Below are 144,179 nucleotides of genomic sequence, written 5' to 3' on the forward strand. Positions count from 1 at the left end.
CTGTTACTTAGCTGTTTTTAACTGAGATAATACCATGTTTCGGGTTCCCGGTGACGATTGAGTCAGACCGAGGCCCTCATTTCCAAAATGAACTTATGCAGATGATTTGTGAAGCTCTGGACATTTGCCAGAAGCTGCATTGTGCTTACAGATCTGAGGCTTCAGGAGTAGTGGAACAGGTGAATGGAACAATTAAAAACTGAATTGCAAAAATTTGTCTGGCAACAGGACTTAAGTGGCCCGATGCCTTGCTGCTTGTCTTAATGACACTAAGAAGCATACCTGACAGGAAAACTGGACTAAGTCTACATGAGATTCTGATGGGCAGGGTGAAGAGGCAGGCCTATGTACCTGTTGAAAAGTTGTTGACAATTAATGATGACATCATACTGGATTACTGCAAAAATCCTTCTGATGTGGTTACTTCTGTGCTTCACCAGGTGGGAACTGAGTCAAATTCCAAAGAGAAAAATCTAGCTCATGATCTTGTCCCTGGAGACTGGGTTCGAGTGAAAGTGCATCGCAGGAGAAATTGCTTGTTACATCGGTGGCAGAAACCATGACAGGTTATCTTGGTCAGCAGTTCTGCAGTCAAGTGTGACGGTAAAAGTACAACTGACTCTAACTCTGAAGCTGAAGCAGAAAAAACTCCAGATACTGAAGATCGACAGGAACGTCGACATCTGGAAATATCAGAAGCCAGTTCTGCGTCTGAAGGTGAAGGTGAAAGGGAGGTTGTGGAAATACCAGATTCAGAAGATCAATCTGAAGATCGAGAATTGGTAAAGACAGACACCAGTAAAGACGCAAAAGAAAGTGAAGACAAAGCTGTTGAAGAGAAGAAAACTTAAGAGCAATCTGAAAACTCTGAAAGCCAGGATGGAAATCCTCAGACTGGGGAAGAGGAAGTAACTCCCAATAAGGATGAGATTCCAAGTACCAGTTATGAAGGTGTTCCTAACAGAGTAACAGAAGAGAAAGCTGAGTCTGATGAAGACAAAGACATTGTGAAAATCATAATCAATGATACAGTTGAAGATACTGAAAGTGAAACTGATGACAGTACAGATGAAACTTCATTAAGAAAAAGCCCAAGAAAAAGAGCTTGGAGAGTGGAGCATAATACAGTAGAGCCAGAGACTACGAAAGTCTGCAAAGGGGACAATTGGCCTAAAGAAACCGGTGGATTGAGATTTAAATTAGTGAACAAAACCAAAGAGCCAGAAGAGCAAGTGAACAAGATCACTAGTCAGAAAGAAACCTTGGGTGAGAAAATAGAAATTGTCCAAAGACCAAAAAGAGTAAGACGACCAAACCAGAGGTATACATCACCTGAGTGGACATATATTGTCCTACCACCCATTGTTTAAGTTAATAGCAGTCAGGAAAACTTGTACAACCCAAGGACAATTGGAATAAGTGAGTAAAGAAGTCAACTAAGAGAAAACAGATAGGTTTCTCAAAGTATATGATATTAAGTAAAGATTCTGAAGTCCTGTGAGACGGATATTGTAAATATAGAAGAGGTGGGAGTTGACATAAGGTCGAAGAAAACTTGTTGGAAAAACTTAACTATAGTATATTTTAGAATAGGATTGACACAAGGTCGAAGAAAACTTGTTAGTGAATTGAGTGGTGTACAATTTGTAGGTGATATAAGGTCGAAGAAATTGTGTTAGAGAAATATGGCAATCAGTACCCACAATACAAAATGTTCTATTTTTAGAAAATGGTGTAGATGTTGCTCAATATGTATGGGATTGTTGATAATATAATGGGTAATTTTAGCTATTGTTATTCCTTTTCAAGATAGTCTAACGAAACTGAAACCAAATGTGAGTCTAAATAAGCCAAGTGAGAAAGAAAAAGTTCATGAGACTCATGTGTACAAACCAGAGTTGCATCAAGATAGGTCAATTAGTGACTACACAAAGAATTCATTTTCAAAGTTGTTACTTGAGTATATTAAAACTATGAATGTTGATGATTGTTATGTTTGTGTAAAATTGCCAGCATCAGTGTCAGAAGGGGTGACCTATCACCACCGTCCTCTCACATATGGAGTAACTTTTAGTGTAATTGCAAGTTTGTTTTATCAGACTGGGAAATTGGAATATCATTATTCCAATGGAGATGAAATATTTGCAAAATTAGGAATTGATAGTACATTGAACAAAAGGAAACCTGCAAAAGAGATGGGAGAATATTTCTTAGAATTAGATAAGCTGACACATGAGTATGCTTTTAACAATAATCTGACATGTAAAATGAGAATTTACGAGAAAGCATTTTTAAATATGGTTGAGGAAAGAAGGATTGCTTACAAACGAAATGAGAAAATGAAACATGTAAAATCTAAATACTGGACATTTGATGATGAGAATCTTGAGGATAAAAATGTGAATGTAGCCATAAATATAGATACGCCAATGTTAGGGAAATTTTGTATTAGAAGAGATAATTCAACGTATGATAATTATTTTGTAGGTGCAAGTCAATGCAAAGACACCTATAGAATTATAGGGGGTAGGGGATTTAAAGGAGGAGATGATCCTGTTTTTCCGGGAATTTATTTTATTTGTGGGAATAGAGCTTACTATAGGTTGCCTAACCACTGGTATGGGACCTGTTATGTGGGTGTGGTCTTTCCTAAAATTTTTCATGTAGATATAGGTGCTAATGGAAAGCATGAGATAGGTTAAGTCTTAAGTCGAAAAAGAAGAGAGAGTGTATTAGAAATAATAGGTGATGTATTTGGAGCACTGATGCCAGCAGTGGGAATTTCGATTAATGCAAATAGAATCAGAAAATTGTCCACAATATTTGATCGATTGTCAACAGAAACCGCAGGAGGATTCCTGATGGTTAATACTGAAATGGTTGCTATGAAAGCTGTGGTAATGCAATATCGACTTGCCCTTGATATAATTTTAGCAAAAGAGGGAGGAGTCTGTGGGATTTTAAAGGTGCAACATTGTTGTACTTATATCCCAGGTAAAAGACAGAATCTTGAAAAGTATATTATAAATATTACAGATTTACATAAAGAAATTGAACCACTGGAGGTTGAAGGTGTCCTTGAAAAGTTAGGGAAAAGTTTCTCAGCAATTAAGCATTGGTTCCAATAAATAGGTATTTCAATTATAGGTAAAATACTAATTCCAATAACAATTTTAGTAATAGTGATTTTCCTGATAAGATTATGCTGTATATGCAAAGGAAGGAGAGATTTTTGAAAGGCAATAAAGAAGACAATTCAAGAACGAAATGCCAGGGAAAGAGAAAAGAATGAAATAGAAATGGAAGAAATCAGAGAGTATATTTTTAAGGATTCAAAAGAGAAAGATACTAGAGTGTAGATGGTACTAAAAGGAAAAATTCAAAACTAAATTTTCCAAAATTTTGAGAGATATTTAGTGATAAAATCACCAGATGAGGGATTGATGGAGCAAGGTGGCAAAACAAAATTTTGTGTACCCCTTGTTAAGTCAATGTTCCATAACATTAACATTTACTAATGGTGTGTTGTAGTGTATTGATCAACAATAGTATAAAATGCACATACATGAACACGTGGGAATTCTAATTTTGCCTGCATGAAGCAATATAATTAACTAATGTGTGTTGTTATTGTGTTGTGAACCAATGCACAGCTTACATATAAATAAATGCAATGTGAATGTGCTTAATGTACACGTTATTGTGCTAAAAGGTCGTCGGATATTTAAGTATGAAACGCATTTATGTGGCTTACCTGCTAGGTAATAACTAATAGGGAAACATTAGTATGGTGAGAGGTAAACAGAAGGGTTTTAGTTCCATATTTAACATAAATTTGTGTTTGTTTCTATGATAGTTCCAAAAGTGGCCTCTGAGGCCTATAAAATATGGTCGCTCTGGCTAACTGTGAGCAAGTGCTGGACTGTGCATGCATGCCCAAAGCCTGCCAGCGAGAGTGAGCTGCCTGTACTCGGATGGGAAGTTCAAGGCTGATTTGCCCTGAAGTCAGGATGATTGCCAAAATATGGACAGTCGAGTGTTCTAAATGTGGGAAAACAAGGCAGCGTTGCGAGTCAAGGAAGTGACCAGGCCAAAGACTGTCCTAAACAATACTGCATTATGATTTTGCTGATTCACCGTGAATATGATGTTGTAATGGTGAGGAGATGCTCACCCACCCCAAATTATCCTATCAGAACGCGAATTGGTGATGTTAGATCCTTTTTAGATAGATTAAGTTAGGAAATTAGTGTATAAAAACCCCTGATTTTGCTTATAGGTAGTCGCTCTTTTGATTTCCTCCCGAAGTGCTGTCGGATTGCAGATCGATTCCTAGATGTAAGATACTTTGATTATTTTCTTGTTTGTTTTGCAAGACTGAAGGATAAGATGAGGGCGTTAGTTAGGGATGTTAGGAGAGAATGAATTTGAACTATCTGTTCTTTGCTAAACTTTTAACTGACTTCTAAATAAATGACTGTTTTCTGAGCTGGAATGAAATGATCATTTTGAAATAAAGTTTAAGATTTTTACTTAATAAAGAATTAATCAATGCCTAAGTGTCAGACATATTAAAGTTTTGCTTTTAATAAAATTGGGAAAATGGAATATTAAAGCTGGTCTTGTGATTTTCCTACGCCTAATTTTCTTTCTAGCAGATCCATTGCCACTATAAAATTCATGTTTTGATTAAACCATGGTAAAGTGTATAAAACTGTAGGTGTAAATAGTAACTGATTAAATAGGTTTAGACACTCCGTCAAATGTTACAGAATTACTCCTTTGTGTGTTCACCAAAATCCTAGAAGCCACATTAAGTGAACAGAGTAAATGTGCAGTGTTATGGGACCCACTGATGAATGAGTGAGTGTTCGGAGTTTTCAGGGCAATGGTAAGTGCTGATTAGAAATTATTGTAGCATTCTCTCTTGCACCCTTCAGTGTTGCCCAGCATCCATGTGCACTTTCTCTTGCTCCTTCTTTATGTCTTGTCATCTAGTCTTCTCTCTGCTGTCTTTCCTGCCCCACCAGTTTCTTCCTTTCTTTGCTCCTGACCAAGCCTCTCTTTTCCATATTGTTGACCCCTGTTCTTTTCTCTCCCTAGTCCCCCTTTTGAGCTTCTTGCTCTCTCACCCTCTGTCTCTCACCCATCATCAACCCCTTGGCTATTTCTGCATCTTTCTTTCCCTGTCTCGTGTTCTCTCACTAGTGTTCTTTGCCTGAAAGGTCAGAGCTGGAATTCTCTCACCTTCTTTTTTTTTACTCTTGTTCATTTAAATGATGGCTGTCCTAGGCAGGTCCAGGAGGACCGAAACCATGTCAGACTCTAAACAGCCATTTGCAGTACAATAGGTCTCGCATTAACGTTAGTTTAAGCTATTGGCATTGTAAATGACAATACATTTTATTTATGTTTCAAAAACCAAAACATGAAATAAAAGGCATTGTCATGTACAAAGCCAATAGCTCAAACTCGCTTAAATGTGAGACCTGTTGCATTGCAACTGCTTGTTAAATATTAGTAATTTCTGTATGTAGCATAAGTTGCATGTGTTTTTTTTTTTTTTTTAAAGTACTTTCCGAACAATGATTTATACATTTTTGTAAAAAGTCAAGATTTAAAAGGGGTATTTGTTCTTTTGTTTGCACTTTGGAGATACGGGGCCCCTCTTTGCACAAATGCCTTGGAACCCCCTGACCCAGACTTCTTGCAACAAGTCACACAACAGATGTTTTCTAGGAAAGAAAAGGGAGCAGGATTGGAGAAGATTTGAAACTATGTTTTGCAGCACCTTTTCATTGTTAGGTTGATGTACTAGATAAGATCTCCAGGTTTATTTAGGCACAATGCAGCAAAGCTACCACTGAGTTTACATGTGTTGTAACAAATAGTGTGATGAGCATAGGTTCAATGCATCACATCTAAAACTCAGAGTAAGGAATAGCCCACTTCTCTTATTATTATTATTATTAGGGTTTTGTAGAGCGCGTAGTAACCCGGAGGCATCCCAGCGCTGAGATCCAGACATATCATGAGGATAAGTACCGGGAAAGGGAGGGGGGCGGGGGGATCAGGGTCAGGGGAAGAGATGCGTTTTGAGTAGTTTCCTAAACCGGAGGTAGTCCGATTCCAACCTTAGTTTGCGGGGGAGAGAGTTCCAGAGGGTGGCTTAAAAGGATAGCTTTGAAACTAGCCTGGTGTTTGCACAGCTATGTCCTATTTAATCTTGGTAATTTGTTGGGTAGCTGTGCGCATTACAAAATAAAATAACATAACATAACATTTGTATTACCTTTAATTATATAATGCAAGGCTCAGGCTCTTTCTGAGATATTGGTCAGAGATTCACACAATGGCTTGTATAGGATACATTAGTGGATCAAGGACACTGGGATCACGGGAAAGCTCTGTTGAGTGACAGATACTTTCAGTCCTATCGCCGCCTGTTGCTTTGACAAGTGAAGTATCAGCTGTGGAGAGGTGTGGTGCAGCGGCCAGGGCAGCTGACTTCGGAGCTCAGGGTTCACGGTTGGATACCTGTCTCCGGCGGGAACTCAGCTCAAGCACCATGTGACTCTGGGCAATAGCTCACTTAATTTCCACGACACCCTTGAGTAGTTTGTGCTTTACAAATACGGATTTACAATTGTGATGGAGGCAGGAAAGGGTGGATGCACTTTGGAGTGGAGACACCTAATCTGCACCTTTTCTCCTTACTTACAGACCTTGTTCCTCTATTTACCTCAGGCTCGTGCTGGTACAACAGACAATGGACATACATTTCCTGGTTTTGTCTCTTTCTGATCCAGAGAACTGACACCAAAGAGATTCCCTGAATTCAATACATGAACATGTGGGGCTTCATAGGTTTTCTTTTGCTCTCATCTATTATAGGAGTGAGATTAACATTAAACCAGCAAAAAATAACAAACACTCCACCATAAAGAAGGTTCTCCTCCCACATTAAACAGTTAACTATCATGTCATAGAAGGGATGTTAAATGTGCCACCAGAGGCTTTATTTTCAATAGGAAGCTATGTTGTTGTTAACTAAACACACGTCTGTTTTTATGAGTGTCGAATATGCCAAAACATTTTTAAACTTTTTAAGTGTTTTACTATATTCAATCACTAAGGAGGGATTATTGTTTTGTACCATTGCTGCTATCTACGTTTTTTTAACTCAATCACGATCAAATTTTAAATTGTAATATTTCGCTGTGTGTTTTTGTTGGTGATTTTAAACTGACATTTGCACTTTACTCAAGCCCCAATCTCTCCCTTGTACCGATACTCGCTCCTCGCACAGCAGATTACTTGCTGGGGCGAGAGAAGGCGGACGCCATCTTGGGGGAAGGCAGGGACAGCGCTCCAGTTGCTGGCTGACTCCCACCCTCCTGTTCTCCTCCTATAAATGAACACCACTCCCCGACGGCGCAGCGGGCGGGCGCAGCAAGCTCGCCGGCAGCACGCCGAAGGTGCGCCAAAGGCAAGCCCGCCTGCGCCTGTCCGCGCTAAGACCGCACTGAGCGCCATACCCCCTGGCCTTCCTAGACCCCACCAAGGAGGTAAGGCTATCACTTATTCTAGCAATCATTTGAGGGACATAAGGAACATATACTACAAGGTATTTGGGGCCCTAGTAAGCTCGTGCTGTCCCCATTTTAAGGCAGACTTTTTAATCAACCTACAATCAGTACAATGTCCAAACTGCATGTATAAATTGACACTCCCGTTTCCTCAACAAATACAAAATTTACCCCAATTAAACACCATGGCCAAACCTACCCAATGCTCGGCAACTTAAAAAACATAAAGAGGATATCCATGAACTTATTCTAAGCCAAGACCTAGATCTCCTCTTTATACCAGAAACATGGACAGATCAATCATCCGGCCCCGATCTTCACACAGCTGTCCCGGATGGATGTTGTGGTCAGCCAGGATAGATCCGCCGGGGAAAAGAGGAGGCAGTATCGCCATTATATATAGAAATAATTTGGTCACAAGGATAGAACCAACTAACCTTGATTCAGCTGTAGCACTAACTTTCTGCATTAGACTCTCCCCCATGCAATCCTTCAATGGCACTCTTATTTACCGCCCACCCTCCCTTCGAACCCCCTTTCTAGCATCACTTAATACCCTATTAGAGCCCATAGCAGCTAATGCGGACTATACAATATTAGGTGATTTCAACTTTCATATAGAAAATCCCAATGACAGAGACTCGTCAACTCTAGAATCTGACCTTTCCTCAGCAGGTCTCAAATTACTGATTACCGCTCCTACCCACCAGGCTGGGCATACATTGGATGGAATTTTTTCCAATAATCCTCACATCACCTCACCTTGAGGAAAACCATTAACATGAACAGACCATGCTGCATTAATGTTCACCATTATGACCAGGAATGTCAAAAACACACACTCGATAAACTGTTCCACACAATTCAGAGACTGGAAGAATCTGGATGACCTAACTTTACACTCTACCCTGCTTGCCACCCAACCAGGGGACACAGCAGATCCCCACATTGCCTCAGAAAAGTACACGGCTTGGCTCAATGATGCCTTCAATATGTTGGCTCCTGTAAAATCTATACAACCAAATCGTAATACACCCTCCGCTCCTTGGTTTTCTGAAACCCTCAGACTGGAAAGGCAACGTTGTCGAAACTTAGAAAGACGTTGGCGTAAACTCTATGATAACAACGATAGAGATGCCTACAAAAAAGCGCTAGCCATTTACAGAACGATGTTAACTACAGAAAAACAAAAATACTATATGGAGCAAATAGAGTTAGCCAAAAATTCCACTAAACTACTCTACCAAGTGGTCTCGAATCTGTCCACCCCACCTATCTGCACCACTATAGAACCATCTCAAAATCTGTGTAACGAACTGGCAGATTTTTTCAAACTTAAGGTTAATGACATATTTTCTAATTTTCCACAAAGCTAATTTCAGAACCCACCAGTCCCAATATAAATCACTCCCCCACTTCCACATCTTTGTCCGAATTCACTCAAATCACCCCTACACAGATAAAGGAAATTATAACAACTATCAAATCAGGATCACCATTGGATCCATGTCCACCTATGATCATCAAGCCAGTGACCAACTTAATAGCTCCCATTCTGACAAACATTTGCAACGCCATGTTTTGTTCAGGTTCTTATCCTTCGGTTTGGAAGAAAGCAATCATCAAACCCTTATTGAAAAAACCAAGCCGGGACCCCTCAGAATCTAAAAGCTATCGACCCATTGCATGCCTCCCTTTTCCATCAAAAATATTCGAAAGAATTATGAATCATCAGCTGGCCAATTACATCGACCAGAATAATCTTCTTGATGATACTCAATTCGGATTCAGGAAGGGTCATGGGACTGAAACTGCCCTGATAAAGGCGGCAGATAAGGTCAGAGTGATCATGGATCAAGGAGGCGCAGCAGTCCTGATATTATTGGACCTGTCGGCGGCCGTCGACACGGTCGATCATAACATCTTGATCGACCGCGTTGGAAAGATCGGCATTCAGGACAAAGCCAAATCACTGCTGACTTCTTTTCTGTCTGGCCATGAGCAGTCAGTTAAACTGGGTGACTTCTTCTCCCCTGTTTTCACCTTGCCGTGTGGTGTTCCTCAGGGATCCTCGCTAAGTCCGACGCTATTTAACATCTATGTGTCGGACTTGGCGAGGGTCATTAAATCATAAGGTATAGGGTTAACATCCTACGCTGATGATACCCAGTTGGTACTGGCCGTTCATAACAACGGAGGAGCAGTTGCGGCCAAATTTCAGGATGGTATGATGGCCATCAGTTCCTAGATGGACCACAATTGTTTAAAATTAAACTCAGACAAGATGGAGGTCATGATATTTGGTAGTTGGACCCCATCTTGGTCTCCAGCATGGTGGCCTTCTGGCCTAGGCCCTCCCCCGACACCGGTTAATAAAGTCAGGAATCTAGGGGTACTATTTGACAATAAACTGTCATTTGTAAGCCATGCCAATGCGGTAGTCTCAGCATCTTTTTACACTTTGAGGATGATCAAGAAACTACTGCCGTTTCTGCCAGCTAGCGCAGGCAAAACCTTGATGTCAACTTTAGTTTTATCTAAGGTTGACTACTGTAATGGTTTACTACTAAATGCCCAAGAACAAGTTTTGAATAAGCTACAACTTGTCCAAAATGCTGCTGCCAGAATCCTGACCCACACTCCAAAATTCTCGTCTATCTCTCCGATCATCCGACAACTGCATTGGCTGCCGGTTAGGAGCCGCACAAAATTTAAGGCGCTATGTATCACTTACAGGGCTAGGAATAGCACAGGCCCAGAATTTTTAAAGAAAGCCTCGTCTGTTGATACGCCCAAAAGAGCCTTGCGCTCTTCCACAGCCAATTTGCTGCCAATTCCTCGCACTAAAAAAGTGAACTGGGGGGACAGACACTTCACAGTCGCTGCCTCCAGGCTGTGGAACACTCTCCCCCTCCATATAAAATCTTTCCCTTCCATGATGACGTTCCGGGGACAATTAAAACCATGGCTTTTTAATCAGTAAGAACTTGATCTCTCCACGCATTTGATCTGAACAGCGCCGAGACACCTTAGGGTATTTGTGCGCTTTACAAATTGCATAAATAAATAAATAAATAAACTAATTGTCACATCTCATTAGACTGTAATTAATAGTATCTCTAACATTAAATGTCACATGTTTCCTGTTTCCCAGACTCTCAAGGATACAACTTTAAGTGCCCCACATACTATGTATATCGAGTGACACAAAATATTTACTATCTCTGAGACATCAAATATATGCAAGAAGGTGATGCAAGCATAATAGAATAAGTACGCTTCACTCGCTCATTCCATAAGTTATTCTTGGATTCATTTCATTTTTCTTAGAATAGGCTCTTAGATGGCAACAACATTAGTGTACAGCTTTATACATTCATAAAGGATTTTAAATGCTCAATATGACATTGATTAAGTCAGACTGCTATGAAGTCAGGGCCAAGATTGAGAAGGCATCATGTGTAGCTATGGCATGGATATTACAACATCTAGATCTACATCGAAGACGACTTAATATTATCCTGATTTCACTTATTAAACATGTTGTAAAAGCTTAAGACATGCTGTTGGAGAGTGGATTATTAGTAGGCGCAAATGCCAATCTGCCACTAGCAATACGGCCATTAACACAGATAAGGGCTCAGCATAGGTCTTAGAAAATTATTCCTATGCTCAACCCTTGGAAGCCTGGCTGTGAGCAGGCAGACTTAACTTTGAAGACAGGTATGTAAAGCATTTAAAAATAACAATGCAGTTAATATTTAAGACACAATCAACAATAAAAAACCCAAACCAATTTATAAACATAGGAAATATTGTTATCTTTAAAATGACACCAAAACAACACAAATCCAATGTAAGGAACCGGAGATATGAATTTTCAAAGATTTAACATTATCTAGCACATTGAAACCTATAGCGCCTTATCGGGACATCTGGTCATGATAGACCTGGTCAAAGTGAAAGTTTCAGTCCACCCTCAATGGAGCCCTGCATGGCTACCCCTTGTGGTAGGTCTCAGTCAAAGTTTTTACTTTTTGACTTAGAAACGTTTCTGGCGCTTTTCTTCCCGGGGTCTCTCGAAGCTCTCAGCCAGTTGGGATTAGGTGAGGGTTCTCTTTATTTATTGCTTTGCGACGAGCTCCTGGTCAAACCTATAGACCTATAGAAGTCCGACCTACGGAGCATTCCAAAGGGATGCACCAAGGATCCATGCCGACTCGCGGTTGAAGGCAGGTGGCTTGCCTTTGGTGGTTGCTCCAGGTCACATTTTCTTATTTCAGACTTAGAAACCTTTACTGAGCTTTTCTCACGTGGTACCCCGATGCTCTTCATCAGGCCAGATTGTGCGAGGGCTCACCGGCCTTGGATTTTGCCTACTCCTGGTCAAACTCTGAAAGTAGTACCTACGGAGCTATTCAGTGGGATAAACCTGGACGGCAGGTGACTCACGGTTGAAGGCAGGCGGCTTAGCTGGCTAGGTTGAGTCGGTCCTCGTATGGAGCTTTTTTCCAAAGTTGCTCCAAAGATTTTCTATAAAAGTCTGGAACTTCTTCCTGAAGTTCCCCAAAAGGGTCCCAAAGTGTTTCAAACTCACTCCAAGGGCCTGGAAGCTCTAAGATGCTCCTTGAAAGTTGAGGTTTTCAGTTCCCACAATCCACTTGGACAAAAACCTTAGAAACACACTGATCATGCTCCAGGTTGAGTATTCTATTCTTGGGAGTGATGTTCCAGGTGAGCTCTGTTAACCTGTAGCTTGCACAGAGTCCACTTGTAACTCCTTTTACAGCAAGGTAGTCCACAGGGCTGTAGTTCCAGATGGTGTAGAAGGAACAATCTTCAATGTGCAGGCCTTAGGAAATGCACATCAAACTTCTCAGCATGGCCTTCTTGCTTTCTTAGGTTTCAAGCAGCAGATCAGAGGCTCTGCCCCTCTCTGATACTTATTCCAAGTTCTCTGGGTCAAGCAGGAGGTCACTCCTGTCCAATGGGGTGTAGGGTACTGCCCCAAGGTATGACCACTTCCTGCAGAGTGTAGCACTATTTGTTCCCAGAGTGCACCAATTCTTCCAAATTCATAATGGCTGGTTTTCCAGCAGGGACAGAAGAGCTGGCTAAACACACCCATGGGATGGCTTATCTCCATAGTCTCTCCCCATTGCATCTGCTCATTTTTTTCTTAGGCCTAGCATCTGGCTGGGTTCAAAAGAGTACAATTGTAAATTACTCCGGTATCTTCCCCTTCCCTTGAAGTTCATTGTTTGCGACTCCTTCCCCTGCTCTGGCATTCCTGTGTAAAAGAACGCTGCCATCCCAGCAGAGCTGGTCAACCCCAGGGGCTCCTTAACACCTCTTCAAAGAAGCCTGGCTAATCCACTTAACTCTGATCAATCAGGACAGACCACTATAAATCTGAATCTGGGCTTACAGACAAGAAAGTCTTGTAACTTCTTGTCTGTACATTTTAGAAGAAATTCAACAATATCATATTGTTGAGTTTATTAATACCATTCTGAGAAGTCTTTGAATGGTGTTTTTAACCTTCTCCTCTCAAGAGTTATGAGTTAATAACGTCTTGCTATGTTAACCTATGTATTAGCAATGGAAAAAATGGGAAATATCACTTGGGCCATTTTTCCAGCACCAGGGCTTATAAAAAAAATATTGTATAAGTACTCTGCGTATATCTACAGGACCCCCACCCCTGAACACCTAAGGGAGACTTTAGAGGTTCTGAATGAATATGTAAAAATATTGCAGATCCTCCCCCACAGTGCTCCTAGCACCAAAGTCGAGTTTGTGCACCACTTTATCACAATGTGCGGAGTGACATTTCTACTTTCTCTTAACCCTGGGCATATATAACTCATTTTATAAGGGTCCTCCTTATCAATATCTGACCCTCACCCCTGGGACTCGCTAATATGCCCAAACATTGTACGTTGTCCATGTTTAAGTGCCCCAAACACCAAAGATGAGTTTGGACACAATTTACTTTTTAAGAGCAGTCCTTCAACACAGGGCTACTTTTAATCTGACCTAGGGCTCAGCAGTGCACACATGCAAGTGCAGAAAGGGCTGCTGGCATCTACACTGCCATGCCCTATTATATACTAGGGACTGAGAGGTAGTTTCAATCCCCCTGCCCTATCATGTACTAAGGACCTATAGGGTAGATCATGCCAATTAAAGGGGTACCCCAACCCATAGTCTAGGGCTAGGAATTACAACAAATATTATGGCGATAACTATGCTTATGGAAGCAGCGAAGCAAGGTAAACATCCGTTGTACCTTTGCTTCATTGATTACACCGCGGCCTTCGACCACGTAGACCACCCCAAACTTTAGTTAAAGCTGACAGAATGGGGGATTCCGTTAACCCTCCTAGACCAACTCATTCAGCTGCCTACTGACACATGGGTCAGAATTAAACTAGGCAAAGTAAGGCACCTCTGAAGAAGAATAATTACAAGGAAGGGCTTAAAACAAGGATGTGTCTTGGCCCCTTTGCTCTTCAGCCTCTTCCTGGTGGACCTGCCAGCAGAACTGGATGCTTGCTCTTCACACTCCCCGAAGTTTGGCGCAATGATACTGACAAACTTACTTTATGCTGATGACCTAGTGCTGATCAGTAGAACTCCAATAGGACTTCAGCACCTTTTAGATGTTACCGACAACTTCTCAAATCGGAACGCTCTAAAAAAAAAATCAAAAAATCAAAAGGTATGAGCGTAAACCACCGTAAGAATACTAGTCACAGTTGGTACATGGAAGGTAAACGCCTGGACCAAGTAAGTTCCTACAAATACTTGGGCGTACTCCTAGATAAAAACAATTCCTTCAAACCACAACTTGAATCTTTACGAAGGAAGAGAGTAATGACCCTGAAGAAATTGCTACCGGACTTGACACTTGACCCCCTCTTAAAGGTCCTGCTTGCAAAATTGCAACCAGTAATCACCTACGGGAGCGAATCCATGACAGGAAGAGATGCTGCTACCCTCGACTGTATAATCACAACATCCTACAGGGCGATATTTCAGCTCCCCAAATTTGTTTCTCCTGCGTAAATAAGACTGGAATTTGGGATCCAGAAACAGGAAATAGAAAGGCAGGGAGCTTTCTTAAAGAGTTGGCACAAAATCCGAGCTGGTGAGAGAGGGTCCTTGAATAACCTCCTTTGGCTAGAGCTGACCCGCACTGGAAAATCTCCAGTTAACGTCTACTTACAGAACTCTCTCCAGGCCCTCGGCCTGGCAGAAGCCTGGAATACACCAATGGGCCATTTGGTTTTTAAAAAAAATAGTAACAAAGTCGACCAGGCTCACATCAGCTATAGAGGACAAGAACTTGGTTTCCAAGAGAGCTCATGGCTGAGTTGTACTTAACAACTACGATGTCCTAAAACCTCAGCCCTACCTCATGGACGGATCTAAGCTCGATACCAAAGAAACATTCTTAAAACTATGGCTGGGAGTCGGCCCGATCAACCCGTTCATGCCACCGTGGGAAAGAAGAGAAACTGATTACCGTTTTTGTGCGAAAGACCCTGAGACCCTGATTCACATTATATGCATATGCAAGAAGCTGGTTGACAGACATACAGAAAAGCCAGTTAAAACCACTATTTAAGCAGCATGGAGCAAGGTCCTGCAGACAGGCAGTGATGCTGTGTTTTTAATCCTTCTTTTTTGCAGCTAAACTGTCGCCTTAAAAAATTCTTTGATCTGATATCACAGAGATTGAAAATTATTTGCTGCCAATAGCAGAGAACAACCGTGACTATAACAGACTCTGAACTGGCCCGCTGCACCGGTTTTAACATTACGCAGTACATATAATGATCTCAGAAAGACCTGCTATCTTGTGTCAGCAGTGCTACTTCAATCGGAATAATTTTATGTCTTTTAGTACCAATGCAAGGTAGTTTTTAAACTTAGACTCATTTTAATAGTTTATTCAAGCAACTTTTTTAGATATCAACCTGTAATGCTCTGAATGCAACGGTTTTAATTAATCATGCATAATAAAAAATTACTTACTTACATAGTCTACCCTAGTGTATGTAGTTATTTCTACTGTATTCTAAGTGCCTATTTCAGCATAGTACTGACCCTGGGCCTGATTGGGCAGAGCCCAGAGTCATTTACCACCAGTACCAGTCAGCAAAATGTTGGGGGATGCATAGGATGACTTAGCAAAACACATGCCTTGTGAAAGATGTGGATAATGAAAGAAAAACAACTTCTATAAGGAAGTTGCTAAATGTGGCAGCTCTTGATTGCATTGCAGGAGCTTCTATATGGCTTAACACTATGATGGGATTTCTGTATTGCCATGCTAGTTGGAGGAAGTTCTTTAAAACAAAAAAGATATTCTTTATTGTGTTGTCATGGTAAGCAAGAAATACAAACAAACATGGTATAAGCTGTAAATAGTAATCAGAGCTGAGAGCAAATAACAAAGTAAGTAATACAAAACAAATCAAAATAAAACAACCAAGTTTGACCAGACGCACGATGTGGAGCCCAAAATATCAGGGTCGGGGGGGCATATAGCAGTGCCATGGGAAACTAGTGCAGAGAACTTGTGGTCAAGCGTGCAAGGGTCATGTAGCTAATAAATGCATTGACACAGAAAATAAAACAAGAAAGAATCTGATCAATAAGGCAAGGCTCAACTCTACGGGATTCAGAATTGGTTTTCCATCGGGTCTAAAGAGCGCTACCATGAGAGAGAGCAGAGATGAGGTAAAAGCGAAGATGGACAAGTGTCAGGGTGGGTCTTGGAGGGAAGAGTACCATATTTCCTTAGAAGTGTTCAATCAGTCCAGTAGGCGGTAGATGAACTGTATATGGGAAGCAGCAACAGCCATATCAAAGATCCAGTCCATGTGCATTGGAGGTAGTTGCTGATTCCACTGTAGCAGGATGGCCATGACAGCCACTGAGAGAGCTGTGTCTATTCACGTTTGGTCTGTCGGGAGATCTATGTACGTCTAGTTTGCCATGAAGAAAGATCAATTCCATAGATAATTATAGAGCCAATAGGTCGGTAATGTTAATGGTGTTTATAACTTGGGTCTAGAATCCCTGAAGAGGGGCAGAGGAGTAAACATGGTGTATGATGTGCCCATGGTGGTTTGCACAGCACCAGCATGCCGGGCCAGGGCAAAGGCAAGCTTGAAATACTTTGTATGGGGACCAATGCCAGTCTTGTAAGAGTTTGAAAAGACAGTTTCTTTTGTCCCTCCCGCAGCCTTATCCCAAATGATACCTCATGGTATTTTTGCATAAAGTCCCAGATATTCACTGTTGTCAGCAGCAACGGATTTTGAGCACATTCACCTGGTACAAGAGGCTCGTATAGCAGGTCAGGGATAGCCAGGCACCCTAAGAGTGCCTGTTAGATCATGATCCAGTCCAGCCTTTCCAAAGGGCCAGGCATTGTGCTTTATTGTAAACCTGTATGTTCAGGAGCTGAAGGCCCTCCGATGCCTTATAAGCTTCCAGTTTGGGGAGTTGGAGGCGGGTTCTCTGACCATCCCAATGGTAGTCTTTGATATCTTAGTCTTTTGCAGTGACATTCAGTGTGGGGCAGCCAGAGGCTGCTCAGTGAGAGCTGTGTGGGGCAGTGACTGGCTGCGGTGATTGCCAGGGCCCCCCTGCAGCGGCCGCGATATCCACCTTTCAGCAGCAGGAGCCACGTTAGCCATCTCAGCAGCTGATAGATCTGCAGTGGTAGCAGCCCAACTCGCGACAGGAGCCGTGATAACCAACCCCCCTGAGTTAGTGACTCCAACTAGCGCCCAGACCCAGTACGTCAGGACTGCTTGTGAGGATGGAAATCCCTCAAGGGTAGAAAGTGGCTGGAACTTGTTCAGAATGTGCCCCAAGGCGGAAGGCTCACTATGACCACAGGAGCCTAACTACTTAGGCAAGAACAATGCCCCTTGCATCTTTCCCGGACGTTCCCTGACGACCAAAGAGACCAAGATCCGATAACGTGCAGCAGATCTACGCTCTGATCGGAATTGGAGCAAGGTACGGATAATCGGAAACAGGTAGCGACTGGACCAGCCCTGAATAATTCTGAAGAGCCGCCTCTTTGGTGGAAGCGGTGTTTAGGGGGAGAGCTGGCTTCCAACAGATAAAAAACAAGTAAAAGCACATGCATTGTGAACGGACCAACTTCACCTTACATCCAACCTTACCCAGCTCATCCAGGTAGCCGGCACAGGACATGAGGGCGGGCCGAGTACGGGAGAACATTCACCCTAAGACTACAGGGGGTAGAAGAAAGTGCAAGGCTGACTCCTCCACAGATCAGACTAGTGACAAAACCACTTTAATTTCGACAGAAGGGGACCCAATTGCTGGCAGATCATTGAGAGGGAAACCTATTGCCCCCCTATCTCTACCCAAAATCTACTCAAAATTCAGCTTCATAAAAGATTTTGGTGCTGCTCTTTAGTCAAGCAACGCAACAGTAAAAAATCTTCAGACACCTCTATTACCAGACCAAGTACCACTATTGGAATCAGCAGAGCAGTCACTCTAGCCAACCCACTCTAGCCAGCAGAAACAGCAAATCCCGGCTCAAGTCCATATCCAAGCTTCGGCCCATTACACTGAGATTCCTGTAACACCATCATCTCCATCTACAATTACATCATTGTCAGAGGGTCACATTAAGGAAGTGCCATACAATAAAACAATAGAGAGCAATACTCAGAATAATCTAACAGCTTTATCTTTTTCAACTAGTCCTTCAACCAGCCCCATGGCACAGCATAAGGTTCAGAACAAGTTGTTGACGGGTGACTCACTATGCCCTGGAGGAATTCAACTGAACCCTGTTTCACCAACAGGCTCCCCAGGACTTCATAAACTGCAGCAACCAGAAGCTAAGGAATCAACAACCGCAGTCAACTCTATAGCAGTAACAACTCCAAATATACAAGCACTGTCGACCTTAACAGAAATAGGCCATTTACTGGCCCGAAACATGGTGTATGATGTGCCCATGGTGGTGTGCACAGCACCAGCATGCCGGGCCAGGGCAAAGGCAAGCTTGAAATACTTTGTATGGGGACCAATGCCAGTCCTGTAAGAGTTTGAAAAGACAGTTTCTTTTGTCCCTCCCGTAGACCTCTATCCTCAGTCTTTAGGAGTTCATCCCAGTCATCGTCCGGGTAGTCATCAGACAGCCTGGTGCACCACCTTTCTTTCAGGAGTAGACAGAGTGATCGTGAATGGTGTTCCTCGAGCAACATTTTGTGCAGGTCTCGACCCGACTAATAGGAGCAATCAGTCCTGGCCAGACCCATCAAGCCTAAAAGATAAACTAACTAAACATCACTTCCTACAGATAGCCGAAGGTTTCACCATCGGACCCCTGGATCTAAATTCACCTAGCGCCGATATGGTGAATACAGTTACGTGCGAAATCAGCCCCATCAATCACGCCAGTTCTAACACGACACTCCCATCAGCCAATCTAAATGTTTCAAAGCAGGACAAAGGGAGGGCTGCCCTATCCTATCCAGGAACTCAAGAATGGGAGGTCATGCTGGCAGCATACTCCCCAGACCGACATACGAGATTTCTCACAGAGATGATGAAGCACCTGCATCCACCTTTAGCTGACAAACAACCCTCTTGGGGAGAGGAGGAAGCAAAGCCAAAGGTGCAGGGGGACCCAAATCTGCATGACGGGAGCGTTTGGGCCTCTCTCCTAAAAACTATGCAATTGTCAGTGGAGGCGCTACAATACCAATCAGAAAAGATGGATATAAAGCTCTCTTTACTAAACACTCTGGGCAGTGTTTACAGCAGGGATCGACGAAAAACTTGGGGACCTCAACGGACTAATAAGAAGGGCACAATCTAAGACATACCATGAATGTGGGTGTAGCCTGACAGTGGATAAGCTGTCAACTCTTCCGACTATGCTCTCCACCGTGCTCAATGAGCTGAAGAAAAATTCAACCTGCTCCGCCAGCGTTAGCCGCTCTACTGGCGGCTCCATTATACTTACGACAGTTGACAGCAACTCAAAGCTGATCTGCAAAGGCACTAAAACCAATACACTGCAGAGTGGCTAACACCGTCAGCAGTTGCGATCCTTCAAAGACCGCTTTAGACACACCAAATGAGACTAAAATAAATGCCAGCTGAAAAGAAAAGGTCGCAATCATAAACTACTCCTTCTTAACCGAGCAGCTACCTATTACATTATTTGCAAACAATGCCCTACATCAACCATCGCACCAAAAGAGGGGGACAAGCAGGATAACGCTCTTGCTCAAACTAACAATCGCCAAGACACAGCAGCATCCCCAGCTCCTATAACATTGGAGGGTCCACAGTGGGCACAGCAGACAGGTTTTTGAAGCATCTTGAGGTAGCCCCTAGGTCAGAAAGTGACAAAGCCGCTACTAGCTCAGATCTTGAACCTCCGCTACAAACTACAATATCCAACTCAAATCGATCCGCAGGGCTTGTTGATCATCAAAAAACTATGATCTTAGCAAAGGAAAACAATTGGGAGCCCAGCTCACTTGTAATTGGGCAAGTCCCCCCGTTGTTCCAGCTGGCAATACCAAACAACAACAATACTGAACTGCACGACTTAGACTGCGGCATTCTCAATAGTAGGGAAGCAAAGGAGGACAGTCCCGGAAAATCCTCCTCAGGCTTCACACCCATGGAAACAACAGAGTCAACCTGGTGCTTCAATCATAACAACAAACTCGGAAATACATTTCAATCCCAGCCGAGCAGATATGTCTTCAGTTCAGAACTAGCCTCTTCAACTAATACAACAAAACCCCGCTGTCAAAAGGACGGGGCCATTCGCAATTACTACACATCCCCCAAATGGTGTGCCATCTGTCTCGAGCTACACACTGCTCAAACCAGAGTTCTTTTCAAAAGGACGTCACGATATGCTGAACAGGGGCAACATCTTGAAATTACTTCGGGTCATACCCACCCTAGCAGACCTGAACACAACAGACCTACTCGCAATAGAGTTTCTCCCAATTGAAAACCCAGCTACACCGGAAATAACAAGGGCATCTTAGAAAACAGCGACAATAGCCCAGAGTATTCAAACAGCACCTTACCTTTAAAGACTGGGGCATTCAAGTAACTCCCTATCAACCTCCAGCCTACTCAGAGCTGCTAGCTATATCTAGCCCAAGGTCAAGTCTCAGGGAAGGTTCGAGGCCATCGTCTTCAGTTTTAAGAGAGGCCCTGGGCAATTCAGCGCCACAAAGGTCCTTTAATCAAGGCGCACAACACGGATCTCCTAGGATTGATACGTCACACGGACGCATCGCTTGGTATGATGATCCAATTACAAGAACTATAAACCTTGCTGCAGCAACTCAATGACATCATAGCCACTCTGATCCCGGTAACAATAGACCAAAAGAACCAGCAATACGTTTCTGCTCATGGAATGTTAACGGCTTAGCTGCAAAAATTCAGGACCCTGAATTCCTGCAATATCGTAACAACTTTGATATTATTATGCTACAGGAGACATGGCTTAAGGAACCACTACATATACACGGCTTTTTCATTGCTTTGATCGTCCCGCCGTTAGAGGCAGTAAAATGGGTCATTCTTCAGCGGGGCTGGCAACCTACATCTCAACAAACACCATACCAACAGCTGTGGAAACCGGCCCGGAAACAGATGTTGCTTTGGGGGTTAAACTTACTCTTTCTCTGTCAGGGGTACAAAACGAAGTAACTTTCTTTAATGTATATATCCACCCAAAACGGTCATTAAGCGATTCACTGAAGATAATTGATCAAATTACTACTTATCTAGTCAGTGCAGAAATGTCAAACCTTATAATATGCGGGGACTTGAATCAATATCTATTGGGATCATCCAAAGAAAATTAAGTTTGTCTCCAATCGTCAATTTACAATATACCAACGCAAGGAACCTTTATGCATGGGAGGACGAGCAGGGAAAACAGATTTCTCTTGGAAGAATTAGAACATCTAAACCTTAGGGCCCTTAATGGAAGACTAGCCGGCGATACCCCTCCAGTGGCAAGCTACTACACTGAACTAACAAGCTTGCTTTTAGATTACATGTTCATTAGTCTATCACTGTTTTCATACATTACCGGCTTCAGAATGGGCGACAAGGTTGACAGCGATCACTGCCCACAAGAGACTATTCTTGCAGTAACCGCTCCGTCTGATATACAACCAGCTCCACATCTAGGCTCAAGTTACACGATAAATTAGAAGAGGATCAAGCATACAGCAGAAAACATAGAGTCCTTAACAGACACAGCAAACAATCTTGTACTCACTCAAATGTTGGAAAAAAATCTGACACAAACTTGGGAATGCTTCACCTCTAACTTCAGTAATCTAAAGGCTACGGAAATAAAAACCGAGGAGTTTTCCGGTTACAGCACAAGAGAAAAAGATAATTAAGGTTCAGAAAGTGCAAAGAAAAGCCCTTAAGAGAATGATAAATGGCTCTATAAGATCTCTACGACATGATCCAGGGAATAAACTGCTCCTTTCATCCCTGCGGCAACAAAGAACCCAATTGAAGAAATTGAAATGGTATATTAACAGCAACTATGAACAGTACTTCTGGGCAAAACTTTTATATAATATAAAGCATAATGCCAGTGATCGCTTCTGGAAATCAGTAAATACAATCATCCACCCGCATACCATTACCTGATTAGTCTAGTCTAGTTTTGGAGGCAGTGGATTTCTTGTGGCATTTTTACAACTTACCTTCATCATAGAAGATTTGGATTCTCTCGACAGTCTTGTTCCCAAGGCATTTTCCGAGACTTTGATTATTATTTAATGCCTAGGTTCATTTCTGCACTCAACAGCCGCCAAGTAAGCGGAAATATATATATACATTTTTACTTACCTCCATTTCAGTTCTTCAGACGCTTCGTGGGAATTTTCATTCCTGAAGACAAAGCAAAGAAAGACTTTAGCAACATTCCAATTCTGAACTCATGTACATCAGTTTATTTTACATTTTTGAAAGAATTCTTCAATACTAATCCTTCAGTTGCTGTTATGAGAGGAGCTTAGTTCCACACACTCTAAGGTATTGTTTACCAAGACATTATTTTGCTATATTCCCCATTGAAGTATTTGTGCTTCTTTGCAGGTGCACTCAGAGGTTCTCCAGGAAGGAGTCCAATGACAAAACCAGTGTAGCAGCCTCTCTTTCTATCCCATTCCCCTATTCCCCCGTGTTTCTGGTATCAGAGAGAGATTCTGGTGCAGAGGCATAGGGGAGTTGGGAAATATTCTTCGAGGGTCGTCAGCCGTTCAGCTCCTGCGGAAGGTTTGGATTTTGGTACGTTCTGACAGTTTTGGCAAAGGTCGTCAATGGCAGCGTGGGCCTCCCAGGAGTGAAGGGAAGCCCTGCACCATGAGAGAAGGGCTGCCTTGTCGATGCAGAGTCCCGGGTCCCAGGAGGGGGCCCGGGTGAAGGAGGCAGAAGCGCCATCTCCGCCCCAGTCCTCGCAGAGAGGCGGTGTGTTAAGACTAACCCTGGGCGGAGAACTAAGCTCCGTTTGCGGAGTTTGCGAATTTTCGGCAACTTCGCACTTCATGGCGAGCGCGAAGTTGTCGACTACTTCGCAATCTACAGCGTAGCATAGTAGTTTTTCTTCCTCGCGCGCTCAATAGCATTCTCGCGTGCGCGGTAATGACTTACCGTGGTTCTGCGTTTGCTTTCTCGTTTTTCTCTCCCGGTCGCGTTCGCTACGATGTTTGGAATCCGGCCGCACAATCCCATGCGACTTTGAGAACGCGAATACGTCATTCGGATGCGCGAACATGTCATTGGGACGTGCGATCCTCCTTGCAGCTCCATGTTGGTAAGATCGCGTTTCCGAACACGCAGAAACTGCAATCTGGCACAGAATATCTCCCGAGCATGTTAAAATCTTCTCAAAAATGTTCATTTAACCCCTCAGATTGTGATTTGGCTGTATTTTTTGGGCTAGGAGTCCTCTTTTTGTTTTTACTCTTTTTTTCAAGAGAAAGGAAGTGTGCCCCTGAGTCTCCAACTTCCTGTTCCTGTCCACCAGGCTCCTCCCAGTCCATGTGGTGTTGTTCACTTTCATTTGGATTTAGAGCTGGAAGGATGACTCTTTGTGTATCTCTGCTGCATCATAGCATTTAATTGGATTTATTGAGGAATTTTGGATATGAACTTTTCTTTTACAAGTAAGTTTGAGAATTGAGAATTGGTGTACTGTAAATGTTTGTTTGGTTTGGTTTTTATTTTAACTACAGTTTTCTGTGCTTCTCAATCTTTCTTAAAAATTATTATTGAGGGAGGCCTGTACTTTCATGAGGGGCCAAGTTGTATGTGTTTGAAATTTCATCCAGTACGGCTAGAGGTACCCAAGGGTCCATCCATGTTTCTGTTGTGTCTGTGGCATTGGATTTAATTGCATGGAATTTAATTTTGTTCTAAAATTAGGTAACCCTAGTAGTTCATGTAGTTAGTGTAGGCCTGCTTGAGTTCATTTACTTTCTGTGGGTGGCTTGGCCAGGTGGTGGGTGGTGGCCATTTTGTGTTTGCAGCCACTGTGTTTTTTTTTGCCATAGGCCTCCAAGCTTGTGGCCTACTCTGCCAGTAGGCCCAAGGGTACTACTAGAGTCCTCTTCATGTGGGTGCATGAACGTTGTTCAACTGATTTTGGGTGTTTAAGTTGTAAGTGTTACATCATGTAAATGTAAATGTAAATGTAAATGTACAGGAATTTATATAGCGCAAATCACCAAGCGGTTTCTAAGCGCTTGCTTAGGGAACCCGTCCTGGTATTCCCCTGTGAGATAACCCCAGCAGGGTATCCACAAGGTGAAAGCCAGGCATCCCGCCGCGAGGGGCCGTTGTGGAGATTAAGCAAGCTATTGCCCAGAGTCGCAGAGTGTGAACCCATGAATCGAGAAGGCACCGGAGCGAGAATTGTCAAGTCCATGGACATTTTAGGACTCAAGACCCCGCCGAGCCGGGAATTGAACCCTGGTCCCGGGCTGACCTTTGCTTCCAGGTCTGCCTCCTCTAACCAGTGAGCCACACTTCTCCCATCATAGGTCATGGATGGCTTTGGATTGATTAGCAAAATGTTTTTTTGGTGTTGAATTGCAGGTTTTGGGTGTGTGTTGGATAATATGCGCACTAGGTAACCCTAGAATTCAGCTCGCGTAGTTTTGGTAACTTTGCACAGTGCAACAACGCGACCAAGCAGTTTTTGTCTTCTTCGCGCACTCAATATGCTTGCTCAGGCCCGGGATAACGACGTTTTGTACAGTTCGCGCTGCCGAAACACGCCGAATTTGCATTCTCGCGGGCTATATCTCTCGAGTTGCCTAAAACGTTCCGAAAATGTAGATGCTGTTCATTTTGCTAAAAGAAACTCCTCAGGTTGTCATTTGCTTGTAGTTTTTAGAGCATGGACTACTTACTGTTTCTGTCCTCTATGTACTTTGTTATTATTTGAGGGTGGCCTGACCATGTGGGCGGCTTGGTGGCCATTTTGTCAAGCAGCCAACCATTGTCCTTTTGCCATAGGAATGTATTGTCTGTCTTCTCTTTCTTTTCATGTTTTTGTGGGTGGCCAGGCCATGTGGGGGTGGCCATTTTGTGTGACCTTCCATCGTGGTTTAGTTTTTTTGCCGCAGGCCTACAAACGTATGTGATTTTTTTCTGCCAGTAGGCCTAGAGTCCAAGAGATAGTCAGCAGGATGATTGATGTAGCGTTGTCCATTTTGTCTGTTGAATTTAACATCATTTAGGGCATGGGTGGCAATGAATTGAATTTTCAAATGTGGTGTTTGTGGTGTTATTTGTTTGGGTAAAAAAACTCTAAATGCCTTTGTTGTTTGTGTTGTTGTGTAACTTTCAAACCTTGTAGCCATGGGGATTTTCTTTTTTGCATTAAGCTGTGATGCAGGCATCCTCCTTTTTCTGGCCATATAGGGAGGAATATAGGCCTGCTTGACTTTATTGTTTTCTGGCCTTTGCCCTTTACCCATGTACCTGGGATGAGAGTGCCCATGTGGAGCTGGGGTGGTAGTAGTAGTGTGCTGTTTTGTTTTTGACAAATTGGCCTGTGTCTTGCCATTGTTCCTGTTGGCTTACTACTGTTCACATCCCCATTGCTATCTGCTGCAGGTCACTGATGCTGCATCCATCCGAAATGATGCACAAATTAAGGATAAACAAGTTCCACTTCCACTACATTAGCTTTTTAGTTCTTTGCTATTCTTACTCTTACTGGTTGTACTAATACTTCTAGTAGTAATTAAAATGAAAGCTAAAAAAATCCACATTCGACTGATGTTGTTAACTAACTTCTGCCTTCTTTGCTTGTAGGTGCTGAAGAGGAGGTGTCATCATTCATCGCCTGTTCTACTGCCAGACGGACGTCCTTCTGTACTACGTCACGTGTGGTGTGACTAACCTGACCAGACATCATTCTCAGCAACTTGTGCAACTGAGTGCTGCTGCTGACATCTGAAGAAGATGGGCCCAAAGAAAGCAGGTACCAGGTCCTTCAAGACCAAGAAAGTAGCTGAGAAGAAGGAAGAACAGAAGAAGGAAGTGACACTTAAGTCTGGTGTTGACCCGAAAACCTTTTTTGGGCAAAAAAAAGTACGCCTGCAGCAGCAGTGACCGGGGTCCAAGCTGGGGCCAGCACCTCCGCATCAGTGGGCCCAAGCCACCAACCCAGGCCCAAGCAGATGAGTGGGGAAGAGGTAGCCAGCCTAATGGTGGAAAGCAGTGATACTGAGCCTGAGCTGAACTTATCGCTATCTCAAAGTCGTACACATTCCACGCAAGAGGGAACACAGCAGAAAAGTGGTGAACAACAACCAGCGCCCGCAATAGTAGATGTTCAACCTGAGCCACCACCCGCAATAGTAGTTGTTCAACAACAACCACCTCCCGCAATAGTAGATGCTCAACGAAAAGAACAACCACAACCACCGCCCGCAATAGTAGTTGTTCAACAACCACCTCCCGCAACAGTAGATGCTCAACGAAAAGAACAACCACAACCACCGCCTCCAATAGTAGGTGTTCCACAACCACCGCCCGCAATAGTAGATGTTCAACGAAAATAACAACCACAACCACCGCCTGCAATAGTTGTTGTTCAAGAACCACCACCGGCAATAGTAGTTGTTGTTCCTCCCGAAGTCGGGGCAGTTCAGGAAATTGAGCCTGATGCTGAGCAAGAAGACGAGGCAGCACTTCATGCAGGAGATCTATTGTTTTCCAAATCCCCACCAAGGAAAAGGAGGGGTAGTCCATCGAGTTCTTCGCCAAGCATCCGTTCTGATGATCTTGATCTCAATTGGGAGCCACAACAATCTCAGCGTGAGAGGGAGAGACATCCCAAGAAGACCAGGCTATGGAAAAGGAAGGTTCCAGAAAGCCTACCACTTATGGAGTGCGATGTTGAGCAGCCGGATAATGATGGTGATGATGAGTCAGACCCAGTCATCACAAGCATTACTCCTGGCCCTGAGGACATGGAGACCAACATTTTAACCCTATCAAGAATGGCTGCGACTAGGGATGTAGCACGCATACCACCAACACAGGCCACACCAAAACTACCTCCAGCTTCCATTTTTACATTTGCACACAGCCGGCAGCGTCCTACATCCAGAACAAGTTCCACCTCAGCAGAAGTAGGTAGTGGTACTACTGCGCAGCCACATAGTGAAATTCACCACACAACAACCTCCAGTTCATCCGGCATTGGAAGTGGCACCTCTAGCAGGAGACAAAAGTTAAGCTCCCCAGTGTGGGACTTCTTTACAGTTAGCGCAAATGAGGAGAACATTGCTATATGCTCCATTTGTCATTACTCTGTTAGTCGTGGTAAGCTTGGTACAAACTATGGTACCGGAGGCCAAATGACCCATATGAAAAAACACCACGCAATCAAGTGGGAGGACCACCTACCTCTCATAAAAGCAGGAACCATTAATGTTGGTGGGGAAGCAGTAGAAGGTCCACAGGTCGAACCGGAAGAAGAGGGAGACATTCTATCTGGTAGTGGTACACTAAGTACCCCTGTCCGACTCCCCAGCACTGCAGTGGTAGATCACACATCCTCCGCATCAGCAACATCTCTGTGGCACCAGAGTAAGAGTAACCCGGAGACACCAAGGAGTACGGGTGCAAAGTCTGCAACGCGAATGACAGCATCGGGCACAACAGAAAGAAATACCAAGCAGCGTACCATTGTTAGCATGTTTAGGCAGGAGGGAAAGTACGAGCGCAATCACCCAATAGCACGTTTGTACAATGCTAAGCTTGCTAAAATGTTAGCTCTGGACCTTCTCCCTTTTTCTTTTGTTGAAGGGGTGGGTTTCCTGGAATTTGTGTCAGCCCTCTGCCCAAAATGGAATGTTCCCAGCCGTTACTATTTTGCCAGAGTTGCTGTTCCAGCACTACACCACGACGTGCTGGAATTGCTTGGAAAAGCCTTGCAGCAGAGTGCTGTGCATAGTATCCACCTGACAACAGACATGTGGACCAGTAGCCAAGCCACTGATTACATGTGCATCACTGCACACTGGATCTCTTTTACAGGTGTTAGAGACAAGATATCTACAGCCATTGACACTACTGAGATTTTTAATGATACTCGCAAACATGCTACTGTAGCCATGTTTGCTATGGAGACATCGCATACTGCTGCAAACATTTTGGATGAGTTCAACCGCAAGGTCTTTGAATGGCTGCGACCAAGAGGCCTCAATATTGGTTTTGTTGCCACCGACAATGGCAGTAATGTGGTTAAGGCCATGGAAGATGGTGGCTATTTTAGGGTCCCATGTTTGGCACACTGCATTAACATTTTGGTTCAAGACTTTCTGAAAAGTGAAAGCAAAGTCAGCAGCTTACTGACCATTTGCAGAAGAATCTGCACGCATTTCAAACATTCTTTTAAAGCCCGGAAGCAGATATGGGTCATTCAACGTGAGTATAGAATGCCAGTGAAAGCACTCATCCAGGAGGTCCCAACACGTTGGAACTCTACTTATTACATGCTTGATCGGCTGTTTGAGCAGTACATATCACTTAATGCTTATGTCATGACAAGAAGATCAGGGGATCCAACTGGTGTTATTAAAGCCATGACATTAAATGCCTGACAGAGATGCTACTTCCTTTTGAGGTCTTCACACGTGCAGTCAGCAGGGAGGACTGTACTATGAGCCGAGCTATCCCATTGTTGTACATGCTGGAGCAAGAGCTGAAGGAGGTGTCTGAAACATACTAAGGTGTTGAAGGAAAACTTGAAGCATGTAATTTGGCGAAGTCCTTAGCCGGCCGCTTATCTCAGAATACAAGGATTCAAAATAAGATTGTGTCGCATGAACATTACATTACTGCCACAATTTTGGATCCACGGTACAAATTATTTGTGAACAGTAATGCAGTAATTCCTTTTTCAGAAGGGGATGTTTCCAAGTACAAAACTGTAATAGCCGAGGAAGCCACTGATTTAGAAAACGAACGGCTCTCAATTAGAGGCCTGCCAGTGCCAGCCTAGGACAGTGCAAGTACTACTGAGCATCCTACAGAGTCAAGTTCTTCTTGACAGCATGCGAGCAGTGTGTTTGCTTCCCAGCAGTCACCGACACAAACAATAACAACAACCGCACCAACAGGATCTGATTCATCAGACACAAGCAAAAAAATAGCTGCTTGGTTTCTACAGAAAGGGATGGGTAAGTTTGTTGCTGTCGCAAAGCAAAAAGAGGACGAGCAAACCCGAGCACCAATGAACATTGAGTGGTTGGTCCAGGCCTATCTGGATGACACAACAGAGGTGTTCATGGAGCAAAGCCCATTGGTGTATTGGTATAGGACAAGAAGCCAATGGCCACTGCTCAGCAGGCTGGCGATAAAGTATCTAGCTTGCCCTGTTGCAAGTGTCTCTTCTGAGCGTGTTTTCAGTGCTGCTGGTGCCATTGTGACTGTGAAAAGGACCAGACTCTCGCCCAAAAGCGTGGAGAGGTTAACCATGATAAAAATGAATCAGCACTTGATACCACCAGACTACAAAGTACGTGAATCAGAGCTGGAAGAGGAGAGCGAGTCAGAAGAAATAATTAGTGGGTTACAGGACCTACTTCTGTCGGAAGAACCACCAGGGTTTGAGGACGAGCTCCTCTTCCCTGACAACTAGGCTTTGCTTGCAGTGCCAAACTTAATCATCATCAATCACAGGTAAGAAAAAGTTGGCTAGGAGGTATAATGGAGGAGAGACTGGTAGTACAAATAGGACAAATATCACTCAGTGAGGGGTACCGCATCTATCTGTTGGCATGATGTTGTTATATGTGGTCAATTAATAATTATTTCAATCAAACACTGGCCGCTGTCCTGCATGTAGAGTAAACCTTGTGACGTACAACAGTAACCCCACCACAAAACAACATCATATGTGTACGTTGAAAATAAATAACATTTATTGATGTACATAAAAAAATATCCTCCTAGTCCTCTCCTATCCCACCCCTATCCCCACCCTAACCCCAACCAATGTCCAAGTCCAAAGAATGTCCCACAAAAATAAGTTAATCCCAACACCCAATCACCAACAAAAGTATTAAAAAAGGGGCAAATGAACAGGGTCCATCACAATCGGCGGGCTTTAAGGTGTTTGTCCACGAATATCTTCACACGCTCCTCTAATTGATCCTCCAACTTTGACACCCGGAGGAGAATCTTTTGCCGAAATGCGCGGGACCTACATTTGCATCCATGTGGGGGGGCGGCAGATGTTGTTACATGCCGGCGGTGAGCGGATGCCTGACCACGGCGCCGTACTACTGCAGATGGGACCTGGCTGGGGCCTGGGGCATTTGTAGAAGCAGCAGCTGCTACCTCTTCCACCTCCTCGGCCTCAGCCACCAGCCGGCGGTACTCCTCAACAATGGCCTGCAGTTTCCTTTGCCGGGTCCTGGCTGCCAACTCCTTCCTTGATGGTTTGTGGGAAGGAGTATGAGTATCTGTAAAAAAAGGAACAGAATTGTAACTGAAACTCTTCCAAATTAATTCAACACATAGTGGCATAGTAGCACTACCAAGCGCAGTACATACAAATGGTGGCAACTTTTAGTATCTATCTAATCTATACTCCTGCTTCCCCTGCCTGTAACTTTTGTTGAAGTTTTTGCTGGCATTATACTGGCCCTAGTAGTATGGGTTGACTTGAGCACACAGAAGAACACCAGTCTTTTTTGTATCTCCTTTTATATTTTCAAAGTAAGGCTCTGCTTCCAGTGACAGTCTCCACCCATGATGAATACAATACATTTAGGGAGAAAATAACCAATAAAAATAAATGTCTATCATTCTTTATTATCGCCTTAGCTGGTTTCACTTTCACCAACAACCACCCATGCGTCCACTCCTTCCTTGCCTTGGGTTTCATTGTCACAACCTCCGCTCATGATTCTTGCAATCCACTATATCCATGCAACCATATTGTTTTGCCCAACCAGGCATGCATCTTCTCTTTCACCTTCCAGTTCTAACCATCCTTCAACAACCCATGCATCGGATTCATATCAGCCACGTGCATGAACCTTCCAAAGTATCCTTCTATGGTCTTTCGTCCTTCCTCCTTCCTCCCTAGTTCAATTCTTTCCCTTTTTGTTCAACACATCCCTCAAGGTCATCTGATCTGATTTTTAGTCTTCTCCATTACTTTCACAGCTGAGTTGGAGTCTGATAGAAGAGGCCTTGTTTACTCAACTCACGCTGGTAATGCTGCAAAGGATGTCTTCTTCAACCATTGTATATTGTCCAGTACAATTTCAAATTAATACTTTCTTAATAAGTCTCATAGCACAGTGAGGGAAATGTTCCCCTTCCACCTAGTAATGCAAATAAGTAATGAATATAACTTACCACCGGCCACCGCTGAAGTTTCCTCCCCCACTGTTGCTACTGCAGGTGCCGCAGCTACTGTCCCCTCCTGGGTGGCATTAGTATCGCCGCTGGCCCCGTCGGCAGTGGCACTGGTCGTTGGTAGTGACTGTGCACCTATAAAAGCAAGTACACCTTTTGAGATGCCTGCACAACTTCCCCTATTTTACTCGTTGTACTTCACCAGGAAGGAAGATTGAAAATACAGTTACGTACAACATAAAGCATTGTAAGTGTGACTAGTCCAAATTGCGCACTACTGTACATCAGTCATTAGACTGAGTTTAGTTTTACTTTATTAGATGGTCCCTAGGGTCATCTAATCTCTACTCCTACTCTAGTCTTTGGAACGTTAGCCTGAGCCATGGAACCATTTTAGAATGATCCGGGTCTACTGTTTTGCCCATGTTGTTACCTTGCAGCTTGTTGCAGTAAGAAAGACACCTTTGAGGCCACATGAGTGTTGCATACAACTAAACAGGTTGACTTACTTACTTACAGTATTGTTAATCCCTTTTGCTTATCCATAATGTTACACTTTTTTGGCATGACTGCTATAAACTGGCATAGTTATTCACTGTCTAACGTGCAACATTTTTCTCCTAGGCAGATGAGAAGATTGCCTTCTACGAACCAGAGATTAGCAGAGCTTTCGAAAGATGCAAGTGTAACCATTATACATTCAACGGTGAGGGGTCTCCCACAATTCCCACAGTTCTCTATCGCGCACTAGTTGTACAAAAATGTATAGTATTTAATCTTCTTTATTGTGCATGGTAGAGCTGGATGTTTTTCATGGAACAACTTACAAGTTACAACAATACAAAGATTGTTGTTAAAAAATAAAGTTTTTGAACTTGCACATAGACTCTGTGGTATATTTTGAGTGTCTGGGGTGTTGTGGACTTAAACGAGTGAGTGAGCGAAAGGGTGTTCTTCTGTTCTGGGTTGTGTAAGAGAATCATTGGGTATATCTAACTATCTTCTTGTGGGGGTCGGGACAGAGTGGGACAAATGACTATGACTGAGACACTTAGGTAGGTAGACTGTCGTTGAATTGTGGGTTCCTCTGACTGAGTTCTGTGACTAGGGTGTAAGTAAGGTCCAACCTCCCTATCACCAACATCCTATTTTCTTGTGCATAGTTCTGTATGTGCCTGTGCAGAGAATAACCGCAACAGTAGTAGTAGTATAATAACCTAACAAAAATTAGTAGGCAAACATCTGGTTGCGCATTTTTGGGGTGGGAATTGACAAAGACTAGAGATTACAGATGACAACGCAAAAGACAGGAGTGGACCCAGTGGCTACAGCTATTCTATCACAGCTTTATTCCAAAGAATACCTTAAATAAAGAGTGGCCAACAGGGCAAGCTTAGATAAAGACAGTCTAATAGTAGTAGCACAAAGAGTCATCGGGCAGAGGCAGTTTGAAGGAATTTAAACTAGTCAGGGATGGCATTAGATACCCAAAATTTGGAAAATAAATTGAAGACCAAAGAAGGTTTAGCTAACATTTAATTAGAAAGGAGGCTTAATAGGTTTGAAACAATAAGGTGCGTTAAACAGTTAGGGAAATATAATTCATAATAATATAAGCACTGGAGGACTTACTGGGGCCAGCAGCAGGATCCTCGGTAGAGGAGTGCTCCTCTGGTGGTTGTCCCGCCGACTCGGACCCCGTCTTCGTGCCCCTGGGTGGTGCTGATCATGTAAGAAATAATAAAGAAAGAGAAACATTGAGTGCTGTGAAACAAATACATCATTCAAAAATCCTCTCAAACATTTTAGGAAACAACAATTGCAATAACATTTACTTCGAAGTCTAAATGACTACTGGCTTGCAGGATTCACAGATTGTCTACTTATAGAACACTAATCAAATGTTCCATAAACATTCTGATTGCAGAATATACTAACGAAGCCAGTACCTCCTGACCTACACCACCTATTCCAGAATCCAGCCGGGCCAATTGTTCAGTAAGTCGGCATTTCCATTTTATTTTTGCCCGCAAACATGCATAGATGAGATGGAGGAGTAGGACACATGCATAAATTTGTGCATACACGAAATTGTTGGTTGCTTCCGTCATATGAAGTGCTACTGACTGACGTGACAATGCTATTGCTGCTAGGCCTACCACTCAGTAAACAAACTGCAAACCGGTTCTATGGAGGGGTGGAATAAATAAGAACTAACTAAGCATTTAGTGACAGAGGAGGCACCGCGTCATGCAGACCGTTAAGAAAATATGAACTAATACTATACATCCACCACTATTTCACTAAAGGACAATGTAAGGACTAGACTCCAGCAATAGCATTAACTAACTTCAGTTCTCTAAATTAAACTCTAACATCAATAATCACCAGCCCAAGCCAGCGCACAGTTACAAACCAGTAAGAGAAGTGGCGAGCGAGCAGCACCTGTGTCATACGGTAACAGAAGATTTTGAGACAGAATTGATCTGCAATGTAACTAAGCGCACAAGTAATTGTGTTACTTATTCGTCCAAGAATTATACACAATACTTATACTACTATATATACATATATTAATATTACTAGCTACTCACCAAGCCCCACGACCTCGACACCTAGCAGGTCCAACAGGTCCTGCTCCCTGTCCAGAATGTCTGCTTACCGGTGGGCCAGCTGCTGGTGGGTGCGCCGGATATCCATGCGGCGGAAGACTGCCCGGCGCACCTTCGCCCACCGGCGGTGACGCTCCTCTGGGAGGTAGCCAGAGCCTGGCCTGCCGCCTGCTGCCAAGGTCAAGGGGAGGTTGCGCTGGATAAAAAGAACAAGGGCGGCCACCTCCGCCTCCCCGAAAAGATTCCGGCCCTTCACCCTTGAAGGTCGCATTCTGCCGCAAGGCAGCCGGCTCTTGGGTGCAGGCGCCTTGCCCTTCGAGCCGGTTCTGCTGCTCCCCTTTGCCATGGTTCTGGGGTGGAGGTGGAAAAGAAAAGTTAGAACAAAAGGAAAAAAAGTTATTGTCTAATGAAATGTATTGTGCAAGCAGTGTGTCACACACCCCGTCTGGGCTTAGAGAAATGCAAGCACTGCACTTCTCAGACGGTGAAAGGGCAAAACCTCCCAAGATGGAGGTTTTTTAGATGTAGGCTAAGTTAATAGGGCCTGAAGCTTTTACATTTGGTATCAAAGAAAAGATGGCTTCAACATCTCCCAAATCTGATACCAAATCAGTATACCCTGCGTGACAACCGATTCATACCCATGGCTGGCACTTCTGCCACTGCCTGCAGCTCCTGTTGCTCCGGCTCATGGCCGTGCTTATTGCCACAGCGCATAGAGCGTGAGCAGTAGGAGACAAGGGATGCACAGCAGACTGGGCAGACCTGTATCATAATGTAGAGTGTTAACAACACAGCTGCTATTATGATAACAGCCTTTATGATCCATGAGCCCCAACCTGACAGCCACTGCATTAGTTTATCCCAGAACTCACCAGTGTGTATGCCCTCTGCCTCATCCCTAATATCCTTTATGTTATGGATTGCCCTATCTATGTTTTGGCTGTTGTCAGGTATGTATGAACAGCACTTCTGATGGATGACCCGACAAAGCCCACCCTCTTTGGCTAGGATGATGTCTAAAGCAACCCTATTTTGAATTACTACCGCCCGCATGGCGGACAGCTCTGCTGTTATGTTTCCCAGTCCTGCTGCAGTGGAGTCAGCCAGATCCTCACTCATTCTAGCTAACTCATGTGTCCTCTGAGAGGTGTACACTACTCCAGCACCTGGGACCATTACTCCAACAGCTGTCATAATATGATCAGCCCATCCAGCTGACCTTCTCATCCTTGTAGGTCTCACACCTGGCCTTCTAGCCTGTGCTATGTCTGAGAAGTGGACCATACGTGGTATTATTGATGCAAGGTAGCAACGGCCATACCAACCTGGAGGCAGGTAAAAGTATGCCCATGGTCCGCAGACAAAAAATAGTCCCTTGTAACCCACCAGCCCAGGTGAGGACCCAGTATTGCTGTCTCTGATACGTGACAGTCTCGTGATGTGTGTGCAGTTACTTTTGCCCACAAAAATCTGGTTCACCTTCCTAGGTTCCATTATCCTCCTCATCTTGTTTATCCTGTCCTTACATGCCAACAATCCTTGTTGTCCCTGTAACACACAAGGGTATGGTATGCATGACTGCTGTGTTGTGCAGTTATGTGCTATAGTTATGTCTGAAGGTAATTTAGGTGCTCTGTCCCGCTGCATCTCTTCATCATATAGGATGCATGATGGTGCTAGGGACAGCTCTTCTACCCTAAACCTTGGTATATTAACCTCCTTGTTTCCACTCTGGTCATTGTCACTCTCCTCAGCCCTGTTCCTGGATCTCCTGTCAAATGTGCTAAGCATCTCAGTGTCTGACCTTGTAGGGTGCATATTCCTGCATGGTGCCCATTTCTTCTTAGGCTCCCTGGCACCCTGTCTGACACCCTCTATATTGGAAACATTCAGTGTTGGGGCTGTCCCGAGGCCAGAGTTTGGTGGTGCAACTAATACTGACATATTGTGTTCAGTGGAGAGTAACTCATGCATCAGAATACAACCCATATACTTGGAAACTGGTAGTACAATGTAGCTCATGCTGTGCTGTGTATCTGTTGGTAGGTGGGTGCAAACATAGCATCCTGAAATGTTCATGATCTGTACATATAATTTCAGCATTTCAACATATTTATTGTTATCATATTCTTCCCACAATTCTCTATCATTCGCTTCTGTAACCTCCTTCTTCCCCAACACAATCTGGTCTGGCACAACTATGTTTCGCTCTTCATGTTGTATAACTGTATCATTCTCATCACCCACTTTGCCATGAAGAAATGGGATGTCAAACTCCTCTGCAAACATAATAAACACGGTTGTCAGAATTATCCTAGGTACTGGTGATAATACAGCTGCCAGTATATATGGCCATCTACGCTTATTTGTCCTTGGCCTAGGCATTATGAAACATTTATGGGATTAAAAATAAACCGTTATTTTCGCCCCAATTGACATCTGTGACAATATGTAACCCACTGTTTCCTATGGCAATTATAATACTTTGTAAAACCTCAGTACGTGCTGTTGCTAGCTCCTGGGCTGATGGCAGGAAGCCAACTATTGGGAATGAAAGGTCATTCAGTATAAGTGTCTGCAGCCCGCTCAATATAGGGGGATTTGGCACTGCTACTCTCTGAACAGTTGTTACCTCTACTCCTGGTGATAACGTGGCCACTGCTGACCTTATTGTTATATATAACACCCTTTCATCCACCACCCGTATTGTAATCCACCTGTGTACTGCAGGTGATGCAACCTGCATATCTCAATTTTATTAGCAATCAGTAAAATGTGGTTACAACATCCATTATTGCCCCCCAGCCAATGTGATGTATGCCAGATATTACACTGTCCAAGATGTCAAGGCGTGTGTTTGCCAGTTCCTGTGTTGGTGCTTGGCTGCCAAATGTGGGGAAAGTAAGCTGTTGCAATATCAAGTCCGCTCATAACGGAGGGAAGCAGGAGTCGGTAAAGAACGAAGAAAAACGCCGAATGAGTTTGAATCAGAGTTTTTCGTTAGAACAGATTACAGCAACACTGTCGATTCCCTGATGAAGGGCGACATGGTCACGCCCGAAATGCATTGGAGAGAAATATAAAATATTGTCGCTGATGTGAATATGATGAAAAAATGAAATCAGAATATTTACAAAACATGTTGAATGATAAGTACTAAGATTAATAAACATTGAATAACAAAGGAATAATAGCGTGTGGAATCCTCTTGTACTAAGGGAGGAGAATCGGGTGTGCCCGGAGGGATGTCCTTAATGTCCCATTAAGGACACATAAGCTGATCTGTTAATTAGGCGCCCAGGGACGTTGGCCGCCACCGACGGAGCACCCAAAACTGATTAACTTTTGCAAAAATAAGGTTGTGCACTGACCCCATTCCTCAAGTACGCAATATCAAGTCCGTCAACTTGCTCATCAGTGGTGGTTTTGGTACAATCCCTTCTTCTCCACTCCTGGCCACAATAATCGTATAACTATCACCAATTCCGACTCTTGTACTTCTATTGTCATTTGCATCAATCTACCACTCCTTGTTGTGATCAAAGGTGGTCCAGATGCGATGGCAGTCATGTAGCTGAATATAGTCTATTTCCACAGTTCAATGTTCCTCTGGTGCTTCACTATTCCGTGTTGTGCTCACAGTTCTTAATGTCTAACTATCAGGGTCTTGTATCCCTATGTTTGATACAGATACCAGCACCATTTGGAATCAAACACGTTGGCGCCTTTGCTGGGTCTGACAGAGGTTACCAGTACATAACAGACGATAGGCACTTGATGGAGACAGGTGTCTCTATGATGTCATCTGGAGGATGTGTCTGCCAGGCACAGTGTGGAAAATTAGTACGGTTTGGTAAACATTATCTGCGCCATCTTGCCTTTTTCCCCGGATGCCACACTTTTTGTCATGTGCACCCGCCATTTTAGGTGCCTCGATCAGAACCACCCTCTGCACGCCACTGGCCCCCAGCATAGCCCTTCGCCCTCGCAAAGCCCGCACGCTGACAACCCCCACACTCGCATGCCTTGGGTCATAAACCCCCCTCAACGCAGCTCTGCCTCAGAACCCCATCCTGTTCCCAACGCGACACCTCCCCTCATTCCTTTCATGGTCCCAGGCCCTTTGATACAAACCCCCCTTTCCTGTGTGCCCGTTTGTCTTCCTCTTTTCCCAGGCCGACACCTAGCTCTGCCGATACCGTTTATTGCCCCTCCCCGTACAGTAGAAAGTTTCCCTCATCAAAGGACCCCCGAGTTGATCAAAGCCCCCACCCTATGAGATCCGATCAAACCCCCACATTCCGTGAATCGGCGGAATGTCCAGCTGCGCGATAATCATCACCTGTTATGACCGGGGTGGGGACTTCAACTGTAAATGTGTGTGGGAACGGGCCTGCAGGGGAGATTCAGAGGATGTCTTTTCATACTTCAAAGCATTACAAGACTGTGTTACCTGCAATAAAATTCATTTAAACTGTATAAGAGGCCAGGCCTCAGAGATGCGGTTAGAGCACCTCATGACGATACCTGCTGTCTGAACTGATGTGTTCTCCTCCGTAGAGAATAAACCTTGTTTCCTGCCTTCCCGTCTCCAGCGCCTGCCTCTTCATTGATTAATATTTTGTGGGTTAAAGAGGCGATACCGCCGGACAAATATTGATTGTCCATAGACCTTAGTTTTAACAATTGGCGCCCAACGTGGGGCCCATCAGTGACTCGTGGATCCAGTGGGAGAGGTCCTGACGACAGAGTGAACGACTGCAACGATCGGGAGAGCTCTTGCCCAATAGACCCTCGTCGGGCAGCCGATCATCCGAACTTCACTGGCTCCGAACAGACCTCTCTCGAGTGATCTACGGTCCTGACTGGGAACCATCAGGAGTGCCGCGAGGAATACGAGAAAAGGAGGACGATCGGGCGCTGGATTCGGAAGATAAGAAACTGTCCATACGGTCCGGGTAAGGTCGTGTAGACACGACGAATTGCGAAATAGTTGTTTAATTGTTCAGAAAATACTAGTATTACTCTTTGTTGACCTATTTGGAAATTCACTGTCTGCAAACGGAGAAACAGTAGGCTCTTTCTCTTTGCAAACAGTGAAGGATAAGTAACGCAGCCAGCGTGCCTATCTTTCTCCCCCACTGATTGATTATTTATTCACAAATTGTTTTCGGGAGATTCCCTCTCCCACACTGATTAACTGTTTTTTGACCCCGAGCTACTGTTCGCGGATTGTTTTCTGGAGATTCTCTGTCTACAAACAGGAAAGAACAGGTTCCCCTTTGCAGATAGTGAAAGGGTAGAGGACGCAGACCTTTGCGGATCTACTTATTCTCCCCACTGGTCGTTTATTTATTGTTTTGATATTGGTTCATGAGGTATTCACTGCCTGCAAACAACGTAGAATAGAAATATTCTGTCTAGTCTTTGCACGCAGTGATAAGATAGGCAGTGCTGACTTTTTGTCCTCTTCGCGAGCCGTCATGTCTGTCTTCTCCCCACTGGTTGATAGCTGGTTCAGCTCGGACCGTTTATTAGAGGTGGATCATCTAGCTCCGCTGGAAGGCACCCCTAATAAGGACATGTTCATAAACTATGGATTAGTTACCATAGCCTATAGTAAACTGTGGCACAGGTATACCAAAGAAAATCAAGAGAAACAGTGGCCACTGATAGGATCCTTCGATCTTGATAAAATAGAAACGTTAGAAATAGCCCTTCGTAATAATAAGACAACGCCTATTATGCTCGATAGTCTCGGTATGTGGCGCAAAGAAGCGATGCAACGAAAGAAAAGAGACGAGGACAGAGTAGGTAAAGGAATATATCGACAGGACAACCCCAGGACACAACGACCCGAAAGTAATCCCCCGACACTGCGCACAGGGCGACCAGACTTAGGGCATAACCAATGTGCTTTTTGTAAATATCCCGGGCACTGGAAAGCCCAATGTCCGACTCTACTGAACGAGAGTAGGAGCAGAGGGCCGACAAGAATAACAGGCCGGCAGAAAGGGAAAAGGCGCGAGACAAAGATGAATCAGACTGACATGGACAGGCCAGATAGAACCACCACGTTCGATTATGCCCGATGGCACAGATTTCGCCAGGCCGATTTCAGCGACATGTTCGAGTCCTCATAGATCAAACAAAGCTAAGACGGGAAACCCAGTCTAGCTCTAAATTAACCACGACAAACCCCGAATATGCAAAAAGAATAATGTACACACGTGATCAAGCATTCTTACGTTTAGCCAATCAGGGAAAAGTTTAGGGTATTTCGAGGTAAGGGTTACACAAGTATCCTCCGCCGAGAGGACTAGGGATATTGCCAATGTTCGAAAACCTACTACCTCCTTTTTCCGCGTCCTTATAGGCATATAACTAAAAGCTGCCCCATTGCTCTCCAATTGACACCAACGGTTTGTCTCAGCCTGGAAACGTACTTGCTAAAGTGACTCGAAAGAAAACCTCTGTGAACATTAGCCCGACTAGGTTAGTTCATGACCAGTTGCCAAAGGCGTAAGTACGTACAATCAAAGCCACCAGAAAAAGGCAGCCAACGAATAAAAAGATAAGAAACAGGTAAAAAGAACTCAGAACAATAAGTATGCGCAGCATACAGAAAAGATAATTATGGCCAATAACTGTTTTATGTTTGTCTTGGGTCTTTGTATATAATACTTGTACTGTCTCCCCGTCTGAGTTTGTGTGTACGTGATGCATGAATCTACGTCATCCCTCTGCCTGTGTTTCCGTGTTACTTAACTTCTGTTAACAGAAGCTTTAGCATGAAACAACCTGGAAAGAAAGGAATGGGAAAACGAAATCAGTAGGCCACTGATGAACATGAACTTTTATTTAACATAACGAGCAAGAAACAATAACAATACGTAATATTAACACCTATTAAATGCCCTAACAACAGGAAACGTTAGAAACAAGAACGGTAAACTGTAGAAAATGAAAGTCAGCAGAACATCCGCCCCCCCCCACTCTGGAAACTTCCAAGGTGGGGCAGGGTTGCGGCTACGCCCAGCCGGCAGCAACCCATATAAGGCGGGTCCTGCTGCCAACAGTCGGCCAGGAAATCGTAACATAGGGTGGAGCCGTAGAAGAGACAGGTGGCACGTGACAGTTGCAGATAGTCCCGCCACATGCTCTCCCGGTCCAGCCACCAATGGCCGGGGACTGGGGCCAACTGGATCCGGCTGCAGCCGATGAGCCAAGGAACCCGTTCATGGGGCCAGAGCAAGGGGCGTCCGGCCGACATCCACCGGAAGCCCGGCCCAGAGACGGACGAGACACTTCTTTCTTTTCTCCTCCGTAATGGCAGCAGCAACACGCCAGGCGCCACTTCTTTCTTGAATAATGGCTGCGACAACTCTGGGGGGATGTCTTGTACATACCTCCGCGAAAATTAGTCCAGGTCGGGCTGGGAGGGAGAGGCGACGCGGACGAGCCTCTCCCACCTCCACAGGTAGGAGGCTTCCCAGCCCCAGTCCGGCCATCACCAATACCTCTGCAGAAATTTGTCCAGGTTGGGCTGGGAGGGAGAGGCGACGCGGACGAGCCTCTCCCACCTCCACGGGTAGGAGGCTTCCCAGCCCCCGGCCCGGCACCGAAATCCTCCAGCCGGGCGGCGCCGATACTAGCGCAGCACCGAACATGCAACGGTGCCCATACTTGCGCAGCACCGAACACACAACGGCTGCGCCAATACTTGCACAGCACCGAACATGCACCGCAGGTGGCCATACTTCTGCAGCACTGGACGTGGGACTTGAGGAACACGGGATGTGGAGTGGGCATCATGCATGCCCATGAAAGAGAGCAGCGTGGGGTGCACAGGGAGAGGGAGACGGCGCGAACGAGTCCCCCTCGCCCCCCAGGTGGGGGCGCCACAGCTGCACCCTAGCCGAATGTCCTGCTCCTACGACACAGAGTTCCTTTTCTTTCACTCCAAAAGGTCTCCTCCACTCTTGCAGGCTCGACGAAGGGCGGCTGCTGCAGGGCCACAAAATGGCGTCTGGGCCCCCTGGAAGGCGGGTCTAGGCCGCTAGAGTAACTTTGACCAGCAATGTAACTCGGACGCTTGTCCACCGGGGCACGAGCCCCCACCTCCGACAGCATCCCCACAGCCTTGAAGATTCTACAAAAATCCCAGGAGCCCTCGGCCCCTGCCGGCTCCCGGCGAGGAACGACTGCCTTGGTCGCTAACGAAAATAACCACGACATAGCCACCCCTTCTGTTAGCACGAGTGTTTGAACTGCCGAAGAGGACTCTGGTCCAACCGCCGGTTATGGGAAACATTTTTGTCTCTGATGCTACTTCCGGACTAACCCGGCCCCGCCCAAAATGGCGCCGGAATCAATGAGAACTTGCGAACGCCTCGTGGTGTTTTTTTAGCTAAAAAGACTCGATGTTCTGAAATATGTATATGATCCTTTGTACACTTGACGAAAAAGAGGGAGGGTTCACTCGACGAACATGTAAAAGGGTTCCGTGAAAAATGTTTTTTTCAAATGTACAATTTATTATGATGTTTATTGTAGCCGATACATAACCTCGCTTACGACACACACCCACGGTATACATATAGGAAATTTGATTGCAACTAGTCCAACTGTACTGCCAACTATGGAATGAATGCCCCTTGATCCCTCAACTATCGATAGACGTTTTTAGTTCCCTGCAAATGAATGAATAAACCTTTTTAACATGTTTTAATCCTACAAAACAGCCCCCCCCTACTGTACGCACTTTAGCCATTGCCTTGTCCGGCCAACCGAGATCGCACTGTCATATCAACATGCTGAACGATTGTGCAAATAAAGGTTTTTCAAACTATGAAATGGGTATTGCATGCTTTTTGTAAAATGTGGGATCAGCGGGAGAGAGTTTTTGTGCACCCTGCTTTGTTCTCTTTTTAAGGTTATTAGAAGATGGTTGCTCAGCTCCAGAGGGAGGATCGAATCTAAGACACGATACTCTGCCTCCAAGTATGCAACTGGCTCTGGAACTAACGCATGGAGAAGGACCTCGACTTCTGAGGACGGGTAACGTGAAGCGGTGTGAATGATAGGACGTTATGAAGGTATGACACTCAAAGGTACTAGGGAACAGAGTTGGCCGAAGAGCTGGTATGCCTTAGACCATCACAGCATTGGAAAGGATTTAAGGACCCCGATAGCTAGATACATCTACAAACTAGATACCTCGCTCTAAGCGCTTCCGATTTTCTTTAACGTTTCCCTATACACGGCCTATGATGTCACTTTCGGACCGTCTCCCTCACGAACTACCTATCGCTCGCCATTCTTGCCACACTACCCCGCCCCTCCCCCGATTTCGGAAACCAAGACCCCAGGGATTATATCCCGAGGAGATAAGACGAGTATGTGGTAAGTAAAGGATTTTCGTGCCCGTACATTTTGATATGCTCGAATGCTGTCCCCCCCCCCCCTCCCATCCCCTCTTTTCCTCCCTCTGCAGGTTACATTGGAATCACGACTTAGGTATGGTGAAAATCTGAAGCCTCGCCATGTCTGATACATGAAGCGGACCAACGCTGCAAGGTGGCACCTAAGCACACCCACCAACTGCTCTTGTAACGAAAGAGCTAATAAGTAGTATAATATGATAAAACACGGTCACCCCTAATCCGTGTTGCGTGAATGGGCACGTGTCACGTATGTCTGAAAACACGGTCACCCCTAATCCTTGCTGTGCGAATGGACACGTGTCATGTATGTCTGAAACTATGGGAACATGTTTTTGTACGACTGAGGCGCTGACTTGACTGGTCGGCGGACCAAGAGTGCGAGAAGTGCGATACAATGGTGTCTTTTACTCAATGCATGCCCCCTCTACCCTGCCTAATGCTCGTCCATCCCAAACTGCATGCTTTCGAAATTCTAACACGGACCCGTAATGTCTTATGTTGTGTAATGCGCTGAATAGACACGGCCACCCCCCATGTCGCACGTGTACTATTTAGCCTATTGTTGCACATCTCTCTCTCTCTCTCTCTCTCTCTCTCTCTCTCTCTCTCTCTCTCTCTCTCTCTCTCTCTCTCTCTCTCTCTCTCTCTCCCTCTTTCCCACACTCTCACTCTCCCTAACGACTGACTCCAAATTGGCAAACCACCACCCAATTGGCTCCAAATACCACAAGTATTTGCACAAATTTGTCTTAGATAAATTCACTTTGATGCCATGTTACTACCTCTCCTTTCTACTAAATATTGATGAAACCTAAAAATTGACCGAAAGGACAGGTAAGACGACTGAGGTTCCCCCATCTGGCCCATATTAAGGGAACTACGTGTCAGTGGCTACTATGATAAAAATGCCTCAGGTAACACGACCTTCCCCGTCCTGAACTATCTCAATGCCCAAACAAATAAAAGGGAATCAAATAGTTATCGCAAGCCCTCCCCCGTTTTCCTTTTATGAAGTAGTCAGGTTGTAAGAGACTATGTAGGAATTAGAATGATGTTCTGCAAAGGTTAAGATTAGACCGAAATGAAGGAATTGTTACGATGAACCCTGGTGAAGGAAAATGTTTAGCTAAAGGGTAGGATGCCTTGGTAGAAACGAAAAATGTTTAGCCTATACTCGTTCCTCAAAAAGATACCTATCAGACCATGGTAACAGCACGTTGCACTTTTTGAAAAATATAAAGCCCTGGAGAACGGTATAGCTTCGTAAGGCTCGTGCTAGGGAAATGGGTCTCTACCAGAAGAACTGACATAACTGTAATAAGCAAAAGGCAATGAATAGGAACCAGATCTCATACCACAACGATGAATGTAACACCGAAAGAAATAGTTACGAAGGAAAGTTATAGGAAACCCAACAAGCCCATCATCAATTATTTATATGATGGTTGTGAACCCCAATGTAACGGATGTTTCTTATTTGCTTGGAGCTGGGAGAGAAATAGACTTATGTGATTACCTTCCTCTGCCAATTCTCTAAAGACTGTCTTTTCAAACTCATTTAAGGGTATCGCTGTCGGAGGAAAGAGAGACCGGATGTGGGAGCACGTGGCCTGACTACAGATCGTGAAACATCTGCGACATTGGCCAAGGCGAGACCGCGACAGAAAGGAGTTGCAGGACGAGGCACTGTTTCCGACAAAATGAGAGGAAAGGGCTGACCTGATGCCCCTGCTCAATGTTCAACGTGTCCCGAAAAGTCCCCGCTCTCTGAATTCGGTCCTGAGCCCGCCTACCTGAAATTTTCCGCCCCCCCCAGGTCTGTTCCCGATTTGGCCCTGCTCCATCCCCCCTTTTTCTCCGACCTACCCTATGGACTACTTACACACGCTCTTTTTCCACCTGAACTTTTTGACAATCGACTCCAAAGGACACAGGGCGAAAAGGACCTTTCTGACCAGGAAAGCGAGGAAAAGGTCATGCCCTGCAACGCGGAGCTCAGAAGAGAGCTGGACTCATCGCTCCACCGTGACAACAGAAGACGACAAAGAATGCTGAGAACTCACTAATAACGGTCCATGACAATAGGACCTCCCCTTCAACAATGGCGCCTCTGATTATTGTTTTTACTACGTCTCATTTCTCTCCCAGCCACCATTGTATTGATTATGCTCCAACTAAAAATGAACAGAACTTATATATGTAATAACCTATCAGTTCACATTCCGAATGACTACAAGTATCTATGAAATGTACTCAATGCTCACACTACAGAATCGTTTTGTCCGATATTGCATTACTATGACCTTCCTGCAAATGAGTTTATCGATAGACCCGCCTCCTAAGACGAAATATTTTAAATGTAATGTTTATAGCTTCTTCACCTGGGTTCCCATTTCTTTACTTATGACCACCACAGTAGACATGGATAGGAAATAGGCCAGCAAGATGTCTTGGATATGTTAAAGGGAGGACTGTGGAAAATTTGTACGGTTTGGTAAACATTATCTGCGCCATCTTGCCTTTTTCCCCGGATGCCACACTTTTTGTCATGTGCACCCGCCTTTTTAGGTGCCTCGATCAGAACCACCCTCTGCACGCCACTGGCCCCCAGCATAGCCCTTCGCCCTCGCAAAGCCCGCACGCTGACAACCCCCACACTCGCATGCCTTGGGTCATAAACCCCCCTCAACGCAGCTCTGCCTCAGAACCCCATCCTGTTCCCAACGCGACACCTCCCCTCATTCCTTTCATGGTCCCAGGCCCTTTGATACAAACCCCCCTTTCCTGTGTGCCCGTTTGTCTTCCTCTTTTCCCAGGCCGACACCTAGCTCTGCCGATACCGTTTATTGCCCCTCCCCGTACAGTAGAAAGTTTCCCTCATCAAAGGACCCCCGAGTTGATCAAAGCCCCCACCCTATGAGATCCGATCAAACCCCCACATTCCGTGAATCGGCGGAATGTCCAGCTGCGCGATAATCATCACCTGTTATGACCGGGGTGGGGACTTCAACTGTAAATGTGTGTGGGAACGGGCCTGCAGGGGAGATTCAGAGGATGTCTTTTCATATTTCAAAGCATTACAAGACTGTGTTACCTGCAATAAAATTCATTTAAACTGTATAAGAGGCCAGGCCTCAGAGATGCGGTTAGAGCACCTCATGACGATACCTGCTGTCTGAACTGATGTGTTCTCCTCCGGAGAGAATAAACCTTGTTTCCTGCCTTCCCGTCTCCAGCGCCTGCCTCTTCATTGATTAATATTTTGTGGGTTAAAGAGGCGATACCGCCGGGCAAATATTGATTGTCCATAGACCTTAGTTTTAACAACAGCAGATAGTTGCGTTGGTCGGTCTGTTGGAGGGTTGGCCCGCAGCCAGCAGGAGATCTCTTCTTCTTTATCCCCTGTCGTGCTGGTCAGGCTGGTCCTTCCTGGTGGATCGGAGGTTGTACCTATGGTCCGCCTCAGGAGAGGTGCAGTGGACATGTGACCCGCAATATTCATGGGTCGTCCAAACAATATCTCATGCGCGCTCAACTTAGTTATCCTGTCAGGTGTACTTCTCATTGCTAGCAGGGCTATTGCCAGTGCATCCACCCATGACAGTTCTGTGGAAGCGCAGATTTTCCCTATTTTATTCTTCAAAACCCCATTCTTTCTTTCCACTGCACCTGCTGCTGGTGGGTGATAGGCACAATGTAATTTTTGCGTGACCCCAAGTCCTTTGCAAAGACCCCTTATCACCTGAGAAATGAACGCAGGCCCATTGTCTGAGGCCAGAAGGATTGGGATCCCAAATCTGGGGATCAGGTCTTTCAGGAGACATTTAGCAACTGTTAATGCATCGCAGTTCTTTGTGGGGTATGCCTCTGTCCACTTACAAAACATACAGACGATGACCAAAACATGCCTGTACGGTCCATGAGGTGGAGGGAAGTGACCAGGTGCAGTATGGGTACTCTTACCAGTGTTATACTGTGCACAGATAGTGCACTGTCTGCAAAGTCTCTCAGCTGCTTGACAAAATTTGCTATGATACCAGCATTGTGAAAACAGCCTAATAATTCCATCTCTCCCAACATGTGAGGGGCCGTGGAAGAGACGTGCCATTGAAGGAAGCATTGAAGAAGGCAGGCATATCTTCCCATTAGACCCAGTCCATAATCCTTCCTCTGTTTTCACACATCCTCCTTTTGCCCACCCGGTCATCTCCTCAATGTCAACTTGTTTCTGGATGTGGATTGGGTCAAAATGCAATGAGTCTTGTTTAGCGTCCACCATTTTATTGCTGCTCTCTATCTGTACCATTGTTAGCTTGCAGCCTGTCAGTGCTATCCTCTTTGCTTCTCCATCAATGAATGCATTGCCCCTTGACACATAGTCTCTAGATGATGTGTGTGCAGCACATTTTATGATGGCTACTTTGGATGGGAGCAGCATCGCCTGGAGGAGGTCGCAGATCAACTGCGCATGCTGTATCTGTTGCCCTGCTGATGTGAGGAACCCCCTCATGGACCACAATTGGCCGAAGTCGTGCACCACACCGAATGCATACCGGCTGTCGGTATATATGTTTACCTTTCTACCCTCAGCCAGGATGCATGCCCTTGTCAATGCCACGAGTTCAGCCGCTTGTGCACTCCTGGCAGCTGTCAGCCTCCCCCCCTCCAGTAGTTTGTTGGCGGTACCCACCGCATAAGATGTCTGTAGCTCCCCTCTTTCATCTCTTAGGCATGACCCATCTACAAACAGGTCCCCTTGAGCATCTGATAACAGGGTGTCCGGTAGGTCTGGGCGTACCTTAGTATGCCTGTCTATAGCTAGGGAGCAGTCATGAAAGGCATCATCTGAGCAAAAATCCTCCAAAGCATGCTCTGTTGGTAAGAGGCATGCAGGGTTAAAGGTGGTGCATCTCTTGATGGCAATGTGTGGTGCCAACAGTACTAGCTCGTATCTAGTGAGGCGTGCATTTGTCAAGTGCTGTGTCCTGGTGGAGGTAAGCAGAACATCCACAGCATGGGGAACGTGTAAAACAAGGGTATGGGCCAATACAATGTTCTCTGACTGTTCCACCGCCAGTGCTGCAGCAGCCACCGCTCTGAGACACGGTGGTAACCCAGAAGCTACTGGGTCTAGCGTGGCTGAGTAGTAAGCTACAGGACGGTAGTAGGAACCATGTTTTTGGGTTAACACCCCTAATGAGCACTCTCCCTTCTCATGGCAGAACAAATGAAATTCCTTGCTGTAATCTGGTAAGCCAAGTGCTGGGGCCCCACCCAATTCACTTTTCAGTGTTGTGAATGTTAAATCACAGTCTGGGGACCATGGCACCTCATCAGGAATCTCTTTGTGTGTCAATGCTTGCAGTGGTTTAGCAATCAGGGAAAAGTTTGGTATCCAGTGCCTACAATATCCCGCCACCCCCAGAAATGCCCTGACCTCTTTCTGTGTGCGTGGACGGGGAAAACCAGTGATGGTGGAAATTCTATCAGGCAACAGTTTTCTCGCTCCCTCCGACAATTCATGCCCAAGGTACTTCACTGCAGTGAGGCAGAACTGTAATTTCTTCGGAGACACCTTGTATCCTTTCAGTGCCAAATGGCAGAGGACTGCAATAGTGTCCTCCTCACAGGCCTCCTGTGATGGGGAGGCCAAAAGTAAATCATCAATGTATTGGATGAGAGTGGAGCCTCCCTTAAGTACCAGGGAGTCTAAGTCTGTTTTCAGTGCATTTGTGAAAATGGAGGGAGACTCTGTGTACCCTTGTACTAACCTACACCAAGTGTATCTCCTGGAACGAAATACAAAGCTGAATAGGTACTGACTGTCTTGATGCAGTGGTAATGTAAAGAATGCGGAACTAAGATCCATCACTGTAAAGTGTGTAGCTGCTACAGGGATATTAGATAATATTGTTGCAGGATTTGGAACCACTGGGAATGAGGGCTCCACTATTTTGTTCAATTCTCTCAGGTCCTGAGTAAAACGGTACACAGGGGCCCCATCTGGGCCCTTGGATGCTTTTTTATAGGAAGTATAGGAGTGTTGCATGGACTGGAGCGTATTTCTCTGATTATACCCTGCTTTAGGAGATCTTTTATAACAGGTGCTATCCCTTCCTCTCCTTCTTTGGAAATCTTGTACTGTGGTACTCTAGGGAGGCGGGATCCGGGTTTCAATTTAATTCGTACTGGTGGGTAATCTAGCACTTGTCCCACATCATTAGCACTTGTGGCCCACACCTTAGGTGGCACAGTGTCACGTAACCTAGAGGGTAAAGCAACATTGGGGCATGTCATGTAAGCCTGTAACATCAGACCATTTGGGCGACTCTCCAGAAAAACCCCTGTTGGTGAACAGTGTATTGTGCATTGGAGTTTGCAGAGCAGGTCCCTACCTAGTAAATTAACCGGACAGAATCTGCTAAAGATGAATTGATGGATAACAGTTATGCTGCCCACCATTAATTTTAGTGGTTGAGTCAAATACTCATCTATTGGTTGTCCTGTCATTCCGACTGCAGTGATTAATGTCCCAGAAAGTGGTGCCATAGACATCTCAGATGCATTAAGCATTGATCTTTGAGCTCCTGTATCAATCAAAAATGGTATAATCTGTCCCATTATTGATCCCTCTACATATGGGCCTGATTGGTCCACTGCAATTGCTGGAGCTATTAGGCAGTCTTCCACTTTCAGGCACCCCTAGTATGAACTCCTTGGTCGTGGTGGTGGTGGGAAATCAGTGTCTCTCTGTGCCCACCCATCCGCCCCTGTCCAGTCTTGGTGACCTTGGGGATCTGATTGCACCTGTCTGTACTGGTCATTGTCCCTCATCTGTCTGTACTGATCATTGTCTCTATGTTCTTGGTGCTGGGGGTTTTGCTGAAAACCCTTCTTACCTTGCCTCCTGTTCTGTGAGGCTGTGTCATCCCCGTATCTTCTTTTAAGCAGTGGGCAATCAGATCTCCAATGACTAGGGTCTTTGCAGTTGAAACACGATGTACCTGGTGGGGGTACGGATTTCGAACTTTTATTAAAGTTACGTCCACCCCCTCTCCCTCTTATTCCATCTCTCCCCCTCCCTTGTTGCCCTGTGTAGAATCTTTCCTGTGCTACCATCAATCTAACTTTCTCCTTTTTCAGTTTTTCAGCTTCTATCAACTGTGCATTCGCCTGATAATCAGAACAATATCTAGCAGCAGACAAAAAATGTTCAAGTGGCTCTTGTTGCCAGCAAACAAATGATTGCTGTAAATGAGTTTTTATTGGTGGGCTCAACCCCTGAACAAATGTTGTTACAAACGCTGGCATTGCATCTCCCATGGGGTTCTTTAACCCACTATTCTGCTGATATACCTGTAACAGACGGTCAAAGAATGTATTTACACTCTGTTTGGTATTGGTAATTTTATTCCTATCTATTTTATTCTCCGGCACTTTTTCCTTTAAGTAATTAATTACTTTATCATATTTGTCTTGTACTTCATCACCTGGAGCTCCGCCTTTTTTTCTCTGTGGCTCTGCTTTTGGCCAGTCCACCTTTCCCTTGCACTCCTCCCACAAATCTTTCGGTACTATGATGTTAAATAGGGTATCAAAGTCACGCCACAAAAGACCCCCTAATTTAGACATCTTATCTATTTCTGTGTACCACCTCCTTGGCTCCTCCCTTAGCTTCGGAAATTCACGTGTGAAAATCATGAGATCTTGCCTGGACCATGGCACAAATACATATCCATTATCCCTACTACCTGGCAGTGGGGGTATCTCCCATAAAGGCATAATTAGTGCTGGTGGTGCCTGTGGGTGTAGTGACTTAACCACTTCCAACACCGCAAATGTGTGCACTAGCTGTTTCCACTGTCGCAGTTTAGTAATGGCATACTGTAACCTGTCCTTCAGTTCTGCTTCTGGCCATGCTTGCAGATCTTCATCTATAAAGCTGAACTTAGAAACGTCCCATTCATATTGCGGAGGCAGAGATGGGGGTTCTTCCGTGGTACTTAACCCACCTGCTTTCGCCTGTTGTATGTATGTGTTATGTGCCTCTGCACCGTCTTCTAAGAGCTTTGCACGTGCTATGGATAATGTTTTTTCTAGATACGCTCTCCCTTTTTCCGTCACAAACTTCGCTACTGTTAATTTCTCATCAATCATTTGGCGCAGCCCTTCCTCACACTTTTCCGTATCAGTTCTAAGCAGCATTGTTTTTTTTTATGGCTGAGGAACTCTGCCGAGACAAAGTGGAGTCAGGGCGGGGCAGAGTAGAGTCTAGAGGCAAGCTCGTCCGTCTCTGAACATTTACCTGCTTGTCAACCTCACTAACTGCCCTTGCCAAAATCGGGATATCGTGGTTAGTCTTTAATACATATGTGCATATGTTCCATATTAAGAGATGCCATTTAGAAGTGCTGAAACTGTCATCTAGGGATCTATCACAAAAACACTGCATCCAGGGACTGTTGAGCAAGTTAGGAGGTAAAATATTAGCCTGCGAGCATCGAGCCAATAATAGGTCTTTCCTTTTTGACTGTGTATCGGCGACTGCAGCTGCTTCCTGTCTCACTTGTTGGAGCACAGCCATGTCTTGGACCTCTTCCAAATCTACACGTTTAGAGGTTTCATCGAGAAGGCGACGCGTTAAAGAAACAGCCTCTTTCTTCTGCTCTTCGCTAAGTAGCGCAGTGGGTTGGGCTGTTGCAGCGGAGATACCCAATCTACCCATCAAAACGTCTTCTGAAAGATGGTCTTCTAATCCCGCATTTTGCTCTAACTCTACTGCAAGGCTTGGGTACACTCCCACTACCTCTAATTGCGTCTGCCTCCAATCCTCATTAATCTGTTTGGTGGCAATATCATGCAACATTTTATTTCTAACCTGTATCAGTTCTCTATGCACTTTGAATTTTACATCATTAGTAGTACGTAAATCTCTTACAAACTCCTGCCAAATATAATACGTCTCCCATTCAGCAGGTCGAATTTTCTTACCCTTTAACCTCAACATCCGCTTCAAATATGCAAGTTTATTCATATCATATGTACCTCGACATGGAAACTGTAAGTCTGGCTTATTAGCAGTCAAGTCATGCCATTTTTTAATAAACAAAATGGAACTCAGTCCTAAGCGTAAAGCCACCACATGTGCAGGTGAATCTTTCGGTGGGGCTGGCTGGCAACTATCCAAACTATATTTAGTTAAAGGGTTTCCCTATGTATTGTGGACGCAGCGCAAGGTCTGGCCCGTGAACAATTTTATAACCACAATGAAAACAATGCAATCATACCAGACAGATGATGGGGAAAGGTTTCGCGCTGTACAATTGACACACACAAAATGTCTACAAACAGTTGCACCTCATTTCAGCCAGTTTTGTCAGCTATACAATTCTTCACAGAGGAAGCCAAAGGAAGCCATTCGCCATGTACACAGACAAGTCAGCCAATGCCAGTCCACCACAACCTTCACTGAGTATTGAAAAAAGCATATCAAGTCTTAAGTGCTATGGTATCTGGCGTCCCATTGACTGAAGAGGAGAAGAGACAGAAAGGGTGATGAAAAAAGAATAGCTACTCTCTACCCCCTTGCAATCCTCCTGGATCCCAATAAACTGGGAGGAGGGGGCGGCTAGACAGAGAGTATTTGAGAGCACTCAGAACATATGCGAGTTTTCATGCATATGTCAACCAATCAAAGAAGATAGAGCTGGTGGACCCCCTTCCGTTGTACTAATATTCACAAGGAACAGATAAACAAATAAACAGGAAAACAGATAAACGACCTAGGATCCTCCCTCACCGCAGCGCCGCAAAATGTGCATGTGTGTTGAGTGGGTGGAAGACCTTTAGAGCCCTGAAGGTGGGTGGGTACCGGATAGTTAATTTTTATGCCACCTGATAATAACTGAGCAGGCAAGCGGTTAATACATTGCCATGCAATTTATTTTTACACTGAGGCAGCCAGCCAGTACATGTGGTTAAGTCGGAGTGTCAGAAACTAGCCACAGTCATGTCAGTCATTAAGCATAGTGCATCAGAACCCTAAATAAGGCACATATCAATACATACGAAAAAACGCAATGACTTCCAAAGGCATAGAGCAACGATAATCAAGGATATCACGATAATCAAACCACGACAATCAAGGATATCCCCCGTATGTGCCGAAGGGACCACCCCAAGGCACAGACTCAACTCCAGCGCACCCGGTCCCAGCCCACCAGGCCGTGGAACAACGCCAGGCCACACCACAAATCCGGGGAGCAAACGGCCACGACCCACCAAGGGAGCAATCACAGGAAACCCACGAGAAGAAGGGCCAACCCCAGCTCAACCAACATCAGAGGACAAAAACCACAAAGAAACACTCACCTCCAGCACATGAAGTCCGTCAAACCCACTGACCTCTGCTCCAAACAATCAATGGCAGCTGTCCACCCCCAAACTGGACTCTCACTGGTAAGACAGGAATCTGCAGTAGTTCGCCTTCCCTCGGACCGCGACCAGCCAACACGTGCGGGAGTGCCAGGGAGTCACTGCATGCAAGGAACTCTGTGAGGTACACCGTCGCACTGGGGGTGGAGAGCGACCGGAGCCAAATACTAGGATGCAAGGAAAAAAACAGCAAATAACAAAGGAGCCCAGAGACACGAAGGAACCCCTAGGTCCAGAACCGGCCGAGAGGGGAATCAGAGAAAGAACTACAACCTAAACCAGAGCATCAGGGACACAGTCATCAACAGAATGGTGACAACACAGAAAATAAACAATAAGAGCCACCAGAAATAGGCAGAGAAAGCCACAAATCAACATCGTCCCAATCCAAGACATATCACAGGAACTAGCCACACAAACAGGGCAGACTCAAGAGAAAATACCACAGAAACTGAGCTGAGAAAAAAGAATCAGAGGAACAGAGCAGGAACCAGAAATCATGAGAAACAAGGTAGCTCACGAGCAGGCCGGCCACCGGCCTCCAATGGAGCGAAGCAGAGAGACGGACAGAAAAAAATCAAAGTCATCGAACCTCAAAACTCCAGGCTCCAAAGGAAACCCGCGGCCCAGCCGCCGAGACCAGCGATGTCACCACGAAGTCCGGGGCTGCAATTCTCCACCAAAAGTAGAAGCAAGTCTGAAATACAAGGGATAATTAATGATAGGAAAGATAGACACAACCACAGAATTTTGTCAGCTCAGAATATGGTATATTTATTAACGACAACAAATGACAATTTTAACGTGCAACACGGTGACAGTCAGCATAGAAGCTAGAATGTCCAAAGATTTATTGAGTTGGTACACTTTATAGACTCAAACCACAAGACCACCCATATGACACGTAGCAAGAAGTGTTATACGTAGTTTACAGTGCACCATGAATCCCACAGCCAATGGAAAAGATCTGTAACAAGACATCTCCTTGTAAGGTGTGATATATTTGATGCACACATACTGTAGCTAACCATGTGATCAGAATGGGCAGTTTTGGGGACAGTCAATCAAAATGTGAGCTGCCATGGCCTAGTATATTTCCATACAAACTGCGACAGAAGCAAGGCGATGAGTAATATTGCGAAATATGTTATTGTCTAATGAAATGTATTGTGCAAGCAGTGTGTCACACACCTCGTCTGGGCTTAGAGAAATGCAAGCACTGCACTTCTCAGACGGTGAAAGGGCAAAACCTCCCAAGATGGAGGTTTTTTAGATGTAGGCTAAGTTAATAGGGCCTGAAGCTTTTACATTTGGTATCAAAGAAAAGATGAATTCAACACTAATACTATACATCCACCACTATTTCACTAAAGGACAGTGTAAGGACTAGACTCTAGCAATAGCAGTAACTAACTTCAGTTCTCTAAAGTAAACTCTAACATCAATAATCACCAGCCCAAGCCAGCGCACAGTTACAAACCAGTAAGAGAAGTGGTGAGCGAGCAGCACCTGTGTCATACGGTAACAGAAGATTTTGAGACGGAATTGATCTGCAATGTAACTAAGCGCACAAGTAATCGTGTTACTTATTCGTCCAAGAATTATACACAATACTTATACTACTATATATACATATATTAATATTACTAGCTACTCACCAAGCCCCACGACCTCGACACCTAGCAGGTCCAACAGGTCCTGCTCCCTGTCCAGAATGTCTGCCCACCGGTGGGCCAGCTGCTGGTGGGTGCGCCGGATATCCGTGCGGCGGAAGACTGCCCGGCGCACATTCGCCCACCGGCGGTGACGCTCCTCTGGGAGGTAGCCAGAGCCTGGCCTGCCGCCTGCTGCCAAGGTCAAGGGGAGGTGGCGCTGGATAAAAAGAACAAGGGCGGCCACCTCCGCCTCCCCGAAAAGATTCCGGGCCTTCACCCCTGAAGGTCGCATTCTGCCGGAAGGCAGCCGGCTCTTGGGCGCAGGCGCCTTGCCCTTCGAGACGGTTCTGCTGCTCCCCTTTGCCATGGTTCTGGGGTGGAGGTGGAAAAGAAAAGTTAGAACAAAAAGAAAAAAAGTTAGGGGGAAGAAGTAGGAGTAAAATAAAAAAGTAGAAAAGTTTAAAAAAAGGTGAAAAAGTAGAAATAAAATGCAAAATATAAACTTAGGGACAGAGAGAGATAGATGATAAGTAAAAAAAGTAAGAAAAACTGTGAAAATAGGTAAAGATTGCACAGATATAAGGTGGATAGAAAACTAGGCCCAGAACCAAAGCATAGAGTGTGAAAAACAAGATGGCCGTGCCCATCGCGACCACGTGGGTAAGTTCGCGCGCGATTTCACGCGAACACGCACTTTGTCAGCGTGAACAAGTAGTTGTGTTCCCGAACAAGACATGCACCGCGCAAACACGTTATACGCGACCCGGAAGAGGAAATAGGGGACGCGAGCGGGCGGTACAATTGAAAAAACAAGATGGCCGCACCCATAGCCCACCACATGGGTAAGGTTGCACGCTACAATCCCCCGAACACGCAGACAGCGCCCCGAACACGCACAATGCGCTTCCGAGCAAGAAAAACGGCTCGCGAACGGGAAAAGCAAGCTACTACGCACGCTCGCGAAGCTCGCGTAGTGCGAGAACGTCTTCGCTTAGCTTCGCGTAGCGCAACTACGCGTTCCTCGCCCAGGGTTAGTTAAGACGGCGGGGGGAGGCCAGACAGAGGCCCAGAGGTAGGGCGGCCCCGTCTGGCAGCAGGCTGCTCCAATGTTTGTTTGGCCTGAGAGAGAGTCCCCGTGGGCCCCAGAGTCTCATGCGCAGATCGAAACGCATTGTCGGAGCCTGGGCGGTCCCGCAAGAGAGTGGGCCACCCCAACTATGGGGGCATGGGTTTAATGTTATGTTATCCGGGATTTCTAAAGCGCACGGTCACTCCAAAGAGTGTCCCGGCGCTACAAACGGGCGGAAGGTGTAACAGGACCGTGACAATGGGCTAACAAAAACAACTATTGTAATAAAAGAAAAGTTTTCAGTGATTTCCTGAAAGGAAGAAGATCATGTATCTGTCTCAACTCCAAAGGGAGACTGTTCCATATCTTTGCTGCCTAAAATTGAAATGACCGTCCACCAATTCTGGCAAAAGAAAAGTTGGGCTGCAAGCTAAGTGCAATGTTGCAGATCTAAGAGTGCGACGTGAATGGTAGAATTGTACTCTCTTCCTGAGATGCGGGCCCTCAGCCCGTGGAGAGACTTAAAGGTCAGGACCATTGACTTAAATATGATCCTTTTCAGGATTGGGAGCCAATGCAGAGATGACTAGACACATGCATTCTGGGCCCGAGCAAGAAAATGGCCCTGGCCGCCGAATTCTGCACCACCTGCAGGCGTGTCAGTAAATAGTCCGGCATTCCCAGGTAAAGACTATTGACATAGTCCAAGCTAGAAAGAACGAATGCCTGGACTACAATTTTTCTATGCATTATGGTGAGGAGGGGCAGAAGTTGTCTAAGCATTTTCAGCACTCCAAATCAAGAACCTGTGACCGATTGTACTTGGGAGTTCATGGATAGGTTGTCGTCCATTATTACTCCCAAATTTTTAACTGACTTTACCGAGGCTAGGGAGGGGGACATATCCTGTGGCCACCAATTTCGCCATATGGTATCAGGGGGAAGATCGAAAAGGACAATTTCAGACTTGTCGGGATTACATTTTAGCTGGTGAAGTTGAAACCAAGAAAATACATCGGCCTCTAGGGGGCCTCTAGGGGGGGTCCCGAGGGCACAGAGGTGCCGGCCTATGTGGGAGATTATTGTCTAATGCGTTTAGACTTATGAGGTTATTGCATAATATGTTTATGCCAGTGAGATTATTTCATAATGTGAGTTGTGCTTAGGAGGTTAGGGTCTAATGCGTTTAGACTCATGAGAGGATTGCATATTGTGTTTATGCTGGTTAGGTTGGCGCAGAATGTAATTCGTGCCTAATGTGATACTGTTCATAATGTGGTCTATGTTACAGGCTGATGCCGAGTACAGTGATTAACAGTGATTACTAGTTGTATGTTTATGATATGTCTTATCTTTACAAAGTCAGGTTTTTGATGGTTCTGGCAGTGGTCCTGTGGGCCCTGTCAGGTGTATATAATCCCTTGTAATTATGACCTAGTGCCAGGTGGCAAAATGTATATTATGTGATTAGTATTCAAATGTGTTATGAGAATACAAAGGCTATTTTAGATATATCCTTGCGTGGTGTGTCTGGGACGTTGTTGCTGGTTGCATGCGCAAATGATTTACACATGACCTCCGGGATAAGCCCGACTGCTCGTGCCAAGCTACCAAGGATGTGAGTAGGGGTTATCTTTGCCGTGTAACTCTCTTGCCCTGGCTAGAGTGGTGGTCTCTTCCTGGCTTTGGCGCAATCCTTAGCCAACCAGAGATCCCATTTCTAACAGTCAATATATCCCCGAGGCCACTGGTCAGGCAAACAATGTCCAAAAGCACTCTAATGAATGCATAGTCTGAAACAATGCCATGGATAAGGTCACAGGCCTGGAGGCTTGGGACTAGTGTGCCTGCAAAAAGAAAGAAGTTAATCCTTGAATCTGAGGTGTGTGGTGAGATTAAAAAGTCTAGTTGTGATCTCTTTGATGTAGAAGTCTCCAGGGATCCAAAAGGGACTGATCACTAAGTAGGTCCAGGGGATGGTTATATGGCCAAATGTTGCACTAACATAACAGCCTTACTCGCTCAACTCATTTGAAATGATGCTGGCAAACAGACTTTTGTTTAGGTATATAGCAGTGCTCCCACAGTGTACCACATGTATATAGCACAGTCCCTCCACTGTTGGGATTCAGTTTTCGACAGATATGTTTCCTGAAGCAACACTATGTCCAGGTACTGAGCATTCAGTAAGGATAACACTTTCTTGCATTTTGAGTAGTTGCAAGAAAGGAGTTGTTGCGGCCCTGAGTATTGAGGTTGGGTACAGAAGTTAACATGGCTTTGTCAGAAGCAGCCAAACATGAGGGTGGTCTGAGTACAGGGTTGTACCTAAAGGCTGGTCTGGAACCAAGAAGGGAGTAAAGGAAATAGAAGACAGTAATATGGTGAATGCATTCAGGCAAACAAGTTGGGGAGTAGTAGCCATGCCTGTCCTGAAAAAGTATGATATTGGCTGCCTAGCTGCACCCAAACAATCAAGGGGCAGCACTGGTGGTAACTCTCTTTGGTTTCAACGGTGATTGAGATTTATCCCTGTTGCCAGGGGAATGGCCACAACAACTCTGGCGTTTGGAGATGCTGCCACATTGGTGAGTTGGTGATATTGATTTCCAGATCGATGGTCTTGTGAGGCCCCAAGCATTGGTGGGGTGCTAGCACTGGACATGTCATGGGGTGCAGTGTTGTGTTAATGCATTCCATGTTTGGAATGCATCTGCATCATTGTGGGAATGTTTATACATCACGGGGAGAATGTTGGCTGGAGGATTCTTGGATGAGCAGTTGGAGATGCCACTGCATGATTAAATGTGATGCCATGCAGAGTTGATAATAAAGTACTATTTGGATTATACTCTTTGGGGTCAGAGTATACTTTACATGCTGGCGACGAGGGACAACTCTGCTGAACCAATGCGAGGAATTTGAAGAAGAGAATACAATGGAAGAACATTTAAAGTAAAGAAGTAAAAGGAATAAGAGAAATGAACAAGTAATAAGGTGAGCGGTGACTGTGAACTTTATCGATGCGTGAAGAACAAATCAAAGTTGAAGAGTGAAATCATATTTTGAAAGAAAAAAAGAATTAACTTACTGCGAGGAAACTAGCCCGAGCAGTGATGCGCGAGGCAGTGGCTGTGATGTCTTGACTGGAGCTGAAGCATTAGATTGAGAGGCAGAAGTGAGTAGAAAGCAAGGAAGTACTTACACGTCTCTGGAACTCAACGTATAACGCGGTGAAGTCATACGCAGGCAGCCATTTTAAGAGGAGAAATTGAATTGTTATGGCAACCGGCAAATCGCATCGTGAACAGAAGGCTCGGCAGCGGGAGTAGTTGAAGCGTGTTACTTTTAGCGCTTCACTTGATTTAAGGCAACGGTGAGTGCGGCATATTCCAAGGGTGTCTGCTGAAGTAAACGAGCCTATCGGCGGCATATTTTCTTGGTGAGTGTAACTGCGATAGGTGAAGGAAGCGCGTTAGTAACAACGTTTCAGTTAATTGAGCACAGTGGTGTGCAACAACAGAAAAACAGGAGGCGCGTTCAGATTCGCATTTTGAGGATTATTTATCTTGTGCGTGTGAAAAGATAACAAGGCACATATGTAATGAATGTTGCATATCGGTGATATTCACACCTGGTGAAAAGTAAAACAATTTTTTCTGTGTTAAAGGATTAACGAGGAAAGACAATTGTTATTAACACACAGAAGAGTTTTAGGAGGCTCAACATTTGTAAAGTTTATAATTATAAAGGTCAGAGAAGAATAAAAAAGAGAGAAATGTGTGCAGCACAAACCTTCGTATTAACACCGCCAATACCATTTTTACCAGAACCAGGAGAACCACACATCAAGTGGTAGGAGTGGAAAGCTTATTTACTTAGTTATATGGTCACCATAAACAATGATAACATGACACCAGAGATTAAGAAAGGCATAATATTGCATTCACTTGGACCGGAAGGCATTAGGCAATATCATCAAATGCAAAAGAAAGAAAGATGGGATGATGAAGTGGATGTATATGCAAACGCATTAGAAGACTTGGAAAAGTACTATGCACCAACTGTTTGTATTGCCATTGATAGATATACATTTTTCAGGAGGAAACAAGACCAAAATGAAAAAATTGATGATTATTTAGGTGCGCTAAGACAATTTCTGAACGTTGTCGTTTTGGGACGTTAGAGGAAGAATTGATTAGAGATCAAATTATTATGTTGACAAATAATATGAGAGTACTAGAAAGATTGTGGACGATGGGTGACGGTACATTAAATACATTAAATACTACTTGCAGTAGTGAGGAAAGCAGAATTATCGGTGAGGTGTGCTAAAGCAGCATTAGACGAGGAAAAAAGGAAAAGAGAAGGAGGAAGTTTGTGTTGTGAGGAAAGGGGGGAAACCAAATGTTAAAAGTTTTTAGAAAGACAAACTTAAAGAAGTTAAAATTGAAAAGAAATATAATAATCCTGTAAGAAAAGAAGGTCAAGGAAGTTTGGCTTGTTACAGATGTGGAATCTATAGTCATTTAGCCAATATCAAACTAAGCAGAGCAAGGGATCAAACATGTGCTGTTTGTGGTTTGATAGGGCACTTTGCAAGGGCATGTAATAGGAAAGAAAAAACAACGAGAGTTAAGTATGTCACTGGAAAAGAAAAGGGTAGTGACACTGAGGAAGGGTCATCACAGGAAGATGATTAGATATTTGTGATTGAAGATACTATTCTTGATGTTAGGAGTAAGGGAAAATGTAAACCATCGTGTGAAGTAGTAGTGGCAGGGGTGAAGGTGGTGTTAGTAGCAGACTCAGGTTCGCCATACACTATTGTAAATTTGGATATGTGGAAAGACAAGTTTATAAAAGAAATTGGAGAAGATATTAATGCTTGTGATGTAAATCCCACGAGTTTTACTGGAGAGAGTATATCTATGCTAAGGTGAAGAGATTTTACATTTGAGTACAAAGGGAAGAGAGCAGAAGGGAGGATGTATGTTGCGGAATATGGCTCTAGTGTTCTGGGCTATGAAGACCAAGGAAGTTTTAAAACAATTTTAAATAGAAGGAACAGGTTCTTGTACTTAATGATGATGATGTTCTAAGTAAGAAAATAAGAAAAATAAGTGAACATTTTAAGGATGTTTTTTTTTAATTTTTATTTAGGAAGTTTTGTATAGCGCTAGCCAGACCGCAAGGTATCGGAGCACTTCACAATAATTACAAGGCGGTGCAAAGAAAGCAAACAGAGAGAACGCTATACCAGTGAATTTTAGGGTCAGGAATGTTCCTTTTGTGGTAAGAAGTGAATTAGAAAAGGAGTTATTGAGGTTGGAAACAGCAGGAGTGATTGAATGGATTGAGTCATCAGAATGGATTGAGTCGTCAGAATGGATGTCTCCGATTGTTGTGGCAAGGAAACCGAATGGAAAGATCAGGTTGTGTGTGGATTTGAGGGGTGTGAACAAGGAAATTCAAATGGATAAATATCCTTTACCAAAGATTAACGAGTTATTGTCTAGAACAAAAGGGATGAAATGGTTTTCTACTGTGGATTTGTCATCCGCATATCACCAGATACAATTGCATAAAGAAAGTAGCAAGATAACATCATTTATAACTCCATTTGGGTGTTTCCAGTATGTCCGCATGCCGTTTGGACTAGCCTCCGCGGTAGTGGTTTCCCAAAGATTGATGAGCGAGATACTTAAAGATATTCATGGAGTATTATTTTTCGAGGACAATATTCCTATAATGGGTGAAGATAGAGAAATACATGATAAAAGAGTGGAAGATGTATTTAATGTTTTGAGGAAAAGAGGGGTAACAGCGGAATATGAAAAAATGAAAACTTGCTAAAGATAGAGTTGCATATTTAGGACACAGTAAAGGAAAGGGTGGAATTTCACCGAAGAAGGAATTGGTTGAAGCTGTGAAAGATGCACCAGAACCAAAAAATAAGGAGGAACTTTGTTAGTTTCTAGGACTTGCGGAGTATTACTCCAAATTTTTAAGAAATTTTGCAGAAAAATCTTATGATTTAAGAGAACTACTAAAACAAAGAAGCAAATTTGTGTGGAACAGTGCGGGCAGAGAAAATGTTGAGACCTTGAAAAAGGATATTTGTAACGCTACACCCATAAAAGGATTTGACTCAGAGTTAAGGAGTGTTTTGACAGTTGATATGAGTGGAAAAGGGTTGGGTGCAGTTTTAACACAATGTGAAGAAGGAAATAAGGAAGTGGTAATAGGTTTTGCATCAAGGAGTTTAACACCAACAGAAGAATTATATTCTGTTATAGAAAGAGACATCCTTGGTTGTGTATGGGGGATGGAGCATTTTAGGGTGTTTTTGTGGGGAAATGAATTTGATGTAAGGACAGACCACAAACCCTTGGTAAATTTGTTAACTACTGGTGGAATGCTGAAAGCGTCAGCTAGGACAGCGAGACTGTCTATAAGATTACAGGATTTTAATTATAGGATAAAGTATGTTCCTGGTGTGGAGAATAAGATTGCAGATTGTTTAAGTAGGATTCCCTTACCCATTAAGAAAGTACCTAAGAGTGTTTGGGATGATTATCAAGTTGCAATAGTTGAAGAAGATACTTTGAAATCTATTGTATTGACAGGAAAGACTGGATTTCTGAATATGAAAAGGATGATTTGTTAAAGGAAGTGAAAGAAAGAATTTTAAAAGGTCGGGGAGAAAAGAAACCGGATATTGTGGAAGAAAGGAGTTTTTGGGAAGTAAGAGGCTGGATTTGTTAACAGAGGAGGAAAGATCGTACCACCTAAGGGGTTGAGAAAAAGAATAATTGGGTTATGTCACGAAGAACATTTTTGCAATGTAAGAACAAAGAAAAGAGTAAAAGGTTCATATTGGTGGCCAGGAATAGACATTGAGGTTAGAGAGTATTGTAAGAGGATTTGAAGAATGTGCAGATTCTGATAAAAGTTTAAAAACTTTGAAACCACAGTTAATACCAATTGAGTATCCTGAAAGGTGTGGGATTTGTGGGCAATAGATTTTGTGGGTCCAGTGAAAACTAGGAATGGGGAGAATAAGTATATTATTGTCTTGATAGATTTTTTTTAGCAAATGGGTCGAACTGGAGGTTGTCGAAAGAGCTGATGCCGATACTGTGGAAGCATGTTTAAATGATATCTTCTTAAAAGAAGGGTTACCAAAAAGAATAATAACTGATAATGGCACTCATTTTACAGCCCAGAAAGTAGAGGATTTTCTAAAAAGAAATGGTATCTTTCATGCTAAAACATCTGTATACCATCCTTTGGGTAATGGTGCCGTGGAATGATTTAATCGAGTTATCAAAGGCACTATTCAAATTGCATGTGAAAATAGAAAGAATTGTGAGGTCGAGATACAAAAAAATGTGTTAATGAGTGGAAGAGAACCATTCACTAAAGATAATATAGGGTGGATAGATAGCACAAGACACATTGATTGGTCACCAGAAATAGTAAAGGAAAACATTATTAAAGCACAACAAGTATATAGGAAGAATTATGATACCAAGAATGGAAGATTTAAATGTTGGAGATTGGGTGAAAACTAGGAAATGTGGAAAAGTAGCTAAAGGGGAAAGTGTATTTTCAAAACCGTTAAAAGTAGTGGAGTGTTTAAAGAATTCTGCAAGACTAAGTGACAATCGGGTTTGGCATGTGAGTGCCAAATGCAGAAATCCTGAAAAAGGAGAAAAGGGGGATGTTGGGGGAATTACTAAGGATGTTCCTACTGACATGTTTGGAAATTGGTTGTGGGAGGATGCGATTGAAGATGGTTTTGTGTTAGAACAAACCGAGCAACAACAGCATGATATTGATACAGTTCCCGGATTAGAAGAACACACTGGCTCCGAGGGAGCAGAAGAACAGAGTGATACAGAGCCAAGAATAGTAGGAAGAATGGGAAGAGTCATTCATACTCCTCAGAAGCTCAAGGATTTTGTTTTATCATATTCGTAGGAATGTATGTTGTATATAGTTGTTTTTTTTAGTTTTGTATATAGGAGGGGGATGTGTTGTGTTGATGCATTCCATTTTGGAATGCATATGCATCATTGTGGGAATGTTTATACATCATGGGGAGAATGTAGGGTGGAGGACTCTTGGATGAGCAGTTGGAGATGCCGCTGCATGATTAAATGTCATGCCATGCAGAGTTGTTAATAAAGTACTATTTGGATTATACTCTTTGCAGTCAGAGTATATTTTACATGCCTAAAAGGGAATTCCCATTGTATCCATCAAGGGGTCCACAACTGTGTCTAGGCACTATCCCAGAAGGATGTGATCAGAATATTCATGGGTGATGCTGTTGATCATGAGTATAACTGCTGGGTCAAGTAGGTCATTTGGCTTCAAATTGGAATGTCCAGCTGGGCATAGCGATAGGAACTGCTTACACAGAAGAGAGTTTTGGGGCCATTAGGGATTAAAACTGAACATTGTCTTGTCTGCAGAACATTTGAAGACTGGAACTTGGTAATAGTGCAGGTGACTGGTTTTAATTGGGTAGCGCTGAGCTGGAGTGGGTACTCATATCGTCTTCAGGCGTTGCACACTCTAAAACTCCAGGGGAGAGTCAAAGCAAGTATTCAGGAGGATTGGCAACCTGGCAGCAAGACATTTCCAGAAGAAGCAGATGTTGCCATGCTGGCTTCGCTTTTCCAGGTTCATCATCCTTCATTAATGGTTCCAAAGTTCTGAACTCAGGTGTGGGGCATGATCCATTTTCTGCTTCAATTCTGCTACCCTCTCATCGGTGTGAGAAATTTGGGATTGGAAAGAGTTAAAATCAGTGTGAAGACTTTTAATGAGTCCATGGCGTCTGTTGATATGGTCTGCTCCACTGTCATTTCAGCCAACTTGATGGACCTTAGCTCCGCAAGAATTGCATTCAAAATAGTTGATTCCATTGTGGGTGAAAGATCTGGCACTGAAAGTGGGTGTTGGCCTGCTACTGTCTGCAAGAAAAGATGTGTGAAGAGTTTTAGTAGTGATTTTCATCATAGTCTTAAGTGATACACAGAGGGTAGCAGAGAGTTGGGATCAGCTCTGCAGGTCAAATAACAGGCTGCAGGTCTTAGGGTTCTGAAGAGTGCTGGAGTAGGTCTAAATGGTAAGACAGTAGCAGCAGATGTGTCTGTCCCAATTCACGATGGCCACCTGGGAAAATAAAAGGGGGTTTCCCCAATGTAGTGATCAGGTGAGGCAGGAATGGACAGTGGACTGCACCAAGGGAGGCTTGAAATCTATAGTCTTGTTAAGTCCAAGGGCTGAAACCAAGGGCCGGAGGATCATCTTAAACAGAGCTGATGATTAAGACAACCCTCTCAAACCAATATGGCCAACAAAGTTTTGACGTGACTCTGGAAGAAGATGAAGAAACCATGTTATGTTATCTTATGTTATGAGAATTTGTAACGCGCACAGCTGCTCCAGCGAAGGAGCGTCCTGGCGCTTGACAAGGTAGCTAACACAACACAACTAGGAAGGCAACAGACTAGGAAGCAAACAGGCTCAAAGAAATAAAAAAGTCTTGATGGCCCTACGGAATAAAAAGAGATTATCAAGCGCACGTATCTTTAAAGGAAGAGAGTTCCACAGGGCCGCAGCCCAAACTCGAAATGAGCGGCCTCCAGCTCGGCTAAGCTTAAACCGAGGGACCACTGCTAGATCCTGACCTAAAGATCTCAAAGGGCGAACAGGGACATACGGCGTCAAAAGATTCATGAGAATCGGGGCAGAAGAGCCCTTAAGAATTTTGTAGGACAGGCAAAGCACTTCAAATTGAATCCTCTGCTTGACTGGAAGCCAGTGGAGGGAACGCAAAGTGTTGGCAGCGGAACAGAACCTAGGCAGACCCACCACAGCTCTGGCTGCCGCGTTCTGAACACGTTGCAAACGTGCAATTTCGGCCTGGTTCACCCCTACCAAGAGGGAACTGGCGTAGTCAAGCCGAGAGACCACCGTCGCCTGCAGCACCAGCTGCCTGGTCGAGGCGTCAAAGAATTTCAGGGCTGGTCTTAATCCTCACAGAATGCCAAAACAGCAGGCGGCAGTTCTCTTAGTATGGGAGACAAAGCTAAGGGCCAGGGGGGCAGTCAAGCGGCTTGCTGAGGAGGTCTCCTTTCCGTCTGCAGCACCAGAGGGCCCCTGCCGATTGGGAGGGGCAGCCACGTGTGTGGCAGCACAATGTGACTCAGCAGATGCTGCATCAAGCACAAACAGCCTGGAGAAAAATGTCTTTTGGCACTGGCAGCAGGATGGAAGCCCATTACCAAGCAGCAGGTGGTGGCAGGGGACCAGAGTTTCCCTGAAAACTGCCCGGTGTGCCAAAGGATAGGCGAAAGCAGGTCGGGTGTTGTTAACTACCATCTTGTTTGAGGCTTAGCTTTGCCCCATTAGAGGAAGTTCTGTCACACATGTGGTTCCTAAAAATTGATTCCAAAACAAATGGTATATCTACAGGACTCACAAAAGGAATGCCCCCAATCACTGTGTGGAAGAAATAAAATAAAAATCAATCTGGAACAATCCTGGCATCAAGTACAGTCCTGAACAAAACTTTACTAGTAGGAATACTGGTAGTTGATCCCGCCTTAATTGTTAGCTCCTCCTATGCCTTGTCAGTTGGCTCCAGTACTGCAAAGAGAATGTATCCGAAGAGCTGGCCTCGGTGCCATCATTAAGTTCAATTTTGATTTCCGATTACTGTCCACCTTTAGTTGATGTACTAAGGACCCGATCTGCAAAGAGACAAGTCCCAATGTTGCCAATGACTTTTGTGATCTGTATTTAATTTTGTGCTGAGACTTTTGAACTAAAAATGTTCTTTTGAGAAATGTCCAGTCACAGATAGTAGTAGAATGACCTGCTTAGTGAATATGAATTAGGCAGGTTGCTGCTTGCAACCCACTTCAATTGGCTGCAAACACAGGGATAATAGCCTACAAGGAACAGTGGAGCATAATGCTGCTAAACAAGAAACCTTTTTAAGCAGCTCACATTCTCAGGAGGAACTGGTGCTGCTTTAAAGAAAAATATTTTCATCTTTGGACAGAGGACTAGGGTGGTTGACACCTTTCACAGAGGTTGAATGGTGCACATCAGCGAATCAGTTTCCTTCTCCTTTTAGTGTCATTAATGATCAATGGCTCGCAACTGCAAACCATTGAGGCATACAATACCCAATCGCAGTCTGATTGTGTAAAATTAGGTTAGTGTTCGAAGAGGATGAAATCCCTTCTCAAGTAACAATCAACATCCTTGTAAGGGTGAATCACAAAAATAACTAAATTAACCTGTATTAAACCCTCTGGTAGCTTGGAACAAAAGCAGTCAGGATTGACTTAGAGACAATCTGTAAAGTATTTATGCAGCACACAACCAGTAACAACATAGAAAAAAATACCACACTAATTTAGAAAAATAGAGAACATTTTCTAGGAATATAATAATATTTAAATGACAAACATCATATCAGTAGAACAGGAGATATGCAATTTTAAAGTATAGCGCCTAAAAGCACAAAGCACCACTTATGGTCATCTGGTCATGCTAGACCGTGGGAAAGTCACATGTTCCGGCTGACTACAATGGAGTGCGAGTCGAATACAGATACCAGGTTAGTCCTGCTGAAAAAGTTATCTTCTCAGAAACCAGTATGAAGAGTCTAGCACCACGCTGGAGAAGGCCACGAGGAGAGTGTTGTGGATTGTCATCTCTGTATTGCAAAGAGTAGGCTTGGCATCATGACTTTCATCGCTGTAGTGTGAATATCCATTCAAGCATCATGGTCGGTCATTTTTGGTGCTTCACATTTGTGGTCACTCCTTGCTGTCTGAGCTGTAGAGCAAATTTTAAATCCAGCATTGTAGGTTGTTGCTGGAGATCTCTGTAGCGAGAAGACTAGAGTTTACAGAGGCTTGGTGTTGGCTGTCATTTTGGGTGGCAGAGTCTTGGTGTAAATGGGCCTGTACATGCGAATCCGACCGCTTGCAGTTGGAAAAGTCCAAAACTTCAGTTTCTCCTTTTCTCCCAGAGAAGAGCACTCTGATGTCAACCAAAAATCCAGGACCTGGGGATTTAACTCCTGGGGCTCATGTACTCACTCCAGCAGAGGTGCACAGTTCTCATGCAAGTCCAGTTGCGTGCCCTGGCATGCCCAATCGCTGCAGGCCACCTGGACAATTACAGGGAAACCTCTGGATCTTGTTGTGTCCTGTCATGCAGAACAGGAGGAAAGCCAACCAACCCTTGAAGTCACTCGGGTCTTCCAAAAAACAAGGAGTTGGTCTTCTCTCCTTCAAGCAGCATGGCAGTCGTCTGAGTACAAGGCAGTATTTCTGAATTCTTCCACAGGTCCAGGAGTGTACTGAAGAGAGGCTCTGAGGATCCAATAGTATTTACCTGGTGAAATGGAAGAAATGTTTAAGCTATCCCATCATCTGGTTTTGGAAGTGTTCCAGTCCTCCTTTCCTGCCCAGGAGCCAAGAGGGCTAAGACGACAAAGGGCTGGTGTCGAAGTCATTGTGAGTATGCAGAACGTGGAAATGTAATTAGGGCAGGGAACAGCTCTGCTTCGATCATCCTGACAGGATTGCCCATCCTACCAACATCTAGTCCCCCTTCGTCTAACTGCCTGGTAGGAATACACAAAGGCCAACAGCCATTCTGATCACATTCATGTGACCCAACTCACAGGCTGCTAGAACCAAATGACTAGGGCAAAGAATGTCCAACTTTCTAAATGTAGCATTTTCTGAATTGTGGCTTAAAATCCCACTTTACAATTAAAGAGGTTGTTTGCAATTCTTTTGAAACCAAAAATGTTATTTCTAATTGTTCCCAAACAAAAGATAACATATTACAGTAGTGAAAAACAAATTGAAGAGTTTTTCACTACCAGGACATGTAAGCCATTAAAGTACATGTCCACCTTATTACATAAATGGCACCCTGCCCTATGGGCTGTTTAAATGACTTCCTTATGGGTGACTTAGATGCATTAAAAAGGAAGGTTTAGTGTGGCAAAGTGTTTATTTTGCTAAGTTGATTTTAGCAGTTTAAAAATGCTCAGAGGCTGCAATGGTAGATTTGTAGAAGTCCAACCATCGGCAAGAAACTTTTTACGCTTTCAGTCAGTCATGGTTTTCTTGTTGAGATTTAGTTTCTGAAATGGAAGACCTTTTCCTTCAGCGGGGAAAAGGCAGCAGGCTGCATATGAAGAGGGTTCCATGAGAGGCCAGATACCTTCTTGTTGAAGTCCCACTGAATCTGATTTGCTGCTTTAGAGAAACTTCAAGTGGGATCAACCTTTCCCCTTTTTTCAGCTCTTCACTTAAAGGTGCCAGGTTTCAGGGGAGGCTCCTAGGACTTAAAGGGCCTGATCTAGCAAGTGCCATGAGAAGGGTCCAATGCAGGTCCAATTGTAACTGGGCAACTGGGAAACCAGGAAAACGTTTTTTAAGCTGTTTGGGTACTTTTAACCACAGAATAGGTTAGCCCACTGACCTTTGAAGTTCACTTCTTTGTCCTAGGTACAAGTGGAAGGCAGTTACAGTCCTTAAGGTCTCCTCTAAGGCCCACCATCTTCTCATCTAACCCAGGTCCAGAACGTGTTCTGATTATGATTCCTTGAGGTGCACATTTTTGTTTGGCACTAGCCTGTGGGTAGGGGTTGCTTTTGACACTTCCCTAATCAACGGGGTAAATGTTCCCTGGGGTAACCCTACTCATTTTTCAGCAGTTCCTGTTTGCCCTTGAGCAAGCAATGCCACTTTGTACTTTACTCCTAAAATCCAAAAAGATTAAATCCAGAGCTCTTGTGTCCAGCAAGAGGTGTGGTCTGGTAAATGAGTAATTCCCTCTCCTGAGTTCATGCCCAACTGTTATTAGTTTCCAGTCCAGGGAGGACCTGGCCTGGCATTTCGGTCTAGTCTGTTCCCATGGGGCACAGGGTCAAGACTGATTTGCATATGGCTGGGTCCAAACTGGGGTGGCGTAGTGGGCAAAAGAATGATGGATTTAACCCAGATGTTTTGAGTGGGGGAAAATGTTTGCATTGTCAGCATTCCATCCATCATTTGTTTGTTGTAACACAACTGGTATTAGTGGCAGCTTCCCACCCACTGGGTTTGGAGCATGCCTGGCTAGTATGGGCATGAGGGGTAAATGCTTGTTAGCTCTGGGTCTCATTTTACATTTGTCTGTGAAAGGGCATACCTCATCTAACCCTTTGCAAGTTAATGAAATTCTTGGGTTCACTTCAAGGGAAAGAAAAACATTTTCCCACATCCAGGCAACCGTAATACCTCATATCCAGAGAGTTACTAACCTGCTGGTCAGCTGTTCCAGGCTAATGCTAATTGGTGTAACCAGGGCTAAAGCAGCAAAAGTGTACCAATGGATTGATTTTTTAAAATTATTATGAAAACATATTCAAATAGCTTTTTGCTGTTTCCTGTCAAATGCTACACATTAAAGCTTATAATATATACTGTCATATGTTCCAGGATCCAACTACAGCCATGCCAGTGAAATAGATTTTGGGATCACTCATTGGAGGAGCATGTCAACTTTAATTTCACACAAGTTCTACTTTTTTAAATATCGGGCACTCTACTTTTTGGGCACCAAGGTATACTTAACAATGATTTATGAATATTTAAAAGCAGCGTTTCTCGCCTTCCAAAAATGGTTATTTTGACAGGTTTGACAGCACGTGTTTGGGTTTCTGCAGTCAGGCAACTCATGACATGCCTGAAGTCAGGTGTTACATGCCCATTCTGCATATTCCACAATATGTGCTGCAGTCCACGGGTGGCATTAACTTCCAAGCAATGGACATATTTTCTACACCATATACTCTGGAGTTATAGGTAAATTAAATATAACAAACAGTGATAAGTAATTTTCACCTTATTTAAAAATAGAACACAATCACTTTTCTCCTGTTTGGTATGAGTGAAGTGCATTCAACACAACAGACATGGGAACAATTGTGGGGAAATCTCACCAATAATAGCCATTTACTATAAATATGCTGTGTAAGAACTATCTTTCTGAAGCAGTGTAAATACTTTGGAAACGTGGCATTCTAAATTAATGTTTATTGTGGGGTGTTTTTACGCAGCTTTCAGTGGATATTTGGAGAACACTGTCGAAAGCCAATTATCAAATTCATTCTTAAGCTATGGGAAGTGGAAGAGTATGAAATATTTAACATTTTGCAATTAAATAGACCATTTAAGGTTGCACTGTAGTCTTTGTGTTTCTGTTACTCAAGATTTATATATATATTTATGAACAATATTAGTACCAAAAAATAAAATTGGTCTGTCTTTTAGTTGGTTTTGAGAAGTTAAAGGTTAATGTGTGGATGAACACCTCTTTGAAGTGTTTACAGCGCCGTGATAAAGAGTCAACATCACTTGAACCTTTGGTTAAAATTGAACAAGAGCGTGCACTGTTTTCATTCCCTTTCCATAAATTGGAACTTTGAGGTGGTCTTGTTGAGTATAAGGTTGCGAAGGGCATACGCTTCGACATTATTTCTTTTTGTAAATTTTTTTCAAGGATGAAAGTAGTTTATTTTTTAGAGGAATTGCAAACGTGTATTTTATTGAAAAGTGTATTTTGTTATTTAAAATAACAGACGCATTTTGAAGCATTACAAAAGAAGTGAAAAATACATTTAAATGGTAACTAAAGAATAAACCTTCAAAGAGATGGGCATAAGCGATTATTTTGCATATCAAATAATATTATTTATACATTGCGTTATAGTGCTGTAGTTGTGTAGATTCAAATATATATTTCGGATTATCTGTGATCCCAAGTTGCATTGTTCTTTCTGCTGCTATTTTTCAGTATTTTTGGATTTGATGCGTCATTATTCACAAGCAGATTAGGCTTTATAATAAATGTTCATTTAATTAACGGTTAGGAGTTCAAGTTGCTGAAAGAAGAGTATATTAAGTTCACACAGCAATACCAATAATACTAATATTATTACTACTACTACTATTAAATAACAACTACATTATTAATAATAATGACGTCACTTTTACTATTCTTATTATTCTTATTCGTATTCGTATTGTTATTATTATTATTATTATTTGTACTGTTTATTTCAAATGTTGTAATTCCTATTAACAGCTTTCAGACCTGGAATAGGACTCTAGAGAATCATGATTTCATGTTGTTCATATTATTTAATCATAACAGAGCAAGGGGTTCTGTTCAACTGATTCTCATTATTTAACTCAAGGTGAATCTGTAGTGAGCCAGCCTGCCTCGCGCCCATACTGTGAGCAATGCGCGAGGCACTGGTCTCGTGCTGGCTGCCTACGTAATGTGGGTGACAGTTGGTGGCTCAAGCGCCGGCTAGTTTACTGCCATTTTGTACTGTTATGTCGTGCTGGCGGGAGCCTTAATAAAAGAGACTTATCTACTTACATTCCTTCCTGTGAGTTATTACAACTCATTTCTGGCGACTTGGAACTAAGGCTTCCGCAACGGACCCACTGATTTATCTCAAGCAGCAAACAGTTTACCTCGCATGGTGGCGAAATTGACTGAAGTTGGACGCTATCGCTGTGTTTCCTGCGCAGTGTGGGAGTATCATAATTAAGAAATCGGCACTACTTATGGACGACGCTGGACCTGCCTCTCCTTCCCTCTGTCTGAGGCGACTGCGCACTTTCACGTAAGTCGAGCCTGACGAAGTCGACGCCTACCACATTAGTTCCCCGGCAGAAGGCTTCCTCTTATTCTTCTTAAAGGGGAAGTAACCATTTCATCGTGAGCATATGCTCTATGGGGAAAAACGTTTAAAACCTGTGTTCTGCAGCACAAACAAGTGCACAAGTGAACTTTAGAGAAAATATTGACGTGGTTTTTACTACTCATTTGAGGAAACTGAATTCAAAAGCACAGCATATATACATATAAAGAGGGAAATATAACAAGAGAATTCAAAGTGAACTCACACTCAAGCTTTAAACCTATTACACTTGAGGAAAAATACCAACATTGACAGGCCCAGGATATTGGATTTTGCTTCTGTGTATGTTAAATCACAGTTGTTTTTTTTTTTCTGACAGTAGTTTACCTGCTGGGTGTCAATAAAGTAAACTGCAGTGGCATATGTGATACTACTTGCTCTCTTCACTAAATAGTAAATGATGCAGTCAATTCACCCTCCGCCTCCTTTTTTGGATACGCCAGGGGAACCGCCTGTGGCATGGAGAAAATGGTTTGATGCTTTCGAGAACTATTTGGGTGCCATTGGAGCACACAGGTTTAGAGCAGAAAGGAAAAGATTTTTACTTCTTCACTCTTTGGGTTTTGAAGGTAGAGAAACTCTCAAACACTTACCTGATGTTATTGATGAAGGCGGTGAAGAAACTGATGAGTATCAAAACACTGTTAGAAAACTTAAGTTAAGGTATGACAAGTAACCCAGTGTCGTGGTCTTAAGACATAAATTCTTTAAGAGAGCACAAAAAACAGAGGAAGATGTCGACACGTATGTTACTGCCTTGAGAAAAATGGTAGCAGAATGCGAATTCGAAAATTTCAGTGAACAACTAGTGCGTGATCAATTCATTAGTAAATGCCTGGATAAATCCATCAGACAGAAGCTGTTATCCTTGGAAAATCCAACCTTAGATGAATCCATCCGCATAGCTAAAAGTATTGAAACATCACAATCCTCTATCAGAGAACTTGAAAGTAAAAATGTTGAATTGGTGACCCCTGTTCGCTTTAAAAATGTTGTGAGGAAAAAAGATTTTCAACAGAATAATTTTTTCAAAAGAACTGATATCTGCTTCAGGTGCGGTTATCCTTCACATGCTAAAAGTGGAAGACCATGTCCTGCGAGGAATGCCACCTGTCGAAAATGTGGGAAATTGGGGCATTTTGACAAAGTTTGCCAGACAAACAAGAAAAGTCCTAACCAAGTTGCATGTATTAAGGACTCAAGTGACAGTGACAGTGATGACGCCCTCTGTGAACTTAAAGACATGGTTCTGGTGGTAAAAGAAGGAGACATAATAACAGGGAATCCTGATGACTGTGTTGATCCTTATGCTATCATTGGTGTTGGTGATAAAAATCTGAGACTTCTAGTGGATTCAGGTGCCAGGATAACAATGATCAGTGAACCTTTATTAAAAAAAAAATGGGGAAATAGACCTTTGCAACCACCAGATCGCGAACCAGTATCCTATGAAGGGAAGAGCATTGAACTTCTAGGGTATTTTGAAGATGTCTTGGTGTTCAAGAACAGGCACATATATGGGAAAATATATGTGGCCGTCAATGGGTTGGACATTCTTGGATGGTTCCATCAAGGTTTGTTCAGTATGATGCTACGTCCTGGAGCAAAGGAACAAATTTTAGTTATTTGTGACCAAACACATGTGGAAGAACTTCTCAATAAATTCCCTAAAGTATTTTCTGGTGAACTTGGAAAGATCAAAGGGTTCAAGCACAAGATAAAGATAAAGAATGATGCAGTGCCTGTCAAGCACAACATAAGGAGTATACCTTTCAGCATCCGCAATGATCTAGAAAAAGAACTCTTGTCTATGCATAAAAGAGGAGTAATTGAACCAATTGAATCCTCGGATTGGTCTTCGGCCTTGGTCGTGGCAAGAAAAAAAAACAATGATCTCAGAATCTGCATTGATCTGCTCAGTTTAAACAAAGTGATTTGGGTGGACTCACACCCATTACCCAACATCACGGAAATGCTAGGTGTAGTTGCAGGGGCTAAGGTTTTCACCAAACTTGACTTGGCCTCTGCATACCACCAAATCGAACTTGACAAGGATTCACGCCACTTCACTGCGTTCAACACACCATCTGGATTGTATCAATTCTGCCGTATGCCTTTTGGCCTTGCGTCGGCAGCCTCTGTCTTTCAGAGAGTCATGGTCAACCTGCTCAAAGGAATCAAAAATGTTGCCATATTTCAAGATGACGTCCCATATATGCTAAGGATCAGCAGGAACATGACCAGGTATTGTCCAAAATCTTGTCAATTTTCCAAGAGCATGGAGTTGTACTAAAGAGAGATAAGTGCGTATTCTCTAAAGACAGTGTGGAATATCTGGGTCACACCATTTCAAGCGAAGGTGTCACACCAAAACCGAGTTTGGTTCAAGCAATAGTAGACGCATCAGCTCCAAAAGACAAAGCAGGAGTAAAATCTCTTTTAGGCATAACGGAGTTCTATTCACGATTTATCCAAGACTATGCCACCAACATTCGCCCTATTTCAAAGTTGTTACAAGACAAAAGTGAATTCGTGTGGGATGAAGAGTGTAATAAGGCGTTTGAGTGGATCAAGGATAAATTGTGCACTGTCAGTGCTTTGAAACCTTATGTACAGGATGTCCCCTGCACTTTGACTGTTGATGCCAGTAACCATGGATTGGGAGCCGTATTGACACAAGATGTTTGTCAAAATGAACATACTGTTGGATTTGCATCCAGAGTACTTAGAGAGGCGGAAACGCATTACTCCGTGATTGAGAAAGAGCTCCTGGCATGTTGGTGGGGCATTGAGAAGTTCAAAAATTATCTGTGGGGGCGCAAATTCACTCTTCAAACAGACCATAAACCTTTAGTGTCAATTCTTGGTAACACAAAAGGACGTAGTGCTACTCCCCGCATTGCACGCCTTGCATCTAAGTTATTGCAATACAATTTTGATGTTGTCCACATTGCTGGTGGGAAAAATGTGAGAGCAGACGCTTTGTCACGCCTACCTTCCTCCACGAGCAAGACCTCACTGAGTAATGATGACTGTTGTTATGATGATGATGAAGACTGTATTATTGCCAGTGTTGAATTGTTACATGTATGTTCTGTGGGGCAAGAAGGTTGGAGGGAAGCTCTAGAAAGTGATCAAGTTCTTGAAGAAGTAAAAAAGCATATTGTCCGAGGATGGCCGAGGGAAAGGAATGTAGGTATAGATTTACAACCCTATGTGAAAGTGAGCGATGAACTCTCTATTGAAGATGGTCTAGTTTTTAGGACAGAGAAATTGGTACCTCCCGAGAAAATTAGAGCCACACTTTTAGCCAAGGCCCATGAAGGGCATCTTGGAGCCACACTCACTAAACATAGAGTAAGAGAGTACTTCTGGTGGCCACAGATGGATAAAGATATTGATGCCATGGTGCAAGAATGCACTATCTGTTCTTCCAGTGACAAAAGTTTTCGCACAGCCAGTCCTCCGCTCACGCCTATATCTCTTCCAGGTGCACCGTGGGAGAAACTTGGCATCGATGTGCTAGGACCCTTCCATAGTTTACCCCATCAGTGTAAATTTGCCATTGTGATGATGGATTATTACACAAAATGGCCAGAAGCTAAATTTGTATCCAAAGTTGACTCTAAAGAGATCATTGACTTCATGAAAGAAATTTTCATGAGAGAAGGGTTTCCCCTTTCCATCATATCCGACAATGGGGTGCAGTTTGTGTCCACTGAAGTGGAAGAGTTCCTTAAAGAGTCTTCCATCACTCATTACAAAAGTTCCCTTTACCACCCACAAACCAATGGTTTGGTGGAAAGACTCAACAGAGTTATTGGTGATTGTGTCAAATGGGCTATTGTACACAACAAAGATGTTCCCCAGAGTGTGAGAGCCATGCTATGGTTCTACAGGACCACCCCACATTCATCTACAGGAGTGTCTCCCTTTGAATTACTAAGGGGCAGGAAGCCATGCACTGAATTTAGGCCTGCATGGATGTCCAAATGGTTCAAATCCCATTCTTCTCCCCACGAAATTGATGAGCAAGTCAGGAAAAAGAATGAAAAAGTACAGTCCAAACAGAAACAATACTTTGATGAAAGGAAACGGGTGAAAAGCAGAGCATTTGCTGTGGGGGACTGTATAAGGATAAAGAAACAAGGGTTTGTAAAGAAAGGTGATGCAAAGTTCGGTGATATTGTTATAGTTGACAAAGTCTGTGGTAGTGCTGTTCGGGTCAATGGACAGCACTGGTGGAATGTCAACAAGGTGGTAAAAGTTAAAAGTTTTGATGTCAATCTGTTGAACTCTAATGATGCTAAAAATGTTCCATGTGACAATTTCCCATGTGATACCAGTGTACAGCCATCAGCTCCTCAGTCCTCTGTGATGAGGAGGAGCACCAGAGCCATCAGGGTTCCTATTAGATTCCGTTGATGATTCTCTCTCTTCCTTTTGTTTTCCTTTTGTTTTTCTCTCCACTTCAATTTCTTTTCTTCTCCTTTTAGGAAAAGGAGATATGTAGTGAGCCAGCCTGCCTCGCGCCCATACTGTGAGCAATGCGCGAGGCACTGGTCTCGTGCTGGCTGCCTACGTAATGTGGGTGACAGTTGGTGGCTCAAGCGCCGGCTAGTTTACTGCCATTTTGTACTGTTATGTCGTGCTGGCGGGAGCCTTAATAAAAGAGACTTATCTACTTACATTCCTTCCTGTGAGTTATTACAGAATCCTTGTCAATATTGCTTTTTAGGTCAAGCCTATCATTGCAGCCCATGCGGTGCTCGCTTTGCGAGGCATACAGCATTTAGTATAGTGTGGAAGCTTTGTGGAAGTTCGGCCCACTCTCCGCTCATCTTTATCATTGGCCTAGGTCCTAAATGCAGCCTTCCGATTGGTTTTAGGCTTGTTAGTCCCTCCTCATGTCAGCCATGTCCTCATTTGATCACACAAGACTTGATTTGACTCAACCGCAAGCCAGCCAGGCTATGGCCCTCCGTTCAGTAGGACTGGAGACCCGCAAGTTAGACTTGGAACTCTTCTTGCTGTTACCGGGGTCAATGAGGGGGTAAGGGGCCTGCTCACATGCTACCTGGACTGCTGCCAGTGGCTGCTGAGAAAAGGGCATGTTGGGGACCTCATTAAGGTGAAGAAAGCAAGCAAATATTGAGGTGATCCCCAGGCATAATCACCTCTCGACACCTCTGCACATGCTGTTTGATCTTGGACAGCCCGACTCTTGTCTAGGGTGAGGACTACAGAGGAGTTTCTTGGCACTTGTGCTCATGTCTGCTCTCTTTTGGTTTGCTCAGCACCTCAACACGGACAAAGTCTTTGGCGGCAGTGATTCAGCAGCGTGTAAGGCTTAATTCGAATTTAGAGTCAATGGGAAGCATTCTGCGCCGTGTTCAGGAACCATTGCAGCAAGGTGCAGTTGCCTGAGTGGGCCTGCGATTATTAAGTACTTCTGATATGATGCCTATGTTTATCACGGCGTGCCTGCCCTGACTTTCTCTATGTTTGAAGGAAAATCAATAAAAACTTCTTTAAAAAGCATTTTCAATGCAACAGGTCTCGCATTAGTGCAACTTTTAGCTATTGGCATTGCAAATGATGTTTCATAAAAAATTTCACTTTGCAAGCAAAGGGTGAATTACCACAGGCTGTTACTAGGTGTCCCTGTGGAGTTGTAAAGGGGACTGTATTAGCCAGGTAACATACTGGACCCATAATGCAATTACAAATAGACAAATTTCATCTGAGCATACATTTCCATTTGCTTTTTATTGGAAGTGAGAATTTTACTAACTTGCAGTTTTAAAACTCAAGCTAACATATATATCACTTCCATGCTCAGCTGCAATCTTTCTCTTTATAATTGCATTAAGGGTACAGTATCTTATGTGGCTAATAGAGGTCCCTTTACAACTCCACAGGGACACCTAGTAACAACCTGTGGTACTGCATCTTTTCCTTGCTTCGTGGGATATCTTTTAGTATTGATGGTACTGTTGGGATATTTTTTAACCCAAAAAATAAAATAACTAACATTGGGGCATATTATCAAGGGATTTATCTTTTTTGGCTTTAAAAGCCAAGATAGCGGAAATAAAATTATCTCCCTATCAGCAACAGGGTGCTAACACGCAAATTCGCATGTTAGCACCCTTTTCCTCTACGCTTCCCCTTGAATCTCTAATGAGATGCAAAGGGGGCGTTCCAGAGAAAAATAATAGGAGAAATGTTGTTAAGCGACCTTTCTCCTATTATCAAGGAGTTCGCTAACCCTGTTAGTGATAAAAAAAGCAGCGCTAACCGCGGTTAGCACTGCTTTTTTTACACCTGGTATTTTCCTGACTTAGCCATGATATCCTATTGAAGGTGGATATCATGGCTAAGTTTGTGAGCCCCTATTATCAAGCTAACGCCAAACTTCGAGAGATTATCGTTGGTTTTCCAGCGATAATCTCTCATTTGGCAGTTAGCGCGAGGATTTTTATCACTTCTGAGATAAACCTTGCTAATAGCAAGTTATCTCTGCGATAATTTCCGGCGATGCTTAGCGTTAAAAAATGTTTTGCTAAGCATCGTTAGCGATAAATATTGCTAATCGTTGGTGATATGCCCCATTAGCATTTACAACGCCAATAGCTTAAAGTTTATTAATACAAGGCCTATTGCATTGCAAATGCTTGCTCTTCGAGGTACAACTGAGGTCAGAATTGACTGTTTTAATTTTCCAATACACATGCAGCGTTTCTTTGAATATATTTACTGATTTAAAATAATCGTGCTCTCTCCTTTCCTTTATAACAATTATTTAATTTTTTCACCTTTATCCATTCTTTAACTTTTCGCTTTTTTTTTTTGTATTATTTCCTTAACCTTTTCTGCTTTTTTCCACTGTTCTTCAACCTTTTTTTTCTTTTGCCATCTATTTCTTTTTACGTTCTCTTTCTTTCCATTTCACTTTCGCTTGCATTTCCAGGTATCTTTGTCTCTATTTCTGCTATCTCTTCATTATTATTTATCCAATACCTATTTATTTATCTAAACTTTCAAACTCTGATATTTCAAAAGGCTAGCTGGTGGTTATACAAAACAGCAGCGGTGCCCCCTATAACACTGACAACCAGCAATGTTTCTCTGGTCTCGAAGTGAACAAAATAATTCAACACTTAGCTAATTACATACTAATGGACATTCCAGAACATGACAATGTGAGAAATGTTACATACTACAGCCGCAACACACATTGGATAAAACCCTAATATGGCGATTCTAAGATAATTTAACCCTACCTTGATTGCACCACAGCGTTGCATCACATATTTTTAGCGTGTTTCTTATTATGGCATTTATTTGTAGTGTAAAAGAACAAACCAAAAAGAAAAATAGTGATTTAATTTTAAAGTACTGATTTCTCCAAATGTGATGACTTTTTAAGAACTAATCCAATTGCCTACCTTTGTTTCTTGCCATGAACCATGTCACCTAGAGACGGGTTTACAGATGATTCAAACTGGAAAAATAATTAACTGCATACATGAACGATTTTTTATCTGTTAGTCCGTCTTTTGTTATAACATGTAACAAAGATCTATTGTACTTTTAAAAGCTATACATGAACATGTTGAAAGATAACTTTGTCAATACATAATCAGAACATCAAAAAAGAGCGAGGCAGCCCCTTTCTGGCTCACTTTTTACTTTCTACTGAAGAAGGACAATGATGCTAAAATACGTCTCCAGAGATGCAGAGCACTGGCTGTCCAAGGATGGTGAATACTGCAAAAACATTAAAGTGAGTCTTATGCACTGCATTTACCACAATGGACTCGGTGAGTTGGGCGGGGGGGGGGGGCTAGGGGGGAGAGTACTGTATGTCAAGCAGAGTGCTGCCTCTTCCATATTAAACAAAAAAAAATCATAACATCTTGCATCATTGAGAACATTAAATAGATCCTATTTTGTATGGGGAGACCAATAATAGCAGTGTTCATTTCACAAACTGAAAGCATATCTGACTTTGTGAATGTAACTTGTAGCAGGTAACATGAAACATAATTTTGTCGAATGGATTAATGGCTTAATTAAGTTTGTTTTCCTTTAGGGACCTCTACTATCGTATATAAAAACATCAACAAGTGTATTGGGGCTGACTAATTTAAGGTTTTCATGCACATGTAAAAATACAATTTGAAAGAAAGGTGGGGCATATTAACAAGGGCTTTATCTCTGCTTTTTTTGGCTTTAAAAGCCCAAGAAGCGGAGATAAAAATTTCGCCCTATCAACAACAGGGTGCTAACATGCAAAGTCGCATGTTAGCACCCTTTTTCACTGCGCTTCCCTTTGCATCTCTAATAGGAGAAATGTCGCTAAGCGACATTTCTCCTATTATCAAACTTCACGCTAACCCTGTTAGAGACAAAAAAAGCAGCACTAACCACGGTTAACGCTGCTTTTTTACATCTGCTAATTTCAGACCGAGCCATGTAATCCAATGGGAGGTGGATTACATGGCTAAGATCACCCTGCCCTATCAGCAAGGTTTCGCTGGTGTGGAAAATTAGTACGTTTTGGTGAACATTATCTGCGCCATCTTGCCTCTTCCCCTGATGCCACACTTTTGTCGTGCGCGCCCGCCATTTTAAGATGCCCCGATCAGAACAAACCCTTTTGCATGCCGCTGGCCCCTGACATAGCCCTTTGCCTTCACTAAGCCTGCACGCTGACCACCCCCTGCTTGCACCTGCCTTGAGTCATAAACCCCTCTTCGGCGCTGCTCTGCCCCAGGCCCTCATCCTGTTCCCAGCGCGACACCTCCCTGCTTTCCTTTCATGATCTCCGGCCCTTAGATGCAAACCCCCTTTTTCCCCGTGTGCCCGTTTTGTCCTCCCCGTTCCCAAGCCGACACCCAGCTCTGCCGATACCATCCTTGCCCCTCCCCGTACAATAGAAAGCTTCCCCCATCAAAGAATCCCCGGGTTGATCAAAGCCCCCCACCCCATGAGATCCGATCAAACTCCCCACATTCCGTGAATCGGCGGATTATCCAGCTGCGCGATGCTCATCACCTGTTGTGACTAGGGTGGGGACTTCAACTGTAAATGTGTGTGGGAACGGGCCCAAAGGGGAGTTCCGAGAATGTCTTTTCCGTACATCAAAGCTTTAACATGTATGTGTAATCTACAATAAAGTCATAAATGTGGGTATAAGAGGCCAGGCCTCAGAAAATACAGTTAGAGCACCTCAGAACGATACCTTCTGTCCGTTTCGTTGTGTTCTCCTCCGGAGAGAATAAAAAACCTTGTTTCCTGCTTTCCAGTCTCCAGCGCCTGCCTCTTCATTGATTTAAATAACTAGGGGGTCACAGAGGCAATACCGCCGGGCAAATATCGATTGTCCCCGACCCGATTGAACTTTTTACAATTGGCGTCCCAAGCGTGGGGCCCATCAGCGACTCGTGGATCCAGTGGGAGAGGTCCCGACGACAGAGTGAACGACTGCAACGATCGGGAGAGCTCTTGCCCAATAGACCCTCGTCTGGCAGCCGATCATCCGAACTTCACTAGTTCCGAACAGACCTCTCTCGAGTGATCTACGGTCCTGACTGGGAACCATCAGGAGTGCCGTGAGAAATACGAGAAAAAGAGGACGATCGGGCGCTGGATTCGGAAGACAAGAAACTGTCCACATGGTCCGGGTAAGGTCGTGTTGCCACGACAAGTTGCGAAAAAAAATTTGTTTTGATTGCTTGATTGTTCAAAATACTAGTATTGCTCTGTTTATTTTTATTTGGAGATTCACTGTCTGCAAACGGAGAAACAACAGGCTCTCTCTCCCTTTGCAAGCAGTGGAGGATAGGTAGGGTAGCAGCCGTGCTTGTTCTTTTTCTCCCCCACTCAATAATTGCTTGAAACTGAACTGTTGTTCACAAAACTATTGTTTCCTGGAGATTCCCTGTCTGCAAGCAGGGAAGAGACCACCCTTTTTGCAGATAGTGAAAAGGGTAGGTAACGCAGATCTTTGCGGACCTACTCATTCTCCCCATTGTTATTTATTGGTCGTTTGGTTTTATATTTTTTTTTGATCCATGAGGTATTCACTACCTGCAAACAACGTAGAATAGAAATATTCTGTCTAGTCTTTGCACCTAGTGATAAGATAGGCAGTGCTGACTTTTTAGTCCCTCGTTACGAGCCGTCATGTCTGTCTTCTCCCCACTGATAAATAGCCTGTTTAGCCCGGACCGGGTGTTAGAGGTGGACCATATAGCTCCACTAGAAGGCACCCCTAATAAGGACATGTTCATAAACTATGGGTTAGTCACCATAGCTTATAATAAATTATGGCACAGGTATACCGAAGATAGCCAAGACAAACAGTGGCCACTGGCAGGATCCTTTGACCTTGATAAAATAGAAACGTTAGAAATAGCCCTTCGAAATAATAAGACGACGCCAATTATGCTCGATAGTCTCGGTATGTGGCGCAGAGAGGCTACGAAACGACAGAGAAAAGACGAGGATAAACCAAGTAGGGAAATATACCGACAGGACAACCCCAGGACACCGCTACCCACAACTTATCCCCCGACACTATGCAAAGGACGACCAGACTTAGGGTCAGACCAATGCGCTTTTTGTAGGTATGTCGGACACTGGAAAGCCCAATGCCCGACTCTACTGAGCGTGAGTAAAGGCAAAGGGCCGACAAGAACGACAGACCGACAGTACGAGAAAAGGCGCGAGACAGAGAAGAACCCGACTTACATAGACAGACCAGACAGAACCACCACGTTTGATTATGCCCGATGGCACAGATTTCGCCAGGAAAATCTCAGCGGCATGCTCAAGTTCTCCTAGGTCGGGCAATGTCAAGACGGGAACCCAGCCTCGTTTAAAATTCACAGACGGAAAGAGATAATTATGACCAATAACTGTTTTTATATTTGTCTTGGGTCTTTGTATGTCGTACTTGTACTGTCCCCCGTCTGAGTTTGTGTGTATGTAATGTACAAATCTGCGTCATCCCTCTACACGTGTTTCCGTGTTACTCGACCTCTGTTAGCAGAAACTTAGCATAAAAGCAACCTGGAAAGAAAGAAATGGTAAAACAAAATCCGTAGACCATTAATAAACTTGAACTTTTAATTTAACACAACAAACAAGGAATAATAACGATAAACTGTAGAAAATGAAAGTCAAACAGAACATTCGCCCCCCCCATTCTGGAACCTTCCAAAGTAGGGCAGGGTTACGGCTACGCCCAACCAACGGCAACCCATATAAGGCGAGCCCCGCCGCCAACTCTTGGTCAGGAAATCTTAACGTATGGGGGAGCCGGAGGAGAGGCAGGAGCCCGCAGCCTGGGCATTTGCAGGTAGTCCCGCCACATGTCTCCTTGGCCGGCCGCAACGGGCCTGGAAAGTCTAAGGTAGTCCCGCCACATGTCCAGAGGAGAACGAGGCACCTCTTCCTTTTCTCTTCCGTCACAGCCGCAGCAGTCCTGGACGGCGGGATGTCCTGCACGTACCTCCACAACAATTTGTCCAAGTTGGGCTGGGAGGGAGAGGCGACGCGGACGAGCCTCTCCCACCTCCACCGGTAGGAGGTTTCCCAGCCCCCAGCCCGACGCCGAACATCCCCAGTCAGGCGATGGTGCCCATACTTCCACAGCACCGAACACACCATGGTGGCACCCCAGTACTTGCGCAGCACCGAACGTACAATGGTGGCACCCCAGTATTTGTGCAGCACCGAACGTACAATGGTGGCACTTGGGGAACACCGGATGTGGAGAGGCCTTCATGCGGGGCGATGAAAAGGAGCGGCATGGAGTGCACCGGGAGAAGGAGACGATGTGAACGAGTCTCCCTCGCCCCCCCCAGGTGGGGGCATCACAGCTGCACCCCAGCTGAACGTCCCGCTCTCACAAAACAGGGACCTCTTCCTTTCACTCCGAAGGGTCTCTTCCATTCTTGCAAACTCGACGAGAGTGGCCCCTGTAGGGCCTCAAAATGGCGTCTGGATCCGCTGGAAGGCGGGCCCCGGCCACTAGAGTAACTTTGGCCAGCCATACAACTCGAACATTTGTCCCATGGAGCACGAGCCCCCATCTCCGACAGCATCTCCGCAGCCTTGAAGATCATACAAAGGTCCCCGGCGGAACCTTCGGCCTTTGCAGGTTTCCGGTAAGGGACGGCTGCCTTGATCGCCAACGAAACAAACATGACATTGCCACACCTTCTGTTAGCGTGAATTCTAGAACTGCCGAAAAGGACTCTGGTCCAAACTGCCAGTAATGGAAACATTTCCCCCTGATGCTGCTTCCGGACTGTGCCGGCCCCGCCCAAAATGGCGCTGGTATCAATCGGAACTTACGAACACCTCGTGGTGTTCCTTCGCACTAATATAAACTTGATGTTCTGAGATTTTATATGATCCTTTGTACACTTGGCTAGAAAAGACGAAGAGAACTCACTCGACGAATAGTGTGAAAAGATCCCCGTTACAAATGTTGATTACGAATGTACAATGTATTATATTTTTATAACTGATGTAAACCCCATTTACGACGCACACGTACGGTATGCATATAGGAAATCTGATTACAACTGTTATGATTATGCTTCTAAATTATGAAAATATATGCCCCCGAACCCCCAGCCAATTAATAGACGTTTTAGTCTCTTACAAATGAATGAGTAAAACTTTCCGATGTTTTTATTGCTGCAAACGACACCCCCCACTGTACGCACTTTAGCCATTGCCACGACCGACCAAATACGACCGCACCCTCATAATCCATATGCTGAAATGATTTTGCAAAATAAAGTCTTTGAAACTATGGACGGGTATTGCATGCTTTATTTTAAAACAATATGGGATGGGTGGGAAAGTTCTTTTCTGTGCACCCTACTCTGCTCTCTCTTTAAGGTTAAAGGAAGATGGTTACCCAGCCCTGGAGGACGGATCGGATCAACAACACGACACTCCGCCTTCAAAGTACGCAACTGGCTCGTGAACTCTCGCGTAGAGGAAGACCTTGACTTCCAAGGATGGGTAAAACGAACGGTGTAAATGAGGGAATGTAAAAGGAGGGTGAAATGAAATAATGTAAGTGTTAGACAGTACAACGTTCCAAAGTATCAGGGAACGGAGCTGACCCAAGAACCGAAGAACCTTAGAACGCCACAGCGTTGAAAGAGGTTTAAGGACCCCGATAGTAAGATACATCCTTTGACTAGATACCTCGCACTAGGCACCTCTGGTTTCCTTTTTATGTTTCCCCGCACACGCCCTACTTGAACGCACTACCCCCCCTCGACTCCGGAAACCATATCCCCGGGGACCCTGCCCCAAGGAGGAAAGACGAGTAAGAGGTAAGTAAAGGACTTATGAATCCATGTATTTGAATGCGCGCGAATGCTGTCTCCCCCACCCCCCCCCCCTTTTTCCTCCTTCTGCAGGTTACATCAGAGATTACAGCTGAGGTGTGGCGAAGATCTGAGACCTTGCCATGTCTAAATACACGAAACGGACTAGCGCCGCAAGGTGGTGTCTAAGCACGCCTGCAAGCTACTCACGTATCGAACAAACCCGAAAAATTAGCACAACCTGATAAAAAGTGATCACCCTTAAACCAGACCGGACGAATGAACCCATGTCACGTATGATGCGAAACTGTGAGGGAATGTGTGTGTGTGTGACTGAGGCGTTGACCCAACTGGTCAAAGGACCGAGAATGCGAGAAAGTGCGACAAAATGGTACCTCCTTTTTTTTCTTCTTCTTTCCTTTTCTCAAAGCACGTCCCCTCTACCCTGTCTAATGCTCAAACTGCATGATTACAAGATTCTAACGCGGACTCGTGAATACCCTTTACTGTGTAATGCACTAAATAGCCTTTCTTGAATGCACTGCCACCCTCTCTGTTGCACGTGTACTATTTAGCCTGCCGTTGCACTCTCTCTCTCTCTCTCTCTCTCTCTCTCTCTCTCTCTCTCTCTCTCTCTCTCTCTCTCTCTCTCTCACTCTCTCTCTCTCTCTCTCTATTTTTGCACTACCACTCTTCCGAGTGGTTAGCCCCGAAATTGGCAGATTGCCACCCCTAGCACACCACCTAATTGGCTTCAAATACCGTCAGTATTTGCACAAACGCTTGTCTTTAATACAATCACCCTGAGGCCGCGTCATTACCTCTCCTTTTCCGCTAGAAGTTAATGAACCCAGGTTGGGCCGTAAGGGAAAGGACAGGTAAGACGACAGAGGTTCCCTAATCTGACCCGAAATAAGGGAACTACATGTCAACAGCTCCTATAGTATAAAACAAGGACCTCAGAATACGCGACCCTCCCCTCCCCGAATTGTCGCAATACCCAAACCAGAAAAACGATCACCCCCGTTACCTCCCCTGTCTATGTCCCTGGTTGTTTCCCATAAAACCCCTGTCCTTCCTAGTTAAGTAACCGGGCTGTAAAAGGTTACGTAGGACCCAGAATGATGTTTTACAAGGTTAACAGACTAGACCAAGGTAAAGAAATCATCAAAATGAACCCCGCAGTAGTTGAAAAACAGGATGCACCGATAGAAAGGAAATGTTTAGCCATGTTCGTCTCTCAGCAAAATACCTGTGTAGTATCATGTTGACGACTCACTGTACCCTTTTGTAAATGTAAAACTCTAGAGAACGGCATATCTGTGCCAGATTTGTCTCCCGAAGGTGGGTTACCATCAGATGAACTGTCATGCCTGTAATAAATAATTATGAAGGAAAGTCATAGTAAATCCAACAGGTCCGCCACCGGTCATTCATATGCCAGTTGTGAACATTAAATATAACGGACATTTTCATTCTTTGCCTGGAGCTGGGAGAGAAATAGACTTTTTGATTATCTTCATCTGCAAATTTTCTAAAGACTGTCTTTTCAAACTTGTTTAAGGGTACTGCTATTGGAGGAGAGAAGGACCGGATGTGGGAGCACGAGGCCCGACTGCAGACTAAGGAACACCTGGGACATTAGCCAAGGCGAGACCACGACTGAAAAGAGCTGCAGGACGAGGCACTGTTTTCGACAGCATGAAAAGAAAGGGTCGACCTGATGCCCCTGCTCGACGTCCAGTGCCTGTCGACAAGTCCCCGCTCTCTGAATTCCGTCACACGCCCGCCTATTTGAAGTCTCTCGTTCCCCTAGTTTGTTCCCAATTTGGCCTTGCTCCATCCCCCTTTTTCCTCTGACCTACCCTATGGACTGTTTTGAACGCTCTTCTTCCATCGGAACTTTCTGACAATCACCTCAAAGGACACAGGGCGAAAAGGACCTTTCCGACCAGAAACGCGAGGAAAGGGTCGTGCCCTGCAACGCAGAACTTAGAACAGAGCTGGACTTGTAGCTCCACCGCCGGTGCTCAACAGCGCCAACGAAAGACCACAAAGAACAATGAGAACTCATAAAACTTCGAACATTTGACATCCTCAATCACTGTTTTTTTTTGCCTCATTTCTCTCCCAGCCGCCATTGTATTGATCCCGCTCCAATCCGAATCTGAAATATGTATTAACCTGCCAGTTCACGTTATGATATGTACTTGCTGCTCGCCGTTTTTGTATTTCATTCCTATGACTTTCCTGCTGAACAAATTTATCAAAGTTTATCAAATAGGTGCACCTCCTAAAAACTAGAAACCTCAAAATGTATTGTTTACAACTCTTTTTCATCTAGGGTTCCTACCGTTTTCTTTCTCATGCTCACTACAGTAGAACCGAATAGAAAATGAACCAGCAAGATGTCTTGAATATGTTAAAGGGAGGACTGTGGAAAATTAGTACGTTTTGGTGAACATTATCTGCGCCATCTTGCCTCTTCCCCTGATGCCACACTTTTGTCGTGCGCGCCCGCCATTTTAAGATGCCCCGATCAGAACAAACCCTTTTGCATGCCGCTGGCCCCTGACATAGCCCTTTGCCTTCACTAAGCCTGCACGCTGACCACCCCCTGCTTGCACCTGCCTTGAGTCATAAACCCCTCTTCGGCGCTGCTCTGCCCCAGGCCCTCATCCTGTTCCCAGCGCGACACCTCCCTGCTTTCCTTTCATGATCTCCGGCCCTTAGATGCAAACCCCCTTTTTCCCCGTGTGCCCGTTTTGTCCTCCCCGTTCCCAAGCCGACACCCAGCTCTGCCGATACCATCCTTGCCCCTCCCCGTACAATAGAAAGCTTCCCCCATCAAAGAATCCCCGGGTTGATCAAAGCCCCCCACCCCATGAGATCCGATCAAACTCCCCACATTCCGTGAATCGGCGGATTATCCAGCTGCGCGATGCTCATCACCTGTTGTGACTAGGGTGGGGACTTCAACTGTAAATGTGTGTGGGAACGGGCCCAAAGGGGAGTTCCGAGAATGTCTTTTCCGTACATCAAAGCTTTAACATGTATGTGTAATCTACAATAAAGTCATAAATGTGGGTATAAGAGGCCAGGCCTCAGAAAATACAGTTAGAGCACCTCAGAACGATACCTTCTGTCCGTTTCGTTGTGTTCTCCTCCGGAGAGAATAAAAAACCTTGTTTCCTGCTTTCCAGTCTCCAGCGCCTGCCTCTTCATTGATTTAAATAACTAGGGGGTCACAGAGGCAATACCGCCGGGCAAATATCGATTGTCCCCGACCCGATTGAACTTTTTACACTGGTTGCAGTGTGATTATCGCTGGATTTCCAGCGATAATCACACTGTTTACCAGTTAACGCATGGATTCCTATCGCTTGGGAGATAATCGTTACTGATAGCATGCTATCTCCGCGATGGAATCCAGCGTTAGCCTGCGATAATTATCGATGCACTAAAAGCGCATAGCGATAATTAGCCCAGGACATTGCTAATATGCCCCGGTGTCTCTAAACTATTTAGAGGTTTTATCTAGAATGGAACATATCTTTGCATTTTCATTTAAAACCAAGCCATCAGGGAGTTCAAAATGTTCAAAACGTGTGCTGAATAAGCACCTCAAACATTTGCTTTAATAATAAACATACGGGGGGTATAGGATGTTAGCTTACATCCTAGTAACCCAAATAAAAAAATGCAATTGTACAAAAATGTATACCCCCTCATAAAGATTGAATAGAATGTTACGCAGTCATATTCAAGCGTCTCTCGCACTGGGTTCAAAGGGCATGCATATTTACAGACATGAACAATGTTTGTACAGTATTGAAACCATCACTCTCCAGTGTAGGTGAAACGGTTTGGGCGTTCTCAGAACGCATACCGTTTATCTTAGAGGGTTGAGACTATGTAATAACTGCTAAGCACTTCCTGTGTCTTGGAACAGGATTTTTCCCCTATTCTTTAAATGGTCGTTAAGGCTACATTTATAGACACAGATTTACTTAGGTTTCATGCAAGCCAACACTCTGTTGCTTGAAAGGGAGACAGCAAAAATGAACCATATTTACAAAGGTGCAATGCATTCCTGCTGTCGCCAACGCAGGCACACTTGTGCCGTGGTGCAAGGATGCCAGTAATACAGGTTGGATTGTTTACTTCCTGCAAAAAACAGTACTTTGAGGCATTTTCTTCTTTTTTATATGTGCTTCAGAATGGGGAATTGGGGGAATGTGTCGCATTTTTATGCATTTGCAGGATTACAAGTCTTTGTAAATCTGGGATTGCCCCAAATCCATGGATGGAGGTATGAGAATGTCCATGTTCCACCGTTGAAACGCCTTCCTAAAGCTGTATTGCATAACAATGTATTTACTAAACCACGGGCGTGGCTTAGTAAATCCCAGTTCAAGCAAGGACAACACAAGTCCTTTGTAAATCTGGGCCATAGCTCATTCTGAACAAAGTAGTTGAGATAGCTCTATCATTTACCTCTCAAATTTGTGCAGCTTTTTTGTGGTCGATATTTCAGGATGTGCTCTCAATTATGCCAACATCTACTTTAAGTGTCAGAGTCCCGATTTGTTGTAACCCAAGATGAAAATATTTAGTCATTTAAAGCCCTATTTATAAGCCAATAAAGACTGTGCTAAACATATATTTTTCAGGCGTGTCCTATGATTGTTCTTTGTACGCAGCCAAGTATTTATTTGAATGCATGACCATCAGCTGCTGCACTTATCTCTTAGGCATAAACAGTTTTCCAGCAGGCAGTCTGGCCGGAGAGATGTCAGAGTCTACCAAAATCTACATCACAGAGCCGCAAGGTGGTGCTGGGGGGCAAAAAGGGCGGGTTAGTGGGAGGGTGGGCGTAAAATGCCCCAGGTCTGATGTGATATTCAGAATGCTTCGATGGGCTAGCATAGCTCTAACCGCTGCACTCCTCATTTCTGTGTTGCATTTAGTGTAATGATCTTAATGGACTCTAGTGGATGTGGAATTGTAATACAAGATATTTCACAATGTTACCACATCTTAATAGAAGGCATGAGAACCCAAATCTTTATTGTGGCCTATTGTTTAGGAGTACCAAATTCCCAGGGTGGTCTTTTCTAACTGGATGATGCCAGATACTTCACTGACACAGAATTGAAGTACTTGTGTTTACTTTCTTCATTTTGTAAAGCACTACACACTACAGGTTGTTAGAATCTAAACAATATAGAGCTGTTTGTATTGTTGCAATATCTAAAAAATTCTCGTTTATAATTCATGAATTGGTGAAAAGCTTGGTCAGAACTACTCAACTGCAGGTCACACTAAGATGTCAGCACAGAGAGATTAGCTAATTAAAGAGCCCAACAATATTGGAGAGCTGTGAATGATCATGCCAGATGTTGGATGGATGTGTGTTTTTTATCTCTTGAAATTAATGGGCTATGTGATTGTTGACTTGAGTCCACTAGGTTGCCTCTATCAACTACTCTCAATTGATTACTTAGAAAAGTGCAAAAAAACAAGCCATTCATGTAAATGGCTTTGTGATGTTTTCTAATATTTAGTTTGACTAATATGTGATTATATAAGGAATATTCATATATTGTGTTGATGTCTGTGTTACCTGTCAATCTGAAGTTTTTATTTTGCTTCCTAATTGAGAATGTGATTGTTGAGATGGTTATGTGCCCTGTAAGAAAACAAGTGTGTGCCCCTGTCCTGAGTGACCCAACTGCACGTTACATTGATATACTGTATTTTTTGGTCCACCTGGCCTAGTAATCTGGCAGAGGCACCAAGAAATAGGCCTGCCATGATGATTCCAAGGCCCAGACCCTGTTCTGTGAATGAGATGTACGCACCAAGCATGTCCTCTTTTATTGGCATGGAGCTACTGTACTTATCCTGGTTTGTTTACATGAAATGCCGGGGGCAGCAGGGACATTTTGTATTGATTTATTTGTGTTTTTTTTAGTGCCAACCCGACCCAGCTGTGTATCAGAGCACTTTACAGTATTTAAAGAAAGTGCATGTATAAGAAGAAGTTTAATATGGTAGGGTTGATTTGAACATGGTGGAAAAACAGCTCAGTGGTATGATTTAGCCATGACACATGACCGTATTTTGAAAGTTTGGAGGAATTGAGTAGCAAGTAAGTATTTGAGTTCTTTACTGAATGTGGCATGAGAAGGGTGGGTTCAAATATCCTTGTAATTTAATAAATATGTGCTGCCTTTGTTTTATTTTGGAGGAGCATGGTTCCTACTAGTTTACTAACATAAAGGTCTACTTTGGTGTGAAAATAGAGCCTTGCTTTGACACCCAGAGTGTGTGGGTATAAGATACAGATGACGCAGAATGCAGCACATATAAAAAATAAAAAAACGAGGAGAAATAAAAGCATTTCTTCTAGTGCACCATTCTAATGCCTGCTCTTGCATGGCATTAGTTTTTGGCGCTGCCATAGATTTATACCTCCATATAAATCTGGGGCAGCATCATAAAGCAATGGGTGTTGCGGTAGAACGACCAAAGCAATACCCGTTGCATGCACTTCAGAGGACTGTGGCGGAAAGAGGCATATTTACAAGGTGGCATTATGCCACTCTAAATGGCTTTGCGCCAACTTGAAAGTATAAAAAATGGTTCTACGCCACCAGAGCATAAAATAAATGGTGCTCTGTTGGCGATAGGGGCTTGTAAATATGCCCCTTGGTGTTGTGGTGAGACTATGGTTGCTGGGACTGGCAGGATCCATTTTAGATTGCCCGTTTTGACATGGACTAAGATGTAGGATAGAATACAGATTTTATTCTAGGACAGAATACAGCTTCATCACATTCCTGAAGCTGGAGAAAGGTGACCCGGACACTGGCATGTGAAAGGATGAAGACAACACTACCCTTAGAAATTGTATGAGGCGCTGTTAGCAGTGGATTGCTTATTAGTTCTTTCTGAGAACTGCCATTGGTGGATTGTATGGGAGTGTTGGTGAGTCAACAGATTCTGTTGGTAAGAATGCACAATTTTATTGGCAGGTCCTACTCTTTTCCCTTTACTTAATTGCTACTGACAGCCAGATGCAGAATATTCATTTATCATTTTGTACATGTTTGGGTACTCCTCCTGGGAGGCAGCATCATTTCACCTGCTATGAGAGCCATCCCTTTGTACAAAGGATGTGTCTGCACTGTACACCTAAAATAAAAGGGAGCCACGCCAACAAGTTCCAGTACTTTAGACAGTGGGTTAATATCCCCTGTCTGAAAATGAGGATAATGCCACTTTGTTATAAGTTCTTCTTGATGCACAGCACTCAAATCAAGAAGTTCTTTAATCAAGGCCTGCTCTCTGCTTCACAGCCTGCCTCCCAGAAGATGAGGGAGCATTATCTGAGGTCTCTTCAACTATTTGGAGAAGCCGTGGACCTGAATAGCACCTAGAAACCTGCCGGTCAGAGAGGAAAATGGAGTATCTGGCCCTGGAGGAGGAGAGACTATCTAAGAATGGAAGGCCAACCTTCTCCTTGGCATGTATATTAGCTAAATGAGTTGACTTGTACCAGAAGTGTAACTGGTTCTGAGCTGAGCTCTGAGTTTTCAAGCAGCTTTCCTGCATGGTTCATCCAGAAAGCCGCATAAATCACCAGCAAATCTGGATTGACAAAATGACATCCAGCATTCCTGCAGCGTCCTGAGGAGCCAGTTCTTCTAGTGCCTCGGTGTGCTTTATGAACTACAAAGGCTGTAGTAGAAGATCCCGACAACATGAGATCACAGCTACTGAAATGCATAGCAACTGCTATGGCCTGCTGTTCTCATTGGGTTCAGTGGCGAGATCCAAGAGATGGGGCTGACATGAAAATCCATGCTTGCTAATAAGTGATATTGACTATGCAAATGTGAAGGGCTCACCACAACAACATCTGTGATGAGCGACATCCAAGGATAGGTAATATGAGGTTCTGTTTAAAGGCTGAGAGATTGTGTTCTGTGCAAAACAAAAATAGATATGCACATTTGAAGTAACAACTGCCAGTGTGAACACTTTAGTAAGATGCAGTCTGAACTTACCTGCTACAGGATAATGAACACACTGATAGCTCGTTTCAGCCAAACAGTGAAACAGCGAACCCACATTTGTTCTCAATCTCATTTCTAAGCTTTCCTTTGCAGCTAAACATGACTTGTTTTAGAAACTGTAGCAACTCTACTAAAAGGTTCTAGTAGTGCAGGAACTGTAGCAATTGTGCTAGTGTAGACATTTTTGTATTGGTCTACAGCCCCACTGATATGACCGTAGAACCCTGTAGCTGAATTCCCATTAATTTGTGTATTTGTTCTGTTGTGCTATTTGTATTTCTTTCTTTATTGGATGAGCCCTGCACTGGACAGTAAGTTTGTGTGTCTGTTGTTTGACTGTATGAGAACTGAATCTCCACCCCCACACCACATCCCTTAGAAGTCTATGATCCTCTCCCCTGCTATCTTGAGAGCCAAGAGCAGAAAGCATGTACTTGGCGCAGTTGGGATAGTCATAGTTGGACAGGCTCTTGGACACCAGAGAAAAGAAACCACAACAATCATGGTTGTGTACAAGTAACCCCTGCCTGCCCTTTAAAAACCCTCCCCGTCAAACCCTAGATAGTGTCTGGAAGTGGCGTTGACAATCATCTTGTTATTTCACCTGCAAGGGACGGTAGTGCTCATACATATTTATTGATTATAAATGGGGCACACATTTTTTTTAAAGAAGTACCACTTTGTCATTCTGATCTGGGTTTCTTCTATTATGCCTTTAACAACCATTGCGATTTAGAAAGTATGAACTCTGTTGCAGCATTGCAACTCAACAATCCATGCAGGAAGTCTGTAATGGAAAGTCAGCAGCGTGGTGCATGTTGATCAATTAGTTTGACATCTATTTTGTGCATGTCTGTCCTGTGCTGCACACAATTATAGATTTGAGCTGTGCATCTGTTTTTGAAGCAGGCCCAATTCACAATGGTTTAGCTGTGAATTCCATTTTTAGCATTTACGGTTTACTCCTTAATTCCCAGAGTAAATCTAGAGTCCATTGTGAGTCTGGATTTCAAGAGTAAGCCTGGAATTCAGAAGTTAAACCAGGATAGCTACAAAAGTAAGGGGCATATTATCAAGGACGGGCGATACATTATCGCCGCTTTTATCGGCAGGAAACTGCAGACAAAGCGGCGATAATGGGCTTGATAATATGCTCTATGAATTCCTATCGAAGCCCATATTAGATGTGAAGACATCTAACATGGGCTTCGATAGGAATTCATAGAGCATATTATCCAGCCCATTATTGCCGCTTTATCACCAGTTTCCTGCCGATAAAAGCGGCGATAATGTATGTAGTCCACAGAGTTTTTAAATCAATGAAACCCAAGAATTTACATTTAAATGTTGAGGATAACTTGATTTCAACAAAACGTACATTTTAAATGGCTTGCAACAAGCCATAAATGTTAAAATAGCTGACACAAACTAACCTTTCTCAGCAGTCCATTAATACCGCAAAGCATGTAGAAGGATGGAACAGCTGACAATAACACTGCAGCCAGGATTCTCAGTACAGACAATTTGCACTCTGTACCGCTATTGATATTTCAGTCAAAAAAGCAAGTATTGAACGTGGTCTATTGCACTCATGCTAATGATTTTCTTAACTGCATTCAGTGTAAGAAGAGTCATGTTCACAAGACTACTTGAGATGTAAGCTATTTGTATAGCCTTTGTTCTCTTACACGTTGATATGCGCTTCAACAGAATAGCTTTTACTGTGCGTTAACTGTTTAACAAATTGATTCTTGTTAAGAACGAAATGAGGCAACCAGGATGTGTGCTGAATGACAGGCATACCTGGCTGTCCATTTGACTTCTAGTCTGTTTTAATGATTAATCTGAGCTGGGATCATAATACTAACTTTGAATGTCTGAGGATCAAAACCTGGAACATTGAATGCCGTGTTTCACCATGAGAAACAATAAAAAATTAGAAATATTATTTTTCACTTTTTATCATCGTCATGATAGAATCACATAATTTTTGGGGTGTAAATAAAAACCGTTGCAAAAACTAAATCAATATGACACATTAATGCAACCGCATAAAAGGACCCACCCCTTAAAAGCGAGTGACTCCTGGCATTCAAACAAAAATCACACCACATAATAAGTAATTAAGCAAGGTGGGCACCAATATTGAAACATACAGTCAAAAGCAAATAATTCAGTGTAATGATAAAGAAGCCTAAGTCTAGTTCTCAACCTCAACATTCGTGATCTTAATTTCACGGCCACGATCCATAATTAATTAAAAGCTTCATTCTTTCAGGAACTATTAAACATTCATCTCCCGCCTGCTTTAACAAATTCTATTAGGTACATGCATCAATGTTGGCTTTTGCGATTTCTTAATTGCGATTATTAAGGAATCGCGATTAAGGAATCGCAAAAGCCTATGCATGTAGAAATCGCTTAAAAAATTGAGATTTCTAAACATTCCTTAATTGCGAATCACAAATTGTGACTCGCAATAAAGGAATACCTTCCTTCCTAGAGGCCCATAGGAATGAATGGGAAGACATTTTCAATTTGCAATTATCAATTAGAGAATCGCAAATTGAGAATGCAATTTCAAGGGTGCCAGGGTGTCAATGAGTACATCTTGCACACACACATGCCCCAAGGCAAATGGAACTTTGAAAAATGCACTTTAGTGCGTTTTTCAATGTTTTTGAAATTACCATGAAGTTCAACTTCATGGTAATTTGCGCCCTCTAGTAGCAAAATCCCTACTTGAAAGTGGTTCTTGCATTGCATTTAAGGAATCGCAAAATGTGATTCCTTTACTGCAATCGCAATTTGAGAACTCGGAATTAATTGCGAATTCTCAAATTGCGAGAGCCTTGACCCTTGATGCATCACAAAAGCTAATTTTGCGATCGTAAACGGCCGATTTTTGCAAATCGCACTGTTTGTGATCACAAAAGGCTTTGATGCATGTGCCTGTATATCCTTCCAGGCCAGTTGTTAATCCTTACTGCTAAAGTAAGTGACGGCTGCAAGTTTTTTCAAAAGCCCTCCACTCTGAGAGATGGAAGTAGCCAATGCCATCTTCTCTTCGATAGGAATGAGCTTACACAAATAATATTGTCTAAAGAATCCTTGTTCTAGCTGCATAACCTCCATTTTTTGGAGTGAAGTCTGACGATCAGCCATGAAATCTTAAGGGTCAAGGGACAAGGTGATAAAACCTAATACAACCAATTGTTTGTCAAGTTTTCTTCACTAGCGCTTCAGTTGGGTCCACCTGCAGCAGTCCTCTAGAAAATATGTCAGAATAGGCGAGAGGAGTTTGCCTAATGGCTAGGGCGGTCGACCTTGAATCTGGGGAACTGGGTTTGAGTCTCGGCAATGAAGCTGAACATCCTGTGATTTTGGGAAAATCACTTAATCTCCCTGTGCCTAACAAAAAGGAATGTGTCCTCATGTAATGCAACTGGTGCTATGTAAAGCGCTCTGATACCCGATTCGTGTCAAGTTCGTGCTATATAAAAGTCTGTAAAAATATATATATGCTTGGTGTATTTTTAGTTTGTTATTCTCCTATGGTTCCCATGTGACACTTGAAGGACAGGGATTTTGCCTTCAATTTTAACATTCATTTAAAATGCAAATAAGGAATATTAGGTTTATGACTTTAAGTTCCACCAGTATATCTTCCTACAGTGCAGAATTAGGCATTCATATAATTGAGGGGCAGATTTCAGACTTTTGAAGGATTCGGGCAACAGTTTCTAAGAAAGCAACAGTGTTTATTAACTCTGTCTCCATTAAAAAGCACTTCTTAAAATGTAAAACTCGAAGCACACCTAGATCTAGACAGTGGATGATGGGAGAGGTTAAAGGTGGTTCTATGTAGATTGTTTTGAGTCAAGTCCAGCCCCTCTAAATATCTGCCCAGAAAGGTTTCCAAAAGCCATAAACCAAGGCATGTAGGAATTTTGTATATAACCAATCGAATAACTTTAACTGATTGGATGGCTACATTGAACCACGGTATTTCTGAACAACATGGTAATGTGGTGGCACTTCTCTTTGAGACTGCAAAGTAGATTACATTTCTATAATGTTCCTAAAACTATGTTCTGATGTAGGTATACAGCTTGGTATGGCATTATTTAGCAATTATATGCCTGTTTTTGCTGATGAGGGCCAAGTGCTAATCAGAGTTTTTTCTTAACCCCCCATTGACATACCTTGAAGATAAATGAATTCTCAAAAAGCATGTATGTGACGTTAATTATAGAAAGCCTGTACTTACATATAAGTACCTCATTTCATTATATTTGCATTCTTGATATTAGGCCGTTGATAATTTGCCCACACAATTTGTGTACAGAATATTGTCAAAGAATACCACAGTCAGTATCCTCACTCTTACAAACTACGGTCATTGATTGAAAGTAAAACAGCCATATGATAATGGCAAACTGTGAAGGTTATTTTAATTCATAGTTATTGACCAAAGGAGGGCCAGAATTTGTGAACATGTTCGGGGAGCATTGTGCAATGCAAGATTCATCAGCATAATATATTGCATCCAGTATATAACACCCTACAAAACATCAACCCAAGTATGCATGATAGGTGGTACTCGTGCAGAGTCAGGTGGCATACATATATTATGCGCTTGTTGTGCTCTGTAACTTACCAATTTTGGAGAGAGAGGGAGTGACTTCCATGCTCCACAAACAAGCTATAGGGTTGTGCCATGTGGCAAACTTAGCCCTCTCTGCAGACACACTCCTAAAAACGTTGCCTTCACCCTTTCTATTTTTCTTAATTCATTTTTGCTGGACTGAGGACTTGTGCTCATTACCTAAAATATGATAAAATTGTCTTATTTAATTTTCTTATAGGTCCCTAGTAAAGTGATATACCATATACCCAGGGCCTGTAAATTAAATGCTAATAGTGGGCCTCCAGCACTTATTGTGGCACCCACAAGGTCTGCCACTACAGCTTGTATGCTGTGTTAAACTGTCAATTCGACTTGGCAAAATAACCCACTTGTCAAGCCTTAAACTATCCTTTTATTGAATATAAGTCATCCCAACGGTAGGCCCTATGCAGATCATAGAGCAGGGTGGTTTGTAATAAAAGGTTGGGCATGTACTTTTAACACCTTCGGTGCTCATGACGAGCTCAGCTCGTCATGAGGCACAGTGGCGTCATGACCGCCACAGCGCTCCCACGCTGGGATAATTCCCCTGCTGTTCTGAGCATTCTAAGAAACGGGCGCAATCATGACGAGCTCCTCATGAGCACAGCACCACCATGCAGCATAACGAGCTGAGCTTGTCATGAGCACCTCACCGCCGCATGCGGTCCCCCTCCCCCCTGCACCGCGGGGGAATTAGCCCTGCGGCGAAGGGGTTAAGTTTTATATTGTATAGTAGTGAAAAGCTCACATATTCGTTTTTCACTACTGGGAGACTCACTACTTCCATAGGACATCATTGGGTTACCTAATTACATTTAATAAGTGCAAATTTGTATTGGGAACAGGTAGGAACGTCCTATTTTGTGTATTAACATTTTTAATTTTAAACCCTCTTTAATGTTACAACCAAATTTTAAATTCTAGGACAAGTAAATAAATTATCTCGACCTGTGGATTTATTTCCAAAGATTTGTTTTTTCATGTAATTGTTTTTGTAATATATACTTAAACATGCCCATTAGACCACATTCAGATAAACATATTATTACACTCTAAGATACCATACATTGCTTTAACAAAAGGTCTACCATTTATTAATAAACACACCAAAAAAAAAATTTCTGCCTGGATGACCAGTCTTATAAATTACAAAAAAGCAGAGGTTCACCATCGCTACAATTATTTATGCACCGGCCCTGTTGCTATTGGTGTCTAGATACATTTGTTACAATAGACCTTATCGATATTGACGTTTTTTCTCAGATGTCTGTGGTACGGTTTTTGTCCAAATATGACACTCCTCAAGTATGTCTGTTGTCTTAAAAAGCTTCTATTTCTTTCTGGTTCTCCTCAGGACCTTTACTTGCTAAATGCAGTGAAATAATAAATGCATACATTTTAATACACTTCTCTCTATTATTCAGTTTTTGCTATTTTAACTTCAAACACTTTGCTTTGCTAGGTTACCTCATTCTCTTTGGATTAGGAGGCATTGTTAGTGGAGCAAAGCTGTTTATACTGAGCTCACATTTTTCTGATGCTCTTATTGTAACAGGAAAATTGTATAAACCTTTTTTATTATTTCTTCAGGCTCACATATTCAGTATATTCCTGTGTTTGAAAGGTGTTTTCCATACAAATACAAGTATAGATTTTATTGAAGCTTGCCGTTTGCCACTCATTATCTAGCAAAGCATTACGGTTAATAATTTGAAAACATAACTCAGCAGAGCTGTTGTTCAGAGCTGGAACTGCTTCTTTATCATCGTGCATACATTCTTCTTGAAGTAGTGTGTGTCATGTGCTTGTAGTTCAATTCATACTTTAAAAAAATAATTCATCTCCAGTTTCATTATTTACTAGACTTAATACTTTTTATCATATAGTGTTGACCGAATTTAGAAGCAAATTACCTGTTTTTAATTTTGTTTATAGCCAGGACACATTTAGAAAATATCCAGGGGCAGATTTACAAACCCCTTGCGCCACTTTTGCGTCACTTTTAACATGGGAAAAGTGACACAAAAGTGGCGCATGGGGCTTGTAAATCTGCCCCCCCGGTGTTTAGACATGAATGGGTGCTCTTGTTTAGCCAACATTTCTTGTCTTTCATAATTTCTGTAGCTGCACAGATGGATTAGTCATTATAATAACACTCATGTTTGTTTAACAAGTATGTATCAAACTTCCGGAATGTCGATTTAGATTTTAAACCGACCTGACATTGTTTCTTTTTAAGGTGAGCGTTCTGAAACCAAACTCGTTTTTCATGCTATCTATTAATTACCCAAGCTTTAGATTCTTTTAATAAACTGCATTGCTCATATTGTTATCCTTCTGCAATGCCAAGAGTGGATTTGGAGGCTTTTAGACTTCCTTATTTTGTCAGGATGCCATTGCTCCCTGGTATCTGCTTGTTTCAGTCTCATACGTTTCTCATTGCAAAGGCTTTCAAAACTTATTCAGGCCTGAGTAGTAAATCACACATTGTGCCTCACTATTGAATGCTGGTAGTTGTAGTGCAAGGACCTTTCCATTATGTTTTCCATTGACTTATTTATTTTATCTGATGCTTCTAAATTAGAGTCTTATTATATTCCAACATCGGTTGGCATTTACCATACTGGCTTTAGGTAGTAGATTTACTCCTATTTATTTATTTTACATTTTTTTAATTTATCTTAGAAGATTTATATAGCGCTAACCTGACCGGAGAGTATTGGAGCGCTTCATATCAGTTACAGAGCAGAACAAAACATAGCAAAACATAATACAGTAAAGCAAGAAGATCCGAATAAGAATATTAATAATGTCAAAGATTAAGGGTTCCTTTTCGGGGTCTTGTTGACACAGCGTCGGAGAGGAGTGAGTTGTCTACTTCAGCACTCCGACTGCTCCTATCTGATCCCTAGGGATCGATTGAGGAATAAGATTTTGAGCTGAGTTTTGAATTAAGTGAAGGAGGCAATAGTTCTGATGTGGGGGGGAATAGAGTTCCAGATTTTGGGCGCATTTCCGGCGAAGGACCTGGCCGCGTTTTTTTGTTTTCAAGATTGCAGCGGGATGAGTAGTAGGGTGTTAGAGCTACTGAGGTTCCTGTTCTGACCTGCTTTTTTGAGTTTGGCAGCCAGATATTTGGGTTTGCGGGTGTGTAGGGCTTTGTGAGTGAGGCAGGCTGTTCTGAAGTTGGCCCGCATTTCTATCGGTAGGCACTTGAGTTCTTTGAGTGTAAGTGAGATGTGATCAAATTTCTTTAATCGTGTGACCATTCTGGCAGCCGCGTTGAGAGTTGATTTCAGAGAAGCAAGATGAGTTTGAGCTATTCCCGCGAGGACTGCATTTCCATTGTCCAATCTTGGCAGCACCAATGATTGGGTGGCTTGTTTGAGATCTTTGGGCGGAATGAAAGGTTTTAATTTGTTCAGTAGCTTCAGGTTGAGGAAGGCGCTATTAGCCGAGATCTTAATGTGTTTGTCCATGTCCAGTTTTGAGTCTAGCGTGATGCCTAATGATTTAACAGAGTCAGCCAGGGTGAGGTTCCCATTGAGCGCATCAATAGCTTTTAACCATTCAACCATTCAACCATTTGTGGGTTCTCTTCTTTGTTTGATAGGAGGAGTAGTTCAATTTTGTCCGGATTCAGTTTTAAGTGGTTACTTGACAGCCAAAGTTGCACTTTCCTCAGTATGTCGTTGAGTCTTTGAATGTCTTTAACAGAGGAGATTCCCAGGTAAATTTGAGTTTCATCAGCATATAGGTGGAAGGGAATGTTAGCTTTTCTGAGTAAGTTGGTGAGGGGTTCCATGTAAATGTTGAAGAGTTGAGGGGAGAGTATTGACCCTTGGGGGACTCCCCTATTCTTATTCATTTATTGTCCAGGTATCAATCTGTCACAAGCTTAGATTTAGAACAGTTCTATAAAAAAGAATGTCAGTGCTTGCATGCGCTCTTTTTCAGATTTCTGTAGTTTCATAAACTATAATAGCAATTGGGAACCTCTACTTTTTTGTACATTATAAGACTTGTCATCCAAGCACTATTTCAAATTTATTTTTGTGTTTATGCAATCACAGTATAAGTATTCTTAAAGCAATGTATACTAATGTCGAGTGTAATAAAACATTGGAATTTTGAGTCCTCCATTGAAGACAATGGAGTGCTCCAGGCTTCCAATGGCTGGTAGAAGCCCAGAGAGCAAAATACCAAACTTTTTTTCATTTCACAGCTGTTGATGTGAATTAAGGCCTCACAGAGCCCTAGGCAATTTAAACCCCCTTAGGCTCAGAGAGGATTTTCTTTTTTACAAATTTAAACATTCTGCCCTCTAGGGGTGTAATGTTCTATTAGCCATAGAGCCCTCCGTAGCGGGCTCTACCGGCCATTAAAGGCTCGCTCCCTTGTTAAAGGCACTCACCTTCAGCTCGGGCCTTTAATAGCCAGTAGAGCCCACTACCTTGCCCTCCAAGGCTATGATACTATGCTTACCTGAATGCTGTCTAACGGACATGTTTAAGTGTATGTTTTAAAAAAATTGCTTGAAAAATCAAATAATTGGAAATAAATCCACAGGTCAAGACAATTCATTTACATGTCCTTGAATTTAGATTCGTTTTTTAATAATTCCACCTTGGTTACTTGATTATATATTCTTTTAGAAAGTTATAATTTTCCTGTCCTAACTATTTGGTGCCTGCAGCCTGTTCCTGGGTAAGATGACTGGGTGTAGTTGGCAGTTGGACTTTGTATATTCTTCCTGGACAGCCACTCAATTGAGGGAATAGGTGTGCCTGGATGGGCCATCACTGGCAGGATGGAGAGGCAGAGATGGGCACAGCCCCACTTGAAAATCTAAAGGCTGTGCCTTGCCTCCACACAAATGAATTCTCCCAAGCCCATTGTGCCTGCAGCCAGGCTGAAGCCAGGGCAGGAAGAAAAGAAATTCCAAGCACTTTTCAAAGGGAAAGTCTAGAAACTTCTCCTACTTAAAGAAGGCATCAGGATTAAAAATAGAAACTATGTAAAAAATAGAGGGGGCCAGGAGCAATTTTAGGTCCAGCATAGAGCTCCTTACACCATCTAAAGATTAAACAAGAGTATGCATTGCCTTGTGACGATAGGGACAATGCAGTGCCCAGCAACAGTCTGTTAAAGGGGGGATGCACTCCAAAAGGAGCAAGGGCCCTCAAACACCCAAATAAGTGTCAAGCTTCATCACTGACTTAGCTCCTCGGCCGGCCAGTGCTACAATGCCCTATGGGCACCCACTAGGCACTTTGCCTGAGATCTTTTAGGAAACAGCCAATTGATGAAGAGAAGGTGTATGGGAAGGTACGATAGATTGGTAAGATAGACGGGAGAGCAACAAATGTATTCAAATAGGCTAAGTGGTGCTCAAAGAGAAGACATTTTAATTAATGAGTTCACTTACCTTTTAAGTCTGGCTTGAGAGTGCAGCTTTCTACAAATGCTATTGTTACCAAGACTTCAAAATAACTAGAGAGTTGCGTTTAGGTCCACTTAGAGGAGTAGCTCCTTTTTATGTCTTGTTATTGGTTGTTTGATTCATCAATCGACCCCCCACGGAGTGCTGCTCACATGGTAATACATTCAGTACTACTTCGCATCTCTAAAGTGCACTCAGTAATCACACATTAAATTCTTTATTTCATAGATGCTTTGTATACAACAGGCATTTTTAACCCCTTTAGTGCAGGTGTTTGCCCGTGGCCTACAGTCCCATCACCTCCACAGCGTGTCTTTTGGCCATTAGCTGACACTGGGTATGCACATAAATGCCCCTTTAGTGCAGGGCACCAGAGGGATTCTTTATTATTGTTTAAACTCTGACTGCTTGGGAAGAGCCTCCTGAGCAGTCTTTTTCTTTTTTTGAATGTAATGACAATAAGCACGTAGGGTTTGCTGATGTCATTATATGAAATTGAAAGTAAAACAAGCCTGTGGGCTTGTTTTACTTTTACTGCATCTGTGCTTGGGGGGCACATTTCAACCCTCAAGCACTGAATGGAGTGGGAGAGATGAGAGGATGTAGCCTTATGGCTAGAGTGGTCGAGGTCGACCTCGAAGTTGCGGAACCGTGTTCGAGTCTCGGCAACAACTATCAACATCTTATGATTGTAGGCAAATCACTTAATCCCCCTTGCCTGACAAAAAATGAATGTGTCCATCTGGAACAAAACTGGTGCTTATGTAAAGTGCTCTGATACCTAAAATCTTCTGGTCTAGTTTGCGCTATGTAAAACTCTTAAATCAAATCAAAATCAAAATTGTTGGGAAGGGAAGAATCTCCCCTTTGCAATTTTATCTCTCTATAGTGCATCTCTGCTTGGGGCTCATCAGATGGGGGGGAATTTCCAAGGAGGGACCCACTCACTAGCACCAGGGATTTTGAGGGAGCTGCCCATTGGGCAAGGGCTTGAGCTCCCTCCACCTCCTATAGATCATTCTTTCTGCCTCCCGATGGGGTGGGTGGATGGGGTATTTGCAGAAATCCCACTAGAATCCAGGGAGGGTGTCTTAAATAATTATGGGTGTGAGAGCTGCCCTTTATGTGTATAGCCATGCCTGCACTCCCACCCTCACCCCAAAAAACGATTGTGTCAGTCTGTCTGATCCCCCTGGAGGGCAGACTGGGATGATTACCCACAATATACTCCCCAGGGGGCAAAGAACCTACTAGACACTATGGGTATGGCCACCCCAACAAGAGTGAGATAGTCATTCTGCCCCCTGGTGGGTGGATGGGGTATTACACCTGATATGCCCACTGGGGTCTAGAAAATCTGCTAGATACCAGGGTCTATTTTTAAAAGAAATATTGGGGTGGGGGTTGTCCACTATAGTCCATGAACATGCTCCTACCCCCAAATACTATGGTAACAGTATTTCTGCACCCCCTCCGGAGGGCATATGCAGGTGATTACCACCAATATGTCCCGGGGAGGCATAAAGCCCTCTAGATGCCAGGGATTTTTTTTAAATACAGTGGGTGGGGCTGGCCACAATGGTCATTGCCATACCCTAACCCCCAACAAGATAAAGATTGTCTTTCTGCTGCCTAGAGGCGGATGGGGAAATTACCATGATCTTCCCCTCGGGGGAAGAAAGCCCACTAGACACCAGGATGTGTTTTTAATTTAGGGTTGGGGACTGCCACCATGGGAATGGCCATGCCCCTACCCCAAAATGAGAGAGCTAGTCTTTCTGCCCCCCCAGGGGTTAATGGGGGACATTACACCTGATCTGCCCCCAGATGGCAGAAAGGTCACTAGACACCTGGATCCATTTTTCTATAGATAAATATGAGGTGGGGGCTACCCACTTTTGGCAAGGCCATGCACCCACACCAATATAAAATACAGTAGCAGTCTTTCATCTCCCCAGAGTCCAGCTGGGGGGATTACATAAACCCTATGAGGGTAGAAAGACCCTAGACACCAGGGAATGTTTATTTATTTTGTCTATAATGTAGGGGTTGAGTCTGCCCACCATAGGCATGTCCATTCTCCCACCCCAAAAAGAAGTCAGAGAGCCTTTCTACCCCAATCAGGGTGGATTGGGGGCAATTACCCCAATGTATACTCCCACGGGGCAGAAAGCACACTAGACACCAAGGAATAAGTTTAAGCAGTATTTATTTATAAGTGGGTTGTCCCCACTGGGCATGAGCCCATGATCTCTGCCAATTTGTGGCCCAATAGAATTTCTACCCCCTTTGGAATGGAATGGAGTTTTATAAAGCGCGGACAGTTACCCTAAGGCATCCAGGCGCTGATAGAGGAACTTCTGCTGGGGTGGATCGCTGGTAGATAATTTTATTTAGATATTTATTGTTTGAAGAGGAAGGTTTTCAGTTGTTTACGAAAGGTGAGCAGGTTCAGGTTGGATCTTAGATGGAAGGAGAGAGAGTTCCATAGCTTGGATGCGTTATAGGAGAAGCAGCGACCTCCTGCTCTAGCTCTTCGTATCTGTGGAACAGCAGTTAAAAAGGCTTTCGATGAGCGGAGTTCTTTTTTGGGATGGTAGGGGTGATCAAGGAATGATTGATCGGCAGCCCCGATTTCCAGAAGGCTTGGTGGGTGATGCACATTGCCTTGAATTTTATCCTCTCTCTAACAGGGACCAATGCAGGGATTTCATGCCCGACCCTATAGAGTATCTACGATGAATTCCAAGGAGGGTGCGTGCAGCGCAGTTCTGGATCCGCTGAAGTTTGTTTAAGCAGTATTCTGGGGATCCCAGGTATAGAGCGTTGCTGTAGTCTATACGAGACTGAATTAGGCCCTGGATGACTACCTGTTTTGCTTCAAAAGGGAGAGGTGGTAGGATTTTTTTTAGCTGCCTAATTAGGCCGAAGCAGGTTGCTGACACTTTGTGACTTGTGTATTAAAAGTCAGGGCCTTGTCCAGCCATACTCCATGACTCTTTATGTTGTCTTTGGGTGCGGGAGGATTGCCTAGACTAGGGGGCCACAGAAGCTCTAGAGTGGAAGGGGCCTGAGGGCCGAGGAGCATCAGCTCCGTCTTGTCCCCGTTGAGCTTTAAGCATGAGCTTGTCATCCAGCTCTTTACCTGCTCCAAACAGGGATTCAGGTTGGTTTGTGATTGCTGGCTGTCCTTGTGTGCAAGGGAGACCACTAGCTGAGTGTCGTCCGCATAGGTGACGATGGTAATGCCGTGCGGACGAACAATCTCTGGCAGTGGTCTCATGTATGCATTGAAAAGCGTGGGGCTAAGTGAGGAACCCTGTGGCACCCCACACCCCAGAGGCTTACTTGCGGAGACTGAGGCTCCTTCAAAGATGCTGAAAGATCGGTCTTTTAAAAAGGATTTAAGCCAGGCTAGGGCTTCTCCCGATATTCCCAGACTTAGTAGACGGTGGAGGAGGATTTGATGGTTCACCGTGTCAAATGCGGCGCTCAGATCAAGGAGGATCACTGCCACTGCTCCTCCCTGATCTAAGATCCGCCTTGCCTCCTCTGTAACCGCTACCAGGGCCGTCTTCGTACCATGCTTGGGTCGGAAGCCTGTTTGTGTAGTGTCCAGCAGTTGGTTACTCTCAAAAAATTTGGTTAGACAGGTATTAACATGCTTTTCAAGGAGTTTGTTTGCCCAGGGAATTAGTGAAATGGGTCTATAATTATTGAGGTTGCAAGGGTCGAGGTTAGGTTTTTTTAGGAGTGCACGTACCCTCGCATGTTTCCATGTAAGTGGGACTGTGCTGGTTGTTATCGAGGAGTTCAGCAGTTCAAGTAAAGTGGGGTGAATTGCCTGTCCAACTGAGATCAGTGAGTTTGGTGGGGCAGGATCACAGGGTGAGCCGGATTTTGTTTGGTGCATTAATGAGTCTAGTGTGACTGAATCTAGTTGTGGGAGGTGGGCTAAGGTGTTGCGGAGGGATGCCTCTGTTTCTGCTGCGGATGAGCAGCTTTTGGAAGAGGGTTCTGCTCCCGTGTTCAGGAAGGATGTGTAGATTTTATTTATTTTGAGAAAAAAGAACTCAGCTAGATCGTCACATCGTGGGGGTTCGATGGGGTTGGCGATTGAGGGTGGGGGGAGCGTAGTGAGGCTTTTTACCGTTCAGTACATTTCTTTGGGCTTGCACTTGGCTGCCATAATTTTAGCCTCATAGAAGGCTGATTGAGTCAGCTTTATTGCTGACCTATAGGCTCGGATGGCTTCTCTGTATATAATTTTATCCGTGGCCATGTAGTTCAGACGCCAATTCCTTTCTAGCCTTTTACAGGTACGTTTTTTCTCTCGGAGCTCTTCCGAGTAACAAGGGGCTGTTTTATGGTGTCTTTTTGATCTGGTGATGCCAAGGGGTGGTATGGAGTCTAGCGAGCTCGTGATCCAACTATTGTACTCGATGTTGCCTTTTAAGGGGTCACTGTTGAGTACCGGTTTAGTTGTGGTGAGGTTGCTAGCCCATTTATCCAGACAGAGTTTAGACCAATTCCTTGATCTAGAGGGGAAGTGGGGGGACAGGATGCACTTGCGTGTGGTCCAGGTGAGTGGGATGAGGAAGTTATCAGTCCATGGGAGGCGAGTGAGGTCGCCAACTGTTAGTTGGGGGCAATTGCTGAACACAGGATCTAATAAGTGGCCTAGTATATGGGTGTGGGAGGGAACGAGCTGTTCTAGTTTGATTGCCCCTAGACTAGCTATTAGTTCATTGGAGACATTGGGGGCAGAAAGCCAACTGAACAACAGAAATTTCAAAAAGGTGCCAAAACAAACAAATTGAGTATGTGGTCTACCCTGGCATTGAGCCACATCACCTCCCCAGAAGGGGCAATGGTGTCTCTCTCTGTCCCCCTGGGGGCAGATAGAAGGTTTTCCCAACTGCAGAGATTTCCCCTAGTAGGTCCCTGGATGGGTATACGGTCCACCTGAAACCAGAGATTCTGCTTTTGTGGCACAACAGGTGGTGAAGGTGTTGCACTCTGGCATTGGCCACACCCCACCCCCCAAAATGGAACAAGCCAGCCTTTTTGTGCTTCCCCAGGAAGACAGGGGTTTTCTCTCATTTGACCCCTGGGGGCCAGAAAGCCTACTGTATGGCGGGAATCTATTTTTTTGATAAAAGAAGAGGTGGGTCTGGCACAGGCTAACATTCTCACTATTCTCACCCGTAATGCCTCAACAGTCCTTCTGCTCCCCTGCAGGCTAAGAAATCCCATCCCAATGGCAGATGAGAGGACATTTGATACATTTGGGTGTGGTTTATATACATGAGCCAGGAGAGTATGACCAACTCCCATTATCATTCCACTTGCAATGGTGATTTGGGGCTGTCCTCGGCCACCACCTATGTAAGCCTATGAACCACAGATAATTTTTAAAAACTAGACAACCAGGCGATTCCAGTGTGGTGGGCCTTTTGTGGATCCCATATGTTAAGTTTCCCAACTTATATCAATATCAATAAAAATGGTGACACTTGTGTCGGTTGAATAAGTTCCCACAACAGGAACAAACAATCTGAGGACTCCCATTGACCTTGGTTTGATCTGTTCCTTTTGTGGGCACTAGTCTCAGCCACACAAGTGGCACAGCGTTTTTATAGGTGCAAGTGGGGTAACTCTTGGCAGTAGTTGTTTTGTGGATTCCTGCCAATTGCAGAAGCTTCCATCACAGAAATATAAAGAAAATGTGTGATTTCAGGCATATATCCAGGGGCAGATTTACAAACCCCTTGCGCCACTTTTGCTTCACTTTTAACATGGGAAAAGTAACGCAAAAATGGTGCAAGGGGCTTGTAAATCTGCCCCCTAGTGTTTAGACATGAATGGGTGCTCTTGTTTAGTCAACATTTCGTGTCTTTCATAATTTCTGTAGCTGCACAGATGGATTAGTCATTATAAAAACACTCATGTTTGTTTAACAAGTATGTATCAAACTTCCAGAATGTCAATTTAGATTTAAAAACGACCTGACTTTGTTCTATTTTTAAGGTGAGCTTCTGAAACCAAATTCGTTTTTCATGCTATCTATTAATTACCCACGCTTTAGATTCTTTTAATAAACTGCATTGCTCATATTGTTATCCTTCTGCAATGCCAAGAGTGGATTTGGAGGCTTTTAGACTTACTGATTTTGTCAGGATTCCATTGCTCCCTGGTATCTGCCTGTTTCAGTCTCATACGCTTCTCATTGCAAAGGCTTTCAAAACGTATTCAGGCCTGAGTAGTAAATCACACATAGTGCCTCACTATTGAATGCTGGTAGTTGTAGTGCAAGGACCTTTCCATTATGTTTTCCATTAACTTATTTATTGTATCTGATGCTTCTAAATTAGAGTCTTATTATATTCCAACATCGGTTGGCATTTACCATACTGGCTTTAGGTAGTAGATTTACTCCTATTTATTTATTTTAAATTTTTTTAATTTATCTTAGAAGATTTATATAGCGCTAACCTGACCGGAGAGTATTGGAGCGCTTCATATCAGTTACAGAGCAGAACAAAACAGAGCAAAACATAATACAATAAAGCAAGAAGATCCGAATAAGAATATTAATAATGTCAAAGATTAAGGGTCCCTTTTCAGGGTCTTGTTGACACAGCGTCGGAGAGGAGTGAGGTGTCTACTTCAGCACTCCGACTGCTCCTATCTGATCCCTAGGGATCGATTGAGGAATAAGATTTTGAGCTGACTTTTGCATTAAGTGAAGGAGGCAATAGTTCTGTTGTGGGGGGGAATAGAGTTCCAGATTTTGGGCGCATTCCGGCGAAGGACCTGGCCGCGTTTTTTTGTTTTCAAGATTGCAGCAGGATGAGTAGTAGGGTGTTAGAGCTACTGAGGTTCCTGTTCTGACCTGCTTTTTTGAGTTTGGCAGCAAGATATTTGGGTTTGCGGGTGTGTAGGGCTTTGTGAGTGAGGCAGGCTGTTCTGAAGTTCGCCCACATTTCGATCAGTAGGCACTTGAGTTCTTTTAGTGTAAGTGAGATGTGATCAAATTTCTTTAATCCTGTGACCATTTTGGCAGCCGCGTTGAGAGTTGATTTCAGAGAAGCAAGATGAGTTTTAGCTATTCCCGCGAGGACTGCATTTCCATTGTCCAATCTTGGCAGCACCAATGATTGGGTGGCTTGTTTGAGATATTTGGGCGGAATGAAAGGTTTTAATTTGTTCAGTAGCTTCAGGTTGAGGAAGGCGCTCTTAGCCGAGATCTTAATGTGTTTGGCCATGTCCAGTTTTGAGTCTAGCGTGATGCCTAATGATTTAACAGAGTCGGCCAGGGTGAGGTTCCCATTGAGCGTATCAATAGCTTTTAACCATTCAACCATTCAACCATTTGTGGGTTCTCTTCTTTGTTTGATAGGAGGAGTAGTTCAATTTTGTCGGATTCAGTTTTAAGTGGATACTTGACAGCCAAAGTTGCACTTTCCTTAGTATGTCGTTGAGTCTTTGAATGTCTTTAACAGAGGAGATTCCCAGGTAAATTTGAGTTTCATCAGCATATAGGTGGAAGGGAATGTCAGCTTTTCTGAGTAAGTTGGTGAGGGGTTCCATGTAAATGTTGAAGAATCGAGGGGAGAGTATTGACCCTTGGGGGACTCCCCTATTCTTATTCATTTATTGTCCAGGTATCAATCTGTCACAAGCTTAGATTTAGAACAGTTCTATAAAAAAGAATGTCAGTGCTTGCATGCGCTCCTTTTCAGATTTCTGTAGTTTCATAAATTATAATAGCCATTGGGAACCTCTACTTTTTTGTACATTATAAGACTGGTCATCCGAGCACAATTTAAAATTTATTTTTGTGTTTATGCAATCACAGTATAAGTATTCTTAAAGCAATGAATACTAATGTCGAGTGTAATAAAACATTGGAATTTTGAGTCCTCCATTGAAGACAATGGAGTGCTCCAGGCTTCCAATGGCTGGTAGAAGCCCAGAGAGCAACATTCCAAAGTTTTTTTCATTTCATAGCTGTTGATGTGAATTAAGGCCTCACAGAGCCCTAGGCAATTTAAACCCCCTTAGGCTCAGAGAGGATTTTCTTTTTTTACAAATTTAAGCATTCTGCCCTCTAGGGGAGTAATGTTCTATTAGCCATAGAGCCCTCCGTAGCGGGCTCTACCGGCCATTAAAGGCTTGCTCCCTTGTTAAAGGCACTCGCCTTCAGCTCGGGCCTTTAATGGCCGGTAGAGCCCACTACCTTGCCCTCCAAGGCTATGATACTATGCTTACCTGAATGCTGTCTAACGGATATGTTTAAGTGTATGTTTTTAAAAAATTGCTTGAAAAATCAAATAATTGGAAAAAAAAGACAGGTCAAGACAATTCATTCATATGCCCTTGAATTTAGATTAGTTTTTTAATAATTCCACCTTGGTTACTGGATTATATATTCTTTTAGAAAGTTATAATTTTCCTGTCCTAACTATTTGGTGCCTGCAGCCTGTTCCTGGGTAAGATGACTGGGTATAGTTGTCAGGTGGACTTTGTATATTCTTCCTGGACAGCCACTCAATTGAGGGAATAGGAGTGCCTGGATGGGCCATCACTGGCAGGATGGAGAGGCAGAGATGGGCACAGCCCCGCTTGAAAATCTAAAGGCTGTGCCTTTGCTCCACACAAATGAATTCTCCCAAGCCCATTGTGCCTGCAGCCAGGCTGAAGCCAGGGCAGGAAGAAAGGAAATTCCAAGCATTTTTCAAAGGGAAAGTCTAGAAACATCTCCTACTTAAAGAAGACATCAGGATTAAAAATAGAAACTAGGTAAAAAATAGAGGGGGCCAGGAGCAATTTTAGGTCCAGCATAGAGCTCCTTACAACATCTAAAGATTAAACAAGAGTATGCATTGCCTTGTGACGATAGGGACAATGCAGTGTCCAGCAACAGTTTGTTAAAGGGGGGATGCACTCCAAAAGGAGCAAGGGCCCTCACACACCCAAATAAGTGCCAGGCTTCATCACTGACTAAGCTCCTCGGCCGGCCAGTGCTACAATGCCCTATGGGCACCCACTAGGCACTTTGCCTGAGATCTTTTAGAAAACAGCCAATTGATGAAGAGAAGGTGTATTGGAAGGTACGATAGATTGGTAAGATAGACGGGAGAGCAACAAATGTATTCAAATAGGCTAAGTGGTGCTCAAAGAGAAGACATTTTAATGAATGAGTTCACTTACCTTTTAAGTCTGGCTTGAGAGTGCAGCTTTCTACAAATACTATTGTTACCAAGACTTCAAAATAACGAGAGAGTGCTTTTAGGTCCGCTTAGAGGAGTAGCTCCTTTTTATGTCTTGTTATTGGTTGTTTGATTCATCAATTGACCCCCTCACGGAGTGCTGCTCACATGGTAATACATTCAGTACTACTTTGCATCTCTAAAGTGCACTCAGTAATCACACATTAACTCCTTCGACGCTCATGACGAGCCCAGCTCGTCATGGAGTTTCCATTGATTTCAATGGAAATTACATTGAAGATCCAAAATAGCCTTAGCATCCAAGTGGTTAAATTCTTTATTTCATAGATGCTTTGTATACAACAGGCATTTTTAACCCCTTTAGTGCAGGTGTTTGCCCGTGGCCTACAGCCCCACCACCTCCACAGCGTGTCATTTGGCCATTAGCCGACACTGGGTATGCACATAAAGGCCCCTTTAGTGCAGGGCACCAGAGTTATTCTTTATTATTGTTTAAACTCTGACTGCTTGGGAAGAGCCTCCTGAGCAGTTGTTTTCTTTTTTTGAGTGTAATGACGATAAGCACGTAGGGTGCGCTGATGTCATTACATGAAATTGAAAGTAAAACAAGCCTGTGGGCTTGTTTTACTTTTACTGCATCTGTGCTTAGGGGGCAAATTTCAACCCTCAAGCACAGAATGGAGTGGGAGAGATGAGAGGATGTAGCCTTACGGCTAGAGTGGTCGAGGTCGACCTCGAAGTTGCGGAACCGTGTTCGAGTCTCGGCAACAACTATCAACATCGTATGATTCTAGGCAAATCACTTAATTCCCCCCTTGCCTAACAAAAAAAATTAATGTGTCCATCTGTAACAAAACTGGTGCTCATGTAAAGTGCTCTGATGCCTAAAATCTTCGGGTCTAGTTTGCGCTATGTAAAACTCTTAAATCAAATCAAAATCAAAATCGTTGGAAAGAGAAGAATCTCCCCTTTGCAATTTTATTTCTCTCTAGTGCATCTCTGCTTGGGGCTCATCAGAGGGGAGCAATTTCCAAGGAGGGACCCACCCACTAGCACCAGGGATTTTGGGGGAGCTGCCCATTGGGCAAGGGCTTGTGCTCCCTCCACCTCCTATAGATCATTCTTTCTGCCTCCCAATGGGGTGGGTGGATGGGGTATTTGCAGAAATCCTACTAGAATCCAGGGAGGGTGTCTTAAATAATTATGGGTGTGAGAGCTGCCCTTTATGTGTATGGCCATGCCTGCACTCCCACCCTCACCCCAAAAAACGATTGTGTCAGTCTTTCTGATAACCCCTGGAAGGCAGACTGGGATGATTACCCACAATATACTCCCCAGGGGGCAATGAACCTACTAGACACTATGGGTATGGCCACCCCAACACGAGTGAGATAGTCATTCTGCCCCCTTGTGGGTGGATGGGGGTATTACACCTGATATGCCCACTGGGGTCTAGAAAATCTGCTAGATACCAGGGTCTATTTTTAAAAGAAATATCGGGGTGGGGGTTGTCCACTATGGTCATGACCATGCTCCTACCCCCAAATACTATGGTAACAGTATTTCTGCACCCCCCCCGGAGGGCATATGCAGGTGATTACCACCAATATGTCCCGGGGAGGCAGAAAGCCCACTAGATGCCAGGGATTTTTAAATACAGTGGTTGGGGCTGGCCACAATGGTCATTGCCATACCCTAACCCCCAACAAGATAAAGATTGTCTTTCTGCCGCTTAGAGGCGGAAGGGGAAATTACCATGATCTTCCCCTCGGGGGAAGAAAGCCCAATAGACACCAGGATGTGTTTTTAATTTAGGGTTGGGGACTGCCACCATGGGAATGGCCATGCCCCTACCCCAAAAAGAGAGAGCTAGTCTTTCTGCCCCCCCAGGGGTTAATGGGGGACATTACACCTGATCTGCCCCCAGATGGCAGAAAGCTCACTAGACATCTGGATCAATTTTTCTATAAATAAATATGAGGTGGGGGCTACCCATTTTTGGCAAGGCCATGCACCCACACCAATATAAAATACAGTAGCAGTCTTTCATTTCCCCAGAGTCCAGCTGGGGGGATTACATCAACCCTATGAGGGTAGAAAGACCCCTAGACACCAGGGAATGTTTATTTATTTTGTCTATAATGTAGGGGTTGGGTCTGCCCACCATAGGCATGTCCATTCTCCCACCCCAAAAAGAAGTCAGAGAGCCTTTCTACCACAATCAGGGTGGATTGGTTGGCAATTACCCCAATGTATACTCCACAGGGCAGAAAGCACACTAGACACCAAGGAATACATGTAAGCAGTATTTATTTATAAGTGGGTTGTCCCCACTGGGCATGGGCCCATGATCTCTGCCAATATGTGGCCCAATAGAATTTCTACCCCCTTTGGGGGGGGCAGAAAGCCAACTGAACAACAGGAATTTCAAAAAGGTTGAGTATGTGGTCTACCCTGGCATTGAGCCACATCACCTCCCCAGAAGGGGCAATGGTGTGTCTCTGTCCCGCCGGGGGCAGATAGAAGGTTTTTCCAACTGCAGAGATTTCCCCTAATAGGTCCCTGGATGGGTATATGGTCCACCTGACACCAGGGATTCTGCCTTTGTGGCACAACAGGTGGTGAAGGTGTTGCACTCTGGCATTGGCCACACCCCACCCCCCAAAATGGAACAAGCCAGCCTTTTGTGCTTCCCCAGGGAGACAGGGGGTTTTCTCTCATTTGACCCCTGGGGGCCAGAAAGCCTACTGTATGGTGGGAATCTATTTTTTTGATAAAAGAATGAGGTGGGTCTGGCACATGCTAACATTCTCACTACTCTCACCCTTAAAGCCTCAACAGTCCTTCTGCTCCCCTGCAGGCTAAGAAATCCCATCCCAATGGCAGATGAGAGGAATTTTGATACATTTAGGTGTGGTTTATATACATGAGCCAGGAGAGTATGACCAACTCCCATTATCATTCTACTTGTAATGGTGATTTGGGGCTGTGCTCGGCCACCACCGATGTAAGCCTATGAACCACAGATAATTTTTAAAAACTAGACAACCAGGCGATTCCAGTGTGGTGGGCCTTTTGTGGATCCCATATGTTAAGTTTCACAACTTATATCAATATCAATAAAAATGCTGACACTTGCGTCGGTTGGATAAGTTCCCACAACAGGAACAGACAATCCGAGGACTCCCATTGACCTTGGTTTGATCTGTTCCTTTTGTGGGCACTAGTCTCAGCCACACAAGTGGTACAGCGTTTTTATAGGTGCAAGTGGGGTAACTCTTGGCAGTAGTTGTTTTGTGGATTCCTGCGAATTGCAAAAGCTTCCATCACAGAAATATAAAGAAAATGTATGATTTCAGGCATAGTTTGAGGTTTGCAGAGAATTGTGGGTAAGAAACCCTCATGGGATCCATGCAAGGCACAAAACACTGGAATCCCCTTGTTGTCTTGTTTTTAAAAATTTCTGTATTTCATAGGTTTTCATGGGTGGCATCACAACAAGGCCCAAAATCCTGCAGCAACCCTGATTGCTTATCCATCAAGGTAGTGCTTTAGGGACTTTTTGTGAGGTGGTCTCGCGTCCCACGCACACATTTGGGGTACTGTTTGTATCGGCGGAAACGTGAGAACTCAGAATGGTAGCAAATATGTAACAACTCACAGATTCCAGAACTTTTTGTCACAGAAATGAGATGAAAATGTGCATTTTTAAACAAAGATTGACAAGTCTAAACTAGCAACTCCTTCTGGTAGCCATGCTAACATAGCAACTCAAGCATTCTGCGACTCCTTAGCCCTCAACTTTCAGACTAAAAAAGATCAAATCTACTCTAACTTTAATGCCTCCTTTGCTGCCACGAGATAGTCTGACTCTCACATTGAGTTGATACTTCTTTTAGGGAATTTGTGCCAGTCTTTTACGAAGTGATGGATGATTTGGTGTGTGCTACAAAATCCAGTTCACCGTTTGATCCATGTCCCCCTACGGCCCTGAAACTGATCCCGGATCTCATTGGTACAAATCTGACCAACATTTTTAACTCCATGTTCATCTCAGGCACCTATCCCTTGCAATAGAAAAAGGCCTCTATTCTTCCGCTACTAAAGAAGCCCAATGTGGGCCCAATGGTAACTAATAACTGTCGACCTATCACACTGGCTGAAAAAGTTATAAATGACCAATTGACCAAATACATCTATGATAATAAGCTGCTGGATGAAACCCAATTCGGTTTTAGAAAAGACCGTAGTACGGAGACAGCGCTTATCAAAGCCACCGATGAGATTTGCCTTGTTTTAGACAGAGGAGGAGCAGCTGCCCTTGTTCTACTAGATCTATCAGCAGCCTTTGATACGGTTGATCATGGGCTCCTGATCAATGGTATCTTCTCTTTAGGTATTAGGAACAAGGCCAAATTGTTATTGACGTCTTTTTTGTTCAAATGCACTCAACTAGTTAGCTTGGGCGATTTTGATTCCCCTGTCTTTTCACTCCCTTGCAGAGTCCCGCAGGGCTCTTCCATCAGTCCCACGTTATTTAACATTAAGTTACTGATCTGGCATGGTTAATCAAATTGTTTGGCCTAGCGATTACTTCTTATGCTGACGACAGCCAAATAGTGCTCTCCATTCACAAGAATGGGGTAACGTTTTGGTTAGCTTTCATGATGGCATGCTGGCCATCAGCGGTCGGATGTCCAGACACTGCCTCAAACTAAATTCCTCCAAAACTGAGTTTAAGGTCTTTGGAAATCTATCTCCGTCTCCTCAGCGGTGGCTAGATAAACTGGGACTGCCCCCTTTCCCAGTTACTAAGGCCAAGAATTTGGGTGTTGTTCTAGATGGTAATCTGTCTTTTAAAAGTCATGTCAATTCTGTGGTTTCCTCTTGCTTTTATACTCTCAGAATGGTGAAGAAACTGTTCCCTTTCATTCCAGTTGAAGCCAGGAGAATGATGATATATGAACAGCAGATTTGAGGTCGGCAATTTCAAGGAAGGGTTTCAGCTTTCTCAAGTAGCTCAGATGGAACCTGGCAGTTTTGGCCATCAAATTGATATGTTCACGCATATTCAGGTTGCTGTCCAAGATTATCCCGAGTGATTTGGCAGATTTGGCAGAGTCCACTACTGTCGGTGTGCAGATGAGTGCTGTGACTGAGTTAATCCATTTCAGGATGTCCTTGAATTTTTTTGAGGGGGTTGATGAGAAGGAACTCTGTTTTTTGGGCATTCAGTTTGAGTTGGTTGTTGGCAAGCCATTGAACAGTCAGTTTCAGGGCATCATTCAGATAGGCAATCTCCTCAAGAGAAGAGATTTTGATTTATATCTGATTAGCATCAGCATACATGTGGGAGGATATGTTAGCCCTGCAAAGAATTTCAACTAATTGTTCAAGATAGAATTTGAAGAGGGTAGGTGACAGAGTAGAGCATTGTGGGACACCAATGGAAATTGTGGATGGAGCAGATGGGTTGCTGTAAACAAAAGAATCTCTGTGTCCGGTTCTGGAGGAAGGAACCAAACCATTTGATGACAGTACCTCCTAGACCCATCCTATGTTCGAGGCGTTCAAGAAGTTTCTCATGGTTGACTGTGTTGAATGCGGAGGAAAGATCCAGAAGGATCAAGAGACAGGTTTTGTTTTGGCCAAGGCCTAGCATGGCATTGTTAATGATGTAAAGAATGGTAGTTTCAGTGCTGTGCCCTGGCCTTAACCCAGATTGGAAATCATCAAGCAAATTGAAATTAGCGATGTGCTGGCTCAGTTGTAGTTGCACACATTTGTCCAGTACTTTCGCAAGAAGAGGTATATTCGAAATTGGTCTGAAGCTGTCTGGAATGTTTGGATTCAGAGTGTTTTTTTTTAGGATGAGGATGACTTGCCCAGTTTTCAGAGAGTCAGGTATGGATCCTTGAAGAAGGGAAGTGTTGATAATTGTGGTCCAGATAGGAACGATGAGTAGGGAGGTCGCTGCCAAGCAGTTGGTGGGAAGAGAGTATTCGGTTTTAAGGAGGATAGAATTTTCGAGATGAAATGGTCATCATAAAGTTCGAAGTTAGACCAGTGAGCTTTCTTTTTGGGTGTTGCTAGGAGAGGATGGGAGGAAAGATGGGACTCAGTAGGAGGAGGGGAGAATGAGGTAGCATTAAGTTCGATTTATAGCAAGTTTATTTTGGTTATGAAGAAGGAGGAGAACTCATCGCAGGTAAATAGGGATTTAGTAGTTTCTTTGGATGACTTCGCTAGCTTGTTAGATTGGAGTTTGACTAGTTCGAAGAGCCTGCGGGGTCTGTTCTTGGCATTTTCCAGTTCTGACCTGAAGGACTCTATTTGGATGTCTTGTTGTAGGTATTTCTGGCCTGGCGTAGAAGATTAAGTTGGGAGGCTGAGGGATGCTGTCTCCAGTTCTTTTCTTTGAGTTGGAGAGCTCTCCTTTTGCTATTAAGGGGCCCGCACAACCAGGGGTTTTTGTCTTTCGTTAGAGACCTTTGGAGCTTTACCGGGGCTAGATCATCCAAAATGTTGGTCATAGTCGAGTTGTAGTGCTCTGTGAAGTTGTTGTTCTTGCATGGGGATGGTAGAAGATGTGCAAATTGCATAACTGAGTAGAGTTGTTACTAATGGAGAGAGCAAGATATTTGCAGGAGTCCGTGGGTTCTGCATGGCGTTCCGTGATACAGAGGTTTGAGCGGAGGATGCATGCAAGGCCTCCCCCTTTTTTACTTGACTATCCAGTATAATGATGTTAGAGATGGGTGGGACCAATAAATCAAGGTAAAGCGATGAGGATTCATTGAGCCATGACCCGGTAAGTATACCTACATCTGTATTATGACTTAGGATGAGGGCGGCAATGTCAGAGGCGTGTCTCGCAGCTGAACTGCAGTTAAGAAGGAGGCCAGGGAGCGGAGTGTCAGTACCAATGTAGTAAGGGGGGACGATAAGGGGATGTGTGTTAAGTTGTAGCTGTCTACTCCTCTATTACAGAGGGATGAGGATCTACTGGTGTTGATTGTGATAGTAGGGATCAGGCAAATGATTTCCTTGTCAGGAGGAAGGGGGACGCCATTGGAGGTCATGTAGGATGAGAGGAGAGCTTGAGTCTCCTCCTCCGAGAGGTAATGAGTTAGTTTGCGAGGATAGATTAGGGAGGGAGTAGGTCATTCTTGTAGCGAGTAGTTAGATTCTCGAGGTCAAGGTTCTTAGTGTCTCTGAGCTAGTGTTTAGGTTGCCCAAGTCTTTTCATGTGGTAGTCCGGTATTATGAAGGTGATGGTGTGGTGGTCTGACCAATCGCAAGGCTCTATAGTATTCAGCCTGACCAGTGATGCCTTAGCAATTATCCAGTCCAAGGTGGCTCCTTGTGAGTGGGTGAGCAGGGTGCATGCCTGGGTGAGTGATTGGTCAGCGAGGAAGACTTTGACAGTGCTGACCTGGGAGTCATAGGGGTCGTTCCAGTGCAGATTAAAGTCACCAAGGAAAATGTCATTGGAGTGGGGGAGACCTTAGCGGTAATGATTTCATTGAGAAGATCAATGAATGTGTTGTTCTTGCCTGTGGGGTGGTTGAAGATGTGCAAATTGCATAACTGAGTAGAGTTGTTACTAATGGAGAGAGCAAGATATTTGCAGGAGTCCGTGGGTTCTGCATGGCGTTCCGTGATACAGAGGTTTGAGCGGTGGATGCATGCAAGGCCTCCCCCTTTTTTACTTGACTATCCAGAATAATTATGTTATAGCTGGGTGGGACCAATAAATTAAGGTAAGGCGATGAGGATTCATCGAGCCATGACCCGGTAAGTATACCTACATCTGTATTATGACTTAGGATGAGGGCGGCAATGTCAGAGGCGTGTCTCGAAGCTGATTTGCAGTTAAGAAGGAGGCCAGAGGAGTGTCAGTACCAATGTAGTAAGGGGGGGACGATAAGGGGATGTGTGTTAAGTTGTAGCTATCTACTCCTCTATTACAGAGGGATGAGGATCTACTGGTGTTGATTGTGATAGTAGGGATCGGGCAAACGATTTCCTTGTCAGGAGGAAGGGGGACGCCGGTGGAGGTCATGTAGGATAAGAGGAGAGCTTGAGTCTCCCCCTCCAAGAGGTAATGAGTAAGTTTGCGAGGGCGTCTGCAGGCCAGCGGCATGGTTTGGTGGGTACGGTGAGCAGGGGAAGGGTTGAGTTAATGGTGGGCTTGAAGGAGGCGATAGAGTGTTCAATGAGGAGAAGGATGTTCTTCAAATCAAGTAGGGATTTCTGGATTCTCTGGACTATGAAGTATGCTCTGGTGTTTAGGGGTTCACAATCGAAGAGAGTAAGTTGTTTTAACATAACATACCATAACATTTGAAAGGGCTTCTGGGTAAAATTACCTAGTGAGAGCCATGCAAGTGAGCCCACCCTGGATTTCCCTAGATATCTAGTTTTCAAAAATGTGCAACTTTGCTAAGCTTCCCCAAGTGACAGTGGCCCAGGGCCCAAAATCTAAAGCTACTCACTTTGCAAAGTAAGGGACAGTTTTTTGTGGAAAAATGTTATGTATCCATGTTGCGTTTTGGACCATTAACTGTTACGGGCACTAGGTCTACCCACACAAAACTTGGGGGAATGCTGGGTGAAAGAAAGTGTGTGGCTCCCTGCAGATTCCAGAACTTACCATCACAGAAAAATGAGGAAAATGAGGAAAATGTGTTTTTATTAGTCAAAGTTTGAGGGTTGCATGGGATACTGGGAAAACAAAAAATTGGTTAGAACCATGCATGTCACCCCACCCTGGATTCCCCCAGACGGCTAGTTTTCAAACAATGTACAAGTTTTCTTGATTTCCGTAGGTGCCAGCTGAGGTAATGCCCAAAATCCACAGCTACAAACTTTCCAAAAAAAAGAGTCAGTTTTGAGTGGAAAGGGTAATGTTGCATATTTGACCTCTATCTGTTGTGGGCAATAGGCCTACTCACACATGTGAGGTATAACTTTTATTGGGACACTTGGAATAATGCTGCGTCGAAGGAAGTTAGGGGCTCTTCACAGATTCCAGAACTTTGCATCACTGAAAATGAGGAATGTGCTTTTTGTCAAAGTTTGACATTTGCAAGATATTCTGGGTAACAAAAAGCTGGTTAGCGCCACACGTCATCCCACCCTGGATTCCCCCAGGTGTCTAGTTTAAAACAATGTCAAATCTGCTACATTTCTCTATGTGTCAGCTAAGCTAGGGGTCAAAATCTACAGCTATGCACTATAAGAAAGGGGTCAGTTTTGCATGGGAAAATCTGATGTATCCATGTCACGTTTTGGGGTGTTTCCTGTTTCAGGCGCTAGGGTTACTGTCATGACCCCCTATGTGCCTTCTGTGTAGTGGGCCTAGCACACAGGGCTTATATTTTATTACCCCTGTGACATTTAATGGCATGTTAAGATACCATGACTAATGCTCCCCAAAGCCTCTGAATCCATTGGGCTTGAGTCCCTGTAAGATTTCTGCAGAGCACATGAACCAATAGAGTGCCATGCACCTGCTGTTACTAGGGCCTTGGTGTGGTTTTCCATTGAGTCTCTGCAAGCTTCCCTCAGACACAAGTGAACCAATCGAGTATCCTGCACCTGCTGTTACTAAGGGCCTTGGTGTAGTTTTCCATTATGCACATTCGAGAAAAAACAATAACTTTTTTCCTGGTTAATTGGTTCCAACCATCAAGTTGTAGCTGCCCTTCCTTTAAGGTCAAAGCGAGTGCACTAACACGTGTGTCCTTTAAGGGTCATTGAGAACGTTCCAGACTGAAGTGCTCCATGTGCGACATATGAACTAGCTACATCCATTGTGCATTCGAGAGGATAAATAAATCACGACTAACCCGAGTCGTGGCTTGGCCTCGCTCCCTGTGAAAAAAATGTCACCCTTACGAATCACCTGAAGAATCCAGCCAAAACCAAGAAGTGTTCTACTCTCCTTCAAGTCCAAGTTAAACAGGTGTTTCCCGTGGCTCTATCTTCATTGTCGCTTCCTTCATATCTTCCTCCTGCACAAGTACTCCTGTTTCCCTGCAACTCCCTGAGTCCAAGTGGAAGAACAAGAATAAGTAGTTATATCAGGGTAGTGTCGAATAATCCTTCTATAGTAGTACAAGCCCAAGTATCAGCATCTTCAAAGACTATAGACTTTTCCTCCATGCCCTCTTTGTGATTTTCTCAAGCACTTACTCTGTGTTCATGCCCCGGACCCTTCGTTGCAACCTTGGCTCTAATTGTGCAAGAACTAAAAACTTCAGCTCTGTATTTCTTTGATGAACAGTAGTGCCAAGAGAAAGCACTTCAGAGCATTTGATATATGTATGAACTTTGTATCAAGATCTGTATTCCGAGTTTATCCCTGGGATGACAATAATTTCAACCTTTATTCTCAATTCTTTAGTCCCACACTCAAATCTGTGATTTTGGTTATTGTAATCTAATGCCATGCTGTTGATGAAACATGTAAGTGTATGTCACTAAAGCCAATTCATGATGATTGGATATAGAGGCCTGTTAGAGCTCCAGTGCACAGAAGGTCCAAGGAGCGACAAATCTTGTTGCGCAGTATTACACAGCCACTAGGCAAATCCAGAACCGCAAGTCTCTCTTTTATTATTTTATCCCAACCCCCCTTGCCCAAAGGGCAGTACTTAGTTTAGGGAGTTTGTGTTCCTTGAACGTACTTGGCCATGAGGGGGAAAGGTGGTCCAGCATCTGCTCTAATTTTGTCCTCACAGTTGGAACCAGGGGAGTGCTTAACAGAAGGCCAAGCCATGAATGTTTCCACTATATAGATTATATGGATGACCAGATACACATTCAGGAACTGGCCCAGAACCTGTCCTAAGACACCCTGAGTGTTTTAAATCTAGCAAGGGTTTTACCGGAAGTACAGCATGAAGTTCAGTCCTTGGAAGTGGAAAATCGGTCTCTTTAGGATAGCTGGTACAAGTCACCCTTGCCACTCTCCATGATTATCTGAAGGGGGATCTGGGGCAGTTCCTAAGGGGACACATCCCATTCTGCAACCTTCAAACTTTGAAGATTTGGGAAATCAAACAAGCGCTTCTACTATCTGATATGCGTATTCCAATTCATTTCACAGTTCCTACTCCAGGCCAAGTGCCTTTGGCCCCACCAAAACTATTTTTGGGAATAGTCACACATTTTATGCATTCTGAAGTCAGTGCCAGTTGTAGTTTCTTTGTAAACCCACAGCCTTTCTCTCTGATGCAACTAGGATTGGCTTTATCATATCCTATCTCAGGGGGCAGCGGCTAATTGGGTTATTCAACACATTGAAAATATTGAACCAATTTAACAATATTTTGTAATGTTTAAAGAGAATCATGTCACAAGTGTAACTCTTATGTAATCGTCCGTTTCAATTGCAAGTATTAAAAACATTGACATTAGATTTATGATTATAAATCAATATATACATAGTGTGCTCACATAAATACAATGACTGGTTCTCAATAACTTGTGTTCTCCCAAAAGCGACGTTGTTCCCTCTAAATGCGTTGATGTAAGCGCAAAATGCGTTTAGAAAAAGCCTCTTTTCGACGGCTTAAGCCTCCCTTAGATTAACTACATTTTAAAGTTATCTAATGTCAATGTTTTTAATACTTGCAGTGAACCCCTGAGGAAGGGCCAAAAAGCGCCCAAAATGCATTGAGTAATCCGTTTTTACTACTATGGATGATTTATGTATTCATCTTACTGTTGAAAAAGGCCTGGATGGGCATATCAGCATTAATTGAAACGGACGATTACATAAGAGTTACACTTGTGACATGAGAAATAAAGTGAAGAACTTGCAAAAGAATGTTGGAGTACTTGGATTTAATTGACTGAAATTTGGTTGATATTGAAAGTATCCGGGTGATGATACCCTGCAACTGCTGTGCGCCCAGCCTTGGAGCGTAATTTCGGTCCACTTCACTATTGCTTACTTGTTCGTGGTTTCTGGGCAGATCACGTGGCTGAGCTGCACTCGAATGAAATAAATGTTGGACAAAAGTCATAAACGGAAGAACAGGTGTGCACTTGTTAACTTTACAAATATATTTCTCTTTGCTAAACACACTTTTGCCCATGCCAGCCATAATGAGTTGTTAAGTCTACGTCAGGGCATTAAGGATCACCTTATCTACATTACTAGCTTTGATAAAATAAACAAGTTTTGGACACCTAGTGGTCAGAAGAATAAAGAACCTCCCTCTTTGTAGAGGGTTATGTGATGACTTACTAGATTCCCTGGGGTAAGGAGACAGAATATCGAAGGTAAACAATTTGACCTACCATAATATCGAGTTAAAAATATTGTGGTATGGAAATAACGAGTGCAAGAATATTGTTGTCAAGAATATCGATTTGGAGGTAATTTTCAATTAAAAAAAAAATTAGAAGTCCTTAATATTGTTTGCAAAAATACATTTGTGTAAAATATAGATTTTTTAATAAGTGTTATGTATTTTGGTATATATTTGATATGTCTGTGATGTAGCATTGTTTATGTTTTTAAATATATGTCACACATTTTTAGCAGTTATTACTTTTATTTTAATTAAGCTTTGTGTTTTCTAGTTCCGTAGCAGGTTACAGGTTTACAGGGAAATAGAGTGGGAAGTAATTTAATTATAATAAATTCATGAATATTTTTAATGTATTAACATTTATTTAGTTGAGATTGTATAATGTTAATTGTGTTTTAAATTTTTTTGGGGCAAATATTAGGTGCGGTTGTGAATTTTTACCCCTCTGCTATCCAACACGTTTCCTACAGTTGCACAGACTGGCGTAGGAATAGTAAATCCGAACCCTCCGCTATCCAACAATTTCCCTACATTTGCACTCACTGCAGTGGTCATAGTAATTTTTATCCCTCTGCTATCCACCACTTGCCCTACTGTTGCACTCATTGGAGTGGGAATAGTAATTTTTACCCCTCCGCTATTTAACACTCTCCCTACTGTTGCAGTGACTGTAGTGGGAAATTTAAGTTTAAAGATTTTTAAAGATTTTAATGTTTTAATAATTAGATGTTTTTTAATTCGATTTCTAGTTATATAAATATATATATATATATATATATTCACTGAAAAAACCATAGGTTATAGACCATATATAGTTAGGAATTAGCATTTACAAAACCTTGAAAATTCACTGAAAAAACCATAGGTTATAGACCATATATAGTTAGGAATTAGCATTTACAAAACCTTATTTTACTCACACAAAACCATTGAAATTCGCATATATAGTTAGTTGTACTAACTATATATCGCGCACCCGCAATCCACTGCTGATCATGTCACATATTACATCATTCATGACATGGTCAGTGACATCACTGATGACATTACTGATGACATCTCAAATGACATCACTCATGACATCACTGATGACATCTCAAATGACATCACTGATGACATCACTGATAACATGACTGATCACATCACTGATGACATCATTCATGTGATAATACGATGAACCTCTTCAGACTCTAATATAACCTATGTTTTTTTCAGTGAATTTTCAAGGTTTTGTAAATGCTAATTCCTAACTATATATGGTCTATAACCTATGGTTTTTTCAGTGAATTTCATAGGTTTTTTAATAGCAAATATCTATATGTATCCCGGGGCACGTACCGGTGAACGTACGGGGGAGCGTCCCGTGAGCACTTTACCCGCGAACGAAAACAACATCATGACGTTTCGCGTAGTCGCGTGATGCGCCGCGTAAACGTGACGCATCGCGTAACCGCGTGATGCGTTTCTTCGGCGTGCTCCGTAAACGTACCCGGAAGCGCTCCGTGGCTCCGTGGCGCGACCCGGAGCGCGCAACGTAAGCGCTCCTGTGCGCGTAGCGTAAGCACGTCGGGACATGTGACCTGAAAATAACACTTTTCATTGGTTCTCAACTTTTTTTTTCTACAAATGATGAAAGCCCCCTCCTTTTTTCCTCATTCTTACTTTTTTCTTTGAGAAAGCAAGAGCTATTTGTGAGACATGGCTTCAGTAGTAGCTGCAGCTAGTGCACCCTCACCACCACCACCACCACCCAGAAAGGAAGGTCCACCACCCCAGATCCTTCCAGGAGTTGAAGAAGAGGAGGAAGAAGATGATGAGGACCAACAAACCATAACATACTTGCCTGAAGAACCAAGACAAAGCCATGTCAAAGTTCATTATATATGGCAGTATTTTTCCATCCCTGCTGGGCAAAAAAAAGTGAATGCCCCGAAGGTGACATGCTTAATTTGCAACGAGGTCATGTCCAGGGGCAACCCAAATAAAAAATATTAATTTGGGAACTACACAATGATCCGCCACATGCAGAGGTGGCACCCTAACAATCTGGCACAAGCTGAGGTATGGGATCTGGCTCAGAAAAAAAGAGACCATCAGGCCAGCACCTCCTTAGGTGAATCTTCATTTGCAGCACCAGAAGGGCGCGAAACAGTACCAAATATACAAAAAAAATTTGGTGTAATAAAAATGGTCTGCATTTTTTGCGGAAAGACCCTAAGCATTCACCTTATTAATGCTTCCATCGACAACCACAACTGCAGCAAGAGAAGAAAGCAGTAGTTTTTTTTGGTTTTTTTTTGCTCCTCTCGAGCCACTGTTAATTCCCAGTTTTTTGTTTCTTGTTTTTTGTTGAGCCCTTTATAATGGCTGTTTTTCGTTGTTTCCCCCCCAAAAAAACAAAAAAAACATAAAATTGTTCAAAAAATACAAAAAAAACAAAAAATGTTCAGAAAAATTAAAAAAAATATAAAACAACAAAAACATAAAAAAAGTTCTTTTCAGAACTACCTCCCATTTTTAAAAAATTACTAAAATTTTTAGCACTCTTGACTTAATTTTTCTCATTGGTGCACTTCCCGGTACGCGCACCGGTACGCGAACCGGAAGCGAACCAAAAAAAATATTTAAATAAAAAAGAAGAGTTAGTATAAGGGAAGGAAACAGAGAGTAATGTTAAAAGAAAGACAGCTAGAGGGAGTAACAGAGAGAAACTGTTTAATAGATCTATTTACCGAAGAAAAGATGGAAGAGGGTATAATTGTGAAAAACAAAATAGATAAGGAAGTGAAAGAAAAAAAGGAGAGTAGAAGAATAATAAACAAGAGTTTCTTAGAGAATGTGAGTGAATGTTCAAAATAAGAAGAAAAATAGTAAAGGATGTGGAATGAGAGGTGGGGATAGAACCGGACTAAAGTAACAATCCTGAGGGAAAGTGTTAAGAAAACAGTGAGCAAAAGTAAATAGGAATAAAACAAGATGTATGATAGTGACTAAGGTTAAAACATGTGGAATACCAGAGAGAAAAAACAGAAAGCAGAAAAGAAGAAGTGACAGAAAAGGAATGATTGAAACAGCAAAGAAATGTAAATAACATAGGGGCATATTATCAACACAGGCGATAACATTTTCGCTGCTTTTATCAGTTTTCTGCCAATAAAAGCAGCAATAATTTTATTGCCTGTGTTGATAATATGCCCCTTAGTGTGCTTGAACTACAGGGAGAAAGCATAATGAACAAGTAGTGAAAGAGTGATCAGTCAGAGACAGTGAGAGTAATAGAACAGGAGTGAGGAACTATGAGAACAGAGGGACTGAGAAAAGGAGTGGAAGGAGTAGAGTAAGTAAGTAATAGAGAAAGGAATGAGGGAAATAGCAAAGGCAGGAAACTGAGGGTTAAAGAAATGAAGCAGTGGAACTAATAGAAGTTAAATGTGATAGAAATGTAACGAAAAGAGTACAAAACATTTACCTTATAATTGTCGTTAACTTAGTCACTTGTTATTTTTATACTTTCAATCTGTGAAAGAAAGAACAAAAATTTGAAAAATATTAAAACATGTATTTAAAAATTAGAATAGACAAGGGAAAAGATTGACAATCATCCAATTTTACAAAGAAATAAAGTTAGAGATAAACATGCAGAAAAAAAGAGAAAGAAACGGTGATAGACAGTCAGACACAAAAAGAAATTGAAATAGACTAAATTACTAAGAGAAAAAAAAAGAAGATACTTTCAGGGACAGAAAAGAAGGATAGAAGAGAAAACTAAATTGAAGTTGTGTAAGCTACTAAAAGAAAGTGAGTAAGGTAAACTATATAAGGAAAGGGTGAATAAGGAAAAGAGAGTGAGGGAGAGAGGAGACAGAGGAAGTGAAGGAAAGAGTGTCAGATACAGACTGAGTGAGGCATCTACACAATGTGATTCATAATGTTAGGAAACACAGGTAATGTAATTGAAAAACGTTCAATTTTTTTTGCTCATTCCACAATCACATCACCTGTGTTTCCTTTGCTTAGGTATCTCATTGTGCAGATGTAGTCTAGCATATGAAAGCCTACGCAGAAGGTGAGCACTGCATGCAACAACTTTGCCACTTACAGAAGCCTCTGCTTCTCCATGCCCCTTACACAGTCCTTAATATATATATTTTAAACTGACGGTATCTTGTTGCAGATGAAGTGAGGCTTATCTTGCAACATGGTGCATCTTTTGCACTGCTGCTGTGTCACAAAAGTGACGCAACGGCGGCGCAAAAGAGGCGCACGGCCATCATAAAACTGCCCCTAACATTTTAAATGATTGTTTCAGGATGCCGATAAGGTGTGGCCTATCCAGAGATTTGTTTGAGGTGAGGCCTACTCAGAGTTACAGATTAAATTTAGGCTTGTTGAAGAGTACAGAGGAGATAATACATGTGCAGGCCTACCAACGAAGTGAGTCATGTCCACTGCACTCTTGAACAAAGGCCAGACCTCCTCTGTCTCCCTGGACAGGCCTAAACCTCATCTGCACAATGTGATTCGTAATGTTAGGAAACACAGGTGATATAATTGAAAAACGTGCAAATAGTTTTTGCTCATTTAACAATCACATCACCTGTATTTCCTCAGCTTAGGTATCTCATTGTACAGATGTAGTCTAGCATATCCAAGAGTACGCAGAAGGTGAGGACTGTATGCAACAGAGCAATGTACATTACTCACCTCCCTTGACACTTACAGAAGCCTCAGTTTCTCCATTCCTCCTACACAGTTCTAAATGTATATCATAAATACAAAAAGTACAGAATTAATTATACATGTTAAATGGTTTATTTTTGCTGTTCTCAGAATATATCAAATTTCACTAAAAACAGTGACTTGAAGGTATTCATCATATAACAGCGGGGAAAAAAAACCACAATCAAAATGATTGTGTTTAAAAAACCCATATAACATAACCAATCAGAAATCAGAACTCCTCAAAAGTAACTTACTTTCCATGACGTCGAAGGATGTCCTATGAACAGCTTATACTCTGTTGTGCTGTTATTATTTTCAGCCCGCCACTTTCTGAAAGAAAAGCTCCATCGTTTTGACAAATATGTTACATACAATAAATGACTTCTCGCTCTCTACCTCACTTCTCCTCAAGGCCAAATCGTGTAAGAGCCATTTATAACTCTTGGAATTCTTCTAAGCAAATCCCGTCATTTTCTTTTTCCGCAACTTTCAGAAAGAAAACGTTCAAGATCACTTTCACAATCCTGTACTAGTAATATCTCACCCTTCTTGCTCACTCATGTTCCACATTTCCTATGACACTGATACTGCTTACTATGAAGCAGACTTACACTACCTCTATGACTACTACAATTATTTAATTCTCTACATCACTTTTAATCACAAAGCAATTTAAAACAGTACATAAAATTATATCAACACCTAGAATCATTATAGGCCAGTTACCTACCCTAAATTCTTTCTTCTGAAAACAGAAAGTAAGAATATTTTTAAATAAAAAGGCAACATTGTTTCATAGTGAAATGTGAATAATTTCCGGATCATCAGCTTTTTTTACATTTTGAATAAGATGTGTAATAAGTGGATGTTGTCAAAGGACCATCATGTCATATAATAGCTGCAGTTAGAAATGTTCTTCCTAAAATCAACGACTGTGTAGCCACAGCATTTGTAATTAAAGTTGAAAACTTATTTTCATCAGGTTTATATAGTTGGAATTTTTAAATGACAATATAACCAAAAGGTTGTTCAAAAAATGTGTACACCATTGCAGACTTACATTACCTCTACTCCATGTTTTGATTGGCTGCTTGAATTAGCTTATTAAAAGAAACAGTTTTTCTGAACTCATTCAAAGTGCAGTTATTTTTCCATGACGTCAAGTGTTATGGTAAGAACACCGTTTGCTTTGGGAAATACTCTGTTGTCCTTTAACTAATCCGTGCCCACCACTTTCTGTAAGAAAACCTTCTTTTTTTTCCGGAACTACTTAAAACTCACAAATAACTTTTGACTCTGTACTACACTTATCCTCAAGGCCAAATAGTGTAGGAGCCATTAGAACCTCTTGAAATTCCTCAGAGCAAATCCCGAGATTCTTTCCCTAAAATTTTGGTTGTAAAAACACCAGGTAAGAATTTTTAAGGTCATAAGGCAATTTTTTTTTTAAAGTTAAAACAGAATCATTGCAGAATGACCAGCCGTTTCTAGACTTCAAATAAGCTGTGTAATGTCCTGAGGTTTTTTAATAGCAAATATCTATATGTATCCCGGGGCACGTACCGGTGAACGTACGGGGGAGCGTCCCGTGAGCACTTTACCCGCGAACGAAAACAACATTATGACGTTTCGCGTAGTCGCGTGATGCGCCGCGTAAACGTGACGCATCGCGTAACCGCGTGATGCGTTTCTTCGGCGTGCTCCGTAAACGTACCCGGAAGCGCTCCGTGGCTCCGTGGCGCGACCCGGAGCGCGCAACGTAAGCGCTCCTGTGCGCGTAGCGTAAGCACGTCGGGACATGTGACCTGAAAATAACACTTTTCATTGGTTCTCAACTTTTTTTTTCTACAAATGATGAAAGCCCCCTCCTTTTTTCCTCATTCTTACTTTTTTCTTTGAGAAAGCAAGAGCTATTTGTGGGACATGGCTTCAGTAGTAGCTGCAGCTAGTGCACCCTCACCACCACCACCACCACCCAGAAAGGAAGGTCCACCACCCCAGATCCTTCCAGGAGTTGAAGAAGAGGAGGAAGAAGATGATGAGGACCAACAAACCATAACATACTTGCCTGAAGAACCAAGACAAAGCCATGTCAAAGTTCATTATATATGGCAGTATTTTTCCATCCCTGCTGGGCAAAAAAAAGTGAATGCCCCGAAGGTGACATGCTTAATTTGCAACGAGGTCATGTCCAGGGGCAACCCAAATAAAAAATATTAATTTGGGAACTACACAATGATCCGCCACATGCAGAGGTGGCACCCTAACAATCTGGCACAAGCTGAGGTATGGGATCTGGCTCAGAAAAAAAGAGACCATCAGGCCAGCACCTCCTTAGGTGAATCTTCATTTGCAGCACCAGAAGGGCGCGAAACAGTACCAAATATACAAAAAAAATTTGGTGTAATAAAAATGGTCTGCATTTTTTGCGGAAAGACCCTAAGCATTCACCTTATTAATGCTTCCATCGACAACCACAACTGCAGCAAGAGAAGAAAGCAGTAGTTTTTTTTGGTTTTTTTTTGCTCCTCTCGAGCCACTGTTAATTCCCAGTTTTTTGTTTCTTGTTTTTTGTTGAGCCCTTTATAATGGCTGTTTTTCGTTGTTTCCCACCCAAAAAAACAAAAAAAACATAAAATTGTTCAAAAAATACAAAAAAAACAAAAAATGTTCAGAAAAATTAAAAAAAATATAAAACAACAAAAACATAAAAAAAGTTCTTTTCAGAACTACCTCCCATTTTTAAAAAATTACTAAAATTTTTAGCACTCTTGACTTAATTTTTCTCATTGGTGCACTTCCCGGTACGCGCACCGGTACGCGAACCGGAAGCGAACCAAAAAAAATATTTAAATAAAAAAGAAGAGTTAGTATAAGGGAAGGAAACAGAGAGTAATGTTAAAAGAAAGACAGCTAGAGGGAGTAACAGAGAGAAACTGTTTAATAGATCTATTTACTGAAGAAAAGATGGAAGAGGGTATAATTGTGAAAAACAAAATAGATAAGGAAGTGAAAGAAAAAAAGGAGAGTAGAAGAATAATAAACAAGAGTTTCTTAGAGAATGTGAGTGAATGTTCAAAATAAGAAGAAAAATAGTAAAGGATGTGGAATGAGAGGTGGGGATAGAACCGGACTAAAAGAACAATCCTGAGGGAAAGTGTTAAGAAAACAGTGAGCAAAAGTAAATAGGAATAAAACAAGATGTATGATAGTGACTAAGGTTAAAACATGTGGAATACCAGAGAGAAAAAACAGAAAGCAGAAAAGAAGAAGTGACAGAAAAGGAATGATTGAAACAGCAAAGAAATGTAAATAACATAGGGGCATATTATCAACACAGGCGATAACATTTTCGCTGCTTTTATCAGTTTTCTGCCAATAAAAGCAGCAATAATTTTATTGCCTGTGTTGATAATATGCCCCTTAGTGTGCTTGAACTACAGGGAGAAAGCATAATGAACAAGTAGTGAAAGAGTGATCAGTCAGAGACAGTGAGAGTAATAGAACAGGAGTGAGGAACTATGAGAACAGAGGGACTGAGAAAAGGAGTGGAAGGAGTAGAGTAAGTAAGTAATAGAGAAAGGAATGAGGGAAATAGCAAAGGCAGGAAACTGAGGGTTAAAGAAATGAAGCAGTGGAACTAATAGAAGTTAAATGTGATAGAAATGTAACGAAAAGAGTACAAAACATTTACCTTATAATTGTCGTTAACTTAGTCACTTGTTATTTTTATACTTTCAATCTGTGAAAGAAAGAACAAAAATTTGAAAAATATTAAAACATGTATTTAAAAATTAGAATAGACAAGGGAAAAGATTGACAATCATCCAATTTTACAAAGAAATAAAGTTAGAGATAAACATGCAGAAAAAAAGAGAAAGAAACGGTGATAGACAGTCAGACACAAAAAGAAATTGAAATAGACTAAATTACTAAGAGAAAAAAAAAGAAGATACTTTCAGGGACAGAAAAGAAGGATAGAAGAGAAAACTAAATTGAAGTTGTGTAAGCTACTAAAAGAAAGTGAGTAAGGTAAACTATATAAGGAAAGGGTGAATAAGGAAAAGAGAGTGAGGGAGAGAGGAGACAGAGGAAGTGAAGGAAAGAGTGTCAGATACAGACTGAGTGAGGCATCTACACAATGTGATTCATAATGTTAGGAAACACAGGTAATGTAATTGAAAAACGTTCAATTTTTTTTGCTCATTCCACAATCACATCACCTGTGTTTCCTTTGCTTAGGTATCTCATTGTGCAGATGTAGTCTAGCATATGAAAGCCTACGCAGAAGGTGAGCACTGCATGCAACAACTTTGCCACTTACAGAAGCTTCTGCTTCTCCATGCCCCCTACACAGTCCTTAATATATATATTTTAAACTGACGGTATCTTGTTGCAGATGAAGTGAGGCTTATCTTGCAACATGGTGCATCTTTTGCACTGCTGCTGTGTCACAAAAGTGACGCAACGGCGGCGCAAAAGAGGCGCACGGCCATCATAAAACTGCCCCTAACATTTTAAATGATTGTTTCAGGATGCCGATAAGGTGTGGCCTATCCAGAGATTTGTTTGAGGTGAGGCCTACTCAGAGTTACAGATTAAATTTAGGCTTGTTGAAGCGTACAGAGGAGATAATACATGTGCAGGCCTACCAACGAAGTGAGTCATGTCCACTGCACTCTTGAACAAAGGCCAGACCTCCTCTGTCTCCCTGGACAGGCCTAAACCTCATCTGCACAATGTGATTCGTAATGTTAGGAAACACAGGTGATATAATTGAAAAACGTGCAAATAGTTTTTGCTCATTGAACAATCACATCACCTGTATTTCCTCAGCTTAGGTATCTCATTGTACAGATGTAGTCTAGCATATCCAAGAGTACGCAGAAGGTGAGGACTGTATGCAACAGAGCAATGTACATTACTCACCTCCCTTGACACTTACAGAAGCCTCAGTTTCTCCATTCCTCCTACACAGTTCTAAATGTATATCATAAATACAAAAAGTACAGAATTAATTATACATGTTAAATGGTTTATTTTTGCTGTTCTCAGAATATATCAAATTTCACTAAAAACAGTGACTTGAAGGTATTCATCATATAACAGCGGGGAAAAAAAACCACAATCAAAATGATTGTGTTTAAAAAACCCATATAACATAACCAATCAGAAATCAGAACTCCTCAAAAGTAACTTACTTTCCATGACGTCGAAGGATGTCCTATGAACAGCTTATACTCTGTTGTGCTGTTATTATTTTCAGCCCGCCACTTTCTGAAAGAAAAGCTCCATCGTTTTGACAAATATGTTACATACAATAAATGACTTCTCGCTCTCTACCTCACTTCTCCTCAAGGCCAAATCGTGTAAGAGCCATTTATAACTCTTGGAATTCTTCTAAGCAAATGCCGTCATTTTCTTTTTCCGCAACTTTCAGAAAGAAAACGTTCAAGAGCACTTTACCCGCGAACGAAAACAACATTATGACGTTTCGCGTAGTCGCGTGATGCGCCGCGTAAACGTGACGCATCGCGTAACCGCGTGATGCGTTTCTTCGGCGTGCTCCGTAAACGTACCCGGAAGCGCTCCGTGGCTCCGTGGCGCGACCCGGAGCGCGCAACGTAAGCGCTCCTGTGCGCGTAGCGTAAGCACGTCGGGACATGTGACCTGAAAATAACACTTTTCATTGGTTCTCAACTTTTTTTTTCTACAAATGATGAAAGCCCCCTCCTTTTTTCCTCATTCTTACTTTTTTCTTTGAGAAAGCAAGAGCTATTTGTGGGACATGGCTTCAGTAGTAGCTGCAGCTAGTGCACCCTCACCACCACCACCACCACCCAGAAAGGAAGGTCCACCACCCCAGATCCTTCCAGGAGTTGAAGAAGAGGAGGAAGAAGATGATGAGGACCAACAAACCATAACATACTTGCCTGAAGAACCAAGACAAAGCCATGTCAAAGTTCATTATATATGGCAGTATTTTTCCATCCCTGCTGGGCAAAAAAAAGTGAATGCCCCGAAGGTGACATGCTTAATTTGCAACGAGGTCATGTCCAGGGGCAACCCAAATAAAAAATATTAATTTGGGAACTACACAATGATCCGCCACATGCAGAGGTGGCACCCTAACAATCTGGCACAAGCTGAGGTATGGGATCTGGCTCAGAAAAAAAGAGACCATCAGGCCAGCACCTCCTTAGGTGAATCTTCATTTGCAGCACCAGAAGGGCGCGAAACAGTACCAAATATACAAAAAAAATTTGGTGTAATAAAAATGGTCTGCATTTTTTGCGGAAAGACCCTAAGCATTCACCTTATTAATGCTTCCATCGACAACCACAACTGCAGCAAGAGAAGAAAGCAGTAGTTTTTTTTGGTTTTTTTTTGCTCCTCTCGAGCCACTGTTAATTCCCAGTTTTTTGTTTCTTGTTTTTTGTTGAGCCCTTTATAATGGCTGTTTTTCGTTGTTTCCCACCCAAAAAAACAAAAAAAACATAAAATTGTTCAAAAAATACAAAAAAAACAAAAAATGTTCAGAAAAATTAAAAAAAATATAAAACAACAAAAACATAAAAAAAGTTCTTTTCAGAACTACCTCCCATTTTTAAAAAATTACTAAAATTTTTAGCACTCTTGACTTAATTTTTCTCATTGGTGCACTTCCCGGTACGCGCACCGGTACGCGAACCGGAAGCGAACCAAAAAAAATATTTAAATAAAAAAGAAGAGTTAGTATAAGGGAAGGAAACAGAGAGTAATGTTAAAAGAAAGACAGCTAGAGGGAGTAACAGAGAGAAACTGTTTAATAGATCTATTTACTGAAGAAAAGATGGAAGAGGGTATAATTGTGAAAAACAAAATAGATAAGGAAGTGAAAGAAAAAAAGGAGAGTAGAAGAATAATAAACAAGAGTTTCTTAGAGAATGTGAGTGAATGTTCAAAATAAGAAGAAAAATAGTAAAGGATGTGGAATGAGAGGTGGGGATAGAACCGGACTAAAAGAACAATCCTGAGGGAAAGTGTTAAGAAAACAGTGAGCAAAAGTAAATAGGAATAAAACAAGATGTATGATAGTGACTAAGGTTAAAACATGTGGAATACCAGAGAGAAAAAACAGAAAGCAGAAAAGAAGAAGTGACAGAAAAGGAATGATTGAAACAGCAAAGAAATGTAAATAACATAGGGGCATATTATCAACACAGGCGATAACATTTTCGCTGCTTTTATCAGTTTTCTGCCAATAAAAGCAGCAATAATTTTATTGCCTGTGTTGATAATATGCCCCTTAGTGTGCTTGAACTACAGGGAGAAAGCATAATGAACAAGTAGTGAAAGAGTGATCAGTCAGAGACAGTGAGAGTAATAGAACAGGAGTGAGGAACTATGAGAACAGAGGGACTGAGAAAAGGAGTGGAAGGAGTAGAGTAAGTAAGTAATAGAGAAAGGAATGAGGGAAATAGCAAAGGCAGGAAACTGAGGGTTAAAGAAATGAAGCAGTGGAACTAATAGAAGTTAAATGTGATAGAAATGTAACGAAAAGAGTACAAAACATTTACCTTATAATTGTCGTTAACTTAGTCACTTGTTATTTTTATACTTTCAATCTGTGAAAGAAAGAACAAAAATTTGAAAAATATTAAAACATGTATTTAAAAATTAGAATAGACAAGGGAAAAGATTGACAATCATCCAATTTTACAAAGAAATAAAGTTAGAGATAAACATGCAGAAAAAAAGAGAAAGAAACGGTGATAGACAGTCAGACACAAAAAGAAATTGAAATAGACTAAATTACTAAGAGAAAAAAAAAGAAGATACTTTCAGGGACAGAAAAGAAGGATAGAAGAGAAAACTAAATTGAAGTTGTGTAAGCTACTAAAAGAAAGTGAGTAAGGTAAACTATATAAGGAAAGGGTGAATAAGGAAAAGAGAGTGAGGGAGAGAGGAGACAGAGGAAGTGAAGGAAAGAGTGTCAGATACAGACTGAGTGAGGCATCTACACAATGTGATTCATAATGTTAGGAAACACAGGTAATGTAATTGAAAAACGTTGAATTTTTTTTGCTCATTCCACAATCACATCACCTGTGTTTCCTTTGCTTAGGTATCTCATTGTGCAGATGTAGTCTAGCATATGAAAGCCTACGCAGAAGGTGAGCACTGCATGCAACAACTTTGCCACTTACAGAAGCTTCTGCTTCTCCATGCCCCCTACACAGTCCTTAATATATATATTTTAAACTGACGGTATCTTGTTGCAGATGAAGTGAGGCTTATCTTGCAACATGGTGCATCTTTTGCACTGCTGCTGTGTCACAAAAGTGACGCAACGGCGGCGCAAAAGAGGCGCACGGCCATCATAAAACTGCCCCTAACATTTTAAATGATTGTTTCAGGATGCCGATAAGGTGTGGCCTATCCAGAGATTTGTTTGAGGTGAGGCCTACTCAGAGTTACAGATTAAATTTAGGCTTGTTGAAGCGTACAGAGGAGATAATACATGTGCAGGCCTACCAACGAAGTGAGTCATGTCCACTGCACTCTTGAACAAAGGCCAGACCTCCTCTGTCTCCCTGGACAGGCCTAAACCTCATCTGCACAATGTGATTCGTAATGTTAGGAAACACAGGTGATATAATTGAAAAACGTGCAAATAGTTTTTGCTCATTGAACAATCACATCACCTGTATTTCCTCAGCTTAGGTATCTCATTGTACAGATGTAGTCTAGCATATCCAAGAGTACGCAGAAGGTGAGGACTGTATGCAACAGAGCAATGTACATTACTCACCTCCCTTGACACTTACAGAAGCCTCAGTTTCTCCATTCCTCCTACACAGTTCTAAATGTATATCATAAATACAAAAAGTACAGAATTAATTATACATGTTAAATGGTTTATTTTTGCTGTTCTCAGAATATATCAAATTTCACTAAAAACAGTGACTTGAAGGTATTCATCATATAACAGCGGGGAAAAAAAACCACAATCAAAATGATTGTGTTTAAAAAACCCATATAACATAACCAATCAGAAATCAGAACTCCTCAAAAGTAACTTACTTTCCATGACGTCGAAGGATGTCCTATGAACAGCTTATACTCTGTTGTGCTGTTATTATTTTCAGCCCGCCACTTTCTGAAAGAAAAGCTCCATCGTTTTGACAAATATGTTACATACAATAAATGACTTCTCGCTCTCTACCTCACTTCTCCTCAAGGCCAAATCGTGTAAGAGCCATTTATAACTCTTGGAATTCTTCTAAGCAAATGCCGTCATTTTCTTTTTCCGCAACTTTCAGAAAGAAAACGTTCAAGATCACTTTCACAATCCTGTACTAGTAATATCTCACCCTTCTTGCTCACTCATGTTCCACATTTCCTATGACACTGATACGGCTTACTATGAAGCAGACTTACACTACCTCTATGACTACTACAATTATTTAATTCTCTACATCACTTTTAATCACAAAGCAATTTAAAACAGTACATAAAATTATATCAACACCTAGAATCATTATAGGCCAGTTACCTACCCTAAATTCTTTCTTCTGAAAACAGAAAGTAAGAATATTTTTAAATAAAAAGGCAACATTGTTTCATAGTGAAATGTGAATAATTTCCGGATCATCAGCTTTTTTTACATTTTGAATAAGATGTGTAATAAGTGGATGTTGTCAAAGGACCATCATGTCATATAATAGCTGCAGTTAGAAATGTTCTTCCTAAAATCAACGACTGTGTAGCCACAGCATTTGTAATTAAAGTTGAAAACTTATTTTCATCAGGTTTATATAGTTGGAATTTTTAAATGACATTATAACCAAAAGGTTGTTCAAAAAATGTGTACACCATTGCAGACTTACATTACCTCTACTCCATGTTTTGATTGGCTGCTTGAATTAGCTTATTAAAAGAAACAGTTTTTCTGAACTCATTCAAAGTGCAGTTATTTTTCCATGACGTCAAGTGTTATGGTAAGAACACCGTTTGCTTTGGGAAATACTCTGTTGTCCTTTAACTAATCCGTGCCCACCACTTTCTGTAAGAAAACCTTCTTTTTTTCCCGGAACTACTTAAAACTCACAAATAACTTTTGACTCTGTACTACACTTATCCTCAAGGCCAAATAGTGTAGGAGCCATTAGAACCTCTTGAAATTCCTCAGAGCAAATCCTGAGATTCTTTCCCTAAAATTTTGGTTGTAAAAACACCAGGTAAGAATTTTTAAGGTCATAAGGCAATTTTTTTTTTAAAGTTAAAACAGAATCATTGCAGAATGACCAGCCGTTTCTAGACTTCAAATAAGCTGTGTAATGTCCTGAGGTTTTTTAATAGCAAATATCTATATGTATCCCGGGGCACGTACCGGTGAACGTACGGGGGAGCGTCCCGTGAGCACTTTACCCGCGAACGAAAACAACATCATGACGTTTCGCGTAGTCGCGTGATGCGCCGCGTAAACGTGACGCATCGCGTAACCGCGTGATGCGTTTCTTCGGCGTGCTCCGTAAACGTACCCGGAAGCGCTCCGTGGCTCCGTGGCGCGACCCGGAGCGCGCAACGTAAGCGCTCCTGTGCGCGTAGCGTAAGCACGTCGGGACATGTGACCTGAAAATAACACTTTTCATTGGTTCTCAACTTTTTTTTTCTACAAATGATGAAAGCCCCCTCCTTTTTTCCTCATTCTTACTTTTTTCTTTGAGAAAGCAAGAGCTATTTGTGAGACATGGCTTCAGTAGTAGCTGCAGCTAGTGCACCCTCACCACCACCACCCAGAAAGGAAGGTCCACCACCCCAGATCCTTCCAGGAGTTGAAGAAGAGGAGGAAGAAGATGATGAGGACCAACAAACCATAACATACTTGCCTGAAGAACCAAGACAAAGCCATGTCAAAGTTCATTATATATGGCAGTATTTTTCCATCCCTGCTGGGCAAAAAAAAGTGAATGCCCCGAAGGTGACATGCTTAATTTGCAACGAGGTCATGTCCAGGGGCAACCCAAATAAAAAATATTAATTTGGGAACTACACAATGATCCGCCACATGCAGAGGTGGCACCCTAACAATCTGGCACAAGCTGAGGTATGGGATCTGGCTCAGAAAAAAAGAGACCATCAGGCCAGCACCTCCTTAGGTGAATCTTCATTTGCAGCACCAGAAGGGCGCGAAACAGTACCAAATATACAAAAAAAATTTGGTGTAATAAAAATGTTCTGCATGTTTTGCGGAAAGACCCTAAGCATTCACCTTATTAATGCTTCCATCGACAACCACAACTGCAGCAAGAGAAGAAAGCAGTAGTTTTTTTTGTTTTTTTTTTGCTCCTCTCGAGCCACTGTTAATTCCCAGTTTTTTGTTTCTTGTTTTTTGTTGAGCCCTTTATAATGGCTGTTTTTCGTTGTTTCCCCCCCAAAAAAACAAAAAAAACATAAAATTGTTCAAAAATACAAAAAAAACAAAAAATGTTCAGAAAAATTAAAAAAAATATAAAACAACAAAAACATAAAAAAAGTTCTTTTCAGAACTACCTCCCATTTTTAAAAAATTACTAACATTTTTAGCACTCTTGACTTAATTTTTCTCATTGGTGCACTTCCCGGTACGCGCACCGGTACGCGAACCGGAAGCGAACCAAAAAAAATATTTAAATAAAAAAGAAGAGTTAGTATAAGGGAAGGAAACAGAGAGTAATGTTAAAAGAAAGACAGCTAGAGGGAGTAACAGAGAGAAACTGTTTAATAGATCTATTTACCGAAGAAAAGATGGAAGAGGGTATAATTGTGAAAAACAAAATAGATAAGGAAGTGAAAGAAAAAAAGGAGAGTAGAAGAATAATAAACAAGAGTTTCTTAGAGAATGTGAGTGAATGTTCAAAATAAGAAGAAAAATAGTAAAGGATGTGGAATGAGAGGTGGGGATAGAACCGGACTAAAAGAACAATCCTGAGGGAAAGTGTTAAGAAAACAGTGAGCAAAAGTAAATAGGAATAAAACAAGATGTATGATAGTGACTAAGGTTAAAACATGTGGAATACCAGAGAGAAAAAACAGAAAGCAGAAAAGAAGAAGTGACAGAAAAGGAATGATTGAAACAGCAAAGAAATGTAAATAACATAGGGGCATATTATCAACACAGGCGATAACATTTTCGCTGCTTTTATCAGTTTTCTGCCAATAAAAGCAGCAATAATTTTATTGCCTGTGTTGATAATATGCCCCTTAGTGTGCTTGAACTACAGGGAGAAAGCATAATGAACAAGTAGTGAAAGAGTGATCAGTCAGAGACAGTGAGAGTAATAGAACAGGAGTGAGGAACTATGAGAACAGAGGGACTGAGAAAAGGAGTGGAAGGAGTAGAGTAAGTAAGTAATAGAGAAAGGAATGAGGGAAATAGCAAAGGCAGGAAACTGAGGGTTAAAGAAATGAAGCAGTGGAACTAATAGAAGTTAAATGTGATAGAAATGTAACGAAAAGAGTACAAAACATTTACCTTATAATTGTCGTTAACTTAGTCACTTGTTATTTTTATACTTTCAATCTGTGAAAGAAAGAACAAAAATTTGAAAAATATTAAAACATGTATTTAAAAATTAGAATAGACAAGGGAAAAGATTGACAATCATGCAATTTTACAAAGAAATAAAGTTAGAGATAAACATGCAGAAAAAAAGAGAAAGAAACGGTGATAGACAGTCAGACACAAAAAGAAATTGA

Source organism: Lissotriton helveticus, chromosome 1_2 (genome assembly GCF_964261635.1).
Source record: "Lissotriton helveticus chromosome 1_2, aLisHel1.1, whole genome shotgun sequence".
In the NCBI taxonomy this organism is placed as follows: Eukaryota; Metazoa; Chordata; class Amphibia; order Caudata; family Salamandridae; genus Lissotriton; species Lissotriton helveticus.